Below are 144,179 nucleotides of genomic sequence, written 5' to 3' on the forward strand. Positions count from 1 at the left end.
TCGTGTCTTTTACATTCGGACCAGAAAAAAACCATCTCAGATATACCTGATCTGTATGATTGACTGCTGCTACAACCCACGTCCACTTCTACAATCTGCATGAAATAATGCGTGGACAGGTGGGATGTTGGCACTGACCTGACTGATTGCACCAAGGGAGGACTCAGTGAGGCCTGCAAGACACTGACGTGGGTAAAACTACTAAACCGCCACCTTAGCAACAGCAAGTTGATTTCTCTATCTCCTCCAAAAGTTGACATTCTCCAGACTGTCTCTCTGAGCTCATTATCCACGGAGGTAATCATTTTGAGCCGTTTTAGACAGATTTTCTCCGTAGTTCAGTTCTGTCAGGAGACGTTTCCTCCACAAAGACGGAAACACATTGCAGGAACATGGCGCTAATCAAACACTTGTAAAGATTCACTATAAACAGACGTGAGAACGCTCTTTAGCTTAGCAACATAATACAACACACTTTGGGAAAAATCGTAATCACACTTGAAAATCTCTTTATTCAGAAACAATAACTGAACAAATTATTGCCAAGTCCTCAAATTTATTTGAACCTTCACTTCCTGGAATTCTAAATATACCGAGAATTGAAATGCCATTAATATAGCAACTCTGTAGTATTTAACTGTACCAGTGCTGGAACAAATTTTCATTCCTTTCCCTATTTTTGTATTGTACACAGAACATAATTTTTCCTTCGTCTCAGCAGATTTTGCCAGCCTATTTTACTCGCCTGCTGATGATATAGTTATTACTATGTTAATTCACACCTTGCAGATGTTGTTGAAACAGTGGAGCTGTGTCCCAGAGGGAGGATCACATCTTTATCTTTGGATAACTCCCGTTTTCATTGAAGAAAGTGAAAGAAATATCTGCTCGCCCTCGTGCTCAGACTGTTTGAAGTGTGTATCCAAGGCAGAGGAGAGAGTAGCTATAACAACACGACTGCCCCGTACGTGACTGACAGCCTGTTTACAGGCTGATCCTCCACATAAGGCAGATGTGATGCTTTCTGGGCCTCATCAGGGGGGTTATTTTTACTTTTTCCAGGCTTTTTTGAAACCCTGGTCTCTTTTGTTTTTTTTACCCTCCACAGTGGAGGATGCTGTCCAGGACTTCACACACATCCAAAACACATGACAGACACACACACACACAACACAACACGTTTGAGTCAGAATCTAAACGGGGCATATCTTAAAAAAGAGTGAGTAGTTTTCACAAGCATTACTGTGATACAAATTTAGATAACAAAGCTACTTGGGAATTAATTTTGTCCTTGCTGCTTCAACAATATCGGTATTCCAATTCATTGGTGTGGTCATGGTCCATGTGTATATTTAGAAGTGCCATCAGCTGTTCACAGGTACCATGTAGTGCCAAGTGCCCATAAGGCTGCCAGGATGATGGAGACAATAGAGTGGTCCAGTTGTGATATTTGACTGGGGGCCAGTTTGCAAGGGATACTTTCAGCTGACACATAGAGAACTTGTTAAACAAGGGATGAAAAATCCAAACATGGTGACCCATTCATTACAATGAGGCCCGCCCAGCACAGCATGGAAGGATGTTCAGAGAAGAGGATGAGAACAAAACAGTATTTCTTCAGAGCCGAATTTAATGCTCAAGACTTTTTACTTCCTCTTAATTTTAAATAAGGAGCACAAGTCCGGAAGACCTAACCAGGCCAGCCAAAATCCTGAAGCCCCGCTCCGTTAAAGTTTCTGTCAGGGTTGAAATATGTTGGTTTCATTATTATCCATGAACATTCTTCAGTAATTGTTGTTTAAAGAGCTCTGATTAAACTGTGCCTTGTATCATACCAACACATACGTATGTGAGTCTCAAGTTACCTCAAGTATGTTGGAAATCTGTAGCTTATCCAGAAAGCGACCACACTGTGACAGGTACTTGAAGAAAGTAGCAAGCAGGCTTACAAACTTTGCTGTGACACTGATCACTGTGTTTTGAGCACATTCGAGCAAAACTTTCACAGTCATATTCAGCCAACGTTGGTATCAAAAATCCCATTCACAGTGCCTCGAATGTCTTTTAAGAACACTAAGACCTGGCACGATCATTTCAAGTAATGCAGAGGTACCCAAGAGTAGCTCCAGATTAGCTCTGCACCCATCTGAACTCCAAACAGTTTGTTATTTTTCCATATAGAGGGAGAGCTTTCTCCTGAGAACAGGAGGCTTGCTGAGACCACGGTGACTCATGGACGCGCACAAATCATGTTGCTGAGAAAGCAAAGACAACTGCGGAAAAAAAGCTAAACAGAACCATAAATCCCTTTGGCAAACATGCAGCCTTTTCATGAATTTTTTTTTTTTTTTAACCTGAGGCTTAGTTGATAATTGCTTTTTTGTTAGTGAATATGTGATGTGCATGTGAAGAGCTTGTGGGATGGTAAATGCAAACTATTTTTGCTTGTATGAGTAACTCTGTTTCTGAGCAGTTGGAAAAACAACAGACTGAAACTTTCAGATGCCCAGAACATAGTATTGTTAGCCCCCTACCTGCCTTTTCACTCAGTGAAACCCATAAACTTGTACTAAAATGCATTCTTTTTAAACAGTTTTACTCGCCGCTTGAGGTTCAGACTTGTGCCTTTTTAGTGTTGGAACAGCCTCAAATTGTGGCTTCAGTTTCCCTACAAATTCAGTGTCGTTCTGGGATTTGTTTATAAAACAGTTGTCTAACAAGTTTAGGGAACAATTCCAAACATGTTCACAGCTGTGTTGCTGACCGGGAAAAACAAGATTGACAAGTCTTTAGAGAAGCAGAATAGGGTCAATTTACTCTTGCAACCAAAAACTCGTTTTCTCTGAAACCAAAAGAAAGTGCTCTGAAAAGAAGTGGAAGATCACTCGTTCCTTGTGGCATAAAAATATCCACTTTTAAAATGGTTGCAGTGCATGCTTTAGCTCTCATGGGCGCGCACTGTCTGGAGAATTTGAACATACGAGGGAATCTGGGAACTATGATGTGATATAGATGTGATGTCCATAGTTAACAGATCAGATAGATGTGGCCAGCCACATGGTTTCCATATCTATGTGCTCAAATTGATCCCGTGGTTCCTTTCAAACTAAACTGGACACACATGGCATATAATTGGTCTACAGCACATTGTAGAGGTACGGATGACGGTGATTGTTCTTCACGGTCTCGCCTCAAAACAAGCATCCATGTTTTCCCTCTGCTCCTTATCTTCTTCATCGGACAGGATTTTATGTCTTTGAGAATTTTTTTTTTTTTTTTTAACTGCTGAAAATGAACCACGGAGAAACCTGGTGGAACCTGGCAGAATGGTGCAAATCCACGTCACACGGGCCTCTGGCATGTGAACAGACGAGAAAACAGTGAAGTGCCTTTTAAGGTCTTAAAACGTGATATGATTCAGTAAACTGGCTTTTAGACCCGTTGTTGCTCACGTAAACTACTATAACAATCACAGTTACATGTTCAAGTTGAAAGACCCAAACCAGTATTCTAAACCTGCTGTAAACTGAGCTGCGCTGGCTGTGTGCTGCATGTAAAACACAGCAGACCTGATACGAACTTGGTTTACCCACTCTCCTAAAATCTTTGCTGGGATGTCCTGCCTCTCTCTCTCCCTCCTCTCTCCCTCTCACAGTGCGTTTACAGAGAGCGCAGCATATCTGGCATTTCTCTCTCAAACTCCAACCAGTTCTGTACTCATCTGAAAGGTAAGAATCGCCATCTCCTACAAACTAAACTGCTCTTTGATTCTGTCTTCATGTTATGATAGCTGACAGAGATGATGATGCTTGCTGAAGGCATAAACAAGGTAGAGATGTTTAAATCCTATAATTAGACCAGCGTATTGATATTAGACGAGTTTGAAAATGGGCACTTTGCAGAAGGTAAACAGTGACAGTGAGACATAATCTATCCTAGAAGGTAAAAGGAGACTTTGTTTAATGTTAAGAGGCAGGCAAGCAGCGTATGAATCACTGCATATAAAAAAGTCATTGTTCACATACAGTAAGCACAGCTCTGAACAGAGGAGCAGGAGGGGGAATGGAAACTGGACTAAACCTCCCAGAGGGATAAACACTCACTTCTTGCATTCCCACCCAAAGCACATGATTTTATTTTGGGGAGATGAGGAGCCAAATCAGCTGAACCTAATCACTGATTTCATAATGCGATTTCATAGCGAGGGGTTATAGTAGCAAATTATATTGGCCTTCATTATATTTGCCCAGCATCAACCTAATCTGATATAACAGACGTGACATTTCTGCAGAACTGGTTGTACCGGGAGCCGTGCTTGGATGACTGCTGGTAACAAAACGGATAGTTTTGCTTTAAGTTCATGAGCTTTAGCGTTCCTGTGGGGAGATTTTCCATTCTGGCAAAAGGTTTCTTATGTCTCTTTCACATTTCATTCCTCAGCAGTGACAATGAATCTACTTAAAAAAAATAATCGGAGGTCAACGCTGCCCAGCATTTGTTAAATATAAAAACACGATTCAAATTTGACATGATTTCAAACTTGGCTAAATCTTTTAACACTGATTATCTTAATGATGTACACTCCAAAAAAAAAAAGTGTTACAGCATTAAGCTTAAGACTAAATAATCTATTTATGTCACACTCGAGCGTTATTCAATGAAAAGCATCATCTTGAAGTTTTTAGATTATGACTCGTGAACTCAAATATAGCAGAATTAGTTCAATCCAGGCCATGAAAAGAAAAACATTCATTCTTTTTTCTGTGGTCTGAATATATACCGAGAAATTAAGACATGCAATTTTGGTGTGAAAAGCTAACCTGTAACAGCTGTTATCCCACATATGGGTGGCTCTGACCATGCCCCAGATTGAATAATAGGTCAGAATCAACACACACATGAATTTATCTGACCCACATTTCAGTTCCTCTCAACTTTCAATCATGAGGAAGTGCTTAAGGCACTTATTCTGACAACAGAGGCATCGGATCGAAGTGTTTCTGTGTCTTAAGTGGTTAAAGATAAGTTTGTATATTCACATGGATATATGGAATGTGTTTATGTGTGTGTGTTTGTGTGTGTGCTCAGCCTGATTTGGTGCTCAAGACAACAGCTACTGGTGGTGACAAACACTGATAAAAACCACACCCGTGGAATGACTGGCATCTGAATGTCCTCAGAGCATTCAAATTAGTTTGTGATGGAAATATTTCTTTCATTCAGAAAATTAAAGTTTGTTGCAAGGAACACTCGTGTCTAATCACACGCACTAACCTTCAGAGATATTCAGCTCTCAGCAACAATCTGTGCTTTCATAGTTAGAACCATCAGAAATCAAACAGGACGTTGGCCAAAGCTTCACACAGTAAACAGGACACATGACATGGGATTATATCAATCAATCTAGAAAATAAAGGTATGACGATTCATTTATAAAGTGACCAAAAGATATGATGTTTTTATAGCAAGTGTGTTTTGCTGAATCACTTAAAATAAAGCAAAACCCATTTCATGTATCTGTGTTGTAAATACCACAGAAAAGAGATTCTATGTTGTGGTAGATTAACCGTTTTAGAGCCTTAAATGCATAAAACTAGCGAAGAATAATGGGAAGAAAACATAGATTTAAGAAAACCCTTAAAAAATACATAGATGCAGCAAAAATTGAAGGAAAGATAACTATAATCCCTCTTTTTTTTTTTTTTTTTACTGGACTAAAGGCTAAGTAGCCTTTTAGTGTAATCTCAACAGTCAATTTGTTTTTACTACATTTCAGTACAACAATAAAGTATCATGTTGAACATGAACTTAAAGAGGTGATCGGACCAAAATTCAATTTGACTGATCAGTTGTTAATCAACCATAAGTCTGAATACAACTTAAAAGTTCCCAACCTAAAAATTCTGCTGATCAGCACATTTGCTATTAGTTACTCTTGAGGATAAAGCCGGAAAATAAACTCAATGCTTTCGGAAACTTAGCTGATCCGTAATCAGCTTAAACTTTGTCATCTAAGCGCAGTCAGGGGCCGAGTCTCTGCCTCTGATTGGTCAGTTTTGGTTGCTTGACAGGGCTATGGTTAGAGAGTTGGATCGAAGACAGAAAACTTCAAGGTCAGGGCCAATGAGCAGCAGAGAATATAATGCTGGGGTTTAGTTTGACTAATGAAGAGATAAACAATTAGTTACCACTTGTCAAAAAGAGAGTCTAAATTGGGACAAGAGCTTAAGCTGTTTTATCCCCTCGACAATAAGAACATAAAGATGATGCTCCATAATTTCTTGCTTCTGAACATGTTAATTAGATTCAACGTGTCCACTCAAGTAGCTCATGTTGCATGTGACGGTGAGCTCTGAGCCGCCTGACTCTAGCAGTTGTTGCAATTTGACCGCTCGTGAATAACAGATTTGCCAACCTCTGTTTGTCTCCAACAGAGCAGCTGTGTCTGTTTTGTCCTGTGAGATGTACAACCATAAAATCCGAGCGGCGAGTGATGACAAGGAAATTGTTTGTTTAAAATAATAGGAACAGCCTCTCTGTCGCAGGGGTTGAACTTGTAAGGGGACGTGTCTAATGTGTGCCATGTGGACTCGGAAATATCCAAATGCCATCAGGCAGAGAAAAGCCTTCGCATATTTACCGTCAACATTTGATTTTTTTTTTCACTCTCTGCTTCTCCTGTAGAAATGGATTAATGGCACACTTGTCACTGAAAGACTGACAGCCTGTCTTCTAGCATTACATGGATGACAGTCAGCACTCAGCACATAATAATGTGTTCAAATGAGGATGATGCGGAGCAGCAGTCCCTCAGCCCACAAAAGCTGCAGTAATTTAATCTGAAGGGCTAAACTGATAGATGGACTGAAGAGCTGATACAAAAAAAAAAAAATGAAAACAATGAAGCAAAGAGGGAAAGATAAGATTAAGTCGAGAGCTCATGAAGTGGGTGAACTGCTATGATTCAAAGCTGGTCAGTGGTCCAACAAAAAGCCAGCAGTAATTTGTATCTATTGCATTAGAATAGTTTATCTGGTATGAGGGATGGAGCCTTGAATTTAAAGCCTACTCTAATATAACACAGGGGATTTTTGTTATTTGTGTAAGTCAACACAGCTGAGCGGGGAAGCCACTGCTTGCTGCTTGCCTTACGCTGCAGTTCTTCTGAAAGGCCACTAGATGGTGACAGAACAAAAGTGCAACCTGTTTTTTAACTTAATGTTTAAAGACCTTTTTGGCTCATTTCTCGCAGCAAACATAGCAAAACAGATTCTGTTTAAGTCAGTCGTGTCTCATTAATATAATAAAAAAGAACAATAACGACTACATTCGTGATTATTACACTGAAAGTCATTTGAATAGTAGTTCTTATTGTGTGAAAAAGTGAGTAAGACTGAGTTTACAGATCATTTTAAGACAATTTAAGGCTTTCATTCTCAAGAATTTGGACTTTGTGTACACTCCTAAACTAGGGTGGATGAGACCAGAGAAAATAATTCACTATTATGTTGTGAGGTGGAAAATGAATTAAGAAGGGGGCATCTTCTGCCACTGTCAGCGCTACTAATAGCAATAATTCCTCCATCTTGGCTCTGGTATGAGTCTGAGGCCCTCTTGGACCCACCTGTGTATTGAAATGAACAAGAATGAAGTAAAAGCAAGCATATTATTCAAACTGTCCCAGAAAAGTGTGTAATGTCCCAAAGGATAATGAAATGTGCTGCAGTTTGTTGGAAAAGCTGTACTCCTCGACTGGAGACAAACACATTCTGCTTGATTAACTTTACAGCCTCTAAATACAGGTGATTCTAAGTAAAACTTTTTCAAACAACATGTTTTTTTGGAGATGAAAAGAGACTTTGTGAGTTTTCAGGGCAAATAACTCAAAATCAAAGACTCTTCGCCTCATCGGCCCTGAAGTTTAACGTCTCTTAAAGCAGAGTAAATGAACTGCTTCATGGGTATCAGAATTTGTGTTAAAGGTGTTAACAGGTCAAGTGATAATGGCTGACTCAGAGGCAGATTGAGGGTGGAAGGAAAAAAATATAATGATAAAAATAAACGTGTTGAAAAGTGAGCAGAAGGCAGCGGATGGCTGATATGGCAGCTTTTATCTTTACTGACTTCAGGCAGCAGCAAGGAAACAAGATTTGAATGATGGCAGATCCAAGTCAGACACTGCTGTGAATAACTGTCCTATAGCGCCATCCTCAGAACAAACTCCTCATCCAAAGCTGTATTCCTCAACCTTTTTGTATTGTGGGATGTCGTGAAAAATGCGTCCCGCAGAAGCTGCTGGCATGACTGTTAATCTCGTTAAAAATAAAATAGTAATTGGCAGCACTGATGTTGGCAGGGGCTGCTAATGCAGAAGCGTGGTAACCTTGTCACTCTGATCCCAGGAAAGCCCCGAATCAGATGACAAAAGGGATTTAAGTGTGGCGAGCCAGCAGCAATACAGTGATGCTCTTTTATAATGTCCTGCTTACACCCCTGAAAACTATTTATCATCTACTTCCTGAACTCACGAAGCAACTGGCCCTTTTTTCCGCCTCTAAATAACTACTATACAACAATGGTTCGACACACGGTGGTCTTGACATTTGTGTTGCTACCACTCCAACTGGAGTCTAGCTTAACACATCATCAGACTTCAGCTGGCGCCTCTAAGCAGCTCTGTTATCATCACACCATGTGCGGCGATACAAAAAGGTCACATATCTCGACCTGGAGAAGCCACCCAAAGGATGGTGTGTGTGTTGTATGCTGTTTACTTCTCATTTGAAAGTATGATGGCATGAAAAATGAAGTTAACAGTGAAATATGGTCTGTTTTTCCCTCCTGAATTTAGAAAAGCGAAGAGAAGAGAAGAGTTGGCTATAATATCTGCGATCATCCCAAGACAACCGACAACAGTTTGATTCCCCAGCCTGACTGAACCTTTTCAGCTCCCAATCCGACCGAACAAAGTCTAACCAGCCCGCTGCCACCATGGAGCGAGTTCAGCACGTGGCCAAATCGGCCATTCGCCGAGCGTCTATGATCGAAGTGACTCCACAAGCCAAGAGGAACCTGCAGGAGCTGTTTGTCAACTTCACCCTCATCCTCATCTGTCTTCTCCTCATTTACATCATCGTCCTGCTGAGCAGCTGAGAGCAGCGGAGGCGAGAGAGTTTGTCATGGCTGCAGGGTTTCACTGGCGCATTCAGATCAGATCTTTTAAAAAGCAATAATGTCATCTCCCCGTATCAGCCGAGCCCCCGTTTGTCAGCAGCCATGACAGAGGATCATGGAGGTAAAATGACTCCATGTGAAAGCAGGAAATTGGCCAAACTCTCTCAGTTCATTTAGATTTCGAGCTCAAGGGTGATTCTTCTCCTCTGAGCTGATGGGGGATCAGCTCCCCAGCCTCTCTTTCTCAAGGGAATGATCAAATGTGACCCGACTTTAACTGTTTAAACTTCACCGACATGCTATCTATATGTATGTAGTTGTGTATGGCTGCTCATTCCTATTAACACAACCGTGTACAAGCAATACTAAATGCAATGTGATACTGAAATATTAATACATCGCAGTTGTTTGACATCAATTTCCTTTGAGACCCATTGCTTCCTACAGCCACCGCCCCCACTGCAAGCACAAAGATAAACATCCTGCAAATCATCTTTTTTTTTTTTTCCCCCATCAGTACCTTTACTTCTTTCTTACTCTGCAACTGCCAACAAAACCATAGACGGATTAAACTCAGCTGTTTTGGAAACAACCAGCCTGAAAGTAGCGGAACTACTGAAACTGATACCGCCCCCAACAAGCAGCAGTGGGAGAAAAACAACTCATATCAGTATATTCACACTGGAGCAGACGACATTCTCAAATCTGTCATCTAACAAGGCACGAAGTCCTCCAGGAGGATGGAGAGAGGAGCGCGGTTATACACGGTACTTTCAACCCGAGGTGTGAAATAAGATCGAAACCAGCACCCATTTCATCAACACCTTACCGAAAGACAAGTCCTGGTTAGACTTACAAAATGAAATAACTTGGTTTAGGCTATAAAATCAAGATACCTCCTTCTTACAGAGCGACCGTCACCGTCATTGACACCATTTCACAGCTTGCCTTGTCACATAAACATAACACGTTACAGCAGAAAAGTGGTTGTGATAACACAAACTATCCAATTATCATTAACTATCATTAGCTAAAAAAAAAGAAGTATGCAAAGTATGCAAAGTGTTTAGTCTCCATGCAGCACGCCTGCAGGTGTTTCAATCAAGCCTCTTTGTTGCCCGTGTGAGGTTTCAGATTATTTTCCTGCTTTACTTTGCCAGTCATAGATCTGCCTGTCTGAGAGTGTTGAGTGCAAACAATGAGCTTTAAATCTGCCTGGAGAACTGTGGCTGTCTGTGGAGTCAGCTGTGAATTATAGCTCACTTTTGCATGGTGTGAAGTCACATGACAATCTAGTTCAAGTCAGTGTCTATTCAGTTATTATATAGATGATTAATATATTATTTTGTGTCACATTTCTATGTCACGTATCACACTTTTAGGCAGCAATGGTCAAGAAAAAGAAACACACCAGCTGAATTCTTTGTTTAGTTCACAGGAAATGGATGTGTAATTAAAAACAATCTTAATAACTTACCGTTCAGCTTCGATTGCTGTGTCTGTTATTATGTCTGATTAAGTAAAAAGAGAAATGACATCCACATACAAGATGCTGAATTACTGATGCAAATGTTTTAGTATTCTTCTCTACATTTGTGTTTGAAAGATTGTACAACACCAAATAAACTGCACGGAAATTACATTTAAAGCAGCTTCTCCTATTTCTTTGCATTCGCATTTCACTTTGTCTTGATGCATTTCAATTGAGCACATTTGGGAAACTATGGATTTAGATGTGCAAGTCGAGGTCAAGTCTCTTAAATAATGACGTGAGAGCAGATAGTGCAAACAGACGGTTTTCTATTTGATTAGTTTGCTCAACAAAAGAAGTTCTTGAACTGAAATGACAGAGTTGTGGGACTACATTCACAGTGGCTGTTCCCGAAACCCACCAAGTCAACAAACAGCCTCCTATACCTGCCTGGATTATGACAACGATGACAACCAAGAATGCCGCAAGAACAAGAAATAACGAAAATGGCTATTTCATATTTGAAAACATACCGTACTTTAAAAACATTCTGTAGCCGGAAAAAAAAACATCATTGGTGGCCTAACCTGCCACCTGGACTTCATATGTGAATAAACCTAACAGAACATCACACAATGATTTGGGGTTATTAAACCAGGTTAAGCTGTGTTGAATCTAAGGTTTGCTATTATCACTTGTATATTTAGCCTAAAAATGGAAAGAAAAATATTATAATTTGGACAAATTAGATCACATGGAAGTTAGTCTGAGGGCAGAAAATGTGTGTAAAAGTGTTGACTTTTACACATTCCGCTGACATTTCTTTTTTTTTTTAATCCCGAATGCTTTTTAATACCAAAGGCTAATCATAAAACTTTTCTTTAAACCAGGTGGCCGGTGCTAAGATAGTTAGGAAGAGACAAAGTGAAGGTAACTGACGACATCCAGCGATGATGACAGGGAAGGGAGAAAGCCAAAGTAAAACGTGAGGACTGGAACCACAAACTAGAATCTAAACACCAAAGACTCGCAGTGAAGGCCTTACAAAACCAAAGAAGCACATTTTTGTACCTAAGTTTGTCACCTCTGAAATCTCTGAATTTAAGTTTCATACCATAGTTCCACAGTTTGAGATGAGGGAGAAAGGTTGGATCTAAAAGGACCTCACATTATGTAGGCAGACACAGACTGCAGACGGAGGAAACAGTGGAGCAGCAGAGAAAAAGGCAAACCTGGACATGACACTGAGAATCTGTTTATCTGTTGGTGTCACCTGCTGTAACTGTGTGTGACATCATCAGCTTGGTTGTTGCCAAGCTACAAAAACAACACCCCCTATCCATTCATGATCTCTGAATATTTCTACCACACATCTCTCTGCTACACTCCCAGCTTTCTAAATGTTTGTCAGCTGACTCTTATTTTGTTATCCATCTACAACAACCATTTATTTAATAATCATTTATGATGAAAGAATATCATTTCCTGTTGCGGAATAATACATTATCATTATCATCTAAGGCAGTGAGGCAGAGGCAGAAAGCCATGAACCATCTATCAGCATCATCTCTGGGTTTAGCTCATAGTTTCCTCCTTACTGTAGTTGTGCTGTGTTATCATGCTGCTATCAAAGATCCTCGGTCACAAACTGCACCGCACACTGATACAGCAGACTGCTACAGTCTTGACGTGTGGTTTCGTGCTGCGCTGGACACCACGTGCCGTCAGATATGAACTACTGAGGGAAGGCCACTGCCGAGCGCCAGCGTTGTGCACACTGCACGAGGCCAAACAGATGCAGATATTTTCGCTGCATTGAATGAAACAACATTGTAGATTAATTCAAATAACTGTTCCAATTAGAAAATGACTGTCATGATTATGCAAATGGTAATGACTGCTCAACAGGGATGTATATTATGTGTACTTCTTGATTCCTGCCGACTGATGCTATAGGACTTGCAGGCCACTGTGGACTGTTTTGAGAACCTGTTCACACGGTCCCACGCATCAGTCTACAGACAAGCCAGCTCCACACCAACACGCTGCTGTCCATCTGCTCAACCAGCTCAAATACATCTTGCACAAGTAAGATCCTGACTGTCAGATTTCACAAAGCCCTTCTGTTGATGATACCTTAGCGGTATTGTTTTACATTAGTCCACCCCAGTCAGAGCCGTGTGGCTATAAGTCAAATAGCTCTGATCACTTTTTTCATCTCATTGTTGAACAACTTCACCACTCGGGGCTTGATCAGGCTCATGGATTATACATCTTTCTCAATGCATCTTGCTTTCAGTCCACGCCTAAAATTCGCCACTGCTTCTTTCAGTTATACAACAGAACCATTTCACCATCATTGTATGGTAGTCTCCATTCATTTGGAGAAGGTGCGCTATGGAGCCCAACAGTGCCCTGTACTGAAAGTCAGCAGAGAACACCTTCAAAGGCAGCAAACCTCCAATACTCTTGCCAGACATTTTTGCTGGAGTTTAGTTGTGATAGAAATCAACTACAGCTTCAATCTCCCAATTTCCAGCCGACACAGAGCAGAAGGAAAAACGATCATGATGGCAATAACGCCCCAAACAAGCAGCTACTAACTGCGTGACGTCCGCTTTCAAAAGTGCAGTGTGAAAGTGAACCAAACCAAAATGAAAGTGTGGAATCTTTCGGCACTCAATCGAACCTAGTATCTCGGACTATCCGAGTGTGAACACGCTCTAAAATGTGCATTATGAGTGTGTGTGAACCGGTGAATTTATGCTGTAGGGATGCTTTGAGCTGTAAGCTCATCTGGTCCATTTAGCTGGTGCTTATTCCATCTTGCTCATACACACCTTCCCTTTTCTTCCTCAAGTCAAGTTTACTCGTAGGCCTAATGGCAGCAATCTCCTTTTTTCCACTTTATTTATGACGGTAAGTGTTTTAATCTCGCTGCTGGTGCGTGAAGTGGTCACGCAAAGGAGCAACAGGGAGTGTTGTAACCCAGCCAGTATCTGCTCACACATATCATTGGATGCAGTGATGTTCCCAATTGTAGTTGTCAGTTTTTAATTCACTAGTTATTATGTCTTGAGAGCAGAACAACCTACATAGCTGCCATATATTAGTTGTTCTCCGAGTACAAAAAATTAAAACTTACTGTGTTTTTCTTACATTTGATTCCTCATGAGTGAAGTGAGGGGATAATGCAGGCAGACCACCATTTTATGTCAGCAGGGGGCATAGTTGTGCCATCTTGTGGAATTTAACATGGATTGTGCCTATAAAACACATCATTACTTTTACTTTACTAAACTTGTTTGCATTGCACTATAATACACTGCTCCAAAAAATAAGGGAAACATCGAAACATCACAATGTAACACCAAGTCAATGGCTGTGTTCGAAAACACATACTACATACTTGCAAACTGCATACTTCCATACTGCATACTCATCGATCAGATAGTTTGCAGAGCGTTTACCCACAATGCATTTCGCTCCTGCCCGAGCCGAAACAGCCGGCCTGAACCTGATTTCGCTTAAGCTCTAAACTCTGTAAACTTTAGCAACATTTGAAACATTTTTAGGCGAGAAAGTAGTCGTTTAGATCCCCAACGTGTTGAAAACCTGACAAAATACCAGCTATTTACCATTTGTTTTTACGAATTCGGCGCTACTAAAGCTAGCTGTGGTAAGCAACGCACTTCCGGTTATTTTCACAAAATAAAATACCCGTTGCCTTTCATCATAGGGAAAGCTATTACGATACAATTGGTGCTTTTGTTTTGAAAACAGGAAGTGAACCTACCCTCGTTGTAGCTAGCTTGAAACTGCCGTTTTGACAGGAAATGACGATCGGCGACGTCACGTTACGTTGCATCTTGGGTAGTTTGAGTATGATGCATTTCAGAGAATCTTGTATGCATCCGGGAACTTCTCGCTTACTCAAACTCGCATTCTAACTCAAAAAGTTAGTATGAGTAGTGGGAGTAGTAGGAGAAGTATGCGGTTTTGAACACAGCCAATCACACTTCTGTGAAATCAACCTGTCCAGTTAGGAAGCAACACTGATTGTGGATACATTTCACCTGCTGTTGTGCAAACGGAACAGACAACAAGTGGAAATGAGAGGCAATTAGCAAGACCACCCCTATAAAGGAGTGGTTCTGCAGCTGGTGACCACAGACCATTTCTCTGTTCTCATCCTTTCTGGCTGATGTTTAGGTTACTTTTGCATTTTGTCAGTGCTCTCACCCCTAGAGGTAGCATGAGGTGGTGTATACAACCCACAGAAGGTGCTCAGGTAGTGCAACTCATCCAGGATGGCACATCAATGTGAGCAGTGGCAAGAATTTCTTCCTGCATCTCTCAGCACAGTGTACAGAGCATGGAGGAGATAACAGGAGACAACCCAGCAGCAGGACCACTACCTCCTCCTTTGTGCAAGGAGGAACAGGAGGAGCACTGTTCCTGCAAAATGACCTCCAGCAGGCCGCTAATATGCATGTTTCTGCTCAAACTGTCAGAAACGGACTCCATGAGGGTGGTATGAGGGCCCGACGTCCACAAGTGGAATTTTTCATTCATTGAGATTTTAGAAGTGTTATGTTAGTGTTCGCTTTATTTTTTTTTAACATGGAGCCACACTGTGACATTACATATCCGTGCATTCGAGATAAATGCATCATTCCAGTGAAGTAGGGTGACCAGATGAGGTTGGCTGAAATTCGGGACAGGGCGCGCGCCGGGTGGGCTGACTTACATGTATAGTTTGCTTTGTCGTCGGTGTTCTGTAGATTGGGTATAATTGCAAAAAAAGACACACACTCCGGTAATATCATGGCAAGTTCCAGTGTATTGGTATAACGTACACAGTCCAAAATTCCGGGGTTCATAAAATTAACATTAAAGTTAAAATTAACTTTAACTTTTAACATGACGAACTGAACGTACAAAACATCAAAACAGCGTGTTTCTTCCTACTGTTATGGCATTCGTGCAGTGTAGTTTACTACTAGCATGCAGTTTAACATCAGATTCTCCTCCGTGGGAAACGCCAAACTCCTTCCCGCACACTTTACAGAACGCCTTAAATTCATCCGTCAATTGTAAACCATGAATATTTGCCCTCCCATTCCTTCCTTTACCTGCATTGTCGCTTTTGTTTTTTTGCTTGGTGGTGTGGCTCTTCGTCTGCCATTTCGCTAGCTATTGTGTGTCAGTGAAAGTGAATTTTCGCGCCGGTCATTGTTCACGCTTACTGTTGCAATGGAATGGAATTAGAATGTCCTAAAGATAACAAAATAGATACATTGTAGCCGGGGCAGCACGCAGCCACTTAACATTTGGGGCTGCGCAAGCAAGCAGCCTCTAGGTGGCACAGACGGCAGTAGCATTAGTTTGAGATGTGTAGGCCTACTTTACCTGGGGTTAAAAAGTAATTATTTGGCACAAGTTTAATTTTCGGGACAAGTACAGCCAGATTCGGGATTCGGGACCAAAGCTTAGAATTCGCGACTGTCCCGAATTTTTCGGGACTTCTGGTCACCCTACAGTGAAGAGGTGCATTTCATTCCTCTGGCAAGAATCAAAAGCCAGAAGCCCTCATGAGACGCTCTGATAGCAGGACATCCTCTCCTTGTTCCCTTCCCAGAACAGACAATTTAGAGCCAGAGGCTGGGTTTCCTGAGCAGGCTGCTGTTTAAATCGCAATCACAGGCAACTTTCATCGGTAAGTTCCTTTGTTTTTACACCACAGATTCGGGACGATGAAACAAAATGGTGCTTCTTTCCCACCAGGTCGATCAGTGCTGCCTGTGTTCATCAGACTGGTGACATTGGGAGCTGCAGCACAAACAGCCTGGCTGGATGAAGAGGATGGGTTTGTCTGTAATGCCCAACATCGAGGCTGTACTGTGGCCTGTTTGGATACGGTCACACCCCTGTCTCCTATGCGTTTGTGGACACTACAGGTTGTAATATTTTACTACTTTTTCCGTGCTTCTGACACAAATGCAAACATCTGTCTCACTTGCCTGACAATTGGCTCAGTTTCCATTGTTTTTTTTTTTTTAAATCTTCACATTGAGAACATGTGAACAGGAAAAGCTTAAAGGAAATCCAAAACCTTTTTGGAAACCTTCAAAATCAAGTCAGACCTGGCAAAGATTAAAATGATGGGACTCACCAGCTGCTTCCCAGATGTGATATCTTAAATATTCCCGGAGATGACAGTAATTCCTGAAGGTCTTTCTTGGTTTCCCTCTTCTGGATGTCAAACACAGTAGTTGTCTCTCACTCTAAGTTTGTTCTCAATGAGGAAAACTACTTTTTCTACTGTACTACAACCATGAGCAACTTAACATATACTGCCCCCTTCTGGCAACACGACACAGCCTAGTTTATTTACTTAAAAACATTGTCAGTGTTTTTCTATCATTCAATACAAGCTGCTTGGATTGGTTTTATGTTGTGTGGGTATTTTCTGTCTCCTTCACACTTTTTTTTTTCTCCCTCTCCTCCCGCACTCTGTTCACACTGATATAAAATCACATGACCAAATGCTGCCTTTACTTTACCCCAGCTGCTTCTGGTTTTGGCTCCTGGTCTCTTCATCCTACTCTACCTGATCCACCAGAGGACAGTGAGGGCATGTTATTTCAGGTAAAGTTGAAGTATGAACAGGAAGTGGATGAAAACTGCCACTATTGCTGGTCACAGTATTTCTTCACAGTAATGTGATAAACTTTAGTGAGTAAAATTGTCTGTCTTTCACAGGCTGGATCCATGGTAGTTCAGTTTTTACTTTCTGATGACGACTCAATATGTATGTGAAAGGATTCCATGTTTTCACGCAACCGACTGCACCGTGCACGGGAGAAATCTGTGTACCTGGTTGTTATGGTTGCAGCCTCCTGAGTCTGCTGGAGACTGTTTGTGTGCTGAGATCCGAGCTGAGGCAGGCAGACGGTGCAGTGGCTCTGCAGGCGGGGCCAGAGGGGGAGGAGAGTCGGAGCTTCCCGAGCCAGCTGCTGGACCTGTGCTGGGCTCTTGGGTACCGACAGGAAACAACAAGTGAGGCAGAAAGGAAGCAAACATCAGCTAAAATAGTTGCAGTGAAGTTCTGGACACTGCAGGTGCACAGAAACGCACCACATGCAGCAATTTTAAGACGAACAATGAGACGGTTTGCATTTGGAAATATTTGCTTTGGTCCACCTCTTCATCATGGCAAAGAAGGTACATAAGAGATTTGTTTTAAGGAACCATCATCAGCTAAATCAGTGGGCAACCACATTGACATAAAGCACTGTGCAAGTCTTTAGCATCTCCTTGTTCATGTTTTTCTCCCAAGTAGAAAGAATTTCTTATCTTTCCAGCTTGAGCACTTTTTTTTTTTTTTGGGACCTAAATCAAGGGATGAACCATGGTGGTATCTGCACATAACAGACAACTTTTCAACAAATTATTTCCCTTTGCTGCAAGCTGCCTGTCATAAAACACATCTGTTCCCATTTCTTTGTTTGCATCTATATATAATAAAAAAAATAACAGTTTAAATGAAAGATTAAAGTATTTATGCATGCAACAAGGTGATTCCAAAAGAGCTATTAGCTTAAAAACTTCAGTATGTCCATAGAGGATCTGAAGAAAGTGGACAAATGGAGGACAAAAACATAAGTCAGGCCTAGAAAAGTATCTACAGCAGCTCAACAGTATCTGAAAGGAATAATCCAGCAAAGGCCTGACGCAGGATCTGAGAGACGCATCAGTTGATCCATCTACTGTTCACTTAAAGGTTGGGTAGGGGATCTTTTTCTGGAACATTTTTTTACATATTGCTTGAAATACTCTTCACACCCCCATTGCAACCAATTAATTAAAAGTTTTGACATTAATATGAAAACTTTTAGTGGCCTCTAGAACGTACAATCTAGGAAAAACAGTATCCAATCATTGTGAAAGGACCGTTCACAATGATTGGATTCTGATGCCGTCTCTCAAACTGCAATCTGCTCCTCCCTCCCCCTCCTCCCCCACCTGTGCGCGTACCCTGCTCCCTGAACGAATTACGCGTCCAGAAGCTTGGCAGGAAGCTAAACTAGAGCCAGCTTGGCTAGCACCTAGCATTATTAAACATATAGTTATCATATACTAAATACTAAATACGGCAGCGATCGATGCTTGCTGTCAGAACAGCGCTCGTGCACCTTCGTGCTTGTGCTCGTTCATGTACTCTAGATGCGTGCCTTCGGGGGGAAAGTGAAGAAAAGGGTTGGGACTTTTTACCTGTGTATTTTCAAAATGCAGCTTCGCTGGACTCAAAATCCAGGATCTCCTACCCTACCTTTAAGCCTCATTAGAAATGGTCTCCATGGAAGGGTGGCTGTCAAGAAGCCATTCTTAAGGAAGGGAAAGCGGGAGAAAAGGCTGAACAAATGGCGCAAGAAGTGGACTGAAAATCAGCGGCAACAGGTCTGATGGAGGGATGAATCCTCTCCAGAGCCCGGACCTCAACATTACTGAAGCAGTGTGGGATCATGGTGCTTTACAGTGCTCTTTTAAAAAAAAAAAAAAAAAAAAAAAAAAAACTATATAAAATTCTGTTTTTGTTTTACAAGTGGTCTTATTTATTTTCTTTAGGATAACTACACATTAAACCTAACAAAGATTTAAAATACTGTTGAATACAACTGGAGAAATACTGAAGTGGAATGAATGAATAAATGTTCCCAAAACTTTCCATCCTTCCACTTTCTTTACCTACTTAATTGAATTCATGGTTTCAGGGGGAATGGAGCCTATCTGTCACCGAAACAATTCAAGATTCAGGTCTAATAACAAGCAGAGGTGTATATGTTACGGGCCCCGTGCACAGGGACCGCGTAGACAAATAAGTTACCTGTGAAAGCAGGTGAAGAACGGAGTAATGAAACACGAGGCTTCTTTGTTTTCCTCCAGAGTGTGTCTGAGTCTGATTTATTTTACATAAAATAAAAGCTATGTAAACACTAGACAATCTTCTTATTCACTGGTTCTTTGTTCACATTTAACTCAACTGACACATGTTCACTTTAACCCTCTTTTTCAGTTTCTCTACTCATCACATTTCTTCTTTTACACACAGAAATTATATCAAACAATATCAGTAAACACGTTACCTGTTTGTATTGTTCAGTAATTAACTGTTAAAACCACTATTTAAAGTGTATCATAGAAATCCAGTATGTTGGTAAGTAATCTGTTAACCACACAGAATTGCTAAGTGCTCGTGTTCCCTTAGCTTATCAGCTCACCAGCTCAGTCACTTATATAATTAATATAACAGTAAATATTCATAAAACACCATAACGAAATACATTTTACCCAAAACAGTTTCACAGTATATCCAGCGCACCGGCTCTCCTTAACGAGCGCTAAACCATAACGAGCTCAGCTCTAATGGCGGCCAGACGGGAAACTTCCCTCGTTACAAACTCACTTTTCCTGTAATTAACTCGGCCGAAACATCTTAACTCTCTGGTTTATATTAACACAGGTAACAAGCAACAATACAAACAATATTTTTATCGGTGTTCACCACACTACCGACCTGTGAAAGCAGGTGAAGAACGGAGTAATGAAACACGAGGCTTCTTTTTTTCCCTCCAGAGTGTGTCAGGGAGCAGCGAAAGGTGGCGCTCTATTACCGTACCCCCGAACACCTGGAGCAACCACAAACGTTCCGCCCCCCTGCTTTCAAAATAAAATAACCCGTTTAAAATGTTTTTTTTCGGCTTTTGTTTTAAATAAAAATAAATACATTAATGAAAAGTGTCCCATTAACACAGCATTTACATAAAATAATATTAATGTGGCCATTCCCTCTCAGGGGTGCCACACGCTCCCCGACAACAAAAGTGGCTCCTGACACTTTAAACAAAATTGACCATTTCAATCACTATATTTCAAAACTCAAAAAATAGAAATATTCAAAATCCTTCCCATAATCAAAACTTCAAAGCACTTAGGAATATTTCGTTTTCAACTTCATGTCATTGTTTGTTTGTGGGTAGTAGTGCTTTATGACTGCTGTTTCTCTCTAATAGCTACACACTGGGTAGGGAAAGGATAGATATGGGAACTGGACAAAAGGTAAGTATGGTTGTGGGTACCACAAGTCAGCAGGAGGCACAAGGTAAGTATCTACTGCATTTACTGAGGGACGTGACTGGTATGTTGGATGACCCAGAGATGAGTAGGTGAGCATTTGGCCTGGACGCCTCTGCCTCGTGGACCGCCTCAGGGGAGTAGGTGAGTTAGACTGAGAGTCTGTTACTGGCTCCTCACAACACCTGCCCTGAGGGAACTCAGGCTCTACATCTGACTAAGGCAAGTTGTCACTGCTCCCTAGTTCAACTTCATCTCCCTCTGGCCACTCATCTTGGTTCGCTTCTAAAACGACATCATCCACTAGAAGCGTGGAACCAGTCTCAGGTGCCACCTGACTCTCCATTTCAGGCTGACTTCCCTCATGGACCACAGCCATTTCTGGCAGGTTCTCAACCATGCCTTGGACCTCCATTACCAGCCTTCTCTGGCCTGACTCATCACGATCCTTTAGACGCTGAACAGACTTTTCTTCAGACGGAACCCGAGTCCGACACATTGGTTTCCTCCTGTCCTGGTTGACATCGAATTTCTCAGGAGCAACTGCTGCTCTGGGCTCAGCCCAAGTTGATGGTATCCTCAGCCAATATCCACTTCCTGAGTCCTCCTCTGAATCCGACGTCTCATCATTTTCCATCCAGTTTGAATTGTTCTTTGCTCTCGCCTGAGCATTTGCCTGTCTTTGTCTTGGTTTCGAGACTGGTTTAGTGACTGGTTGTGGAATTTCCACTGGCAACTCGTTAACTAATAGGAGTAGGTTTCTGTGCAGGGTCCTAGTTCTGCCCTGGTGATCACCTTCTGGGTGGATCACATAGACTGGATTGTCTGAAACCTGTTCCCTGACCACATACACCCTTTTCTCCCAATAGGAACGTAGTTTGCCCGGTCCACCCCGCTCCCCTAGATTCCTAACCAACACTCTGTCCCCTGGTTTCAGTACTACTCCCCGCACCTTCTGATCGTAGCAAGATTTCCCCTTAGCACTAGATGACAGGCTATTCTTGTTAGCAACACGATAGGCTTCTGTCATTCTTGTGCGCCATTTTTCAGCATAACCCTTGGGTGACACGGGGTCAGCCTGCTCAGCCAAACCAAACAAAAGATCTACCGGAAGGCGGGGGTGACAACCGAAAAGCAAGAAATGTGGCGAATAGCCCGTGGACTCGTGGCGTGTACAGTTATACGCGTGTATAACCTGCGGGAGATGATCTTTCCACGCTTCTTTTTCTTTGTCCGTCAGGTACGCAACATCTGCAACAGAGTTCTGTTAAAGCGTTCAGCGGGATTACCCTGGGGATGGTAGGGAGACGTGCGAGAATGACCAACTCCAGAGAGCTGCCCGAGAGTTCGGAAGAGCTCGTTCTCGAATTCTCGCCCCTGATCGTGATGCAGCTTGTTTGGGAATCCGAAGCGAGGTACGAAATCATTATAGATCCGCTCGGCTGCTGTCCGACCGGACTTATTTTTGGTTGGGTAGGCCTGAGCGAACCGCGTAAAGTGGTCAACTACCACCGAAATGTACTCGTACCCCCCTTTACTTTTCTCAAGATGCAAGTAGTCAATACAGACTAGTTCAAGTGGCGAGTTTGACTTCAAGCTACTCATGGGTGCGCGCACATGAACTGTCGGTTTCTTTTGTTTAATGCAAGAACATTTTTTGGTTACATAGTCCTCTATGCACCTTTTCATGTGAGGCCAATAGAACCTCTCTCTCGCAAGATGAAGCACTCTTTCAGTACCAACATGGCCCATTTGGTCATGTAGATGTTTCAAGACGACAGGTTGGTATGTCAGAGGTAAGACAAGCTGTCTCCTTTCAGGTGTTCGTCGGTACAGGATTCCATTTTCGATGTGTAAACGACTCCACTCGCGAAGTAGTTTACAAGCAGATCCCTTGAAAGACTTCCTGATGCCTTCAGTGAGTCTGGTATTAGACTCCTTGAGTCTGATGACCTCTTTCATTGTCGGATCATTCTTTTGAGCCTGAATCAAATCATCAGGTTTGATTTCCTGGAGGGGTGCGCAAGGCTGCAAGATGACATCCTGAGCTGAAGTCAACAGGACTGCTGCCCAAGCAACATCCCTCTGCTGGGCTACTCGTGTTCCTTCCCAAGCCGCGCTGACCACCTCCTGTGACAACTCTTCTGTGCACTCGGATGTTAGATGGTTAAGGTCAAGAGGGACACGGGACAGCGTATCTGCATCTATGTTAGTCTTCCCCGGCCTGTACTTAATGCTAAATCGGAAATCTGATAGCTCCCCAACCCAACGATGGCCGACCGCATTAAGTTTGGCTGTGCTCATGATGTATGTAAGTGGGTTGTTATCGGTGTAAATCATGAAGTGTGGTGCGTAGAAAAGATAATCTCGAAACTTTTCGCACACCGCCCACTTAAGAGCCAGAAACTCTAACTTGCCACTGTGCAGGTGGTAGTTTTGTTCGGCAGGTGACAGAGTTCGTGATCCATAGCCTATGACGCGCAACTTCCCGTTTTGTTGTTGGTAGAGCACAGCGCCAAGTCCCTTCTCAGACGCATCCGTGTGCAAAACGAAAGGCTGGTCAAAGTCCGGATATGCTAGGACTGGAGGATGAGTTAGCATATCAATCAGTTGCTCAAGTACCTTCTGATGTTCAGGAGTCCAGTTTATGGGCGCCCTAGATGACAGTTGGGGCCCTTTGGTTCTACTCTGACGGCTGCAAGCAGACTGTTCTGAAGACTTGACTTGAAGTAGTCCGTACAACGGCTGAGCTATTCTTGAGAAGTCCTGTATGTACGAACGATAGTAGCTAAGGAAGCCAAGGACACGCCTAAGGTCACCTACGGTCTGTGGTGATTTGGCCTTCAGAGCCAAGACGGCCTCGAGATCTTTTGGGTCAACCCTGACTCCTTCCGCGCTAACAAGACGCCCAACATAACGAACTTCAGCCCTAAATAGCTCACACTTTTCAGGACGGAGCTTTACGCCGTGGACTTGTAGCGCCTGAAGCACTTTGCGAACCACCTCAACATGAGTTTCAAAGGACTTTGAGTAGCAAAGAATGTCATCAAGGTATGGTATGCAACAGTCATCCCTCAGAGAACTCAGGATCTCTTCCATACTTCTCTGGAAGGTAGCAGGTGCGTTGGTGAGCCCGAAAGGGATTCTCACCCATTCGTATAGGCCCCAGGGTGTGGTGAAGGCGGTTAGATGACGTGAGGCTTCAGCCACCAAACCCTGGTGATAGACCTTGCCTTGGTCGAGAATACCGAACCAGAAGTATCCACCTAAGGTGTCGAGCAAGTCACGTATGCGAGGCAATGGATGCCTGTCGGGCACAGTTTTCTGGTTTAATAGACGATAGTCTATACACAGACGGAGTGAACCGTCCTTCTTTCGCACGCACACAATGGGAGCAGCATAAGAGGACTTGGATTTTACTATCCATCCCCTCACAAGGAGGTCTTGAACATACTCTTTAACTTCCCGTATTAGTAGCTTTGGTATGGAAGTATATGCTCGCTGCACTGGTATATCATCTTTTAGGTTAATTACCATTTGTAGATTGGGGTTGCAGCCAATATCATTCCCATCCTTTGCGAAAGCTCCGCACTCCTCAAGCAACATCCTCTTGACAATCTCTTGTTGTTCCTCTTCTAGATGATCAAGATTGACTGGTGGGAGCCAAGAAGTCGCAGCAGGTGCAGCTGATTCAACCGTTACTTTGTGAACTGTTACCGTAGGTTGTGGTTCATTTTGGGTTTCAGTCCCCACAATTCGTTCAATCGGCTGTAAGGTGCTTAAGACTGTCTTTCCGGTCAAGGTAATGTCATGTTTGGTGTCGTTATTTACAGCGATTGTGACATGCAGCGATTAGCTGCATTTTGTATTTCGACTAACCCTGTCAAGACATCTAGCTGCTCTAGGGCCGGACTGCTCTCATCATCAGCCTCAAACAACACCAGAGAATCGGACGAGTTCATGGTGGGTGGAACCCGGCACCTTACCCAGGTGACCTGTCCCGCTGGGATAACCACGTCCCTTTCACCTGTTCTTAAGCGGCCTTGTGTCACGTTTGGCTCTACCGTCTGAATGAAGTTCACCATCACTTCCGCTTTCTCAGGGGGAAGACAGATGGCATTACAAAGCAACGTGACAAGAGTAGGTATCAACCGTTCTGGTTGTCCCTCAATGATCTGCTCCAGAACATTGAAACCAATCAATGGTTTGTCCAAAGTAGGCAACGTGCTGACGAGGACTGGAGTACTGATGGAGAGACTGGGGTCCTCACCCCCAGGTAAGTTGATCATGATGGGTACCCAGCCATCGAATGGTATGGATTCCCCATTGACTGCACACACTTTTAACTCATCCATTTCCTCAATGATTTCTGACAGTGGTCGCATGATTAAGTCGGGTAAGTATCTGTCTTTCCACTCTCGACTTATGATACTAACTTGAGCACCTGTATCAAGTAATGCTTTCACTGCTAAACCGTTTAAGTTACATTGTATAAGGGATTTCTTCCCAATTAGCTTAGCGACTGCTCCACGTTTAGTGTGAAGTGACATAACACTAGACGGAGCAAGTGTCTCACCTTGTTGAGAGTTAGCTACTTCTGGTGTAACTGACAAGGGAGAACCTGATTTGCTGTGGTGACAGCTAGTTTGGGCCTTTACCTCGCTTAGGTGCTCAGTCTGGGGTTCTTTACTGGACTCGGTCACTGGCTGCCCCGCTGCAGAGACCGGTTCGCGTTTCCCTGGTTCTTTGGTTTCTTTAAACAACCAAGCGCCCTGTGACCCTCTTCCCCGCAGAAGAAACAATGGCGACAGTCTGAGCAGTTCAGTTCAACACATTTCGGACACCCAAAAGGTTTGTCTCTTCTGTTTCTTGACCTGTTTTGTGTATATGGGTTCACTGGGTCTGATGGTCGCAACAGGGTCTGTTGTCTCATCGCTTCCACCAGTCCGGTGAGCTCATTAACTTTAGCTGTAAGCTCTTTGATTGGGTCTGTCTTTGTTGTGTGGACTGGTTTATCTTGCTTACTGCACTCTTGAGCGGTGCTGAGTTCAGACTGAACACTGTGTGCACTGGTTGTGTTCTGCCTACGAGAAGAACCGATTCTTTTTTGTCTCTCACTTTCCTCGCTAGTGATTCTCATTATGTGGCGCAGGATTGTTTCATCACTAACCTCACCACTTGACAATAGAGGCTTTAACTCTCGTCGAATGTCACTGTGTTTATAGCCTAGCCCCTGGTAGACTGAATGTAAAAAGACATCCTGAACAGTAGCTGGACTATACTGTATGCCTGAGTCTGACAGTTTGGATGTGAAGAGGACACGCTGCTTCAACCCTATCACACGGTAGAGGAACTGCTGTGGCGTCTCACTCTCTTCTTGTCGGGCACACATTAACTCTTGAAATAGTTCTGTACTGTTTTTCTCTCTCAGGTGGGCCTGGAGAAAACCCTTCAGTTCTATTACGGTGAGATCGTCTTTATTGATTAGCATGTCTTTGAAAGTTCCGGGCTTTTTTATTCTGAGCACACCGCGAACTATCTCTGTGTCAGGGAAGCCTTCTCTGATCCCCTCATCCATCTGTTTGCAAATGTTGTTATAGCTTATGTCTGATGAATGATCGCCAACCTGACCCCCTTGCACTTTAAACTCTCTTCTCTGGATGTAGGAAAGATCTCTCAAAGAGATTAACCCTTCCCGGGCAGGCTGGGCCATGGGCTGCCCATGTGAACTGGTTCTGGGTGAGTCACTATGGGTGTTGTTAACTTGAGCTGGTGACCCTGAAGAGTGTTGTGGTGACTGTTCAGCAGGTAACATTACACTCTGCCTAAGCCTTTTACCAAGCTCCTCATAGCTGTTTAACATTTCCTGTAGTTCAGTATTTGTGATACTGGAGACTGCTTTAGCTGATGTTCTCACAGGGCTAACTGTGGAACTGTCACTGGACTTGTTATCAGAAACAGAACTGACTGGGCCAGTCTGACTAGCTGCGCCTACAACTTGAGACTGATCAACCATGTTAGCTGTAGTGATCAAAGGTACAGTTTGTGGGGGACTAACACCCATGTCACCTGTGGAGTGAGCTGTAGGTGCTACTGTCTGTGTAGTGTAGGGATCTTCATCCTCATCTTCATTGGTTCTATACAGTAGCTCTCGATTCTTTACCAAATCATCAATGAAGTCCATTAACACTAACAACTCCCCCATCCCACCGTCCTCTAACTCAAGTAAGGGCTTACTGTTCATGAAAGAACTGATGTGGTCGAAGCAGTCCTCCGGATCTTCCTTGTCGATGTCTGGCTGATCCCGACCTGCCACTGGACCAACTTTTTCGGCGACCTGGTAGAGCTCTGTCGTTGTCAGGTTGTGGAGGCTTTTCCTAATGTCCCACACTAGGCGCTTCCTCCCACTCCCGGCCATGGCTGTAGCTCCCCGCTGTCCCTCTCGCTCGGTCACTCGGCACGACGGTTCAGTCTCGGCTCCAAGTCACTGCTCGCTCAGCCCACATCAGCTCTGGTCCTGGTCCCAGATGTCATCAATGGATCAGCTCCGAACCGGAAGGCGGCGCCGATCCCGGACGAGCCCCCAAGATTTGTTACGGGCCCCGTGCACAGGGACCGCGTAGACAAATAAGTTACCTGTGAAAGCAGGTGAAGAACGGAGTAATGAAACACGAGGCTTCTTTGTTTTCCTCCAGAGTGTGTCTGAGTCTGATTTATTTTACATAAAATAAAAGCTATGTAAACACTAGACAATCTTCTTATTCACTGGTTCTTTGTTCACATTTAACTCAACTGACACATGTTCACTTTAACCCTCTTTTTCAGTTTCTCTACTCATCACATTTCTTCTTTTACACACAGAAATTATATCAAACAATATCAGTAAACACGTTACCTGTTTGTATTGTTCAGTAATTAACTGTTAAAACCACTATTTAAAGTGTATCATAGAAATCCAGTATGTTGGTAAGTAATCTGTTAACCACACAGAATTGCTTAGTGCTCGTGTTCCCTTAGCTTATCAGCTCACCAGCTCAGTCACTTATATAATTAATATAACAGTAAATATTCATAAAACACCATAACGAAATACATTTTACCCAAAACAGTTTCACAGTATATCCAGCGCACCGGCTCTCCTTAACGAGCGCTAAACCATAATGAGCTCAGCTCTAATGGCGGCCAGACGGGAAACTTCCCTCGTTACAAACTCGCTTTTCCTGTAATTAACTCGGCCGAAACATCTTAACTCTCTGGTTTATATTAACACAGGTAACAAGCAACAATACAAACAATATTTTTATCGGTGTTCACCACACTACCGACCTGTGAAAGCAGGTGAAGAACAGAGTAATGAAACACGAGGCTTCTTTGTTTTCCTCCAGAGTGTGTCTGAGGGAGCAGCGAAAGGTGGCGCTCTATTACCGTACCCCCGAACACCTGGAGCAACCACAAACGTTCCGCCCCCCCTGCTTTCAAAATAAAATAACCCGTTTTATATGGTTTTTTTCGGCTTTTGTTTTAAATAAAAATAAATACATTAATGAAAAGTGTCCCATTAACACAGCATTTACATAAAATAATATTAATGTGGCCATTCCCTCTCAGGGGTGCCACATATAGTAACGAAGTAGATGTACTTTGTTACACTACTTAAGTACTTTCCTTGAGTTTTTAATTTTTTTTTTAAATCAGTACTTCAACTTTTACTCTACTACATTTAGAAGCTAAAAAAAAAAAAAACTTTCACTCCATTACTTTGACATTTGCCACTGTGGGAGAAGGATGTCATGACATGTTCATGACTTCTGGCCTAGTTACATCCTGGGCCTTGTTGACTGATTCATATGAATATGGGTAAAAGGTAGTATGGGCTGTTTACATTTAGGGCAGACGCTCGGCGTCGCAGGAAGAGATTGAGTCCGGATGACGCATGCATGTTATGATTAAACCAGTATAAAGTTGGTTCACAGAATGAAGACGGTGGACATTTTGCACATTCTGAATGCACGTTTTGCTGTGACGGTTTGTTCAATAAACTCCCCAATGGACGGCTGACCAACGCGGGATTCGACTCTAATTTCTCCACAACATAATGGTGACCCCGAATTCGTGAGAGTTTGCATCTGGATCCCGGCGGAGCGTGTCCTCTGTGCCCCGACAACCGACATCAGCTGTAACAAGCCGGCAGGTGGGATTTTGTTCCTACCATTACACAGTTGATCTCGGTTAGTGGAGCACAGCTGACGGCTTCTTCCGGCTTCCCCAAATTTAAAAGAACACAGGAGAGAGACGGATCTTGCACACGGTAAGCTCTTCCATTGTTACCTCTGCGCAGGGGGGCTGTTGAAATTGTTGAAATTGTGGGCCAAGGGGAGCCAAGTGTTTTAATTGAGATAAAAATTGGGTAAACAGCAGCTTATGTGAGACGTGTTTTGTGAAGCAGACAGCTGTGAGCAGCTGGTCGGGCTATTGTGTTGTTGTATTTTTTTGTTGGTAATTAAGAAGGACTATAGTCGCTGCGCTCCAGCCAATTGTGAATCGGATGAATTCAAACTGGATTAATTAATAGCTGTAAAGAAGCGGGTAGGCCGTTGAGCGACCACCAATAGTACCTCTTGCGTTCTATCAGCCATCCTTCAATGCATGGGGAGGAGGAACACTGACGGGAGTACGGGGTACACTAGACGCATTAAACATACGTGAAAATTATTTTCACTAGTCAAGGAGTAAAACGAATACTGATAATTGATTGACTGGCGAACATTAAAGTTCAACGATTGAATCAATCAGGCTTTCAAAAAAAACTCTGAAATGAAAAAATCCAGTTCTATGAGGAGCACATTTTAAGTATATATGTTTATATCATTTTATATATCTGCCTAGAACTCTTTGGAGTTATCCGAGACCTCAGTATAAAGACATTTAAGAGAAAGTTCAAATTCGTTTATGAAATTGGCCACAGGAGATTATTATTGAGAGGTCACAGCGAAGCTGGTAAAGTACACGTCAGCATCTGTTGCTTTGGTCAGAGACCATATCACAAGGCTTGTAGGGAAAACACATTTTGTATTCCATATATTGCCGACACCAACATCTCCTGAAAAATTAAAAGTCTAAATGAAAGAAATTGATAATTTAAAAATGTGAAGATTTGAACGGTGACTGACACAAAACTTTGATCGACCGACTTGGTGATCGACTGACTTGGTGATCGACCGACTTGGTGTGAGTGTGTGGGACCGGTCTCTGTTGTCTGTCAATGTGTGTGTGAAACCTGATGTTTGTGTGAATCAAGAAAGAGAAGAAAAGAAAAAAGGTTCTGACTCATATCATCCCTTGACTTTTGAGTATTCGTAGCATTTTAAGTTAAACTCAGATTTGCTTCATTGTTATAATTTGCTTCATTGTTATAGTTGCCACATTATTAACTTGGGGAGATAAGGAGTTGTTGCAGTAATGCGCTATGACTTTTTCGTTGAGTGCATCTTGTTATTATTGAATTATTGAGTACTGCTGTGATTGGTGTTAAGTTTCTAAAGTTCTATTCTCAACAGGCGAGTGAATGTGTTTTGGCTTTCAGGGGGACAGAGGGTGCTGCGCGTTCACGAGGCTGGTGCTCTGTCCTTGACAGTTCTCTGCTGCTGCAAATGTTCGTGTGTGATCACATTTTCTTTCCTTGTGTCTTCCAGGGGCACTTTATGGTTGAACTGTAATAATTATTAGTTTTCTTTAGGTAATGTGCTAATTGCGGAGTTGTTATCAGTCGAGTAATGAGGGTTTCGCAATTCTAGAGGAGAGGTTGCTGTCTCTAGTCAAGTTGAATGTGACATTCCTGATAAAGAAAGTTTTTCGCTTATGCATTGTTTCTGTATCTTTTGATTTGTAGTTTCCCTGTCCACAGCGTGTTAAATTGTATTTCGTTCTCTTTCTTAACAAATGCCATTTCGAGGTGAAGAATAGTGCAACTGTTATTTCTGTGTTAAATTGTATTTCTTCTCTGTCCAGCTGGAAAGTTTGTATTTCCTCCTTTTTCTCAACTTGTAACAAAAAGTGTGACTTTAAACGCCATTTTGAGTTGGGGTGTGGTTCAATTGTTATGTCTGGTTCAATTGTTATGCTTGGGAGGAGTTAATAACAGTCTAGGAAGCAGATGTAATGATGTGTTCAGATTTGGTTGGTTAGAAATTCACGTGGTTCAGTGGAGGCAGGCTTAGAGGTGTGTTCATATTTTATTGGTTAGAAGTTACGTGTCTCAGACGTGTCTCACTGGAGTTAGATTTAGAGGTGTGTTCAGATTTCATTGGTCAAAAAATATTTTTATTTCATTGGTCAGAATTGACGTAGCTGTGACGTACATTGGATCATCTGGATTGGTGGAGGACATTGTGTGTGGATTGGATCGGCAACATCCGGATGTGAGCAAAAGTTGGGGCAACGCCTTTAGCCTGAGTCACTTCATACAGAGTAAGCATTAACTGAGCTTTCGATTAGCAATAAATTAACATTGGGTAGCATTAGCAATACAGCAAGTATTGATTAGCAATAATTAGTATTGATTAGCAATAACTAGCATTGTTTAGCATTGATTAGCATTGATTAGCAATCAATAGTATTGATTAGCAATGACTAGCGTTGAATGGCATAATTAGCATTCAATTAGCATTGGTCAACAAGGAAGCTAGTATTGATTAGCAATAAGTAGCATTGATTAGCAATAGTTAGCATTGGTTAGCAGTAGTAGCATTTGTTAGCATTTCGTTAGCCATAATTAGCATTGATCAGAAAGACAATTAGCATTGATTAGCAATAGCAATAAGGCAAATATTGGTTTAAATCTTAATTAGCAATAGGTTAGCATTTATTAGCAACAGCTAGGAAGCTAACATCAATTGGCATTGGTTAGAAGTCAAAAAGCTAAATTAGCCTAACATTGAATTAACATTGGTTTAATTTAAAAAAAACCAACCTAGAGCATAAGCTTTCAAAGCTAACGTAGGCTAACCTTAACATTAGCATTGACAACATCCAATCCAATAATTAGCTGCATCTAAGCTAAATTTAGCCGAGCATTAAATTAGCATTGATTAGAGTTAAATAATTAGTTTTATTTAAATTGACTTTAAAAAAAAAAAAAAAAAAAAAAAAAAAAAAAGGGGGGAATACGAATAATAAATAAGGAAAATTTAGAAAATAGATAAGTAAATAAAAAGAAAAAGTCAAAAGACAATAGAAGGGAACTAACTAGGTGAAACAATGGATGTAACACCAACAATAATCATCAGCGCCAAACATCCTGAACATTCCAAAGATATTAAAAAGATATCTCTAAAATGGGAAAAACGAACAAAAATTAACGTCTCACCCTGGCCAAAAGGTGGCACTTTCAATGTAACTACCTGTAAGATTATGGAACAAAGGATTAAAGCTTACAAACCAAAGGACAAAAGCAAAAAGAGACAGGAAAAAAGAGAGCTTGAATTAAAAGTTTTACATTTCTTTGAAAATGCAGAGCTATATCCAACACTGCCAGGAGCAGCAAACATACAAGGAGATTCTGAAATAAAAGATCATAAAATATCTCATGAACGTCCAGAACTACAAATAGCTACATCAAGCAGTCATGGAGCTCCTGAGCCAGACGCCATCTGTAATTCAGATCAGGCAAGGGGGCAGCTCCCACAAGATCAAAAATCACCCGAACTGGCACCACCAGGTCAAAAGGCATCTTCTGAAGAACATAAGAGTCCAACAGCGTCAGCACCGAGTTTGATAGAAATGACGCAGGGACAGTATGTGCCGTGGCAGACGCTCGTCCTAGGGGGTCTGGTTGCTCGATTGCCGGACATTCACACAGGTGCAAGTAGATGGATAAGAGCTTTTGAACAAGAGACTGTGCATAAACTGTTGTCTGTGGGACACATTAAGGCAGTGTGGGCACTGTGTTTGGGAACTTCTACCATGGAGGGCATTTTGAGACACAGTGAGAATGACTGGATGTTAAGCCACCGAGCTGATGGAACTGACTTTAATGCATATCGAGCTGCACTCTGGAGAGCGTTACGCGCTGAGTTTCCGGTGGGAGTGGACCTCGAAGCATTAAAGGGGGAGCCACTGTCAGGAACAGAGAGTCCGGCTGTGTACATTGCACAACAATTGAAGAAATGGAGACAAGAGTCTGAGGGAGAAATCGAGAAGAGCCCAGCTTGGGTGACATTGTTCAGAGTTTCCATCAAAGAGGCTCTGCCTGCCCCAGTTCAGGGGAGGCTGGAGGATGTGGTGGGGCTGAATTCAATGTCACATGGACAATTCCGAGACCACGTGGTGCATGCAGTAAACAAATACAGAAAAGAACTGAAACTGAATGAGCAGGAGAAGGATATGCAAAGGGAACTTGCACGGTTGCAGTTAGAAGAACTGCAAGCGAAGCAAGAGGTACGAAATGAGGCCATGACAGCGGGGGCCGCTGAACTGCCATCACAGGGGCAAGTCCATCGTCGACCCTGTCAAAGGTCAAGAAGAGGTGCACCTGGAGGACGAAGGTCCTCGGGGGCGTGTTGGGCCTGTGGCGAGAGGGGACACTTTGTTTACAGCTGTCCGAGAGCACCGAGAAACCCGAGTGTTCGGCAGGATCGTGGCCAGTCCCTGGGGGGCGGAGCAAGTGGCCCGGCAGGTCCAAGGCGTTCCTCTGGCAGAGGAATCCCAGTATTGGTTTACATTGACATATAGAGGTAAGAAGTACACTTACACCAGACGTACTCAAAAGGGTTTAAAAACCGCCCTCAGGTGTGTCATCAATACAAAACAAAACAAAGTTTTTAAGTTAAATGTATCACGACTACTAAGTTTCTAAAACTTGAATTTAAATAGGTCACTGTTACTAGGACACAACAAAACAAAGTCTGAATTTAAAATTTAAATGTGCCACTATTACGAAGTTCTAAAATTTGAACGGAACAAAGTTTCTAATTTAAATTTTAGCATTGATAGTCTGAATTAGAGTATCTATTTAGCCCATAGGGAATTACTGATATCTCTCCATCCCACTTGGAGGGAGTAAGAAAAGCGCCATGTACAAAATAAATAAATAAATAACTAATGAACAAATAAGTAAAATTAAAATACAACAAGTATGATCTTCTTTTGGGAGGATTATGCAATAAAATGCGCTTCCTCTGGAAGGAATCATGAAAGATCCAAAGATCAAAGGTTGAAAGCACAACTGGAGAGGACAGCCGAGGCTAAGTTAGCCTTTGAAAATTTGAAACGAAATTAGCAGAAGTCATCCAAAACAGCCAACATTAGTCTATGAGAAGCCATTTTTCTTACATGTCTCCAATAAAAACCATAAGATTTCAGAACTAATAAATCAGAGTAGGTATGTTGGGACTCGGACAGGATGTTTGCAGGTTGTGCATCTTTTGACACATCCAGATGTGATTACAGAAGTGTACTACATCGGATCCTGCGGATGTCATTCCACGTGAGTTGGAAGGAGAACCACATGAGCGTGTGTCAGAAGCTGTGAGATACATTAAACTGACACCTGACTTAGGAGCAACTCCACTTGTTCAGGCTGATGTCACTTATGTTGTGCATGGTTCATGTTGTGAGATCATTTGGGTGATCATGAGGTTTTGCAGTTGTGAAACAGGAAGGGGGAGAACTTTGTGACGGTGAAAGCTGAGAAGTGTGAACGGCCATGTTCGGCACAGTTGGCTGAACTGAAGGCACTAACGGAGGTAGGGTTACGAATGTGTACACAGATTCTGCATATGCTCATGATATTTGCTATTTGTTGGAAGCAGTTTGGAAGCAGAGAGGGTTCAGGAGGTCAGACGGAAGTCCAGCGCGACAGGAGGTCCAAATGAAGGAGCGGATTGCAGTCATGAAAATTGTAAATTGGCAGTAATACAGTGTCAAATAATCGTAAAGGTAACAAAATGGTTGGTAAAGGTAATATCGCGGCTGATGAAGCAGCGAAAGTAGCATCAAAGTGCCAGCTTTCTGTTTTGGCACCAATGGTGTTACTGGAGCCAGATGTCGCGCCATCACAAGGATATTGGTCATACATATTGGATAAATAGTCGTAATTTTTTTTTTGGTAAGAGAATTGATTCATCTGTTTGTTTTTCCATCAGAGATTAGCTCAAATAATGGTTAAGTGTTTGTTTATAAAGGTGCAAGAGGCATTCTGCAGCAGCTGCGAATCAAGCAGCGCTGTGGGGCCGTTTATCGTCCACAGAGTCAGGGGATGGTTGAGAGAATCAATGGAACCTGGAAAGTGAAATTGAATTGAATCTGTGCTTCAACTAAACTAACTAGATGCTCTGCCGCTTGCACTAATGAGCTTTCGTATGCAGACTCATAGAGTCATGCACTAACACCGCATAAAATGCTAACGGGTCGACCCATGCCGGCACCTCAGTGCCCACTTGAGCAGGTGCGAACAGAGAGGAGAGCTTACATGAAGCAACTAACTGAAATCCACAGAACAATCTATCTACAGGAGGAGTTCAGAGACTCAGGTCTCAAACAGCTGGTTGAGAGACCAGTGATGCCAGGCGACCAGGTGCACATCGAAGTGTTCCGGAGGAAGTGGCACGAGCCAAGACGGAAAGGACCGTACACAATGGTGCGAGCAACATCAACAGCAGTTCAAGTGGAAGGTAGCAACACATGGTACCATTTGAATCACTGCACTAAGGTTCGGACTAAAGACACAGACGGAGTTAAGTCCGAGGGAAAGGATGAACAAAAGGAAGATGTTAAGATTTCTGACACTGTGAGCATCCAGGTGTGGGTGTTGGCCGACAGCATGGGCTCAGGAGAACAAAGCCTGGAGATGTTGGACGGGATCCCGCAAACAGGAGAGGCTGGAAGGGTCCCATGATGAAGCCACCCCGCAAGGGAAGTAGCCAGCCTGGGTCAGATGAGTATGATGCAACAATACACACCCACTCAGACCATGCCACGCCACGAACTTTGCCAGCAATACACACTAGAGCTAGTAGTGAAGAGGTATCTGCTAAGCTTGAAGTTAAGTTCATGGAATAAACGATTTGAGGAGGGGTGGATCATGGGTCCGGTGGAGGAGACGACCAAATCACCGTCTCTGGACGCCACGACAAAGGGGCAATCTGGTAAGATCATGTCAGATTGGGTCAGAAGGAGTTGTTCACAATGGTAGAATAGAAAGATTTTTCGGGGAAGACTAGGGGGACTTGATACCGTTAGCACTACAGGACAGAATAATCATGTTAATCCAAGAACAGATGGAGTGTACATGCACAGGTAAAGTCAGGAAAACAGTGTAACTGTGGAAAATGGGTTAAGGCAGCACAGGATGCGTGGTATAGTTGGGCATGGTACACTACGGGAGAACTGACAGCGACGGAGTGTCTCATATGTGCAGACGCTCCAGGAGCATTGCCTGTTGTTGTTCCAGAGCCACTTACCTTCAGGGACTGTGCAGTGGTCCAGCAACGGGAATGCAGGAAAGGTAGGTTCACATCGGAAGAGGATAAACGGTTATTGTTTCCTATGTGTGGTATTAAGTGCAGATTGATGTTCGGGCCAAATAAATTACATAGTTATTTTCAAAATAAGGGAGGGCCACAAATTGGAGTCTTTTTGTGCTGAATTTAATCTGAGTACGTCACAGGATGGGCCTCCCACTGAGTATAGAGTAGATTACGATGGTGAGTTTGTATGCTTTTGGAACTCGCGTAGGTAGTACTAATGTTAAATGAAAACAAGATTTATTGGGATTTATTTATTTGGATCAAAATGTGAAAATATAGAAATGATCATTTTAACTCTATATCTTTTTGGGGATCAGACACACCCAGTGGCTGAGGGTTACTGGATGTGTGGAGATCATGTTTTGTTAAATGTGCTACCCAACAGGGAGATAGGTTTTTGGGCACTGGTGAGGAGGAACACATCAGTTGTGTTAGTGTATGACAAGGTAAACGAGATGCGAGGTTTGGTTGTGGAAAAAGGGAGAGTTAAAAGATCTAGTGATGGCTACATCAGGGATAAGCACGTTTACTTGGATGCAATAGGGCAGCCGAGAGGGATTCCTTTTGAGCTCAAAGCACACAGGGAGGTTGCAGCTGGATTTGAGGCTGGGTTGCAGGGAATCATATTTAACAAAATGGGGAATGGACTAATTACATATAATACAACCAACAGAGAATTCTTAGCTACACGAGTGAAGGGTTTGCAGGCTTTGGAGAACAACTACATGAGACGAGTATGATGGCTTGGTAGAATAGACAAGTTTTAGAATGGATATTAGAAGGGAAAATTGGTGTTTGCCAGATGGTTGGGGAAAATGTTGTACATTTATACCCGGGAACACTGCAGCTGATAGAACGTTTACAACGGCCGTGAAGGAGTTCAGAGAACGGAGAGAGGAGCTGACGTGTGATGCTGGTGGAGGTGAACGGTGGTGGACTGGTCTGTTTGGGATTTTGGGAGAAGGGGGAGCGATAGCAGTTAAGGCGGGAATAGCAATATTGTTGATAGTGAGGATGGTTTCCCTATTGGTGTGTTGCATTATACCCATTCTGAGAAGGTGTTTGCTGCAAGTGATGTTCAAACAAACAGCGGAAGGAATCTGGAGGCGGATGACCATGCGAGACCAGGTCTGAGGACCAACGCATGGAAGAGCTGGTCAACGAATGAAGGTTATCAACGGACGGTTCACAAGTTTCTTTCTTCGAGGGTGGAACCAAGTATAGTCTGACAGGGAGAAGAGATGCTGAAGATCTCTTTGATTGGGAGTGACGTACTGGCGACCTCTCCTCCCAGAGTTAGCTTAGCAGTTCCAGACCCAGCCGGACGGATGTTCGGCCAGAAGCAGACGACACCAGAGTACGGGAGATGGGACGGGACTGAAAGAGCTGCATTACATTGCTTTTTAGTACTTTTGTTGTGTGATAATCCATAATTTTATGTATTGGACTCGAGACGAAACTGTGATTAATCGGTTTGATGGTCGTGTATTCATTCTATGTTTATTATCAATCAAAGCCGATCACTGATATGTCCATTGCCAATTGTGTCAGTCAACTGTTCGGAGTGCGACCTTGGTAAAGTGGTCGGTCGCCAGTGGGGGGGGCCGTAGGTGAATTTTCCCAAGATAAGAACATGAGTTACGAAAGTAGCAGCCGGTGGGTTTTTCGCACCTATGCACTGCGAACAGTGGACAAGTGTGATGGCAATGTAAAACTTGTAGTGTTGTTGAAATCAATATTGTGTAATTTAAGTTAATCATTTAACATGATTCGAGTAGACACATATATATATTCCTTTTCATGTATTCAAAATTGTCCCGTTGATTGATATTGTAGAATTATTAGAATAATTTAGTGTTCATTATGTTAATTAATTCTTAATTAACTATGTGGGATGATTTTCTTTCATTTTAGATTATTTCTTTATTAAATCACTGATAAGTGATTTCAGGGGGGACTATGTGGGAGAAGGATGTCATGACATGTTCATGACTTCTGGCCTAGTTACATCCTGGGCCTTGTTGACTGATTCATATGAATATGGGTAAAAGGTAGTATGGGCTGTTTACATTTAGGGCAGACGCTCGGCGTCGCAGGAAGAGATTGAGTCCGGATGACGCATGCATGTCATGATTAAACCAGTATAAAGTTGGTTCACAGTATGAAGACGGTGGACATTTTGTACATTCTGAATGCACGTTTTGCTGTGACGGTTTGTTCAATAAACTCCCCAATGGACGGCTGACCAACGCGGGATTCGACTCTAATTTCTCCACAACACCACCTCGTTACAAATTACGGTAAAAATAATCAAAGAATGATCTGGAACCGGATTATACCAATGTGCGGGGCGGCGGAGATCAGCAGCACTATGGCAGCCGCAGAGCATGTTCACGACGAGGGAGACACAGAAGACGTTACAGTTTCTGTAGAAGACGACGGTCACCCGTGGTCATACCTGGCAACTTGTGATGGCAAAACGAGGCTTTTTGAAGCATTGAATCATTTTGAACCATTGTGTCATAAAGTGGTTCACTACTCGAAGCTTCATTCAATTCCCTTGGGTGACCTCCACTGGCGTAGCGATTGTTGCACCATGAGAAGCCCTGCGAATGTGATGCATATAATAACACGATAATAACACTTATGTATGTGTGTTGTACATATGGGTTTGTAGTACCTCATTAAAGATTGATTAATTTACCCATGAAATAATAATTTGCCCTCTCCGGGTCAGGAATGAGATCCTTCCCCAAGTGGAGGAGTTCAAGTATCTCGGGGTCTTGTTCACGAGTGAGGGACAAATGCAGCGGGAGGTTGACAGGCGGATCGGTGCGCCATCAGCTGAGCCAGAAGGCGAAGCTCTCGATTTACCGGTCAATCTGTTCCTATCCTCACCTATGGTCACCAGCTGTGGGTAGTGACCGAAAGAATGAGATCGCCAATACAAGCGGCCGAAATGAGTTTCCTCCGCAGGGTGTCTGGGCTCTCCCTTAAGTATTTGTTTGGATTACGTTTGCTGCCGACCAACTCCAGTTCTCTTCAAATAAAAAAACTTTTTGGAATACCATCAACTTCACCCGTTTCTGTGTCTCCGCTCCGGGGTCCACGGGTTGGGTACAATCTTTAAAGGGACGCAATACATTACAGTTTAATATTTAAAAAAAACTCAAAATCTTTTATTTATTGTTTTCTTTGTATTATATATTCTTATTAGTTTAACTTGCCTGAGTGGTTCAACTTAAGATGTTTAATTTAAACTCTAGCCTGTTTTGCTCATAAAGTGTAATAGATCTTAGTGTTCCATCTAAATGGTTAGGAATCTCTTCATTGTAGTTTGACAAACTAGGGGCCCCCAAACGGCAACTTGCTTAGGGCCCCCACAAAGCTAGAAACGGCCCTGGAAAGGAGAGAAAAATCTTCCTTTCAGGTTCCCACATTTCCATTAGGTTAGTCGCCTCTAAAGCTGCTCGTCTCTGACTGAATCACACTGACAGCTTCTCATTTCCACTGATGGATTTTTAATGAGAATCAAACAAAGTGAGATGTAACCAGGTCAAGTTGGAAGCAAAGAGAATAAAACAGGTGACAAATTTTACACGTTGGCTTTTCTTTAGATAGATAGATAGATAGATAGATAGATAAGTACTTTATTCATCCCAATTTGGGAAATTGTTGTGTTGCAGCAGCATACAGTAAAAGATATGTAAACAATTAAAGTAAAAACAAGCAAATAGTAGTGTGATGGCAGCTGGATTTAAGGATCATTTCATTACTGATTATTTCTAACAACTTTAACTTCATTATTCCAAAGGAAGAAAAACGCAGAATATAAACAGATATCAACATGATAGACATCATAATCATCATCTTCGGTCAGAGTCTTTCTGCACACAAGCTGCTGCTGCTTCATCTTCTGTGGATCATGTCAAGGCATCTTTATTTATACAGCGCATTTCATACTACAGGCAACTCAATGTGCTTTACATAAAGACAAGGCATTTAAAAGATAAAAATTAAAACACAGTTAAGAGCAATCAAAGAAGAGGAGGAAAAATAAAAATATAAAAAATAATCATTAATTAATTAATTTAAAAGTGAAGAGTTCAGATAAAATACTTTCAGCTGTCATATGCACAGCTAAATAGAACCGTTTCAGCCTGGATTTAAACATTGTCAGAGTTGAGGCCTGTCTCACATCTTCTGGAAGACTGTTCCAGACTTTAGGGGCATAAAATTGAAACGCAGCCTCACCTTGTTTAGTCCTGACTCTGGGCCCCAGCAGGAGACCCCTCCCTGAGGTTCTCAGAGCCCGAGTTGGTTCATATGGCTCTAACATGTCAGAGATGTACTTTGCTGCTTGACCATGAAGAGACTTGTACACAAGCAGAGCTGTTTTAAAGTCTATTCTCTGAGCGACAGGAAGCCAGTGCAGAGACCTGAGCACTGGACTAATATGGTCGTATTTCCTGGTTCTAGTCAGGACTCGAGCAGCAGCATTCTGGATGTACTGCAGCTGTCTTACAGCCCGTTTAGAGCCCAGTGAGCAGGCCATTACAGCAGTCTAACCTGCTGGAGACAAACGCATGGATCAGTCTCTCTAAGTCTGGTTTAGACACTATTCCTTTGATTCTGGCAATGTTTTTTAGATGGTAAAAAGCTGCTGATGTTACAGATTTAATGTGGCTGTTAAAGTTCAGGTCTGAGTCCAATACTACCCCGAGATTTCTAACTTGATAGTTAGGTTTTAGAGAGAGAGTCTCAAGGTGACTGATAACACTTTCTCTTTGTTTCTGTGGGCCACAGACAATGATTTCAGTTTTGTCTGAGTTTAGCTGGAGGAAATTGTTTCGCATCCACACACTGATCTGTTTGATGCAGTGACGCCCTCATTTATCAAGCCGTAGTAGAAAGCATCGTTGATATGAGCGGAGAACTCGTCGTACGCAGAGGCTCAAGTGAGATTTACAGAACATGCGTACCACACCAATCCCATCGTAAGACCGAGCGGCTGTTGATAAATCCGGCGGCTGAAATCCATCGCAATTATCCTAACCACGCCTTCTACAAAAAGGGGCTGAGAGGCCGCACCTCTAGAATTTGCGACATGGATAGACGAAAGGCGGCAAAGAAACGCTGTCAACAGCGTTGGTGATGTAAATCGCAGACCGGACGAGTTATATATTTTCCCCTACTGTGATGGTCAATAAAATGTGATAAACTCCAGATTAAATGAAATCTAAAATTGAACGATGTTTTACTTTTTCTCCAATAAGATCAGGAAGAAGTGGTCCAATATGAAATTGGCCACAAAAAAGGTCGCAGCTCTCCGACGCAGCATGTCACAAACGGGGGGGGGGGGGGGGGGGTGCCTTGGAGGAGAGGGTGGCTGGCCTGATCGGAGCTACGTCTTTTTTCCTTGAATAACAGAATGCTTACCAAAAGTCAGAATCGCTGAATAAGTTCCTCTCTCCTCCTGAGCGCTCTTGGCTGTGCAGGCTGGTGGTAGGGATCTCTGGGCACGGGGTCCTCTGGATGTACATCTGGAAATGGCACTCCATTTTTTTGGGCAATGTTATGGAGAACCCCGCATGCAATAATAATATTGCATACCTTTTCGGGCGTATATAGAAGGGTTCCCCCGCAGCCGAGAGACAGATCCACCTGCCCTTTAGGTGCCCTAACCTCTCCACAGTGCGCAGTGTTAAAGCGCCTCTCCTGTTCGGTGTGAGGGTGCGCGGTTGAATAATGAGCCATCACTCTTCCAATTACGGAGTTGTACTTGTTTAATTTATTTAATTTGCGTTTATGTTTATATTTATGTTGAAACCAAATAAAACATGGGCCTTCTTTGAAGTGATAAGTCTGTAATTTTAACCTAGAGATTTGTTGCGACTGTTTATGTATGCTATTGCAGTCACCGCAAGTCAAAATGGAAAAGTGCGTACACGCCCTCAGACCTTCGTGGCGATTTCATCTTTCCTGCGCTCACGATGGATTTGATAAATGCCAACCTTTGTGCAGAAAAGAACGTACACACGACCTACGCACGTTTTTCGTCTTACGCAAGTTTGATAAATGAGGGCCAATGTATCTACAGGCCCGTGTTCTCCTGCCGTCAGTGACACGTAGATCTGAGTGTCATCTGCATAGTTGTGGTAGGACACTTTATAGCTGCGTATTAGCTGACTAATGGAAGCATGTACAGATTGAACAGCACGGGTCCCAGGATCATCAGTACAACAGATCATCCTCTCAGCTCACATCGTCCTGTTCACCACCACTTCCATCTGTAGAGAGAAGAAGAAAGAAGAGGAGATAAAGGAGTGTTTCCAGAGCGTCTCTTCCTCAGCTGTCAGTCAGTGATGCAGCATCCAGTATAAAGAGCAGCAGGGACATCAGTCCCGTTCAGAGCAGCTGTGGAACGTAGCCAGCTTCCTGTCAGCTCTCATGTTAACATGTTGGAGGGAACACGCGGAGCTGGAAGCTCACACAACTCAACTCAAACACATGATCACAAAGAGCTTCTGGCTGATCTGATTGGCTGACTGTTGAATCCTGAAGCCTGACATCATTCTCCTCTCACAGCTTCACACTAAGAAAGCTGCAGGTTTACAGGAAACACTGGATGTATTGTACTAAACCAACTGGGTTTAGTACAATACTGCTGAGAGCTGCATGTGTGACGCTCATGAAATGTGAGGTCACATTTTATGTAATTTTGTTTGTTTTAGTTTGAAAATATTATTTCTGTGAAAGAAATATGTTAATATGTGCCAAAATGGTAAATTATTACATCTTGGTAAGAGCGCATTTAAAGAGCTTTTCAGTGTCACCAGTAGGGGGCAGTGTGGGCAGTTGCTTCTCCGCGACTCTTGTTTACTTCCTCATTCTACCGAGCGAAGCTGCACTGAACAGAAGCAAACGGTCGCCTGTCTCATTCTTTCTCCTGTTTTACAGGTTGGTGGTGTTTTAAAACTTCTATAACTACCCACATTTGTGTTAAACACCTAAATGTGATGTTAGATGATTTCCTAAGGGTACTGACAATGTTTTGATAGTTTTCTGAACAAGTGGTAAAACACTGTTCTCTGTGTGACTCAAAATGGCGCCGCGGTAAACTTCTTTTTCTGTTGTGACCAAACCAGGTCGTAGTTTCTGGCTCCAGCACTTTATTTTGGGTTAAAAATTATTCTTTTGAGTACATTATTTTATTACAGGTGTAAATTAATTGAATGTTACGGTTACAGAGAAATATATATGTTTTGTTAATATTGTAAGCAGTTAAAATTGTTAAAACTTGCAAGTCTTCAGCTCAGGCTTTTATCTTGAACCAACAGTCATTAAGAGCAATATGCTAGTTTAATTTTATTTGCACTACAAGTGAGGTTAAGATAGGAGAACATGTGAGGACCTATATGTTTTATATTTCATGGTATTATTTTCAGGAGTTGTGAACAAAATGGTAACTCAGTTAATTGACTGAATAAGAATGTATTAATGCAGTAGTCCACTGAACTCAGGATTATTCTTTATGAAGAATTGGAAAATGTGTGTTTTATTTGGAAACGAGGTTAATGCTGTAACTAGCCTACATGTATTTTGGTTTTGTTTCTGATATTATGGATGGTTGTACTGTTAAAGGACACTTGAATATGGAAAAACAAAATACATAAAAGAGAAAAGGAAAGAGATATTTTGCAAATTGATAAATAAATTCTACCGAGCGAAGCTGCACTGAACAGAAGCAAACGGTCGCCTGTCTCATTCTTTCTCCTGTTTTACAGAAACCTTATCTGTGTACAGGTATCCTGTCTGGGACCTGTTACACATGGACCTCCAACACTCTACTGACCTCAGAGTCTCCAGTTTGTTGTGTGGACTCTTCACAAGATCAGACAGTTCCTTCACAGCTGATTCCTTCAGGTTGTTGAATTTCAGGTCCAGTTCTGTCAGATGGGAGGGGTTGGACTTCAGAGCAGAGACCAGAGAAGCACAGCTGATCTCTGACCAACTGCAGCCCCACAATCTGAATAAAGAATAAAACATGTGCGCTGAAGCCAACAGGATGCAGGTTAAAACAGTCAAACAGAACAAGTGAGACTCATAATTGTTACCTATGTTATGTTATGTTGTTATTTGATGTCTTTATATCATAAGGCTACATTATATCTTTAACCTTCATATCTTAAGAAGTCCTCAGTCTAGACAATCCTCTAGACAAATGTGTTTTAAGACAGAGGAATGGAGAAATCTGGGTATCTTTGTTTTACCAAACCATACCATACCAACTTTATTTATAAAGCACTTTATACACCCAACGGACCAAAGTGCTATACAGAATCATAAAATACAATCATAAAATAGAAGGGTCAAGTATAAAAGCAGTACTAAAGTAATTAAAATATAAACACAATAAAACAAAGTCAAACATCTCAGATTGTGCCAAAGAAAAAAGATGGGTCTTAAGAAGGGATTTAAAAACAACAAGTGAAGAGGCCTGTCTTATGTCCAAAGGAAGGTCATTCCATAGCTTGGGAGCTGCCACAGAAAAAGCACGGTCCCCTGTGAGTAGGGGTGGGCGATATGAGCAAAAAAAAATATCTCGATAATTTTTAGGATTTTCACGATAAAGATATTTTGACAATATTTTAAAAAAAAAATTAAAACTTGCTTTAAGATCACAATAAAATGAACACAAGCATGCAAGTCTAAGCACACACGGCCGGTACAGTGAAACTGCGAATGGCTCATTAAATCAGTTATGGTTCCTTTGATCGCTCTACCGTTACTTGGATAACTGTGGCAATTCTAGAGCTAATACATGCAAACTGACCTTCGGGGATGTGTGCATTTATCATACCCAATACCCATGCGGGTGCCTCTCGGGGTGCCGCGGCCGCTTTGGTGACTCTAGATAACCTCGAGCCGTTTCTCAAGACTACTTCTCCCTCCGGAGAGGGAGCCTGAGAAACGGCTACCACATCCAAGGAAGGCAGCAGGCGCGCAAATTACCCACTCCCGACTCGGGGAGGTAGTGACGAAAAATAACAATACAGGACTCTTTAAATCCTTTAACGGGGATCAATTGAAGGGCAAGTCTGGTGCCAGCAGCCGCGGTAATTCCAGCTCCAATAGCGTATCTTAAAGTTGCTGCAGTTAAAAAGCTCGTAGTTGGATCTCGGGATCGAGCTGACGGTCCGCCGCGAGGCGAGCTACCGTCTGTCCCAGCCCCTGCCTCTCGGCGCCCCCTCGATGCTCTTAGCCGAGTGTCCCGCGGGGTCCGAAGCGTTTACTTTGAAAAAATTAGAGTGTTCAAAGCAGGGCGTGGCGCCGTGGTAAGGGCAGAGGACCACTGGCGCCGCACTTTATTGATTTTTGGCGATTGAAAAAAAAAAAAAAAAAAAAATATATATATATCCTATATCTCGATATTGCAAAATTACTCATCGTCAAAACAACATTCACGATAATTTCGCAAACAATACATATCGCCCACCCCTATCTCTGAGCTTGCGCTTTGCCTTCGGGACCCTCAGAAACAACTGGTCAGCTGACCTGAGGGAACGGGAGGGTGTGTAAGAATGTAACAGCTCAGACAGCTCAGTCCGGTCTCTTGCTTTATCAGCCTCTCTCTTTCTCTTCCTTGCTTCATCAGTCAATGTCTTCTTCTGTTTCTTCGGTGCCTCTGCCATGATGATCGTACTGACAATGTTGCGCTAGCTTAGCCTTATACCTGGGAGCGTGAGAGGGGTCTATTTGTTTTTGCGGTAGGTGTGCCAGAAAGCAAGTCGAAGTACTTCCGCTCAGCTCCCGGGCCGGTCCAGCAAAGTTACATAGCGCAGTTATTCCAACTCAAACCCCCGAAGGGCATAGGAGACAGGCCAATCGTAATATTAAAACTCATTTTAGCTGCACAATTTTTTTCAAGCTGTCATTTTAAGGTAGAAATGTTACATAGTATTGCTTTAAGGTGAAGTCCTCTGTGCCAGCCAGTTCCGTCACCTGGGCAACAAGAAGACCCCCTCCGGTGTAGAAGAGTGACCTGTCCAGGCAACTTGAAAGTCCACGAAAGTCACCCACAACTAAGGAAGGCCTTGAGACGCGGAACCGAGAGAAACCCACTTGGACCCCGCTGGCTATTACCTGGTGTGATCCGAGCTGACTAACAGGCCTGAAGTGTCAACCACGTTGTGGTGTTCCAACACACAGGAATATGGTTTTATTATTGGTGATACTTTTATTTTGGTACTGGTAAATAATGAGTTCCTATTGGCTGTTCCCTGTGGTACAAAAGGTACTGCGCCACCAGGCGCCTCTCTCTCTTGCACCTGCCATGTTAGGTAGAGCACAAATGTACAGTGGCTATGGTTATCAGTAAACCAGATATAGTGTTATCTTGCATATCTGCCTTTGTGTCATTCCAGTTGTCTGCTTAAGCAATTACTACTAGTGTGCAATACACTACACACGAACATACAAATGATGAATGACTCCAAGATGTTAGCCTTTAACTGCAAATAGTAAACAAACCTAGACTATTTGAGTAATTCCGGTATCTCTCCATTCCCCATAGTTATAATTCACTAAGTGTTTCCTATATAATCACCCATATTCAATGCATATCTCCTGTTTGTTTTAAGGTTCATATCTTTGGTCATATCGTTTCAATAAATAGTTCATATATATACTGTATATATATATATATATATATATAATTAACAGATTGTGTTGTATGTTTTTTTTACGTAGTGTCGGTCAAACCAAACGAGAAATCACGAGGTAGCATTATGAGACTGATATATTAATTTCAACATACCAGAATCATAAGATTCTGTCTTTTTCCTTCTTTGAAGGTGGTGCCCATACATACGAGGTTAAGTAAGGCTTATTTAGACAGTGAGAACTTCTTGTAAGTCCTTATATTTTATCAAGTTACGCTACATCATATTAATCTGAACAAACAACTAAAACATGGTGTCTGACCTCAGAGTCTTCAGTCCACAGCGTGGACTCTGCAGAAAGCTACACAGCTCCTTCACCGTAGAGTTGGAGAAGTAGTTGTAACTCAGGTCCAGTTCTGTCAGATGGGAGGGGTTGGACTTCAGAGCAGAGCACAGAGAAGCACAGCTGATCTCTGACAAACTGCAGCTCCTCAATCTGAATAAAGAATAAAACATGTGAGCTGAAGCCAACAGGATGCAGGTTAAAACAGTCAAACAGAACAAGTGAAAAAGAGCTCTCAACTCAAAATTTTCAGATTTTATTGTCCACCCTCGAATCTTTTTCCACTTCCTGACTTTTGTTGCTTCTCTGGGTTGAAAGCCAAGACGTCAGCTGACTGGGGTGCTAAATCCTGACTGACAGAATAACAGAGAAGGCTTGAGGAACCCTCCCCATCATGCTGCCTTCAGGAAATGTTGGAACTGCAAACATGTATTAGACACCTCCTACACACTATATTTCCATAAGTGGTGGTGACTTTATGGCCTTTTGTGCGGGCAGCGTAACACTCTGGTTCACAGTGTTCATCCTTGTGTTAGACCTTGCAATTAAAAACACTTCAATTTCTCCACTCTCTTACCTTAGTTACATTAGTTAATCTAATTTGGTTTGGTATTCAGACAGTCCTTCTTTCTCTTCAGGTGAAATGTTTTCAGGGGATACAGAAGACAGTGCAGATATCATAGAAAACACCTTTTTTTCCTCAGATTGTTTTTTCTTAGCCAGATTACTGCAAGAGTTCCCACATTCTGCCATATTTCTCTTCAGCCTGAACCTCATTCCAAAAGATTTGTAACAGTTCTTTGACCCCAAGTCTGACAGTTTTATGGGATAAAATAGAGCTATTATGTTTCCAGTATGAGATATGTTAGCATTTAGAGGAGGGGGTCGAAGAAATGTGGATTTGAATGACTTTGTGTATCTAAGGACTAGAAATTATTTCAACACTCAAACTGTCTTTAAGAGTATTTGAGATTAGCCAAAAGTCTATGATCTGACACCTAACACATGGGTACTTTTCTCTCCAGATGTCTACTAAGTCAAATTTCTGCATATGTATTTTTAAGTTTGCATTAACACTAGGTTGCACTCCTGCTGGCCATCTGTTTGGTCCTTTGTTTGAGGTTTACTCTGCTGTTTTAGTTTTCAGTCCTCTGTTAGGGCGTTTTCACACCAGAACTGTTTGCTTCACTTTAAACAGAGCAGAGTTGGTTTCCGCTTTGTTTGGGCAGGTGTGAAAGCTCATCCGAACTTTGGTGTCGACCAAACGAGCAAACTCTGGTCCACCTGAAAACGTGGGTTTTGATTTGCTTGTAGTGTTGCACCGATACCGATACCAGTATCGGGCAGGGCCCTGATCGGCACTAAAATGGTGGTATCGGTATCGGCGAGTACCAACAAATAGGGCAGCGATACCATTTCCGATACTTGTATGACACTTGAACGTCTCCCGACACTCGCTACACTGTGTTGTGATCACTGTGCAGCTATCGCTATTGGCCTGCTCCAGACCAATGAGAGCAGGCCAATAGCCGCTCTTAACCAACGCCGGGGCAGCTTTTTCTATGTGTGAGGAGCAAGACGTCTGGCGACACGGCACTCTGTCAGCTGGGGAGGGTGTCGTTCGCAGTCATCTAGAGCTGCCGGCGACGAAGACAGCTAGCCAGGGGGAGTTTGCAGCGCTAGTGTGAGGAGGGGAGGCTGGGTGCCTCCTGTAGTCAAAACTGGGTCCACGATAGAGAGTGCTGGGCCGCCATCGTTCCTGAGTGCCTAGTGAAGCTAGCCTGACTTGTAGTGGGTTTTCATTCCGTGCTGTGTTTAACGCGTGCCTTAAAGCTAGTGAAGCTAGCCTGACTTGTAGTGGGTTTTCATTCCGTGTGCTGTGTTAAGGGTTAGCCTGTTGTGTGTGTCGCGACCAAGGAAGCCTGCGTTCCCAATCCTTCTCTCTCTCCATCCAAGTAGTATGCAGCTCTTCATATATATATATATATATACCGATACCACTCTGTTTGAAAAAAAAAAAATATATATAATTTTAATTATATTTAATTAATTATAATTTTTTTTTTTTAAAACAGAGTGGTATCGGTATGGTATCGGCCGATACTGCACAGCCAGGTATCGGTATCGGGGCCAAAAAATGGTATCGGTGCAACACTATTTGAGTGAAACCTGGTGCGGTTTGTTCAAAGTGGGAAAATGCAAACAGACTATCCACTGAACCAAAGAGAGGAAGTGACGTACCGCTCTTGGCATCCTCAGCACAATGTATTTTTGCTGCTTCAAACTGTTGTTATTGTTTCAGCAAGAAATATTCACCAACTCCGGACCTCTAGAAGCATCAGCCAGTGATTCTAGATTTGTTTCTCTCTGACAGATTCACTGTGTTTTCTCATTATTTAATGAATCATCATTTCATCAACTAAACCACTGAAGAAGAAAACAGACTTTACCATGAAGACCAGCACAACTTTCACATCATATTAATCTGAACAAACAACTAAAACATGGTGTCTGACCTCAGAGTCTTCAGTCCACAGTGAGGACTCTGCAGAAAGCTGCGCAGCTCCTTCTCTGCAGAGTCTCTGATGGTGTTCCCGCTCAGGTCCAGTTCTGTCAGATGGGAGGGGTTGGACTTCAGAGCAGAGACCACAGAAGCACAGCTGATCTCTGACAAACTGCAGTTCCTCAATCTGAATAAAGAATAAAACATGTGAGCTGAAGCCAACAGGACGCAGGTTAAAACAGAACAAGTGAAAAAGAGCTCTCATTAATATAATGACAACATGCTGCTGCTTCAATAAAGACGGAGTGACTTCAGCTCTTAAACTCTGCCAGCTCCACCAGTGGCTCCATCCATGTGGACACACTCAGTAAAGACTGAGGACACATTCAGAGGTGGTCCAGGACACTTTTGTCCACCTTTGCAACATTTGTTAAGCAGTCTGAATAGAATGAGTCCCGGATCACATTGAAGGACGAACTATTGACATGGCACAAGGATGAGATCTTTCCATGAGTCGAATGAAAGAAACATTTCAGATGGCCCATTTTTAATTCTGATCTAAAGGGTTTTGTGTTCTTTTACGAATTAAGATAAAAGGTTTTTACCGGGATTATGTTACAACATTTTTTTTCCATCTGTGAAACAGAAATTGCAGGTGAAAATTGTACGTGACGTGTGGAAAGACATCATTTTAACATCAGGAAATCATTTGAACTAAAACAGAAGAACTAAAAGAGCTGCAGTGAACTGACCTCAGAGTCTCCAGTCTGCAGTTTGGACTTTTCAGTCCAGCAGACCGATGTTTCACTTTTGAATCCGTCAAGTTGTTCCCACTCATGTCCAGTTCTGTCAGATGGGAGGAGTTGGACTTTAAAGCAGAGGCCATAACTTCACAGTCAGTCTCTGAGAGTTCACAACCAGCAAGTCTGTGATGAGAGAGAATGGGAAGTCAGTTCTAATAAAAATCAGACAATCTGCACTATAAACACTAACTGAACTCTATATTCTGACTAAATACAGTGATGTGAATGTAATGTCCGCTCATGAACATCTGTGATTAATTTAATCTTCCTGTATTTGACATAACACAATTAATCTCTTCAGTCAGTTAGACATGAGCATGTTTAAACAGGTTAAATCCTAATTAAATTCACTGATAAGAGAAAAACGTGATGTTACATTTCAATTTTAAAAATGTTGAAGGCATTCAGTTTGACCTGACTAGAATTTTTTTTTTACATTTTTCATTTGAGAGTCTTTTGAAAAGTTCAGCTGAGTGAACATTTACAGTGAACAGTCTGAAGGATGATCTCTTTGCTAATCACTACTTTCAGGTATGACTGTTCACACCCAAACACAGGATCTATTCATGATATCTCATTGATCCAAAGCATTTATGATACAATAACAAACCATCCAAAATAGTTTTCCCACAGAATTCTGTTGCATAATTCTCAGTGAGCTGGGAGTTATAGCCAATATTTTAACTATTCTCTTCTGTAAGTTATGTCTACATGTTAACATTCTTCACATAATGATTTCAAAATCTGGTCAGATAGCTTCTGATTGTGCCTCCAAATCTCAGCAGACATTGGATATTTCACCTGGGTGTAAAATCTGCACCACAACTAACAGCATAATTACAACAATTAAAATTATTAATCTGCGTGAATCAGATTATACTTCTGATTACTTCTGTTTGTTTTCCATGTTCATCTTTCAGATAACAGCACTCAGGGAGAGGATCAGGTGAGCAGGTGGAAAGAAAGAAGGCGATGATGCTGAGGCAGTGTTACACCAAATTCTGCGACCACAGGGGGCGACAGCGTACATTCCTCTGTATGTACGCCTTGAGGACCAGCGAGAAGAAGAGTATTTACGTAAACTGCGTAGCACTAATAGAAATTATAAACTTCACCATCGCATTGAATTGCTGTTGTTTAAATATGTAAACCCAAAATAGCCGTTTAATAAATCGGTAAATGATTAAAGCTGCAGTCTGCAGGATTTGTTGTTGTCATACGTAAAGTCCTACTTTTTGGCATTTTAAGAGTTTACATGATCTATCAGAACGCTTGAAGTTGAAAACGGTGACCTCCGTAGTCGCAAAATGCAAGAAATGCTTATTTTTTAACCGAAAAATAAAAAGTTATTCAACTTCCTGTCCCGCCCCATCAAAACACATGAGAACTCGTGCACGTCTACGTGCACGCCAGATGCGCTTACACGACTCCTCATTCATCAACTCACCTGTGATTTGCGATCATGGAAGACACAGTAAGTAGACTAGCCCGTAATGAAGTTCAATAGTCCAGATAAATAAGCGTGGGGACGAGCCTACCTTGTATCGCACGTGCACAATCGGTGATTGACAGGCAGCAGAGCCCAGCTCGTAACCTGATTGGTTACCTTTTACCGGTCCGGTCTGCAATTTTGTAAACAAACCTGCTGGCTTTGGAGGGACCTAGCGGGACAAATAGGGGACCTAGAGAACTCTTTTTTTTTTTGTATTGGGGTATTTAATGTACTACTTTCAGAATCCCCGGACAGTTCCAGGCATTATGCTTGAAAAAGAGTTGCAGACTGCAGCTTTAATAAATGTTTCCAAGTGCTTTGTTGGGAGGGAGATGGGGTTCAAAACAGCTTCTGCCACCACTTCATTACAGTCAGCTCTTATTTAAAATAATATGTGACCCCCAAATAGCCAGTATCACAGAGGTCACAGAATATGATACCCATCATAATCTGTGACCTTACTGTAATTTCCCCTAAATAATATCACAGCTCAATACAACTATTTTTCAGAGTTCTGCCAGCTCCTCACTACAATCTGGAGGCATTTCACATAACATGGGACCCTCTATTAGCCCCTATCACAGAGGTCACACAATATGATACCCATCATAATCATAAAAATAAGAAATTAAGGTTACAAATTCTGACAGGTTTATGATGGGTATCATATTGTGTGACCTCTGTGATACTGGCTATTTGGGGGTCACATATTATTTTAAATAAGAGCTGACTGTAATGAAGTGGTGGCAGAAGCTGTTTTGAACCCCATCTCCCTCCCAACAAAGCACTTGGAAACATTTATTAATCATTTACCGATTTATTAAACGGCTATTTTGGGTTTACATATTTAAACAACAGCAATTCAATGCGATGGTGAAGTTTACAATTTCTATTAGTGCTACGCAGTTTACGTAAATACTCTTCTTCTCGCTGGTCCTCAAGGCGTACATACAGAGGAATGTACGCTGTCGCCCCCTGTGGTCGCAGAATATGATGGGTCGCAGAATTTGGTGTAACACCAGCTTCTCTTTCACCCACATTAGTAGATTCCAGAAGAGTTCACTGAACTAGCCCTGCGATGGACTGGCGGCCTGTCCAGGGTGTACCCTGCCTCTCGCCAGATCACCGCTGGAATAGGCTCCAGCCCCCCCGTGACCCGACCGACGGATTCAGCGGGTATAGAAAATGGATGGATGGATGGAGTTCACTGAACTATTCAGCTAATTGAAATGTTGCAAATTATATGAACTGATGGCGACCATAGTTCATTTTATATAAACTTAAAAAGCCAACATTTTTACCTTAGCAGAGAGAATCTCCTACCCTATCTAATACTGAGCTTAACAAGAGAACTTCAAGTAACATGCTGTATTTTACATTTAATACACCTAATAAACATTTGTGCGAAAAAAAAGAAGTGATTTGGGTAATGGGGGTCCAGTAGAATTTCATGTTGACCAACTTCCCTATATTGAATCATATGGTGGACTTTTTAACTCACTGCTTCTGCGCTTTGTCTCAATTTTTGTTCAATAAATGATGACAGAGCGTAATATGCCATGTGTTCTTCAACCAAGTTGTATTTACCTCATTATTAGACCGAGTAGCAACTGTTGTAGTAGCAACAGTTAGCAGACAGTCACTCTTCCTCCTGAGCTGCAGTTAGCAATACAGAGTTGCTGCTTCATTCTCCTTTCTGCTGACCTGTATGTTGCTTTCTGTTCGCTCATCACTTTTGTAAAACTCTTCACATACATGTGTCATGGTCTCTCCCCTGGCTCCTGGTAACAAGCACTTAGTGCTTTCAATTAACTCTCACTCTGCTCTGCTTAATTGCTACACCTGTATTCACTCTGCCTCCTCATTGGCCAGCCAGCTGCACTGCATTCACTCTGCCGTTAACCTCTGTATATTAAGCTCTGGTTTTCAGTTCCACTCTTTCAGACCGTCTGCGAACACACTCCTGACTCCTGTTGACAAACCCGGACCTGCTCTGAAACCCTGCCTGATCTCCAGTCCTTGAATACCCGACCTGCCTTCTGCCTGAAATCCTCTCTGATCTCCTGCCCCGGTAATGTTGACCTGCCTTCCGCCTACCTACCACGATTCCTGCATTGCCCTCGACTGTACTGCCGCTTTGGTCATCTTTCCTGTTGTGTGTGTGTGTGTGTGTTCCCCCCCAGGACTCCCAGCCCCGTGGTGAGTGAGCTCCGACCTACCACCACCACCTACACGAGACGCCGCTCAACCACTGGGACACACACACACAGGCACCTGGACCATAGCACAGTGGTTAGCACACCAGCCTGCCAAGCCAGCGACCCGGGTTCGATACCCCAACTCCCTTTCCCCTGAAACCTAAATAAACTGTGTAACGTGACGCATTTGTGGTCCTCCTCTGTCTGGTCCTGACAACATGCAGTAATGATATTAACACAACAAGGAGCCTCTTCTGCTTCTCAGTGTGCTGGAAAGTAAACACAGCCTTTGCACAGCCAAATATTTGCAGCGTGTCCTGTGCGCTCTACACAGTTATCTCCCACAACCCCTCCCTCACATTTCCACAGAGCACATCTCCAACAATAACTCTGCTGCTGTGAAGCACATAGGACCAGATGAAACTGTCTGCAGATTCTCCAGAACATCTCTGGTGTTCATGTGTAGAAACAGTTTTTAGGGAACTAAACCACTAATCTACACAGACTCATGAAGTCAATGAACACATCAACTCACCGAGCCTTTCTGCAGTTCCTCACAGCTGGAATCAGTCTCCTTCGTCCCTCAGCTGTTGTGTTGTACTTCTCCAGGTCCAACTCATCCAGAACCTCCTCTGATATCTGCAGCATGTAGGCCAGAGCTGAGCAGTGGGTCTGAGAGAGATTCTTCTCTGATCTGTTCTCTGACTTCAGGAACTTTTGGATCTCCTGATAAACTGAGAGATGGTTCATCTCCATCAGACAGTGGAAGATGTTGATGCTTCTGTCAGGAGAAATGTTGGACATGTTCATCTCCTTCAGGTTGTTGATGACTCTCTGGATGGATTCTGGACTGTTCTGTGTCTGACCCAGCAGGCCTGCTAAGAGTCTCTGGTTGGACTCCACAGAGAGGCCATGAAGGAAGCGAACAAACAGGTCCAGGTGGCCATTTTTACTGTTGAGGGATTTCTCCATCACTCTCTTCAGGAAGTCATCCAGAGATGAGTCACTGTAGTCTTCTCCCAGGAAGCTCTTCAGCACCTCAGTGTTCCTGTTGGTGTAACAGTACATCATGTAGACTGCAGCCAGAAACTCCTGAACACTCAGATGAACAAAGCAGTAAACTGGTTTCTGGAAGATCACACACTCTCTTTTGAAGATCTCTGTACAAACTCCTGAATACAGCGATGCCTCTGGGACATCCAGGCCACACTGCTCCAGGTCTTCTTGGTAGAACATGATGTTTCCTTCCTCCAGATGTTCAAACGCCAGCCTCCCCAGCTTCAGAAGAACTTCCCTGTCAGCCTCCGTCAGCTCCTGTGGACTCGTCTCGTGTCCCTGGTGGTACTTGTTCTTCTTCCTCTGTGTCTGAACCAGCAGGAAGAGGGAGTACATGTCAGTGGTGGTCTTGGGCAGCTCTGCTCTGTGGTCAACATGTGCTCCAGAACTGTAGCAGTGATCCAGCAGAAGACTGGGATTCCACACATGATGTGGAGGCTTCGGGATGCCTTGATGTGGGAGCTGATTCTGCTGGACCGCTCTTCATCTCTGAATCTTCTCCTGAAGTACTCCTCCTTCTGGGAATCGTTGAAGCCTCGTACTTCTGTTACCCTGCCAACACATGTAGGAGGGATCCGATTGGCTGCTGCAGGTCGGGAAGTTATCCAGACGCGAGCCGAGGGAAGCAGGTTCCCCCTGATGAGGTTTGTCAGCAGCACGCTGACTGATGACTTCTGTGTGACTTCAGACACAGCCTCCCTGTTGCTGAAATCCAGAGACAGTCGGCTTTCATCCAGGCCGTCCAGGATGAACAGAAGTGTGCAGCCAGCCAGCTGCTCTGCTGGGAGCTTCTGTAATGTTGGATGGAAAACATGGAGCAGCGTGAGAAGACTGTGCCGCTTCTTTCTGATCAGGTTCAGCTCCCTGAAGGAAAGCAGAATCACCACACTGACATCTTGGTTCTCCCGGCCCTCTGCCCAGTCCAGAGTGAACTTCAGCACTGAGAAGGTTTTTCCAACACCAGCGACGCCGTTGGTCAGAACCACTCTGATGGCTCCGTGTCGCTCAGGTAAGGCTTTAAAGATGTCGTGGCACCTGATTGGAGTGTCATGGAGGGTCCTGGAAGCCGTCTCCAGCTGCCTCACCTCATGCTGGGTATTAACCTCTTCACTCTGTCCCTCTGTGATGTAGAGCTCAGTGTAGATCCTGTTGAGGAGGGTTCCACCTCCTGTTCCATCACTTCCTTCAGTCACATGTTCACATCTCCTCCTCAGACTCATCTTATGTTCATCTAAAACCTCCTGCAGACCAACATCTGCTGATCAAAGAACAAATTAGTTTTGTTTAAAGTCCTTCTGAAACCTGAGGGGGTCTGAAAACTAACAACTGTCCACTAAAACTTTTATTCTCAGCGTCTGAAGAAACTGAAACATGAAATGAAATACAAACAGACACATTTGAGCAGTTAAACCTCCTCTTTTTAAACCACTGACTTTGTCGTCATGGTGATTCATATTTTTGTAAAACATTGTTTGTGCATCTCGAACATGTTGATGTGATGTGTGCATCTAAATGGGTTAACAGGAATATCTGACCTGGTGCCGTTCTGCTCTGACTGGCTGTCTGTGGTCCAGCTCTGGTTCTGGATCTTTCTTCACACTGGGGACAGAAGGAGCCTCCTGAGGAAGCAGACTGGTCCCAGTATGAGGTGATGCACTGTCTGCAGAACCAGTGTCCACAGCTGGTAGAGACCAGATCCTTCAGGACGTCCTACACAGAGTACAGCAGGACTGCTGCTGCTCCTCACAAACACCGCTCCTCTTCCTCCCTCTGTCAACACATGTCTTCATCACTAAAATCACTTTAAAATAACTCCATGTGGCCTTAACTCTGCTGTTCGATGTGAATACAAACTCAACCCTTCCTGCAGCAACATTTTACATTTGGTTCAATCTTCAGTTTATGTGGTGACTTCACTGTGTGAATATCACTGCTGCTGCTCTACAGAAAACATTTCATATCAATCCTAATACTATTCTACATGTGCTCTTTTAGATTTAAGAAATAAAAAACTCTGTAGTAATTACAAATAACCAATAAGTGTACTGATAAAGCACTGGGCTGATAGTGTGTGCTGATCAAATAGATTCTAACAACACTGGCTGCAGCTACACTCTGAGATGATCACACTTCATCCCACATCCATCCACTGTGACCCCCTGAGCTGTCAGAGGCAGAAAATACACCATCACTGACAGACATGTGGTCCTGTTCAGAGTCCATGTGGCTCCTGAACTGGAAGTAGAGTTTAGATTTCCAACTGAAACCAAAATGATCAGAAACTCAGCTCTGTAGCCAGAGTTTTGGGTTTGCCACATCAGATTGTGCACCACCATCTCCTTGGTTTAAGCAAGTCAGTACCTGTGCTAACCTAGTTAACAGGACATTTAGCTGGTTTGGATATAGATGCTGAGTTTAACAAAAGTAAAATATATCATGAAAGATCCTGAAATCTGTGTTTCAGTTGTCTTACTTTGTGTCTGAGGGTCCAGCTTCATCACTGAATAACGGAGGTCTTCCTTTGGACCAGTCACTCTTCATAGACAGACAGTCAGATCCTGGAGACTCTGCTCGCTGTCTGTGGTGCTGACCTCTGCAAACACAAACATGCTGTTATTCATATACATTCATTCATATACTGATATTTCTGCTTTCCTTTCCAACTGTATTCATATAACTTTGTGTTAAGGCCCCTGTTTAATTACGCTGACATTTAATTTTTTATTTGTTTTATATCATTTAATCCTTCATTCATAGATTTATTCTGAAATCACTGAATTAAATTGTCCTTTATCCATCTATCGCTTAATTTATTCATTATTCTTTTCTCTTTTTGTAATAAAGACATCATGAAAGATCCTGAAATCTGTGTTTCAGTTGTCTTACTTTGTGTCTGAGGGTCCAGCTTCATCACTGAATAACGGAGGTCTTCCTTTGGACCAGTCACTCTTCATAGACAGACAGTCGGATCCTGGAGACTCTGCTCTCTGTCTGTGGTGCTGACCTCTGCAAATACAAACATGCTGTTATTCATAAGCACATACACAGAAAAAAATTCCCTTCACTCACAGAATGATCCAATAAAATGGTCTCTGAAAGTCTCTGTCCAACTCTGACTGGAGACAAAGAGATTCCTCTGTTTGACTCAGAAGCATCTTTATCAGAGACGTGTCAGCCAAAGTGAATGTTTCTGAGCTTAAAACAGGGATTGATTCCTCTAAAGTGTGTTCCTGTTTACCTTTAAAGATTAAAAACCAGCATTTAATCAGAATCATCTCTGAAATATAAAAGATTTCCCTGCCTTTTTCCTACACCTGTACCTTATATGAGTGTGCAGGGTATTAAATTCCTGAAGCTAAATCAGTTGATGTCTGTATGTTCATATCCACATACATCTTATAAAGGGTTTTAAAAACAAACTTCAGTCATTTAACGACTCAAAAGCATTTTAGAGGCTGGAAGACAGAAAATGAACTCATTTACAGTAAATGTAAATTACATTTACAGAAAGGCTGTTTCAATCTCTTTTCTGTTCGTTCTTTATTTGGTGCAAAGATCATTTAAAACAGGCAGAATTCAGTCTGACAGAATAAGTGTGAAACCTTCTCTTTATAAAATACGCCATCACAAACAGATCACATCTCCTCCTGCTTTGATGACTGCTGGCATTCTTTTTCCTTTTTGTCTTCTTTCCTTCCAGCTTTCACTGCAGCAGCTGCTGCTTTTCACTCTGACAGAATTAGAGGTTCTGATTGGTCAGCTGATGCCACCTGCTCATGAACCTAAACACGCTCATATTCAGAGTCAGAAAACCTGGGCTGATAACCAGCATCCTACTACAGCTTAACAAGATCTCCATTGTTAGGGTTAGTTAAGCCAGACCACCTAAAAATAAGCTTAAAGTCACCTTGTCACCCTGAATATGTTCAACCTGCTTCACACCCTGTTTGGGTTACCAGCATACGTTGCCATGGTGATGTCCCAGGTAAGAAGCTGACCCCCTTCAGGAGCAGTTCTCTTACTTTGTGTCTGATGGTCCAAGTCCATCACTGAGTTCTGGAGGTCTGGGTGGGTTCCTGTTTGTAGAGCGACTGCTGGATGCTGCAGACTCTGCTCTGTCCATCTTCTGGACTTCAGTCAGTCTGAGAGAAGAAAAGAATAAAGACAAACACGTCTGTTCAAGTCTCACAGCCAAACTGAAACAAGCTTTTTACCTCCTTCTTTTCTTTCTGTTCCACGTCAGAAGGAACTTTTAGAGAAATGAGACGTCATTTCTTTCCTCCGAGCCGTCAGACTCAGCTTGTGCTGACACAGCTGGATCAGCTGATCAGCTGCCAGTCTGCAGCTTTGAGTGGAGTTTGTATTTACAGATGAGTTACTGCTGCCAAAGCTGCTCTGAAGTCCTCCAACATCACAGAAGACTGATTAAAAACCTGCTGAACACACATCAGTATTTATCTGTGTGTTATTTACATGTTCATTCACTCATTCTGTCAGTAAACTCCTTCAGTAATGATCCAGCTTCTGATGAGACGTCTCATAATCTGTAGAAATGATTCAGGAACAGAAATGTTCCTAAAGTGGTGATCATAGCAACGCGTCCCCCAGCAGTGACGCAGCTTCAGAAGAGAAAATGGCCGCCAAAGGAAAGAAAATCTTTGCTGGAGGATGAAAGTTGTTGCCTTCTTCATCAGCAGTGAATCAGAAAGCTGAAACAATCTGAACTTGACGATTTTTCACCTGAGTTGGATCAGTTCCTTGTCTCAGAGCAGTCTGATCAGCTTCGTTTTAACACCGGACACAAACTGCTGAGTTCTGCTTCTTCTTCCTCTGCAGTCCACAGAGAGAAAACCCACTCAGAGGCTCTGACAGTGAAATAAGAAAAATGTTATTAACACTCACCCTGACTCTGACTTCAGGTTTCATCCAGCGGCTGTTGACTCAAAATGGAGCCTGACCCGTCTGAATGTGTCTGTGTTCCTTCATAATCTGATACAACTGGTTCACCTGGTCTGAGGCTCCGCCCCTTTTCCTTTACAGGAAATCAGGTGAGCTCATATCATTGTGTTTGTGATGCTCACAAATACCTTTTTAGGGCCCAACCCAACGCTGACACTCCCATTCATATCTCATACATTAAACTAAGTGTCCTCACACACACAGCAACATCACACTCAGAGTTTGAGCTACAGCAACAAAAAAGTCCAGCAGAGACTTTTCTTTCTCACCAACTCAGAGAGAAACAACAGCTGCTGCTGCAGCTTCCTCCAGTCGTCATTCAAAGTGTCTCCACTTCCTCTCTGACAGCCTGCTCTGACAGCTCAGACGGCTCTGACTTTCTGACAAGTAGAAACCTGCAGATCTTTGAAAAGCCAAACAGTCTGTGGCAGGAACTTTATTGAGTTTCCTTATTGCTGCAATCACTGACCAATCGGGTCGTCTTGCAGTTTATAAACTGCTCGATAGCAGTTTGTGTACCTGTCACGCTTTAAGCTCTCCTCCGGTGTTGAGTGCACGACCTGTTACCTGAGCTCCGCTGCTCCTGCTCAGATTTTTAACAGCTGACAACAGCTGACCTCTGTTTTTTTTTTTTTTGCTGTAAAGCACTTTGAATTACCTTGTGTATGAATTGTGCTCTATAAATAAAATTGCCTTGCCTTGCATCTTTGTTTAGCTGCAGGAAATTCTGGATCAACCGGTTGGTTATTTGTTCGAGGCTGTTTGCTGTGCCAATTATTCCTCTGTGCCAGCAGCTGAGCACCAGTTCTGCCAAAACTAACAGGAAACATCCTCCTGCACTGCTGGATTATCTACAAGTAATACTGACCAAGTCAGGAGATTAAAAAGGAAGCAGAGGATAGTCAACCATCTCCTAAACACGGGACTTGTGTTCAGTGTGTTCATGGTCATGACGTACCTGAGTTTGTGGACTCCTGAGTTACTTTAGGAAGCTTGGATCCTCCCTGCATCATTTACAATTTATAGTGTAGAAGCTAAGCCAATGCTTTAAGCCACTGAGGTGTTTCACTTGTTTAAACCTAATTGACGCGCTTGGACCAAACCATCACGGATGAATGAGTACCCTGTTGCCGTTGAGTTTACAAACAACTCCGTTTATTTGCCTCTCATGATTACATCCGTACGGAGCACATATGTTGCTGCACAGCGGTCAAAAACTGTTTTGTCGTCCGGAAACACCTGACGAGCCCCCAAACATACATACAATATATATAGGCCACCCGCCAATCACAATCCGACAACAATTAGACAGCAATTAACAAATCTGCTCTTACACTCCGGCCCCTAATTGTCATGGCCGGCAGACATGGCAATTCAATACAGAAAATATTAATAAGAGCACGATATGAAGTATATGGAAATGCAAAATTTACACTTCCTGTACCAGGCAAAGTTTGGTCACAGGTCTCTCAATGACACTATTTTTAGTCTGTAGCTTGACAGAACGCACCATGCCCTTTGAATCAGGAAAAATCTCCAACACTTTCCCAGGAAGCCAGAAACCACGAGGGGCTGAGGAATCCATAATGACAACAACATCTCCAACTGTCAGACTCTGTTTCCTCTGATTCCACCTCTGTCTTTCTTGCAGTAGGGGCAGATATTCCCGGGTTCCAACGCTTCCAAAACAAATCCGAGATGTATTGAGCTTGCCTCCAGCGTCGCTTCACATACATATCAGAAGATCTGAAAAGTCCCGGTGGCAAGGCTGGTTTTCCCTTCAGAAGAAGAAGGTTGGGAGTGAGCGCTTCCAAATCATTTGGGTCGTCAGACAGTTGTGTAATAGGACGATCATTCATGGCTCCAACCTCGCACATGACCGTGTGAAACCCGTCATCATCAAGTGTCTGCTGGTGTAAAACTGAGTAAAGAACACGCCTGACTATGCGTATTATGCGTTCCCAAACTCCGCCATGATGAGACCCGGCCGGAGGATTGAAGCTCCATTTAACTCCGGCTGAAATTAAAGCTCCTTGAATGCGCTCATGGTTTAGCTCCCTAACAGCCTCACGTAGTTCTCTCTCAGCTCCAATAAAATTTGTTCCATTGTCCGATCTGATATGAAGCACCTGAGCTCTCCTGCTCTTGCAAATCGCTCTCCCTCTTTTTATCCCCACAGGTCCAAAATAGTCAACTCCAACATTTGTGAAATGAGGCAGATCTGGAACAATTCTCTCCTTAGGAAGATCCGCCATCTTCTGCTCCATGGCCCTGCCATTAAAATAACTGCACTGGGATATGATCTTCCTCACAGCTGCATTGGCATTCGTTATCCAGTACTTCCTCCTAAGTGTAGATAGGGTATGGTTTCGCCCACTGTGTCCTAGCAGTTGGTGCATGTTCCTGAGAAGAAGCTTGGAGATATGCTGCTCCTTAGAAAGGATGAGGGGATGTTTTTCCTCTGATGGCATCGCTCCTTTGCTTAATCTCCCTCCCACTCTTAAGAGTCCATCTTCCAACATGGGATCTAGCTTGTAAATGGAACTTTGTCTGCTTACTGTGTGCTTCTCAGACAACAGTGAGGAAATTTCAGATGCAAACCTTTGTTGCTGACAGTAGCAGATGACAGCTAGTTCAGCCTTCTCCAAATCCTTTGGGGCAAGCACACTGCTCTGCTGTTTGACAGTAGGCCTTCTTTCTCCCAATTGACCAGTCTGTGGTCCAGAGGCCTTTCGCTGACGACTAAGCTCCAACAGATGACCTCTCAACTTCAGGAACCAAGCCACTGCCACTTTAAGTCTTCTCCAACATGAAAAGTAAGTTATAAGATGATCAGTGGGATTCAATGCATCATGAACAGTGACATTCACATAAGCCTCCTTCCTGACCTCTGGATCACCAGAATCCATCTTGACATCATTTAGACAACTTGAATATTCCCTGTGAAATTCTGGGTTGCTCATAAACCTTTTCCTGACTCCAAGTATCCTTTGCTTTACAACTTTAAAGCTGTTTGGCAGGTGAGCATCCTGTCTCCTGAAGGGCAACTTAAGGCAGTATCTCTCTTCCTGTAGTGTTGCAGAGGATTCCATAATCTCCATAAACTTTATGTCTTCTCTAGACATCTCTTTGTTCTCTGAAGGCCGTTCATTAAAATCATGCTTATACTGATTGTTCAGCATGAGCTCCAAATTAGTCACTGAAATTTGATTCACCACAACAAAGGAAAGCTTCATGTCATCATTACTGCAGTTTCCGTTTAAAGGCCCATTGATAACCCAGCCCAATACTGTTCTCATTGCATATGGACCGTTTTCACAACTGTTCACCACTTCCCATGGTTCCAATAACCTGGGAGCATTGGTTCCTATCAGTAGGTCCACTTTGGCCTTTATTGAGGAGATGTGAACCTTGGACAAATAAGGCCACTTTTCCAAATCAGCAGCAGTGACCATGTTGTCTGGAGTGACTGGCATCTCTCTCTGTGTGAGAACTTCAGGCAAAGGATAAAAAGCTTTTCCTGCAAGATCAGCGACCTCCATTCCAGACACAGCAAAAGTGGGAACAACCCTTTCCTGTCCCATAGTTTTCAAAAGGAAATTTGTTCTTTTTCCTGGAATGCTCAATCGCTTCATTAGCTGTTCAGAGCAAAATGTAGCTGTGCTCCCAGGATCCAAAAATGCATACGTCTGAATCACTTTATTTCCTTTTGTAGATTTGACCTGCACTGGGACAATGGAGAGAATGCAACGGTCATTACCGGCCCCTGTGCGTCCACATACCTGGGACGAAGTTGATGGATTTTCTTCAGGTGGCTCCCATGTGCGTTGCAACTCAACATTAGCCTTTGGAATATGAAGGGCAGTGGGATGCTGTTGATCACAAATTTCACAGACCAGACGTTTACCACAGTCACGGCTTATGTGTCCGACCTTTAAGCAACCAAAGCATATTCCCTTTTCTTTTAGGAACTGGATTTTTTCTCTGCGTTTTTTACATTGGAACTGTTGGCATTTCTCCAAGAGATGAGTACATGTACACCAAGAACAATACAAAATGTCCTGTCTCTTTGAATTGCTTGTGTGAGCATTTTCTTCAAATGAGTTGACAGGCATTACTGTAGTGGCAAAACTACTTCCTTTCCCTCTGAATGACTTTGTTTGCCCTTTGAAGCAGTTACAGGGTTTTGCAGCGGTTACATTCTGTGGTACAGGTAGTTCAATATTTCCAAAAATTGGATCAGAAAGGATCCTCACTTGTTTCTCCAAGAATGCAACAACATCAACAAAATGTGCCCTTCGATTGTATTTTTCCATTATATCATGGGCAACAGCTCTCCACCTTTCACGATAGTTATATGGCAATTTACACATCACTGCTTTCATATTGCTTGGCATGTCCATTTCCTGCATATGGGGAAGCTCCTCCATCACATTACAGCACCCACGTAGAAACAAACCATAGGCTTGCAAAGATTTAACATCCTCTGACTTTATTGCTGGCCAGGTTAAAGCCTTTTCAATATATGCATTAGCAATCTTGTAGTCATTACCGAAATGTTCCTGGAGCAAAGCTTTGGCTACAATGAAGCCACGTTCAGGATCCATGTGTTGACAACTTTGCACTAGTTCCCTTGGTTGCCCTCTGGTGAACTGTTCCAAGTAATACAAGCAGTCAGCCTTACTTGCTTTGTCCTCCACACCTTGTTCAAATGATTTTGTGAAGGCTCTGTATTGGAACGGATCTCCCTCAAAGACAGGTATGTCACGTGGTGGCAGAGAAAGCAGGCGTTGTTGGTTCACCAAAGAGGCTGTGATTTCATTTTGTTTGCGCATAATACTAACAATATCACCAAGTTGAGTCTGATCGTTTTGTCCATGATTCAATGGTTGTCTCCTGGTTTGTGTCACCCAAGCAGTCGTTTGATCATGCCGCAACCTTTGTGATGTTTCCACAGATGACAATTTTTTATTGTTGTTTGTTTGCATATCCATTGAGTGCCTTTGATTTTGTGGCATTGACCAATCCACTTGCTTTTGTGTTTTACAGGCTGCAGGCTCATACTCCTTGGCCATTGCATTGAGTACTTGTGGTGCCAGTTTCCTTTTTTCCCTTTCAAGATAAGAGTTCATACCATCTGTTGGTGCCTGAGAGAGCCTTTGTCCATCCATAGCTTGAAAAACTGCCAACATAGCATCAGATGCAGCAAGTTCCGTCTCCAATTCGAGCTGTTCCTTTCTCCTTTTTATTTTTTGTTCTTGTTCCTCCAGTACATGTCGTTCCTTTAAGGCTGCCATACGAGCCATGACTGCAGCCTTTTCTGCTGCTGCCTTTATTTTTACAGAGGAAGCAGTGCTTGACCTGTGGCTTGTGACACTTTTGGTTGAATCTTTACCCACATTAGAGACACTGTCATTTGGATTTATATCATCATTTTCAACACCTTTATCACCATTATTCTCAGTTTCAGACACCTGGTTTTCATTTGATTTCACCCACATTTCAACTTCATCAATAAATTCATCATTAAACATCATTTTAGCCTTGAACCATGTTTCATGCCTTTCTTTTTCCTCATGGGGCAACAAAATCATCAAAGAATCATGCACACATCTTATTTCATCACACAGTTCAATAAAGCCATGTAGGGAATTTTTTACCTCAGACATTTTAATACTTTGCATAAACTCTTGTATCGATTTCTTTAAAGCACTTGCTTTGTTTAGCTTAATCTTTCTAACATTTTGTAGTCGTTCGAGCTTGTCTGCGAGCCCTTTAACGGAAAGTTTGACCACTCGTTGGCTTGTCCGTGTGTCGCTACTGCCGGCGGCCACAGAGTCCGGTTTGCCTGCAGCAACTGGTACACAAACACCCGACGATGTGTCCACATTAATCCCCAAGTCCTCCATTCAAAGTCCGACAGTCACAATATGTTAATCAAACAGTCAAATGTTTTTCCACTTCAGCAACCAACGCCCCTACGTGTGCACACTTTTTAGATTTAGATGGCCATCTTTATGAGTGGTAGCGCTACCTTACCTATTCTGAAAGTAGTGGCCTGTGGTGAAGTTCTGAGGTGCTCTCACCGACGTCTCTCCTCGTGGCTCTCCCGTACCTGCATGCCTCCTCACCGGCCTCTGCTCACTCGCTCGCTCCTCCTCACGATCCTGTGTCCTCACCGGCGTGTCCAGTCGGCAGGTGAGCAGCTGACGCTCAGCTGATCCCAATCACAACACCAAGCCTGCTCCTTGGCTATCTCCTCCTTCCGTCCACCACCAAACGCAACAAAGTCCAACTTCAAATCTCCAGCAGTTGTCGACTATTCAGACAGTTTTTGACTTGAATTGTAGAAGCTAAGCCAATGCTTTAAGCCACTGAGGTGTTTCACTTGTTTAAACCTAATTGACGCGCTTGGACCAAACCATCACGGATGAATGAGTACCCTGTTGCCGTTGAGTTTACAAACAACTCCGTTTATTTGCCTCTCATGATTACATCCGTACGGAGCACATATGTTGCTGCACAGCGGTCAAAAACTGTTTTGTCGTCCGGAAACACCTGACGAGCCCCCAAACATACATACAATATATATAGGCCACCCGCCAATCACAATCCGACAACAATTAGACAGCAATTAACAAATCTGCTCTTACATATAGAATAAGATGTACTTCTTGCAGTTGTGACACATCATATCTTGACTGAAAGATGGACAGTCAGCATTGTATTTTCATCCCAGTAACTGGATCTAAACAGGAGGAACTGATGCTTGTGCTGCGTGTTTCAGGTGCAGAGGAGAGTGGGGTCGACACAGCTGAGTCTGAGTATTTGGTTATAAAAAAGAACTATAACAAATCAACTATTAGATTTTAGCTGTTTTGGGTAAATTGTCTCATCTTGGTCATATATTAACTTTACAAAAAATGTAAAGAAGCAGCAAACTGTGTGTGGAAGGACAGTGAAGCTATGAAGCATAGGAAGCACACGTGGTTGTGTTTAAACCCGTTTCATTTCCTCTGCAGAGGGCCGACAGAAGCGTGACGTCCCAAACTGGGTAATGACCTCCTCTGACTCCTTCGCCGGGTGGAGGAGCTCAGAAAACATGCCGGTGTTATGCCGAAAAGTGTATGCCTGCTGAGAAATGCATCCCCTGCTGGTCCCCTGCTTTAAAGAGAGTCTGGAATGGAATGATATAACTACATTAGAATTTGTTTACCCGATTAAATTAACAGATGCGTATTTCAACAAGTCCAAAATTGTCTCTAAAATTAAATTTAAAATAGTCAAATTTCATAGTTCTAGGTTCATTTTTGGATTATTTTATCTGGGCTACACTGAGTAAAGATTGATATTCATAGAAAATGTCTCCAACCGGCTTTCTGGCTTACTGCAAAAGTGTTAGTCACGGCCCTTACTTTGTAATATTTGTACAATAATATAATAATAGGTGAAAGAGATGCTCTAAACTGTACAATTGTGGGATTATCATAAGTGTACTGTACATGTATTATTCATCTACATGAAGAAAAAAGATGAACGAATGAAAAAACATTGTCAGCTCAATATCATCACTGTAACTTTATTGGAAAAATGTAATAATCCACACGCCTGAAACGGTTTACGCGCGCTCCCGCGAATGGGGGATGCATTTCTCGGCAGGCATGCACTTCTCGGCACAACACCGGCTACGACCGGATCGAGGATCTGGGCAGAACCTTTTGGGCTTACTTTCCCTCCGCAGACCGACTCGGATACAGAGTCCTTTACCCGGGAGAGTAGAAACACAAACGGGAGCTTCAGTTTGTGAAGGTTAACTTGAGTGGCTGCCCGTAAAAGCCTGGAAACAATAAAGCTGTTGAAGTGAATGAGCCTGAGTTCCATTCTTGGTCAAAGTTTAATAACACCCGTTTATAAAGCAGTCCAAATTCCATTTTTATATTCTAGAATGAGTTTTAATATTATGATTGATTGGCCTGTCTCCTATGCCCTTCGGGGGTCTGAGTTGGAAAAACTGCGCTATGTAACTTTGCTGGAGCTGGACCGGCCCGGGAGCTGAGCGGAAGTACTTCGACTTGCTTTCTGGCACACCTACCGCAAAAACAAATAGACCCCTCTTACGCTCCCAGGTACATTTGATTACTCTTATCTTCTCAGTCGACATAGCTTGCACCTTCTGACTCCTCGCCGGTTCGTCAACAAACGTGAAACGTGAAAGCGAAAGGGTGTTGTATTTACGATGTAACCGTACATTACCTCCAAGCCTGTAGGGGGAGCTCCATAGTGGGCTTTTTGAGAAGTTACATTGTATTCCTTTAATAACTCAGTCTTATTGTAAATTACAGCTGTCTGTTGTTAGCACGTTAAGCTTTGATTGGTCTGGGCTGGTCTGTGGCATTATTTATAACCCTTCACCCTTGCTGTTTCCTCTCATAGCTTGTTTTCACCATGACAGCTGCTGGGTTCTTCCTGAGGTATAAGCACAAGCTGTCTTTTACAGTTTTTGAGTGATTGATTGGAAACATTAGTTAATATTGCAGTCTTACTCTTTGTTGTACATAATTTCAGGGTTTCCCTCTTTGCCTTGTTGACTGCTGCTACATGGGGTTTTCCCACTAAAGGTGTGCTGTCATCTGTTGTGGTAAAACATTACATGCTTGTGTTAGAATATGTTCTCATCTTAACCGCTTTTTGAGTTATTGTGTTTATGTGCATGTTGTACTGCTGCTATCCACTGGGGGCAATGAGAGCAAGTTCTTGTCTGTATTCTGCACTGTTCTAACCAAGAGAATGAAGTTCAATTTACCTGACCGTTAGCAATAAAAAAGAACACAGCTATCTAACGAAAAGAAGTGTGGTTCATTGTGAATATGAGTACCGAACAAGAAAACGCAACATCTTTTGACAGGGAGTTGGTACCTTATTTGGATAAAGGACAGTCTTTGAGTTAGGATTCAATTCAATTCAAACAAGAACGAATGCCTTTCTAATCCCAAATTGAAAAATATAACATTACAGTGATTGCTTTTCCACAATTTACATATGACCTTTACATGTGACTATGTGTCCCAGCAGGAAGCTGAGGACTTCTGTCCTGTGAATAGTTTTATCAGCTATATAAATGAATATATATGATTTAATGTTCAACTCTTCATACCAATTTCTATGTGTAACTATAAAAAAGATTGATTTATTTAAAAAATGACCCTGTTCTACACTTAGTCCAATTTGAGAAGAGCTAATGTTTGGATGCTGTTTTTTCTTTTTAAGTGAGTTTAAAGCTGACTTCAGCATACTTTGCCTTGAAACTGAAGGTGGGAAGTGTTTATTTCAGAGGTTTTTGGTCATTTGAATATGAGTGACTATGAACTTTTTAAAAAATCTTCTCAGTAGAAACTTTAGAAAAGAGTGCAGACTTTGACATTTCTCAAACCTGATATTTTTCCTGTTGGAAGTATGTTGTTCCACTTTTCTGGGTTTCTGAGAGTGTTTCCTTCATGTTGGGATGCAGCAAGTCCTCAGCAGGAGTTAGAATCTTCTACAACCGGTGGAGTGAAATGTGAAGAAAAAAAGTTGCGTAAACTGATGGTGTTTATGTTTGTTTTTAAATGATGCTGCAATGATGCTTCTGAGGAGGGAACCATGGCGATCATGGAATTCCTAAGGGCTGTGGCCAGAAAGCTAAGAATCCTCTCAAGATTCAAGATTCAAGATTCAAGAGGGTTTATTGTCATTCCAGCCATATACACAGTATACAGTGCAATGAAATAACGTTTCTCGAGAATTTTTTCAGTGCAACAAACAGCAACAATAAAGAACAGCTGGGACAACAGAGGTGATCAGATCAGTCTCTGAGCGTTGAGGAGTCGTATGGCCTGGGGGAAGAAGCTGTTTTGTAGTCTGGTGGTGACAGACCGTATGCTGCGGTACTTTCTGCCAGATGGGAGGGGTGAGAAAAGTCTGTGTGAGGGGTGGGAGGGGTCTTTAAGAATCCTGGTTGACTTGCGGATGCAGCGTGTGGTGTAGATGTCTGAGACGGAGGGGAGAGTGGCTCCAATGATCTTTTCAGCCGTCCTCACCACACGCTGAAGGTTTTTGCGGTCCAGTTGGGTGCAGTTACCGAACCACGCGGTGATGCAGCTACCCAGGAGGCTCTCTATGGTCCCTCTGTAGAAGGTGGTGAGAATGGTGGGAGGGAGGTGGGCTCTCTTCAGCCTTCTCAGGAAGTGGAGACGCTGCTGAGCCTTCTTTACGGTGGAGCCGGTGTTGAGGGACCAGGTGAAGTTCTCCGCCAGATGGACACCAAGGAATTTGGTGTTCTCTACAATCTCCACCGGGGAGCCTTTGATGTGCAGAGGCTCGTGGTCCCTCTGTGCTCTGCGGAAGTCAACAACCATCTCTTTAGTTTTGTCCACATTCAGAGACAGGTTGTTGGCTTTGCACCAGGTGATCAGCTTTTCCACCTCCTCCCTGTATGATGACTCGGCATTCTTTTCGATGAGACCCACCACGGTCGTATCGTCAGCGAACTTGATTATGTGGTTCGAGTCGTGTAGTGCTGTGCAGTCGTGGGTTAGGAGTGTGAACAGCAGTGGACTGAGCACGAAGCCTTGAGGTGCCCCTGTGCTCATTGTGGTGGTGCTGGAGGTGTTGTTTCCGATCCGGACTGACTGGGGTCTCTCCGTAAGAAAGTCCAGGATCCAGTTGCAGAGGGTAGTGTTCAGGCCAAGCAAGCTCAGCTTCCTAATCAGGTGCTGTGGGATGATAGTGTTGAATGCTGAACTGAAGTCTATGAACAGCATTCTGACGTAAGTGTCTTTTTTGTCCAGGTGGGTGAGTGCTAGGTGGAGGGTGGTGTTGATGGCGTCGTCGGTGGAGCGGTTGGCTCGGTACGCGAACTGCAGGGGGTCTAGGGTGGGAGGCAGATGGTTCGTGATGTGCTTCAGGATCAGCCTCTCAAAGCACTTCATGATGGTAGGGGTGAGTGCAATGGGGCGGTGATCATTGAGGCATGACACAGGCGACTTCTTGGGCACAGGGATGATGGTGGTGGTTTTGAAGCACGAAGGGGACGATGGCACTGCTCAGGGAGATGTTGAAGATGTCCGTGAAGACATCTGCCAGTTGGTCTGCACATCCCCTGAGCACACTCCCGGGAATGTTGTCTGGGCCAGCAGCCTTACATGGGTTGACTCTTTGCAGAGTCTTTCTCACTTCAGCTGTGGTCAGGCATAGCACTTGTTCACCAGGAGGGGGGGTGTTCTTCCTTGCCACCACATCATTCTCTGCATCAAAACGACTGTAGAACACGTTCAGCGTATCGGGCAGGGAGGCATCATTGTCACAGGCCGGTGTTGTTGTCCTGAAGTTAGTGATGGCTTGGATTCCCTGCCACAGCTGCCGTGTGTCTCCACTGTCTCTGAAGTGGCCGTGGATTTTCTGGGCATGCGCTCGCTTTGCATCCCTGATAGCCTGGGCCAGTGTTGCCCGCGCTCTGCTCAGGGCCTCCTTTTCTCCTGTTCTGAATGCTGTGTCTCTGGCTCTCAGCAGTGCACGCACCTCAGCAGTCATCCATGGCTTCTGGTTAGAGCGCGTGGTGATGGATTTGATGACCGTGACGTCATCAGTGCACTTACTGATGAAACCAGTGACTGAAGCCGTTTACTCCTCTAGGTCAGTGGAGCCGTTGGTGGTTGCTGCTTCCCTAAACATTTGCCAGTCAGTGCACTCAAAACAGTCCTGGAGGGTAGAGATGGCTCCTTCCGGCCAGGTCTTTACCTGTTTGTTGACTGGTCTGGAGCGTCTGACCAGCGGTCTGTATGCTGGGATCAGCTTGACGGAGATGTGGTCAGAATATCCCAGGTGGGGGAGGGGCTCGGAACGATATGCACCGGGTATGGTGGTGTAAACAAGATCCAGCGTGTTCGCTCCTCTCGTTGCAAAATCCACATGTTGGTAGAATTTTGGAAGCACTGTTTTTAGATTAGCATGATTGAAGTCTCCGGCGACAATAAGCAGTCCTTCTGGATGTTTGTTTTGGAGATCACTGATGGCCCCGTACAGTGCGGTTAGCGCTTCCTTAGCGTTAGCGCTGGGAGGAATGTACACAGCTACAACGTGCAGGGAGGAGATCTCTCTCGGTAAGTAGAATGGTCTACATCTCACGACCGCGTATTCCACCAGCGATGAACAGGACTTGGAGACTAGGACAGAGTTGTTGCACCAGTCCGTGTTGATGTAAACACACAGTCCCCCGCCTCGTGTCTTACCGCACAGCGGGTCTCTGTCGGCTCGATGCGAGACTAGTCCGTCTAGCTGAATAGCCGCCTCCGGGACGCGGTCGCTGAGCCATGTTTCTGTGAAAACATACACACAGCAGTCCCTAGTGTCCCGTTGAGTAGTCCGTTGTAGTTTGATGTAGTCCAGTTTATTTTCAAGTGAGCGGACAATAGAGAGCAGGATGGACGGGAGAGCCGGTCGGCTAGCATTAGCCATCAGCCTAGCACGGACACCGGCTCTCTTGCCCCTCTTCCGTCTTCTCTCACACCGCTTTCGGCCAGTGGCGATTCTAGAGATTTATTCATGGGGTGGTAGAGGGGTGGCAGGCATATGTTGTAGGGTGGCAATTTTTTTAGGAAGCCCATCGTACTTTGTACTTTATATGAGCCCATATACAACAGTTTTTTCAACATCCAAGTGTGATAAATTCAATATTTGGTCTACATACATGAGCATTCCACTTTTTAGTATATTAAAACAGTGTTTCCCTTGGGATTATTGTAGCAGCAGAAATGTTTTCCCCCCATTAACAATAACAAAATATGTATATCAACTGATTGCTATTCAGTATCAAATTTACAGAAGCTGTATGTGACGATTGCTGTGTTGTGCAGCAAATCTCTTAACAAACTCATCCAAATCAAATTTTTTTGCACGTTTAGACTCAATCTCAAACTGAGAATTGCTAAACCTGTGAGTCTGTTCTCTGACGTAGTTGAACGCAGTTGATTTTTGATGAGTTTAAGAGCTGAAAAACTCCTGTATGGTTCCAAAAAACACGGAAATTCTGCTAGCCTTAGCCACCACTAGCATATTAGCCAACGCCAACTAGCAGACTTTTTAAGAACGGTTCATAGAACAAAAATGATATGAAATGCCACAACTTCAATTGGTTTCAACTCAATATGTCAAAGGCTAGCCAGTAGCTAGCTAGTTATCAACGTTTTTCAGTTAGGTAGCGCCAGCTATCTAGTTACCGAACTGGCTTGAAAAGCTATCTTGTGGCTAACCGTGACATGAGGTAAAACGTAGCTAGTGGTTATCTGGAGATTTTCTTGTGCAAATCCGTTTCATGAATGAGACCCGAACTGGCTTGAAAATAATAATAATAACAATACTGTAGTGACTTCACGGAGGCTCTGAGACCGGCGGTTGCCGAACTGCTCTTTATTAAGTTTTACACTAGCAGTACAATCACAGAACACGGGTGACTCTCAGTCCTGCTCCGCAACCAACCCCAGGAGAGCACCAGACCTGCACACAGACCTGCCCACGCCCACTCCTCTCCCCCAATCACCAGCCCACCCCTCTCCCCCAATCACCAGCCCACACCTGAGTGACATGACCTGCGGTCCAGTGATTGACAGGGAGAGGAGGAAACAAGCCAGTCCGTGTGCTTTTACCTTAATTCTGGGTCGTTACAATACTTTTATTTTGTACAGCGCCTTCCATCTATGAGGAATTATAAACGTTTCGAAACCATATTACACTTTGATGAATGTATCATGATTTTGTGTGAATGACAATTTATTTTCGCTGCGTTTGAACAACAGGATTACGATATACATTTGTGGTCAAATATGTACCGCATGTTTATGGGTGGGCAGGGGCGTATCTAGCCATTTTGGGGCCCTAGGCAAAATATAGACATGGGGCCCTCATTTTTTAAATACACACATAAAACAAATTACCATCCCAATACCCTTACTTTAAATTGAGATTAAAGAATCGCAATAAACCAATACTGCACTGCCACTAACAATGGTATCAACTCTCCACAGTAAAATCAGTTTCAGATTTCTCCAGCATTTGCCAAAATTATATGTTTATTATTCAGATCAAACGAGAGAGAGAGCACGAGAGAGATAGAGATTAGAATTTCCATGACACAAGTAAATTACATGTGAAAATCAAATAATGTTTTCACTGCCAGAGATACAAAATGATCTTATGCTTAACAGAACTAAAATACAAAATGGACATGAGTAAAACCACCATTTACATTTACCAATGAAAGGACCAACGAAAAGATTTTGTGTGTGGACAGGAATAACAGTGGTTCAGTGTTTGCTTTGAAAGCAAAATCAAGCCATAGGAATGATTTAGAAATTTGAGGACTTCCCAGCACTTCACAAAATTCCAGCATTATCCTAGAAGTAAAGCCCTCCCTCAAAGGCCTGCCTGCCAAAGTATTTTGTGAGTGTATGTGTACAGAATAACAACAATATATCAACATAGTAAATTGGGGATTTTTTAAAAGGCTTAGACAGGCTGGATATAGATAGTTAGATACTGTAGCTGGCTAGTTAGATACAGGCCTACACAATTTAGTAAGTAAATGTGTATTGATACTTCAAATAAGTCTTTGATACGTTTTGCTTTATTTTATAACAGCATTTAACCTACAGAAATAAAATGCAGATGATGGCGCGTTCACCTACCTCCACATATTTTACAGTCATTAAGTCCGCCGTGGGCAAAACTGAAGTCACTATTACATACAGTGCACCTCGCCACGGTGTCATCATTCTTCACCTTCTCTAGACATGGATATACTTTAGTATATTCTGCTGTAAAATGAGTCTTATATTTTCGTTTTTTACTCGAGGATTCACCCTCTGCCATTTGGCAGGATGCACAGTTTTGAGTGGTAACTTAAGTGACTGTCAGAGTGTAAATCGAAGCCCTCCCACACCGAACGTTTTTGGCTTATTTTGCTGACTAAACCAATCAGCGCGCCCTCTGACAAGCAGTCGCCCTGAACGCTGGTTGAACAGAGCATCACTTTGGACAGATACGCACAAGTTTCACAAGCAACCTCTCACACCCCTCTCTCTCTCGTGCCGGCGCAGTCGAAACGCGCATGGTGCACGAGTTGTTGTATTGCCGGCACGCTCTCACTCGCATTGAAAAAAAAAACAAACAAAAAAAAAACACTCCCTTTTCACAAAGAGAGGTTAAGTTACCTCTCTTTGTGAAACAGGCTAGAGTTACCCCTCTTTCTCGGGGTTGAGTTACCTCCCTCTGTGAAACGGAAAACTCAGAGTTTCCCTGATTTCAGGGTTAACCAACTCAGAGTTTTCACTAAACCTGCTTCGTGAAACGGACCTCTGGTCAATCATGAAGCATTATAAATAAATATAGCATTATAAATAAATATCCAAGTCAAGTATCAATGTTTTTTGAATGATTACCTTCTCTCTTTCTCCCTATCTTCTTTTTCTCTGTCTGTATCCCTGTTACTCTTCATCTGTGTCCCTGGTTTGCCTTCAAGCTCCTCTGCTTCACACCTGTCTCACTCATCTCTTCTTCATGTGCTTTTCCTGCCCTTTATCAGGTCTCATTCTCTCATTTTTTCAGCAGTGCATCTGCAATTCTTTTGTTCTCTGTCCGTTTCTTTCTTTTAGCATTACCACTATCATAACTCCGCTTCATTTTTCACCGAGTCGCATACAGTTCCCTCGCTTTGATTTGAAATCACGTTATGTCGCACATTGCTACGTCATCATATTCTGGACTAGTCCAATGCACAATGGATGGGGGCATGTGTGCTTGGACAATTATTATTTAGGCATTAGTTCGGTGTTATGCTGATATTTCTGTTTTTTTTTATAGAAATATGTTTTTTTAATTTACATAAGTAACAAATTAACATTAGTTTTTTTGTGTATTTACTTTGGCTGGGACGGTCAGATTTGGGGGCCCCTATGAAAGACAGATTTGGTTGGGGCCCTATAGGCAAATGCCTAGGTTTGCCTAATGGGAGTTACGCCACTGACAATAGACAGTCTGTGTTAGGCTACTTCAGTATAAGGGTACAAAACTATCCTTCAGAAGGTACTGCCCCAGTGACAAGCCATCGTACCCCTAAAGGTACAATTCTGTACTTTATTTTCTGAGAGTGTATTTTTAAACTGTTTTTTTAAATTCTTAGATTGTTTATAATTGTATAAACATTTGTATTGCTTTATTATGTCTTGCTACTGGATGCTTTAATTTCCTTCGGGATCAATAAAGTATCTATCTATCTATCTATCTATGAATTAAGGGTTCAATTGTTTTCAGTGCAGAGCTTCTGCAGTCTCCAGCCTGACTCATCTGTGGTGCGTTTCTGGAGACCCAGGTGTCCAGCAGCAGCAGAAGTCTCTGCCGGTGATATCTCCCGGTGCTTTTCACAGCCACGAACAGGGAGCGCTCCTCCGCGCCGGGCCAGCCGCCTGAAATAAGTTGAGAAAACATCCGCGCCCCCTGCAGCAGGCAGCTCCTTCTGGTGTCCGCCAGTGAGGACAGCCTCCCGGCCACCAGCAGACAGGTGACCGCGGCTGCAGCAGCGCGAGGTCCCGCTGTGCTGAAGGCGAGCCTCGGTCCCCCGGCAGGCTTCCACATGTTTTCTCAACAGCGGGACCTCGCGCTGCTGTCGCCGCATTCACCTGTCTGCTGGTGGCCGGGAGACGTCCTCACTGGCGGACACCAGAAGGAGCTGCCGGCTGCAGGGGGCACGGATGTTTTCTCAACTTATTTCAGGCGGCTGGCCCGGGAGAGGAGAGCGGTGAGCGGCCCCGCGGAGGAGCGCTCCCCCTCGGCCGGTGGAGCAGCTCACACAGGCTGACCTGTTCGTGGCTGTGAAAACCACCGGGAGGTATCACCGGCAGAGACTGGAGCTGCTGCTGGACACCTGGGTCTCCAGAAACGCACCACAGGTGCAGCCAACAACACAACACTTCATGTGTAATTTTCCTTTCGTAGCCATTGCGCTCCTATGCTCGATGCTCGATACAAGATCTTCAACTAATGTAGAGGGTGGGGAGTGGGTGGGGACTCGACAGGTAAATGCAAATTCCCTTATTGCAACGTCACAATAAGGGAGCCATCCAAATGGCTCACAGCAGCATTTTTTTCTTGACACCAAAGTCTTTCTACTGACCTACAGAAAATGGATGGATGGGTTTTTCCGCGCTTGGAGTGTTTAAAGGAACAGTAGGCTAGAGACCCAAATATGAACACAAAGACCCGCAAAAAGTGAGTTTTGCATAATATGTCCCCTGTCAGCTAAGGACCGCAGGCACTGCTGGGATTTGAACCCAGGATCTCCTGTTTACTAGACAGGCACTTAGACCAACTAAGCCACAGCGCCACATGGCTCATAAAACTGATGAAAGAATAAAGAGCAGGAACTGGATCCACCTCAGGAAATGTTTTTTGTGATTCTTTTTCTCAAGAATAGTTAAAGCCATGAGTAGAAGTGCCTCCAATTGGTTCAAAACTTCATCATATTTTGCAGATATTGTTGGGTTTTCAACTCAGACCCTGCTGTTCATGAGGAAGTCACTTTCACCAGTTACAGCCAGATCTCATGAAGCAGTGTACTTATTACACGCCAAGTCATTTACTGTGTTTTTACAAGGCTTTTTTAATGCTTTTGCGTTTTATTTTCCGCTACATATTTCAAGGAAATGACGTCCTGCCCTCAGCTTTTACTCTAACTCTGACTATTTCATGGTTTGTACATTTATTTTGATGTTATGTAGTGTGACAGGAGGAGAACCTCCACCGTACTGTGTTGACTTGTTATGTGAACAGAGGAAAATTACACTCTGAAAGTATAAAATAGGCATAAATGAGACTTTAAAAGCTGTGTGCTATTTATACGCACTTTCATTAAGTGGACCAGTGAAAAGAATTTAGTAGAAAGCTGATAATAAGATGTTTTATATTCTAAGTCATAGAAGTGGTTTTTGTGATTTATTTCCAATATTCATGTGATCTCTGCATAAATCAGGGCTTGATGTTATTCTAATTATCTCCATATGTGAAAACATTGGATTCTTACAGAATCAGAAGCAGCAAGGAGAACTGAGCATGAAGTGGAGGGAGGTGAGAGATTTGTTTTCTGTTGTGTCGACGCCCACCCCTACCTATAGGCCACTCTAATTTCTTACACCAAATAAACAGTGTCTGGTTCCATAGCACATGAAAAACGCGAGACAATATCCTATTCTGCCTATTATAGCCTATTTACTAAACTACCTTAGGCATTAATAATGGGTAAAATGTGGGTAGGCTAGTTTAAAAGGCTTCTCAATCAGGGGAATAACTTATCAGACCATATAAGGAACTCTTAATTTAAGATTTTGACTTTTTATTTAGCAATATTCCCTCTTGTAGAAGTATTTATTGACTGTGCCACAGTGAGATTAAAACATGTTCAGTTCCTGGACTGAAATATTGTTCGTTACTTTGTATCTGTTGATCTGTTGAAAGTTGTAACTGTGCATACTGTGTTTTTTAGTAATATTGCCTCTTGTAAAAGGCTTAATTATGTTTGATGAGCTACAGAAGGAGGAATTGAAAAGCTAAATGGCTGAACTCAGCTGTTTTTATTTGCTTAGATAGCCTGTAGCTCTGTTAAACCTTGTTGGAATTATACAAATATATTGTCTTCTCTGCTGTATTTCCATTCATGCTTGCATGTGTTACAATAAATTGCTCCATCTTTTTTCCCATTTTCCTGGCAAAACATAAAGGAATGAGGTGTGTTTTAAGACTTTAGACCACTTTTAGAGGACTTTATAAAAGCACATACTTTATGCTTTACTGAAGAAAGGGATGATATGTATTAGTTCAAGGTGCTCTGTATTTAGTCTGACCCACAACTGGTCACCACAGGACCATCATCTTCAACATCAGTGCTCAGTGACAGCTGCAGAAGTATGTGTAGAAACCTGATCTGTATTTAGACTGTTTCTGTCCAGTCCCGCTCTCTGAGCCGACAACAAAAATAAACTCTTCTGAACCATCAACTTGTATTTTAGACCCATTCTCACCAGACTGTTCAAGCAGGTTTTCCTCTGAATCCACAGCTCCACATTGGATTTGATCAGTCCACCACAGAGTTTTCAGATTGCTGGAATTAAACCTTTACTTGAAACTTTACTTTTGCTCTGGAAGCAGAAATTCCCCTTAAAGTTCTCTGACCCATAACTGGTGTTGGCAGCAGAGGCCTCAGAGGGAGTCCCCTCCCTCTGAGCGCTGCCCACAGAGGGAGTGGGACAGCTTCCTGAATCTGTAAACTCCCTCTGAGCGCTGCCCACAGAGGGAGTGGGACAGCTTCCTGAATCTGTAAACTCCCTCTGAGTGCTGCCCACAGAGGGAGCGGGACGGCTTCCTGAATCTGTAAACTCCCTCTGAGTGCTGCCCACAGAGGGAGCGGGACGGCTTCCTGAATCTGTAAACTCCCTCTGAGTGCTGCCCACAGAGGGAGCGGGACGGCTTCCTGAATCTGTAAACTCCCTCTGAGTGCTGCCCACAGAGGGAGCGGGACGGCTTCCTGAATCTGTAAACTCCCTCTGAGTGCTGCCCACAGAGGGAGCGGGACGGCTTCCTGAATCTGTAAACTCCCTCTGAGTGCTGCCCACAGAGGGAGCGGGACGGCTTCCTGAATCTGTAACCTTCCTCTGAGTGCTGCCCACAGAGGGAGCGGGACGGCTTCCTGAATCTGTAAACTCCCTCTGAGCGCTGCCCACAGAGGGAGCGGGACGGCTTCCTGAATCTGTAAACTCCCTCTGAGTGCTGCCCACAGAGGGAGCGGGACGGCTTCCTGAATCTGTAAACTCCCTCTGAGCGCTGCCCACAGAGGGAGTGGGACGGCTTCCTGAATCTGTAAACTCCCTCTGAGTGCTGCCCACAGAGGGAGGGGACGGCTTCCTGAATCTGTAAACTCCCTCTGAGTGCTGCCCACAGAGGGAGTGGGACAGCTTCCTGAATCTGTAAACTCCCTCTGAGTGCTGCCCACAGAGGGAGTGGGACGGCTTCCTGAATCTGTAAACTCCCTCTGAGTGCTGCCCACAGAGGGAGTGGGACGGCTTCCTGAATCTGTAAACTCCCTCTGAGTGCTGCCCACAGAGGGAGTGGGACAGCTTCCTGAATCTGTAAACTCCCTCTGAGTGCTGCCCGCAGAGGGAGAGGGACGGCTTCCTGAATCTGTAAACTCCCTCTGAGTGCTGCCCACAGAGGGAGAGGGACGGCTTCCTGAATCTGTAAACTCCCTCTGAGTGCTGCCCACAGAGGGAGTGGGACGGCTTCCTGAATCTGTAAACTCCCTCTGAGTGCTGCCCCCAGAGGGAGCGGGACGGCTTCCTGAATCTGTAAACTCCCTCTGAGTGCTGCCCGCAGAGGGAGAGGGACGGCTTCCTGAATCTGTAAACTCCCTCTGAGTGCTGCCCACAGAGGGAGTGGGACAGCTTCCTGAATCTGTAACCTCCCTCTGAGTGCTGCCCGCAGAGGGAGTGGGACAGCTTCCTGAATCTGTAAACTTCCTCTGAGTGCTGCCCGCAGAGGGAGTGGGACAGCTTCCTGAATCTGTAAACTTCCTCTGAGCGCTGCCCACAGAGGGAGCGGGACGGCTTCCTGAATCTGTAAACTCCCTCTGAGCGCTGCCCACAGAGGGAGTGGGACAGCTTCCTGAATCTGTAAACTCCCTCTGAGCGCTGCCCACAGAGGGAGTGGGACAGCTTCCTGAATCTGTAAACTCCCTCTGAGTGCTGCCCACAGAGGGAGTGGGACAGCTTCCTGAATCTGTAAACTCCCTCTGAGTGCTGCCCGCAGAGGGAGAGGGACGGCTTCCTGAATCTGTAAACTCCCTCTGAGTGATGCCCGCAGAGGGAGTGGGACAGCTTCCTGAATCTGTAACCTCCCTCTGAGTGCTGCCCGCAGAGGGAGTGGGACAGCTTCCTGAATCTGTAAACTTCCTCTGAGTGCTGCCCGCAGAGGGAGTGGGACAGCTTCCTGAATCTGTAAACTTCCTCTGAGCGCTGCCCACAGAGGGAGCGGGACGGCTTCCTGAATCTGTAAACTCCCTCTGAGCGCTGCCCACAGAGGGAGTGGGACAGCTTCCTGAATCTGTAAACTCCCTCTGAGCGCTGCCCACAGAGGGAGTGGGACAGCTTCCTGAATCTGTAAACTCCCTCTGAGTGCTGCCCACAGAGGGAGTGGGACAGCTTCCTGAATCTGTAACCTTCCTCTGAGTGCTGCCCACAGAGGGAGTGGGACAGCTTCCTGAATCTGTAAACTCCCTTTTGCCGTGTTGAGCTGCAGAGGCCTGGGGATGATTCTGCAGGAGCTGGACATCCTCTGAGTGAGGAGTCCCAGCAGCAGCAGAGACCTCTGACTGCTCCTCTAACAACAGCAGATTTTCTGTGTTGGCTGTGTTGGAAGCAGCAGAGACCTGGGATTGATGGTGTTCTGAGCTCGCTGTTACAGCTTCTGGCCTGTTGGCGGGTTCCTCACAACTTTCCTTTTTGCCACTTTCAAAGGGAAATATGTAGAAACCCTCAGACTCCTTTTCCAGAATCTCTTCATCTACTATGTCACCCCACAGAAGTGCAGGAGAGGATATTCTGCTTTGGCTCGTTTTGCTTGTTGTTTTTTAGCGTTTGTCTAAATGACTTTTTAAGTACGTGTTGTTTTTCAGGCGCTTTGTCTTTCAGGCTTTTAGAAACTACAGTGATGTCATGTCCTCTGATGTCATGTTTCCACTGTGATGTCATGCAAAACTGTGAAGTCATAATCAGTGATGACATCACTTCTTGTGATGTCAGAAGCAGTGGTGCTCTGTTCTCAGTCAGCAGGCATCACGTGTGCTGTTTTGCTCTCTTTTTCAGCTTTCTGATCTGAACTGTAAATAATATGCAACACATGTTCATAGAGCCCAGGCAATGGTGGCAAACATGGGTTGTATGAATGCTGTATGAGATGTAAATGAAAACAGAAGCAGGGATCCTTTATATATATGTGATTAAAAATGGGACAGCAGAAACTGAACCTGAATGCATCACTGTCCAGGTCAGTAATAATGTATTTATTGTATGTTACGGTGCTCACAGCTGCTTTCTTCACGCCTCACCTGGAAGTATCTTTGAAGCTGTTTTGTATGTTGTCTACACTGACTGTGAAGCAAAAGCAACACAACAGCCACATCTGCAGCTTGTTCTCAGTGTTTACAGCACAATCATTCAGCTGCTTTCATGCATCAACATAATACAGTAATAACAGTGCAGTCATGCTGGTTTCTGTTAAGAGCTGCTTACAAGCAGAATGGGATTATTTCTACGTGTCAGCATACAGTGTATAACATGGATTCCAGTAAGAATCTGACTTTGAAAGGCAGAATCAACATGTAAATGATAAAGTGTCTTCCTGTGGATGTTCTCAGATATGTAAAGTATGAATACTGTGATCCTTTCCCACATGTCCCAGTATGTCTGATTGTGTTCCAAGTGAGGGTCAGACTGGAGAAAGTGTCATGAAGCTGCCACCCTTAAAGAATCCATAAAAGCTCTGAATACCAAAGCATCTCAGTGTCATTCCAGTGTCATCTCTCTAAGTAATGATGGAAGAAGCAGAAGCTTCAGCTGCTCCTCCTGAGCTCTACTCTGATATTCAGTTTCTGCTGCTGCTGCTTTCAGAGTTTCACACAATCCTGCAGTGACTCGGTTGCACTGCTTGAGCTCCTGCTCACACTTTTGACGGAGATGACGCTCACACGTCAAACAGTTTTCCACCTTCTTTAGTTTTTCCTCAGTCATGGAGCAGCCGCTCTCTGCTGCCACTCTTCTGTCTTTTTCTCCTGTCAGAAAGAAATGTTTCTTCAGCAGCTTTGTCCTCAGAATATCCATCCCATGGTATAAATAGCTGATCTTGTCATTCTTCTGTCGGTAAGAGTTCTGTCATTTCTCTGATCCATAATCTCGGTCGGCAGCAGAGGCGTTAGAGGGAATCCCCTCGGTTTGTGAAACTGGAAACTTCCACTTGACTGGAGGAACTACGGAGGCCTGGAGATGATCCTGCAGGAGCTGGACATCCTCTGAGTGAGGAGTCCCAGCTGCAGCAGAGACCTGGGATTGTTCTTTTTCCAACAGTTGCTGGGTTCCTCATAACTTTCCTTACTGCCAAAAGTAATGGGACACGTGTAGGAACCCTCGGGCAAATCGTCGTCTGCCATGTCACACCACTGAAGTGGAGGAGATGATTTCTTGGTTTGACTCATTTTGCTTGTTGTTTATGAGTACTTAAAATCACATTTTTTTAAGATAGTAAGTAAGTGTTGTTTCTAAGTGATTGTTAAAATGATTATTTAAGATAGTAATTAAGTTTTTTTTAGGTGATGTGAAAACCGTTTGCTGTGACTTTCAAATCTGCTTCAAAAACTGGACGTGTTTCTTCAGATAAACTCCTGACCAGCTGTGAAAAAGCAGTGAAAATGTCTGGCCTGTATAAACTTTGTGATGTCAAACAAGATCAGAGATGACATCGATTGTGATGTCACCACAGTGATGACATCACAACTTTGTGAAGGCTTCTGTTCTGTCTCTTCTGGTCTGTGGTTCCAACCACAGATTCTGGATGGAAGTGAAGTCCGGATTCCAGAATGTTGATTTGTGTTCTCTGTTAATCTCTGGACGACTTCAGCTGATTACTTCCTGTCACTGTCACGTTGGAAGGTCCACTTCTGCCAGTTTTTCAGCAGCCAGTATCATGTTTTCCACCAGCAGTGTTTTCCAAAATGTTGCCAAAATAAACTATTACAATTACAACAAATGTCATCTCAGGGCACTTCAGTAATAAAGTCCAATTCAGGTCAATTGGAATTAATTAAATTCAGAATGAATCCAATTCATTCATACAGAGCAATTCAAAAACTACACTGTAAACCCCAATAAGTTCAGTTAACTCAAAAAAATTGTTGAAACTGATTACATAAAATTTTTTAATTAATGTTAACTTAATATTTTGAGTTAAAAAAGCAGTCTTGATTAAGTATGCTTTACTTCTAATCTTAAGTGGCACAAACTTACTTTGGTAAGTGTAGCAAAACATATCTGATAAGTATGTTCTACTAGTTATTTTGTTTTCACAGTAAAAATAAATACAAGTGTAGATAACTTAAATGTTCTTATTATTGTAAAACTGAGTTTTTCACTTATGTTTACTTAAAATTTTCAATTCAAAAGAAGCTCTTTACTAAGTCCAGTACAAGCAAAAATCTTGCTCAGTTTAACTCAAAATAAGATGTTAGGGAAGTTCAATTCTTTTTTGAAACCGATTACATCAATTGTTTTAAGTAGCTTTAACTCAAAATCTCTATGTAGTACACATACAGTCAAAAACACATTAACAAGGTTATATGCAACTCAATTTTTATTGAGTAAACATACTACAACAACAAACAAATTGTTTTCTAAAATTCTACACCTCCATGTGCTAAATACCTGAAATTTTTTCTGAACAATCACATCTTGAAATGGACAATAATCAGGATTCCCACAAGGAAATCATTTCCATTTCACTTAAGGCCAGTGGAACAGTAAGACAACATATTTCTGCAGGCCCTCCCTTTGGCAGAATTCTTTGCAAAAAATTATAATTTTAAGCATAAAGTTACATTAGATATTTCTGTTGCAAAACTAAATCTTTTCATGTGTAAAAAAAAACCAAACACATTTTCTTATCAAAATGAGAGATCTTAAAAATAAAAGACCGTAAGGAAAACAAAACAAACAAACAAAAAAAGAAAAAAAAAAGTGTTATTATTTTGAAGGAGCTTCTAACTATTACCAGGACCTTGTTGTCAAATTTTCTGGGACATCTCTCTTTTAAAAATCTATTTAAAACTATTTGCAAACCAGCCAGTAGACCACATGGCACCTACAAATGCATGACATGCTTTCAATAACATACTCATGCTGTCCAACTGTCAAACATACAACACGAAGGTGAACAATAACATAAAAACACTAAGATGTTTCAATTGCCTGTATGAATTGTTGTCCATCAGCATTGTTTGCAAGAGCCAGATTACTCTACTGCCAAAAGGTCGTTTTTAAGGCTCAACACTCTGGGCCTCAACTTTCCATCTTCCAGGCCCAACAACACTTTCTGGATGAAGTCGAAAGTATTGGCCAAGTCTTTTGGGTAACGTAAATGCAGCGCATAAATAAGTCCAAGAAGAATCACATAGGCATCAGCCAATGTATCCACGTCAATCACAACATTACCCTCAATGAGAACTGCAACCCTATCTGGGCAGAGGAATGTGGCATCAGTTGAACTGGCACGGATCAAAGCAAGGCCAACTGGTACATCATCAACTTCCAGTTCAGGGGAATCCACAGGCTGAAGATGAGAGAGAGGAGAAACACCTCTTAGCGTACCACAATACAAACTGATTGCACCACAAGCTACAGCGTCAAATGACCACAGACGATGCAACATTTCTATAAAATAAAACAGATTTTTAAGCATTTCTTGCTGGACTTTATTAGATCTCCTTTTGCTACACAAAAAATATCTTTCCAGTGAATTTCATAACATCAGGGGCATTCTTTTTTGAACTATGAACCTACAGCATTTGCATCCCTTCTGTACACTACAATAACAATTTATGGTAATACTAAATACTAATTCTAAACTTACAACCAGAACCTTCAACCATGGTCTGATGACACCAAAATTCACAGAACAAGCAAATTCCAAACATTTCATATAGCAATATGCTGACTTACATCCCACATCCTCAGGAACTTGGAGTCATCCTCACACAAATAAGGAGGGAGAGCACGGAGAACAACAGTACGTCTTCCATGGACGTCAACTTGTTCCTTGAGTGAGAAAACATAAGCAATATATAAAACACACTATTGACAGTAGGTTGGAAAATGCCAAAGGTAGTGCTTGTTTTGTTTTTTGAAAACAAACAGTCCCCCTATTTTTCATTTAATATTTGAACTTTTATTAACAAAAACAGACCAAATACCACACAGTGGGCCTCATGCAAGAACATTTTCGTATTTTAATTCTAAATTTCTCTCACACTCCATGAGCAACAGGCCAACAGCATCTCTGTCGCTGTGGATTCTCTAGTATGGAAAAATGTGTTCTTATTTGATGTGTCTTATGTCTCCATGCACATGTTAACAATTGTTTCTGTTTTGAAAAAAATCTTTTTAGACATGTTTAAGTAAAATATACTCATGACTGAAGATATTAGAGTTTGAACATAATCCACTATTGCTATCAAGCACCAGGAAGTGTAACCAACTCACCTGGAGGTCGTAAGCACTGAAGAGCTGATCAAGAGCTTCAGCTGCCTGTCCTGTGCGTGCAGCTTTTTTTCTGAACAAACTTTGTAGACGGGGAACATGTCGATCCAGCTCGGCATAGAAATGGTTTTTCAGGTTGATGTTTGTGATCCTGTGAAACTCAGAACAAATCTGTACAAACATAAAATCACTGTTAAATGTTGTAGTCTGTACAAAAAATGAATACAGAAATAAACAAGAATTTTCACATCTCATGCATAATGGAAAATCACTGTAACCATTTCTCAGATATGGGGTCATGTAAAGCTTTACCTTAACAAAGTATGAACCAAGTTTGATCACCTAAAAAGTGATACTGCTCAAGAAAATAATTAAATCTGTGTGTACAAATACTATTTTCACCTGGGACTCCATTTCAAGGGCAGGCCAGCGTTCCAGGATCTCTCCAACAGGTAGCTCATCACTGATGATTTCTTTTCGCCGTAAGGCAAAGGTCATCTGCATCAGTGATGCAATCCGGGGGACGTTTTTGTCAGTCATCTTTATTTCGTCTACAATTTTGAGCCGAATTTTCTCCAAGGTTCCAAGATCCTCACCTCTTGGGAAATTTGGGAGGAAATTCACCTCCGCCCGTTTTGGCCTTTTAATGTTAGCGTGGGTAGGCTGTTTGTCGGGGTTGTTCTTACTCCTTTTTCCAGAATTTACAGCTACCTCACTAAATCCTGCCCGACTCAACTTTGTGCGGAAGTTCCCCATTTTAAACTTCAGACTGTTTTTCCAGCCGTACCATCCTGTCTGTGACCCCAGCTCTTTGAGACAAGGATGTCTAGTGATGAGTGCTTCTGCGACCACTGTAAATTCCTTGTCACTGGGGTATGCTTTATAACTATGCATTTTCTCTGCAAGGGTCTCAAGGACGTTGTGTTTTTGGCCCTTTGACAACTTGAGGGTTTTCCCTGTTCTTCCAAATGTGATATTTCCCTCTTCAAGTATGAGTTCCACCTCATATGAAAATGTTGGCACTGGAAAATCAGTGGGCCATCTATCAACCCTCTCTGGGGTGATTGCATGGGGTAAGATTATTGTGTCATCTGACGCAATGGAGCTGTCATCACTCTCAGGCCGCACCACTTTTAATACAGCGTTCTGTGGAAGCTCTTCAATGTCTACAAGAGAACATAACTGGCCATCAAAGTCTGGGTCTTCGAAAGACAAGCTAAAGTCAAAATCTAACTTAAATCTTTCTTTGATTATTGTTTTGAGATTATCTACAGTATCTGGTCGGGAGGATAGAGACATCTTCCTAACAATGTCAGTCGAAGTGTGAACGTGGAGAAGGAGATTTTGAGCTGCCATTTCCTATCATTATTGAGAAAGAGAAAATAATGGATTAATGACTAACATTAGCTTTGGCGTTATAATTTAAAGCACATTATCAATTTTAAATGAAAAACATACATTGATTGTTTTGCAACGGTGCCCGTTGATCAAAGGCAGCAGCACAAAGCTTGCACTTCCAAACCATTGGAAAACTGAGTACTTGACGTATACACTGCTGTGTGTCCACTGTGTAAGCTGGCAATGAGTGTCTAAAACATCTACATACCAGCTTGCAGACTTCATGTGACACTCAGCTTCTTCTGCTTCAGGCTAAAAGAGAGAAGATTTACATGAGTTTTACAGACATCACTCGACTCTTTAAATACTAAACAAAATTACAAAAACATCATTACTATTTCATTATTAGGCTGTGAAGGGAAAAAGACTCGAAAAAGCTGTTGACTAACGGTGTTTCCAGTAAGCCCTGCAAGACTTTGTGTAGGTCAGGTCAGTTAGGCTACCACGTTTAGCAACTAGACCAAAGATAATTCTCTTTATTAGTTTAGCGGCGGCTACATGATAATATGATAAGCTGTAATGTTTTTGGCATAAACTTAACATGAACTTCTCACTTAATGTTTGGCCTCTAAGTTAACAGCATGCCCAGACATAAACAAAGAGCAAAAGTTCTGCAGCGGGCCAGTTTTCCTTGTGAAATTACCACAAAAAAAATGGTACTAGCATTATACTAGCAATACACTAGCTCAACACATTAGATTCAAATGGGTAAAATAATTGTTTTTATGCAAAAAATACAACAAATAATTCGCTAAACACGGAGGTAAAACGACAAAGAACGGCAACTTACCAGAGAGGAGCGAAAGAGAAAGTAAAATTTTTATCAGACGGTTGAAAAACAGCTGCTATCCACAACGGAATTAATTCCAGAAGTCGTTCTTGGTAGCAGTCCGGAAGTGAAGTTCCCACAAGATAGATGACTTTTCGTAAAAATATTTATTATTCTCTCGCTGCAAAGCTGCTGCTACATTTCCGAATCGGCGCAACCGGGAACTTTTCCGCTCGCTGTATGTGACGTCACATAATTTGAGTCAAACAATTTGAGTTAATTGACAAAACTGAATTAAAGTTTTTGAGTATTGTGCACTTAAAATTGAAAATCCGTTAAGATAACTCAAAAAATTTGCAGTGAATTAACTTTTTTAAATTTCTGAGTTAACACAACTTAATTATTTTAACACACTTTTACTGTTCGGTCTTACAGTGTATTTCCTCGCTAAGGAAACCAACAGATGGCACCGAACTTGCACTATTTCTAATTAGATATAACTTTTTAATAGTTCTAAGATCATATCTTTCTGGTTTTATTTTTTATTTTACAAAGAGTCCCGAGTAATTATGAAAGTGGGGTTTTAATTAGAAGAAAAAGCCTCAAAATAAAGTGATTTTAGGAGTATGCAGGGATTCATTTCCATCTAATGAACAGCTCAGTTATATTAAACAGTGGGCCGTGTGAGCAGCAATCAGGGGAGTAAGGAGTTCACAGATCATAGACAGAGGCAACCGTCCAACTATTCAAAGCTTTTAAAATGAGTAATAAAATCTGACAGGTAACCAGGGAAGGAAGGACAAGAGGCAGGGAGGTGGGCAGCCACTGTGTGTCCTGGTGTGGGAATAATCACCTCAGCTGCTGATTTTAGGAGGAGCACCAATAAGCCAAACAGCGTCTCCATCCCAGGAGAAGAGGTGGCTGAGGAACACCTGGGAGGTTACCTGTTGCATATCTCTTATAAGTCTGTGGTGCAGAGTGCATCTTTCTTCAGCACCATCTGCTGTGGCAGCAGCATCAGAGCCAGCGACTCAAAGAAACTGAGCAAACTGCTAAAGAAGGCTGGCTCTGACCTGGGGACTGCTTTGGAGCTGTGCTTGATGAGCACTCACTTCTTTTTTTTTTTTTAAACCCCTTGTCCTGTCCAGCATTATGGCAGCAGAATTGTAATTTGAATACCGTTTATGCCAAACACATTTGCTATACCAAGGGAAGCTTTATGAATGTAAAGCTCCCCTTGATGCCCATCAACTCCTTATTTTTATTTATTTATTTTTGTTACAATACTTAACATGATGTGATAGTGTGATAGTGCTGAACCGGACCGGGACACAGAGAGAGAGGGAGAGCGAAGAAGGGAAAAAAAGGAACTGAAATATGAAGAGTTATTAATTTCTTTGCTCCACCAAGCCTGTCTATTTGGACACCAGATGGAAATTAGCATTTGTGCTAAAATCTGGCACATTTACATGTATGTACACTATGTATATGTTCATTAATGTGCAATGTCCTGAAAAAAAAAAAGTAAAAAAAAAAAAAAAAAAGAGACAAACATAGAAAACGATGTAAAATCAGACAACCAGCTGCTACACCTGTAAAAACAAAACTGAAGACAATCCAAGGCTTTTGTGGGGAATCCAGCCTTAGAGGCACCAGGAGCACCTGTAAGCAGATAAGCAGAGAACGAACACACAAACAATTGAAGAAGATACAGAATGTGTTGCTTGACTGTCGTGCCAATTCTGAGAATACAAGCTGTAAGAGTATCACTGAAAAATTGACAAAACAACACGTTGCTAAAACCCTTTCATTGTCAAGCATTTGCATGACTGAGAGCGTAAATTGACTGTGGAAGGGGTTCCATGGTGTAAAGGTCAGCACTCTGGACTCTGAATCCAGTGATCCGAGTTCAAATCTCAGTGGAACCTTCAGGTGTTTGCTGTCATGGTTGCATTCTGGAATGAAGATGAGTTGAGTAGGCTAGTCACTTGTGAAAGGACACCAGAGTGCTCAATTCCAGCTGAGAGGATCTGTGGTATGTGACGTCACACATCTGTGTTGCAAGTTGAATCTTTTTTGGTTTCTTCTTGCATATTCATTTACGATGCTTCTATTTCTCCATACTCTCCCAGAGAAGTGTGTTACAATCCCACTTCTGACTCAATTTGTTGCAACTCCAAAATCTCTTTCCGCAAGCAACATAATTTGGCAAAACTTACCTCATTCTTTGGCTTCCGGAACACTAGTGAATAGGCATGGCTTCAGTTTCCGTAGTGTAGTGGTTATCACGTTCGCCTCACACTTGAAAGGTCCTCAGTTCGAAACTGGGCGGAAACATTACTTGCTCCTCCTTTATTTATTTCATCCTTGTGTGAAGATGTATGACTGCACGTTAATGATAGCAACATCAACATATTCATAATTATGGATAGGAGGGGAGCCTCATCTGCTATTGTTGACATGTAAAGTCAATTTTTGCAAGTTTTCAAAAGATTTTCCGATGCTGTGGTTTGAAACGGACTTTGGAAAAACCCCAAGCTGCTGAGCGAAAATGGCAGCCTTCCGTTAAGGAATCTGTTGCATCTCCAAATATAAGAATGAATGTCCAGTCAAAGAAATCCGTTTTGTGTTCTTTACTTGTGAGAACTCAGGCAGCACATACAGAGACAACAGGCATAGCAGACGACTGCACGGCATGTGAGAGCTCGCTAGAATACTCGGCGTCTCCCTTATATGGTATTGCCAGGTGTTAACTAATCAACACAGTATCACAGTCTCTAATTACGAATGCGCCACCTAGTGGACAATAATCAATATGCATTGAACATGTCTATGAGAACCCCAATATACCAAGATATCACAGAATCGAACCCTGTTCCTCCGCTTGACAGGCGGATTCTAACCTTTGACCATTGAAGAAGATACAGAATGTGTTGCTTGACTGTCGTGCCAATTCTGAGAATACAAGCTGTAAGAGTATCACTGAAAAATTGACACAAAAAAAATCACGTTGCTAAAACCCTTTCATTGTCAAGCATTTGCATGACTGAGAGCGTAAATTGACTGTGGAAGGGGTTCCATGGTGTAAAGGTCAGCACTCTGGACTCTGAATCCAGTGATACAAGTTCAAATCTCGGTGGAACCTTCAGGTGTGTGCTGTCATGGTTGCGTTCTGGAAAGAAGATGAGTTGAGTAGGCTAGTCAGTTGTGAAATGACACCAGAGTGCACGATTCCAGTTGAGAGGATCTGTGGTATGTGACGTCACACCTCTGTGTTGCTCGTTGAATCTTTTTTGGTTTCCTCTTGCATATTCATTTACGATGCTTCTATTTATCCATGCTCTCCCACAGGAGTGTGTTACAATCCCACTTCTGACTCAATTTGTTGCGACTCCAAAATCTCTTTCCGCAAGCAACAAAATTTGTGAAAACTTACCTCATTCTTTGGCTTCCGGAACACTAGTGAATAGGCATGGCTTCAGTTTCCGTAGTGTAGTGGTTATCACGTTCGCCTCACACGTGAAAGGTCCTCAGTTTGAAACTGGGCGGAAACATTACTTGCTCCTCCTTTATTTATTTCATCCTTGTGTGAAGATGTATGACTGCACATTAATGATAGCAACATCAACATATTCATAATTATGGATAGGAGGGGAGCCTCATCTGCTATTCTTGACATGTAAAGTCAATTTTTGCAGGTTTTCAAAAGATTTTCTCATGCTGTGGTGTGAAACGGACTTTGGCGAATCCCTAGCTGCTGAGCGAAAATGGCAACCTTCGGTCAAGGAATCAAACCCTGTTCCTCCGCTTGACAGGCGGATTCTAACCTTTGACCAGCAAAGATACAGAATGTGTTGCTTGATTGTCGTGCCAATTCCAGGGGTGGAAAGTAACGAATTACATTTACTCATGTTACTGTAATTGAGTACTTTTTATGAGTAATTTGTAATTTTCTGAGTAGTTTTTGAAATGTGTAATTTTTACTTTTACTCGAGTTCATTTTGACCCAAGTACTTTTACTTTGCTACATTTGAAACCCCCCACGTTACTGAGTAAAACAAATATTTATGGTGAAAAATTAAATGCGGGCGGAAATTTAAACAGCTGTCCCGGAACTGAAAGTCAATAGCTGGGTTTCACTTCTGTATTTTCTAAGCGCGCGAACCTAAGTGGTGAGCAACTGGAGCTGGGTCCCATTGAAAACACTGGGCCTCATGCAAGAACATCTTCGTATTTTTATTCTAAATTTCTCTCACTTTTTTCGTAAGAAGGTCTCGTACGAACACGCCACGTCAGATTCAACAAACGCTCTTAACTTCGGAAAAAGTGTGTAAACGACCTGGGTAAATGATGAATCCCAACTGTGCGTATCTAAGTTCACGTGCACGAGGATAGTAGATTTGCATACTCCACGCCCAAAATGATACCATATAAGGCTGTGCTTCCTCTCTCCTGTGCCAGGAAGTGTTGAGTGTTGAGTCATGAAAACGGCATCAAGGCACAAAAAGAACAACTTTACGGGCTCTGAGATTGAAGTTCTGCTTTCAGAAATCCAAAAAGGAAAATCTGTCATTTTTAGCGGTGTCAGCAGTGGAATTACGGGACCTGCTAAAGCGAAGAAATGGGAAGCATTTACGAGTGCTGTTAATACCATGTCACTGAAATAAAAAAATAAATGGTTTGATATGAAAATGGCTTAAAAAAAAACGTCTCGCCATGGCCAGGCGCTCGATGACTGCAACTAAAGCCGTGCAATCAGTTGTTGCCTCATCATGATGGCACTTTGATGGGGCGGTCCATGAGGGGGGTCTTCTGGCACCACAGCTTCTGGTCTGCCTGGGCTGGTTCAGGTTTTAGGAGACCCTCGTTCATCATGGCAATATTGCGCAAATCTGGTACCCACCTGGCCTTCAGCTCAGTGCGCTCCACGACAGCACAGGTGCTTTGATGCGTATATGTGTCTCGTGCTCCAATTATGATTGGCAGTCCAGCCACGGCATGAAAGTCCCTCTTAATTTGTACTTGTTGGACAGCGGTGTATGGGAATCTGATGTACCACGGGTGATAAACAGATGAGAGCTTTGATGACCAAGGGGAGCGCACGACTCACAGAGGACTGGGACACCCCCGATTGTCTCCAATCTCCCTCTGAAAGCTTCCTGTGGGCAAAAATCCAAAGATGGTAAGGATGGTGGGCGTGTGTGGAATTGGGTTTGATCGGCGTGTTTCTCTCTGGAGTCGTGGCTCTAGGAAGCTGCAAATTTGTAGCAGCACAGTCCTTGGGAATCTTAATCGCGATGTCAGCCATTAGTCTGTCTCCACACGGTCTCTTCCAAGAGCCTGACACACTAAGGCATCCAAAAGTCGCAAGACATCCGCTGCGCTTCGCGTTACAGATTCAAATGAACCTTCAATTAGTGCACAATTTAAGTCAAACAAAATAATGTCAGCATAATTATGGGGTATAATGTATATTTATGTATGTTTGCTTCAAAGTAATTAAATATACAATCCATTAGTCAAGCAAACTTGATTTGAATAACAGCGGACTATTTTACGAAACTCCTACGACAGCTCTGGATCACTCGTGAATTCTGTTCGTACCTGAAAGAAAACGTAAAATACGAAAAGATTGGTGAATGCGCAAATTCTCTTAAATCACTCGTACGGACGATTTAAGAACAAATCTGTGCGTACGAACGCTTCTTGCATGAGGCCCAATGTGTTTTGTCTGCCACTTTTTGCCCAAAATGACTCAGTTTTGTGCCGTTTTTGGATGTAGCAATCGGTCTAACCGAGAGAAGGGAAAGGGTTACTATCGAGTACCTAAGGTAATCGCCCATAGAGGTGAGAAATGGAAAAAACTCACAGAACAACGCCGTAAAAAGTGGATAGCTAACCTACGTTTACAGACTGGAGGAGCTGAATCTGCAAATGCTCGTGTCTGCGGTTACCACTTCGTCAAAGGTATGTGCGAAATCTAACTGTTTAGTAGTAGTGCAGTAAAGTGTTATGTTGTTAAATGCCAATCAACAGTAATGTAATACGGGCTACGTTTGGGCTTCGTTTTGAAGGCTGCCCCAGCGCGTTGTTAGCTACTGAGTCATTGGACTGGGCTCCGACGTCAGTATTTAGATATTTGGATCTCGGCATTTTATCAAAACATAAACATTTTTTATTGTTATTCCACAATGAAGTCCCGCAGGTCAGAGGGTTCTGGGGAATTGGAGGGGTACCTTGCCTGTGTGTCGGAGAGCATGGACCTGCTGAATTCCTTCCCAAACATTAAGAAGCTGTCTCTGAAACTCAACACAGGCCTTCCAGCCTCAGCTGCCTGTGAGAGGCTTTTTAGTTCAGCCGGGTTGCTCTTCACAGCAAAGAGAGCAAGACTTACAACAAAAAACTTCGAAAATCAGCTGCTGCTGAAATTGAACAAGAGCTTTTCCGGTCTAAAGTTGTAGATTATTGGCAGATTTGTGGGATCCTGTGGGCACTGTATTTTGTATAGTGGGATCCTGTGAGCATTTTGTTTTATTTTGAGATGTGGGATCCTGTGGCATTTTATTATGAATAGTGGGATCCTATGGGCACTTAATTTTGTGTGCATTTTGTTTTTTTAATACTTTGATTGTAGTTTAAATTTCTTTATTCTTATCATAGTGTTGTCCATTGGACAATAGGACTGAAAATTGTTTGCACTTTATTCAATTCAATTCAATTAAAAAATAGTTTATTTATCCCAGAGGGAAATTAAATGTTGATGTAACTCAATTAAATCAAGGAGTTATTATAGATGCTGATGGCTGTGGGCAGGAATGATTTCCTGTAGCGGTCCGTTTTACATCCAAACTGAAGAAGCCTTTGACTGAAGAGACTCTGTTTTCCAATAACAGTCTCATGGAGAGGATGTGCAGGGTTGTCCATAATTATGGTACAAGTTGTGACTGTCCTTGTGAGGAAGTATGTTCCTGAGCCCAGTTGATCTTTTGCAAGTGTGGATGTGCACTTTAATACACCTCGAAATAGATTAAAACAACTTGTACTGAATTTGATTCATGACTCATCCTTTTTTGCATTAAGAAACTGAAAGTAATTAAGTAACTTTTACTCAAATGACATTTTAAATGAAGTAATTTTGTACTTTTACTCAAGTAAATTTTGAGATGGGTAATTTTACTTTTACTCTGAGTAGAATTTAGGCAAAGTAAAGATACTTTTACTTAATTACAATTTTTCAGTACTCTTTCCACCTCTGGCCAATTCTGAGAATACAAGCTGGAAGAGTATCACTGAAAAATTGACAAAAAAAATCACGTCGCCAAAACCCTTTCATTGTCAAGAATTTGCATGACTGAGAGCGTAAATTGATTGTGGAAGGGGTTCCATGGTGTAAAGGTCAGCACTCTGGACTCTGAATCCAGTGATCAAAGTTAAAATCTCAGTGGAACCTTCAGGTGTGTGCTGTCATGGTTGCGTTCTGGAAAGAAGATGAGTTGAGTAGGCTAGTCAGTTGTGAAATGACACCAGATTGCACAATTGATCAATTCCAGCTGAGAGGATCTGTGGTATGTGACGTTACACCTCTGTGTTGCTAGTTGAATCTTTTTTGGTTTCCTCTTGCATATTCATTTACGATGCTTCTATTTATCCATGCTCTACCAGAGGAGTGTGTTACAATCCCACTTCTGACTCAATTTGTTGCGACTCCACAATCTCTTTCCGCCAGCAACAAAATCTGGGAAAACTTACCTCATTCTTTGGCTTCCGGAACACTAGTGAATAGGCATGGCTTCAGTTTCCGTAGTGTAGTGGTTATCACGTTCGCCTAACACGGGAAAGGTCCTCAGTTTGAAACTGGGTGGAAACATTACTTGCTCCTCCTTTATTTATTTCATCCTTGTGTGAAGATGTATGACTGCACGTTAATGATAGCAACATCAACATATTCATAATTATGGATAGGAGGGGAGCCTCATCTGCTATTCTTGACATGTAAAGTACATTTTTGCAGGTTTTCAAAAGATTTTCTGATGCTGTTGTTTGAAACGGACTTTGGCGAATCCCTAGCTGCTGAGCGAAAATGGCAACCTTCCGTCAAGGAATCGAACCCTGTTCCTCCGCTTGACAGGCGGATTCTAACCTTTGACCAGCAAAGATACAGAATGTGTTGCTTGACTGTCGTGCCAATTCTGAGAATACAAGCAGTAAGAGTATCACTGAAAAATTGACAAAAAAAATCACGTTGCTAAAACCCTTTCATTATCAAGCATTTGCATGACTCTCTTTACTAACTCTTTATTACACCAAGCACAATGTCCAAAAAACTCAGTACCCCAAGCACACTCCCAAAGGCAATATGAATGACAAACCAAAAATGTTCACATTGTTTTTAAATTATTGTTTCATGGGTAAATCTTTAATGAGGTACTAAAAACACATGTATACAAGACACATAAGTGTTATTATATACACAAGAGATGCATCACATTTGCTGGGCTTCATATGGTGCAACAATTGCTACTGCCAGTAGATGTCACCCAAGGGAATTGAATGAAGCTTCGAGTAGTGAACGACTTGGTGACACAATGGTTCAAAATGATTCAAAGCTTCACAAAGCCTCATTTTGCCATCACTACAATCAATCAAAAATTGTAAAAGGCAGCTTGTGCTTATACCTCAGGAAGAACCCAGCAGCTGTCATTGTGAAAACAAGCTATGAGAGGAACCAGCAAGGGTGAAGGTTTATAAATAATGCCACAGACCAGCCCAGACCAATCAAAGCTTAACGTGCTAACAACAGACAGCTGCTTGTGAGGGACTATCAGGACAGGTGGACGCTGGAGGCTCATCTGGTTGGTCTGGTATCAGCCTCATTGTCTCCTCTGGCCTCCACCCTCCTGTCTGTGCTAAAGGCACTTAGTCACTGCCAAATAATTTACTGTCGTAAAATAGCTCTACCCAAATTGTCGTAATTCTCAGATTTTCTATTTCAGTTAAACGTAGAAGCTGGAAATAACATCCTACATGTTGAGTTTTCACACCGACCCACTCACACATTTAACAGGTTAACTGAGGCCTGTAGAGTCTGAGATGTAGCTCTTATTGGTCCTTTAAAGGAGACATGTTTTGCCCTTTTTGGTACAATTTCCCGAGGTCTTACTGAAATGTATGAGACAGGTCAGGAGCTCCTGGTCTTGTTGGCCAAGTTTTTCCCCCAAAAGTGTATTTTATTTCCTAAACATGATGCTTTTCTAACTTTAACCCAGTACTTTTAATGTTTTACACCTTTCGACCAAGTAGTTTTGGAAAAAAGGTGAAAAACGAATGAAGGAAACAACGGTCTCACAGCAGTTCAAAGACTGGTGTCAAACACAAGTCCCGTGTTTAGGAGATGGTTGACTATCCTCTGCATCCTTTTTAATCTCCTGACTTGGTCAGTGTTACTTGTTGATAATCCAGCGGTGCAGGATGATGTTTCCTGTTAGTTTTGGCAGAACTGGTGCTCAGCTGCTGGCACAGAGGAATAACTGGCCCAGCAAAGAGCCTCCAACAAATAACCAACCGGATGATCCAGAACTTCCTGCAGCTAAACAAAGATAAAACAGAGGTCATTGTCAGCTGTTAAAAATCTGAGCTCAGCTTCAGGCTGTGATGTTAAAAAGCACAAAGCAAGCAGGAATCTGGCTGTTATTATGGACTCAGAGCTGAACTTCAGCAGCCAGATCAGGTCAGTTAGGAAGTCAGCCGACTATCACCTGGAGAATATTTCCAGGATTAAAGAACTTCCTTCCCTGGTTACCTGTCATATTTTATTACTCATTTTAAAAGCTTTGAATAGTTGGACGGTTGCCTCTGTCTATGATCTGTGAACTCCTTACTCCCCTGATTGCTGCTCACACGGCCCACTGTTTAATATAACTGAGCTGTTCATTAGATGGAAATGAATCCCTGCATACTCCTAAAAATCACTTTATTTTGAGGCTTTTTCTTCTAATTAAAACCCCACTTTCATAATTACTCGGGACTCTTTGTAAAATGCAAATAAAGCCAGAAAGATATGATCTTAGAACTATTAAAAAGTTATATCTAATTCAATTCAAATTCAATTCAATTCAATTCAATTCAAATTCAAAAATACTTTATTTATCCCAGAGGGAAATTAAATGTTGATGTAGCTCAATTAAATCAAAGAGTTATTATAGATGCTGATGGCTGTGGGCAGGAAAGATTTCCTGTAGCGGTCCGTTTTGCATCCAAACTGAAGAAGCCTTTGACTGAAGAGACTCTGTTTTCTGATAACAGTCTCATGGAGAGGATGTTCAGGGTTGTCCATAATTCTCTTGATTTTATGCAAAATCCTTCTTTGCATTATTGTCTCCAGAGGTTCCACAGTCGTCCCCAGAACAGAACCAGCCTTCCTTATCAGGTTGTTGAGTCTTTTTAGGTCCCTGGTTCTGATGCTGCTGCCCCAACAGATGACGCAAGAGGAAATGACGCTCTCAACAACAGACTTGTAGAAGATCTGCAACATCTTGTTGCAAACCTTGAAGGACCTTAGCTTCCTCAAGAAGTACAGTCTGCTCTGTCCTTTCTTGTAGATGGCTTCACTGTTGTGTCTCCAGTCCAGTCTGTTGTCCACATGAACACCAAGGTATTTATATTTCTCAACCACCTCCACTTCTTCTCCCATGATGGAAACAGGCTTTGATCTGACCCTGTTTCTCCTGAAATCTACAATCATCTCCTTTGTTTTGTTAACATTCAAGATGAGATGATTGTTCCCACACCATGCCACAAAGCGGTCCACCAGCTCTCTGTACTCAGCTTCTTGTCCATCTCTGATACACCCGACAACTGCAGAGTCATCTGAATATTTCTGTAGATGACAGGAGTCTGACTTGTACTGGAAGTCTGAAGTGTACAGAGTGAAAAGGAATGGTGAGAGTACAGTCCCCTGTGGTGCTCCTGTGCTGCTGATCACCTGGTTAGACACACAATTCTTCAGTCTGACAAACTGTGGTCTGTTTGTCAGGTAGTCATTAATCCAGGTGATTGTTGAGGCCTCCACCTGAGTCTTCTGGAGTTTCAGACAAAGCAGATCAGGCTGGATTGTGTTAAATGCACTGGAGAAATCAAAGAACATGATCCTCACAGTGCTGCCTGCTTTGTCCAGATGACAGTGGGTTTGTTGAAGCAGGTGTATGATAGCGTCTTCAACTCCAACTCCATGGCGATAAGCAAACTGCAGGGGGTCCTGATATGTGCTGGTTTGCTTACACAGGTGAGTCAGCAGGAGTCTCTCCAGGACCTTCATGATGTGGGATGTCAGGGCAACAGGTCTGTAATCATTGATGTCTGAGGGGTGAGTTTTCTTTGGTACCGGAACCAGACAGGATGTCTTCCACAACAGTGGTACCTTCTCTTGGGTCAAGCTAAGGTTGAAAAGGTGTTGCAGAATCCCACAGAGCTGCTCTGCACAGGCCTTCAGGACTCGGGGGCTGACACCATCTGGACCTGCAGCCTTGTTCCGGTTCAGTCTCTCCAACTGCCTCTTCACCTGACTTCTAGAAACAGAAAAGTGGGAGAGGGAGGCAAAGGGGACAGCAGCATCTCCTGATTGGGTTGAAGACAAACTAGTGGAAGCAGAAGAATCCATGACTGAGGTGGAGGTGGAGATGTTACAGGAAAGCTGTGGGTCAGAGGAGGGTGAGATGTCTCTTTGGCTGGGAACAGGAGGGGAGGATGGTGAGCTTGTTACTGAACTGAACCTGTTGAAGAATGTGTTCAGCTCATTTGCTCTGTCCAGACTTCCATCCATCCGATCCTCCCTCTGCTTGAGGCCTGTGATCTTCTTCATTCCTGACCACACATCTCTGATATTGTTCCTCTGCAGTTTACTCTCAAGTTTCTTTCTATACACCTCCTTGCTCTCTCTGATCTTGACTTTGAGCTGCTTCTGTATACTCCTCAGTAACTCCCTGTCTCGCTCCCTAAAGGCTCTTTTTTTCCTGTTCAATAGTTCCTTTAGCTCACTGGTGATCCAGGGTTTGTTATTAGGGAAGCATCTCACTGTTCTGGTGGGGATGGTGTTGTCCACACAGAAGTTTATATAGTCAGTCACACACTCAGTCATGGCATTAATGTCCTCTCCATGTGGCTTACAAAGAGAAATCCAATCGGTTGCATCAAAACAACCCTGTAAGGCTTCTTCAGCTTCCTCTGACCACTTTCTAACAGTCCTTTTTGTGACAGGTAGTCTCTGGACAAGGGGTTTATATGCTGAACAGAGAAAAACAAGGTTGTGATCTGATTTTCCCAGGGGAGGTCTTGATTTGGAAATGTATGAATCCTTGACATTTGTGTAAAACAAATCCAATGTCTTGTTTTCTCTGGTAGAGCAGCTGACAAACTGTTGAAAAGTTGGCAGTGTAGCAGAGAGTGAGGCATGATTAAAATCACCAGATATTGCCACAAAAGAATTGGGGTGTTGAGTCTGTATCTTAGCAACAACGGAACTGATGACATCACATGCAGTGTCGGCAACAGCTAAGGGTGGAATGTAAACAGCCACCAAAACAACACTGGTGAACTCTCTTGGCAAATAATATGGACGAAAACTTACTGCCAATAGTTCAATGTCAGGACTGCAGAGACGACTCTTCACAGTAACATGTCCTGGGTGACACCATCTGTTGTTGACAAGCACTGCCAATCCACCCCCTTTCCTTTTCCTGCTACTCTTTAAATCTCGATCTGCTCGTACAGTCAGGAAGCCCGGCAGAGAGACGCTGGAGTCGGGTATATGATCCTGTAGCCATGTCTCATTAAAACACATAATGCTACATTCCCGATATTCTTGCTGAGTCCTTATCAAGGCTAAAAGTTCATCCAACTTGTTAGCTAACGATCTTACATTTCCCATGATGCAGGATGGCAGAGATGGTTTGAACTTCTTCTTTCTTTCTCTCCTCTTTGCTCCTGCTCTGCATCCACGACGCCTCCTTTTCAATTCCAGTGGGATTTCTGGCTTCAGTTGTCGAATTATTTCTGCTTTTCCAATGTTATTCAGCTGCTCCCTGTTGTAAACCACCTTGTTGCTATGGTGATGCATCATGACAAAAGAGTAAAATATACAAAAGTATTGGGAAAAATTAATCCAGCTGCACAGCATCCAAGGCAGGAAGGAACAGTTGTCCAAAAAATGCAATTTCTTCCAAGAAATAACAGGAATGAAATTTAGAGAAAAAGAAAAATCTCAATGTGAGGTACAGAGCTACTCCAACATGCTGCCACCCTCAGCAGCGCATTCTAGAACTCAATTAGAAATAGTGCAAGTTCGGTGCCATCTGTTGGTTTCCTTAGCGAGGAAATAGTTTTTGAATTGCTCTGTATGAATGAATTGGATTCATTCTGAATTTAATTAATTGGATTATAATTACAATGAATTGAACTCCAATTGGCCTGAATTGGACTTTATTACTGAAGTGCCCTGAGATGACATTTGTTGTAATTGTAATAGTTTATTTTGGCAACATTTTAAACAAACTGACATTATTCTGTCTTGGGAAACACTGCTGGTGGAAAACATGATACTGGCTGCTGAAAAACTGGCAGAAGTGGAGCTTCCAACGTGACAGTGACAGGAAGTAATCAGCTGAAGTCGTCCAGAGATTAACAGAGAACACAAATCAACATTCTGGAATCCGGACTTCAGTTCCATCCAGAATCTGTGGTTGGAACCACAGACCAGAAGAGACAGAACAGAAGCCTTCACAAAGTTGTGATGTCATCACTGTAGTGACATCACAATCGATGTCATCTCTGATCTTGTTTGACATCACAAAGTTTATACAGGCCAGACATTTTCACTGCTTTTTCACAGTTGGTCAGGAGTTTATCTGAAGAAACACGTCCAGTTTTTGAAGCAGATTTGAAAGTCACAGCAAACGGTTTTCACATCGCCTAAAAAACACTTAATTACTATCTTAAATAGTCATTTTAACAAGCACTTAGAAACAACGCTTACTTGCTATCTTAAAAAAAAAAAAAGTGATTTGAAGTATTCATAAACAACAAGCAAAATGAGTCAAACCAAGAAATCATCTCCTCCACTTCAGTGGTGTGACATGGCAGACGAACATTTGCCCGAGGGTTTCTACACGTGTCCCATTACTTTTGGCAGTAAGGAAAGTTATGAGGAACTCACCCACTGTTGGAAAAAGAACAATCCCAGGTCTCTGCTGCAGCTGGGACTCCTCACTCAGAGGATGTCCAGCTCCTGCAGGATCATCTCCAGGCCTCCGTAGTTCCTCCAGTCAAGTGGAAGTTTCCAGTTTCACAAACCGAGGGGATTCCCTCTAACGCCTCTGCTGCCGACCGAGATTATGGATCAGAGAAATGACAGAACTCTTACCGACAGAAGAATGAAAAGAACAGCTATTTATAGCATGGGATGGATATTCTGAGGACAAAGCTGCTGAAGAAACATTTCTTTCTGACAGGAGAAAAAGACAGAAGAGTGGCAGCAGAGAGCGGCTGCTCCATGACTGAGGAAAAACTAAAGAAGGTGGAAAACTGTTTGACGTGTGAGCGGCATCTCCGTCAAAAGTGTGAGCAGGAGCTCAAGCAGTGCAACCGAGTCACTGCAGGATTGTGTGAAACTCAAGATCCTTGGTTCAAATCCCAGCAGTGACTGTGGGCCTTCAGAGCAAGCTATGACTTAGCATATAAAACAGCTTATTATCAGCTTTCTACTAAATCCTTTTCACTGGTCCTCTTAATGAAAGTGCGTATAAATAGCACACAGCTTTTAAAGTCTCATTTATGCCTATTTTATACTTTCAGAGTGTAATTTTCCTCTGTTCACATAACACGTCAAATGGTTAGGGTGCAGTACGGTGGAGGTTCTCCTCCTGTCACACTACATAACATCAAAATGAACGTACAAACCGTGAAATAGTCAGAGTTAGAGTAAAAGCTGAGGGCAGGACGTCATTTCCTTGAAATATGTAGCGGAAAATAATACGCAAAAGCATAAAAAAGCCTTGTAAAAACACAGTAAATGACTTGGCGTGTAATACACCGCTTCATGAGATCTGGCTGTAACTGGTGAAAGTGACTTCCTCATGAACACCAGGGTCTGAGTTGAAAACCCAACAATATCTGCAAAATATGATGAAGTTTTGAACCAACTGGAGGCACTTCTACTCATGGCTTTAACTATCCTGCTTCCTGCTTCTGAAGAGTGCAGACGTGTCTCTGCTTCCTCCTGCTGCTTATCGCTTTATTTGCTTTTAAATCATTTTACTTCTTTCCACAAGTCTGGGATATAATTTTATTATTTTTCTTTTAAGTGAACCCAGACTTTTTCAATCAATTTTATTCTTTTTAGAATTTATCTGATGATTCAGCGACTACAATCCTTTCAACATGCCCTCTGAAAGCTGTCGGAACAAGAAATTTGTGCGCTACAAGAAAGGATTTTTGCCTTAGAAACTGAAATTGGACTTCATGAAACGCTCCCAATGGAATCCAGTGGTAAGAAGTAGTGATGGGAAGTTTGGCTCTTTTGACTCGGCTCCCAAAGAAGAGCCGGCTCTTTCGACTCCCCGACGGCTCTTTATTTAGGATCTTTTGTAGCCTATATTTTACCTAAACTTTGCAAAAAGTCATGGTTTATGTGCTGAAAACCCTTTTGCTTTCAGTGTTTTTATGAGAGATAAGAGAGATAAGATCATAATTGCCTTATTCTGTGCATTCATTCTGTGACAAAACCACTCTTACATTTGTTTAATTCTATTAAACTTTTTCATAGCACAAATTAACAATTAACATCAAACAAATCCAAAGAACAGAACCAAACTCAAGATAACATTAATAATGTCCTCAATTAAACTTTTTTATTGGACAAATTAACAAAAAAAATTCTGCCCCGCCCCCCTCTCTGTTTACACATCCTTAATTCTCATGTGAATGCCGCATGCTGGTCGCCGCTGGCCAATCATAACAAAGCTCTGTAACCAGAGCTGGGACTGAGCACTGAAAGTGAAACCGGAGCAGCGAATGGAAAAAAACTGGGAGCTCTTCTGATTCACTACAAAGAGCCGGCTCTCTGAGCCGATGCTTGCACGCATGACCCATCACTAGTAAGAAGTCCACATTTACTTCCAAAGGAAAGGGTGAAAAAACTGCTACTTACAACCTAAAGCTAAATGATACTACTCTGTAAAGGCACTTAAAATGGACTTGGTGCTAAGCCGAAGAAACGTCAAACTGTTGGAATCAACGGAGGATATTTAACATCACCCGGAATAAAGTTAACAAACAGATTTTCACCACTGTCAGAGCCAAATGTGACTGAGTGTAACAGACAGAGAGACGGTACAAAGCAGCAGATGGACAGAGAAACTGTGCCGAGTGTCAAGGTCAAAGATACTCTTGTGCTTGGAGACGGAGCCATATCTAATATAAACATAAACAGAATGGTTACATGCAGCTATCCAAGTGCCACTGTCTCTGACATCACAAGATTACTACCTGAGGTGCTGGCAAAACACCAAGGGGTGAAACAGCTGACTGTGCACGTGGGTGCAGTGGACATCAGAGAGAATCAGTCTGAAATCTTAAAAAAAGACTTTGAGAAACTATTTGAGAGTCTTGATAAAGTGGCGGTACCAACATTCACCTAGTCCCTCTTCAAATTTGACTTTAATTCAACAAAAACTGAGTATTTTGTACAGGTTTTTCTAAGGATAGGACCAGGCGTGCCAAAGCTGTGCCAAAGCTGTGCCATTTGGAGAGCCTCGGGGAAAAAAGGCTGCCATTCCTGAACGCTTCAACATACAGTCATGATCTTGGGCTTTAATGAAAGGTTACACTTGGGACTGTCTCATCTCACATCCAGATCCTCTGTGAGAATTACTGACAAAGAGAAACGGAAGCACAAACACATTTTGTCTACAACCAGAGCTTTGTGCATGCAATAAAAGTCCAAACAAATAGTTTGTTCTAAATGCAATTAGTTTATATACATAAATAATGACATAGCAAACCACACTGAACAGTATTTACAATTTGTATTAACATTTTTTGCTGTTGGCAACATGCTAATCATTGTAGCGGTCTCTGCCTGGCACAAAGAACAGGGCCACATCACATGTGGCACACTTCACAGGAGTCTTGGTCTGGCAGTGTCTGCACCTCAAGCATCCAGCTGTGCTGCGTCCTGATGTGTGCACAGGTTTGTGATGACTGGCAAGAAATGGTCCGGATTCAGCTGTGGTGCTACCCTGCCTCTGCCAACTCCAAGGCTAAGGTCTCCCTGAATGCCTTCTGGTGCAAATGAACCTCACCTCTGCTTCTGCCATGTTCTTTGTGCAAAATGCATTCACAAAAGCAATGTCCATGAAGTGGAACAAGAAAGTCTACTTCTGTGTTTTGTGCAAGACCTTCAAGTATCTTATCAGGCCATCTGATAGGTCAACTCTCCCCATTATTTGAATCAATAATGCTTGTTAGATGGTCAAAGTGAAGGACACACTCACCATCACTTGCACCTATGCACAAAAAAAATTGCAACATTAAATTGCATATATAAGAATAATTGTTTCTTGCCAGACCTTGGCACCAATCATTGATATATACGCAGACAGTGGAAAAAAAAAGAAGAAAATTCCAATTCCAAGTCAAATTCATTGTAATCATAATCCAATTTATTAAATTCAAAATGAGTTCAATTCAAACATACAGAGCCAATTCAAAAACTATTTCCTAGCTAAGGAAATCAAAAGATTGCACCGAAACGTCTTGTTGATCCAATCCCCCGTCCTGAGCATGCATGAGGCAACTGTGGAGAGAAACAACTCCCTTTGAACAGGGAGAAACCTCCATCAGAACCAGAACCAGGAAGGGCGGCCATCTGCCTCGACCAGTTGAAGGTTGAGAGGACAGGAAAGAGGGGACAACAAGCACCATAACATCAGGCCAGGGATACCTGCTGAGAAAGAGAAACACAACTTAATGACAACTGTTGTGGAAGTTTTTCTTTCCTTCGTATTACCTCTGATGAGAAATTAAATATAGACCTCTCTTTTTTCTGCCAGCCGGCCAAGTTTTTATTTTTCTTCTGTAGGAGAGGTCAATCCAACACCACTCAGCGGTTATGGTGAAGAAAGACCCACGACAAAGGGAAGCTAAAACATTTATACCTGAGGAAGGGGCTTTGTTCTTTGGGTGTCTTACCACACCCCCGGGGGAACATGATGCAGGATGTGTTCTTGATGTGATTGAGAGACAAACAGTTAAAACAATTATTGTGTCTGGGTGTTAATTAAGAGGCAAATAGTTAAACACAATTATTGTGTCTCTGTGAGGCAAATGGTTAATGCAGATGGGAAAGCCTGTTGTGGGGGTTTCTAAAGCAGTTTTTAGAGACATAGAATTCACCATTACACAACAATAATGTCATATGAGGAAATAAAAGGGGGGAAAAAAGAGAGCAAAGTGAGAAAATGTGTGACATAGGAGGACCCCCAGCAGTCTAGGAAAAAAATGCTATGATGCCAAGACAATTTAGCATTTTTACTCATGTCATCAAACTGAATCAATAATATTCAACTAACAATATTTTAATCCCAGTGAATTAATGTAAAAATAGAATTTCTAATTGTGTATGCTGCTGATATCCCTCTAGTGGTCGGTCACATTGTGTAACTCTACCACTCTACATGAAACAAGTGCTCAAAAAAGATGCAGAAACATCTTAATGTTTTGTGATTTCTTTTATTTTCATACAAGTTAGCAATAAAAAACATTTTTATTGTTCAGTTAGAGAGAAAATACACTAATTATAGTTATCTGAACATCACAATAGTACAGATAGATGAAGCTGCATTTTTTTATACTGACCAACAGCAGCACGAATCAGCACTTATAGTTTACAACTTAGTATTAGATATGTTTGTCAGATCCTTAAATGAGGATGAAAACTGATTTGCAGATCATTCTACAGCTTGTTGCCTGACTTGGATAGTTGACTCTAAACACAAAACAAATCCCTATAGATCACATATAGACAAAGAGGAACCCATTCTTAACCCAAATCCAAGATGCAGAGGTTCTTCAGTGAATGATGTGTTGAAGGTGTGGAGGTGGATCAGTGTGTCAGAGGAGACTCTGTAGAAGGACAGAGTGCCAGCAGGACGGTCCACATACACTGCTGCTCTGTTAGAGACAGAGGAGGAGGTTTGGACGAGTGTTTGCTGGTTGTTATGCCAGACAGAGAAACGATCAGCATAGCAGTACAGACACCAGGACTGACTATTTTCTCCGAACCTGCTGTCAACACCCCCTCCTCGCCTGCTGATTCCTCTGTATGTCACAGCTAACAGGAGATCTCCCTTTCTCTCGACCTCCCAGTAACACCGACCAGTCAGAACATTTCTACACAGCAACTGAGGGCAGTCATCAAATCTGTCTGGATGATCAGGATATGACTGATCCTCCTTCACACATGTCACCTTCCTGCTGTTGTCAGACAGTTTCAGGTTTCTGTTCACTGTGTTTGTGTCGATTGTGAGTTGACAGGAATCTGATGGAGACAACAAACACAATCCAGCTGCAGTTATTGATCCATCATCTGTTCACTTTGATCAATGAGTGATGCGACAGTGTGAAGATGGTTGGATGTCATGAATCAGATGAAGAACACACTTACACTTCCTCAGACCTGGTGTCAACCATCGTTCTCCAGCAGGCTCCACCCTGAAAGAAGGAGGGGGGTCAGAATGAATTCCAGTCCTGGTTAATGTGACAATACCCCATATTAACAGTCTGAAAGGCCATCAGCTATTCTCAGCACAACAAAAGAACAAGAAGTTGCATTTCTGTTGTCAACCAAAAAAATCAAACATCACTGCATTTTGTTTGATAAAAACTAGAAATGAGAGTCCACATTGTTGCTCAGCACAGCTTCCTTCATTAGTCACCGGCTTCACACAGCTACAGTAGCATTTTAAAAATATTTACAGACCGAAAATAATTTCCCATTTTGAAGAACTGAACAGGTATTTAAATCTGTCTCTCCAACTTGCACACTGGAGGTGAAATTAGCAGAGATGTGTACATTTAAATGACATCTCTGCAACAAAGCCAGTGGTTTTACTGCTGTCATGATCCATAAGTTTAGTGTTTGGAATTTGTCTCCGTTTTGGTTCACTTCCTGCCCTGAGTGACCTGGATTCCATTCCTGATTAACAATCACCTGTCTTTGTTTCCCCGTCACTCTGTCAGTATATTTAACCCCAGGTTTTAGTTATTTCTCGTTGGATCATCGTTTCATGTCATCAGCATTTTCTCCATGGACTCTCAGTGTGTTTCTATGTGTCCTCAGTCTGTTTTGTTAAATTAAATGCCTCAAAGACTGTCTCCAGTCTTCAGTTCCTTCTTCTTCGTTCTGGATTTGTGTTTGCTTCCTTATAACCATGACAAGTGCCTTTAAAATGAATATTTGGTGGTCCAGAAAACAAATAAAATCAGTATAATTAGACCTGAAACAAACTGATCAAGGTTAAAGGGGAACTCCGGGGCATTTGAAGCGCATTTCCATTGCTAGAGGTTGTCAAATACTGATAGTAGGACACAGACAGGTGCAAATCTGTGCTCCCTGTGTGGAGATCGCGCTGTTCGCTTAGCCTGTCATGCGAGGCTAATACGTGGTGGCTAGGGGCAAGCGCTAACCCTTCCACGTAAAACAACAACTTGCACACTGCAGAAACGTCACACCACTTTATAAACCATCCGACAATAAAGTCACAAGCCTTACCATCAAAACCATATGCATGGTTCTCACATTACTGGCATGGGGACGTTACAAAACAACTTTATAAACAGCATGTAACTCACTGGTTAGTTGTACGCTCGCGCATGTGAAAGCCCAAAAGAGTCAGTGGACGATACTCCCATATACAAAACAATTATCTTCTCTAGAAAAACTGCGTTCAAGTATTTAAAACATTACAACAATACATGCCCAGTAATATTGTTGTAATGTTTTAAATACTTGAACGCAGTTTTTCTAGAGAAGATAATTGTTTTGTATATGGGAGTATCGTCCACTGACTCTTTTGGGCTTTCACATGCGCGAGCGTACAACTAACCGGTGTGCAAGATACAGAATAGATTTTAAAGTTCTGCTGCTCGTCTACAAATCACGGAATGGTTTAGGTCCAGAATACATGAATGACATGCTAGCAGAGTATAAACCCAGCAGAGCTCTGAGATCTGCTGACTCAGGTCAGATAGTGGAGCCCAGAGTTCAAACTAGACACGGTGAAGCAGCTTTTAGCTGTTATGCTGCACACAACTGGAACAAACTACCAGCAGAACTGAAATCAGCCACAACTGTAAGCACTTTTAAATCCAGGTTAAAAACATTTCTCTTTCGGTGTGCTTATGGTTGAGTTTATATCTTTCTTTTTCCCCTCTTCTTTGATTGCTTTTAACTGTGTTTTTAATTTTTATTCTATTTTTTTCTCTTTAAATTGCTGCTTTATGCTGTTCTTTTAAATGCCTTGTCTTTATGTAAAGCATATTGAGGTGCCTGTGGTATGAAATGCGCTATGTAAATAAAGATGCCTTGTGTAGCAGTCACAGTGCCGTGTGGATTAAGAGTTTTTCAAACTTTGACAAAACCAACATTCCTGTGGGGGATGTTTACGTATGTGGATATAAACCAGATCTTCATTTTCTTTCCACAAAGGAAAAAGAGACAGAAACTGCCTAATTTACAACACCCTTAAGAGCTTTTGGGGAGTCGAACTCACTCTTAGAAAAGTGGGAGACTTACTATCTTATCTAGACCATAACTCGAAAGTTGACACTTTAACACCCCTTTTCACCAGCAAACCGACCAGATGGCTACACATGAACTGAGAAGACTCACTTTTAGTCAAATCTTAAAACTATATTAAATGTGTTTGATAACCGTGTACAATTTCTTTCAGGTTTCCAGCTTGATCACAAGACGCATATAGAGACAATTTGTACGATTCTGGCTTAAATATTGACAAAGAACTGATTTTGGTGGAAAATGCCCAACCTGCCTGATGGAACCACATTGCCCCCTAGTGGTCTGCAGTGTTGATTAGTTGAACATTTAAATCCCAGAGGACTCAGTAAAATGGACAATGTATATGCAACAATTTAACTTTTAACGATGTCCCTTCGGTATCTATTTGGTATTTGTTTGGTGTCCCCATTGTTAGAATTAGCATTGTGTGACTCACTATTCATACGTCACGATTTCATAGATATTCATCTGAATTTTGAAAGTCATAATTGTCTTTATCATGTGTGTTATTTTGATGTCTTTATATTACAAGTCTATGTTATATCTTTAATCTGCATATCTTAACAAGATGTGGTGTTTTCAGAATCACCGAGACAAATGTTCTATGAGATGGGAGTAATGGAGAAACACAGAGTTCTTTGTCTCATCCAGAAATCCCCCTATAGCACAGATCACCTTACAGAGACATGCACACAGTTCAAGCATGTCATTGGCTGAAAAAGTAGTGTAAGCCCCGCCTCCGAGAGTCAAAACCCGGAACCGCGGAAAACACACGCTCTCTCTTGCCTTCTTGCCTCTCTCGTTTCTTGCCTCTTGTTGTTTTCCAGAAGCACGCTCTTGTTTTCAGAGGGAGAACAGGTCAGAGAAGAACAATGGAGAATTGATCAGATGAGTTGCTCAGAGAGATTTGAAGAGCACGGAAAGATGAGAGTATGAGCCGTGGAGAAGACGACGGAGGGGAGGAAGGAGAAGGACGGAGCAGGACCCAAAGAAAGACGAAGAAGACCCGAACAAAGAAACAGATTGAAATACTCTGAAGATGCACGTTTTACGTGTTTTTGTTCGTCCCTCGCCATCCACGTCCTTCTACGTCGCACGTCCTAACCTCCGCTGTTTCACGCCATCATCACCTTTTCCTACCAAGAAAGCCAACTCCAAGCAACCTTTTATTAATCTTCTGTGAACTTAAGTTCACTTCATCAGAGAAGCAACGGACCCACTGACACTCAAAAGATTCGATCAGCTAACCACAGTCCTCGGCACCATCGTTTCGGTTTCCCGGTGAAAGAAGCAACTGAGAAGTCCGCTAAAGTCAGCAACCACAGCCAGGAAGGCCCAGAGAGCGGAAGAGAAATCCACTCGGACCCCGCGTGGCCGCTGCCGCGAACCGACTGAACAGAACTTCAGCACAGTAAGACCGACCCGTTTTCACCTTAAAGTGGGTTTGATGGATGTCTCGAGGCTTTCACAGAATGATAAATTAATCCGAAATGTCAGTGTTTAGATTCAAATAGTCAGCCAACCCAAACTATTTGAATAAATCCAGTAACTCTCCATTCCCCATATTTTATTTTATATTCACTAAGCGTTGTATATAATCACCCATATTCCATGCATCTCCTGTTTGTTTAAAGGTTCATGTCTAAGATCATATCATTGTAATAAACAGCTCATATATCTATATATATGTTATAATCACAGATTGTGTCGTATGCTTTCTTTACGTAATGTCTGTCCAACCAAACGAGAACTTCACGAAAGTAGCGAGATATGAGACTGAATATTAATTGAATATTAATCGAAAGATTAATTCAACACCAGGATCGTAAGATTTCGAACAGTTTTCCTACCTGACTGTGACTTAAATTAAGTTAAAACCTAGGTGGGTGGTGCCCTGAATTCGAGGTAAGGTTTATTTGAGACTGTAAGAACATCTCATAAATCCTTATATTTAATACGTATATAAATACCCGGTAACGCTACATATTTTTGGTGCGCCGTGCGAGGCGTTTTACGGTAGACTGACTTACGTGAAGGAAAGCATAAACATGATATTGGCTGGTTCATTATCTGTGTGTGAGCAATGCAAGCAGTCGCTGTGTCTGTCTTTATAAACTTAGAATGACTAAAAGCACTTTATCAGAGTAATCGTGGACGCATGATAACTCTCCAAATCCGTGGGTGCGCAATATTAATTGCACACCGCAGAAGAGCAGCCAGCAGCCCAGCTGTCGCTGTTTCCTCCCAGAATAAAGATTGCATGCACAGCGCAAGAACGCTGAATTTAAAGGCCTGGCCGTAGTTGCGAGTTTCCAACACGGTTGATTTGATTTTTATGAGTATCACAAATTCAGCCGCGAGTCCCGGCGAATTTAGTCAACTCAGAGCCTCCTCAAACACAGGAGTTTTGATCCGCTGTAATCTTGCAGCCGGACATAAAAAAAAGCATCAAGGTGCTATATTGAAACCCCATGAAGTGGGGGAGCGAGTTTAAACGTTGTTTAACGGAGCGTTGTGACGCCTAAAATAAAGTAATACAGATTACTTATTGAAAGTTAAAGCTGCTGAGCTTAACTGAATGAGTCAGAGCCGTCGCTCCTGATAAAATAAATGAATAAAATAAATAAATAAAATACACACGGTCACAAAACGTGATCGCATGAATGACTTAAACAGTCAATTGTTTTTGTATTATTGAATAAACGACCGCAACGCCGTGTCTGTTGAACCCAGTTGAAAAAAAAAAACTGAGGGTGTGTTTAATTTTAAAATGCTTACAAGCCCTAACTAAAATAATATACGGCAGTAGTGGACAGACCAATTTTGCTGCAGAAAAATTGAGTTGGTGACTCTATTTGTTGTTATTATCAAAGTTGGTGACTTTTAGAAGCATTCTGAACTGAGGCCGCCGTGTCTCAAGCATTGTGAGTTTGGCAAAGCTGTGTTTAAAAGTTTGTGAGCAAACTGCAACATCGCTTGTGCACTGTCTGTGAGAGAAGTTAACCCTCTCATTCCCCAGGGGAAATGAGGCGAATTCACTGAATCCTTGAAGGACTATTGGTGGGCGGTGCTAGAAATCGTCACCAGTGACGTCACTCCTTCCTCCCTTCTCTCAAACCCGCCCACTTGAAGCTTTTTGACATGTGAGCTGCTCAGGATCACATTAAATAGGATCACAAAGAAAGCTGATCATTTTGCTTGGTACTAACGAATACCAGCTATATTTGAATATTCTTTAATGCATTTGAATTAATTGTTTGACATAAACAATACCAACTTTGTTATTTGGAAACATTAATTGAAGCTAATTTATCTCAAATGTGTGTCTTTCACCAAATCAGATTACCTTAACAGGAACTGATTATAAGACACTAAGGCTTAAAGAAAACAACAGCCAAGAGCTTGTATGTTCCCTTTTGTGTTAGCATTAATGTTTTCCCTCTTTTTACCATAACGGTTAATGATAAGCTTCTAAATTAAATGCATTTCTTCCAGTTTTGAGTAAAATAACACAGTCGTGTTTATTTTAACATCATTCCTTATTTGTTTCTCAAGTAAACAAATTCAAAAGGAAGAAATTAATTTCAGGAGAACAATCCTTATTCCCAACTACCTTCACATTAACCCAACTATTTTCCCTTGTTCCAAACTCAAACTTATTTTCAGAAAGAACCCTTTCTGAGTCAAGTGAAAAACAAGATGATGGACTTAACAAAACAGTTGATACTGGGTTATGCCTTAAAGAAAAGATGCATTAAAACACCTGAAACAGAGCAAATCAGTTTAAAGCCATCGGCTGAGACAAAAGCTAAAAAGCCCAAAGAAGAATCTCTGACCAAAATGTTAAGTAGTCTAGCTGTGGTGTTCGTTAAACATGCACACCAAGTGATGGAACAAGCCGCTGACAAACTTAAAACTCGGTCACAGAAAAAGCCACAGTTACAGGAGGAAACCAAATTCCTCCAACACCAACTTAAAGCCACTGAGAGGGCATCCAGCCAAGCTAATGCCCAAGTAACAGAGTTAACAACACAGGTTGAGAACTCAAACCAACAAATTATTCAACTCAATGAAAACAACAAAAAGCTTGAACAGCTACTTCAAAACTGCCAACAAGAGTTGATTTCAACCCAAGTCCAACTGAAGAAGGTGGACCAAGCACAAAAACAGTCCCAGCAATCTCTACACGTGGTCCTGCAGAAAATGCAGGATTTAACAGTCAAAGTGCCAACTGATGACAAGCATCTTAATGTTGAGCAGGAACAAATGCAGCTGTTGACAGAACAGCTAAGCAAAGCTAAGGATGAGCAAAACGCCGCTCATCCACAGCAGGAACACCTATCAGATAAACCAGAAGGTGTTGAGATAGACCTACGTCAGTCTTTGGAGACGGGACATGAACAGGAAACACATGGCTTCCCCCAGGAAGACACAGGGAACCCTTTTCCTGAAGTGAAAACAGCCTACAAGAGCTCAATTGTTTCACCCCCGTCTTCAACGACAACAAATTCTTTCAGATCTGAAAAGATCGTTTATGATCCAGGTAAACCGGATCAATCATTTCCCACTCTAAAACCCCAAGTTCCACAAGCTCCTTCTGACGAAGAGCTTGACAAAATTGCTCGCCATGTGCCCAGATTCGAACCGACTCTTGGGACGCCACATGACACCCGAGCATATTTGGACGACATTGATTTCTACCTGCGAAGGTTTCCAAACGCATCAGTTAACAACAAATTCTACTTGATTAAGGTTACATCTAGCCGCGAAGTCAGTAGATTCATTGAACGTCAACCCGATTACATCCGGAACGACTATACACTCCTCTGCCAAACACTCGAACGCGAGTTTTCAGACGAGCTGACCCCATCTGGCTTAACCGCTGCCATGATGGTTAAACAAGGACGGAATGAGCTGCCTCAGCAGTATTATTACCGCCTCCTCAAAGCTTATTTTGGTTTCAGCAACAAGGTAGGAATGGAGGAAGACATGAGTTTCAAAACTCTTTTCCTTCAAAACCTCCATCCAACTACCAGCTATCACTTAGGAGTTATAGCTAACCCTCACACTGCTACCATTCAGCAGCTACGTGAATGGGCCAGTCTAGGTTTCCAAAAACATAGAAAAGCTAAACAGCCAGAACCCATCACCACACAGACCCAGAACCCTGGTTCTTGGTCCCCAGAGTTAGAAGTGGGACAAAGTGGCAGACCTCCAGCAGAGGTCCCCCACTGGCCACATTCTCAACGGCCTAAGAAAGGCTCCAAACACAACTATTCTAAATCCTCATGGCCCAGCCATGAACCAACTCACTGCCACAGTGAAAACCACAGTGTTCATTCAAACCCGCAAAAAGACATGTCTTTTCAAAATCGACATGACCAGCAGTCTGCTCAAAACCGCAACTGCAATTATAGACTTCGGTCTCGCTATAAACCATCACACACTGCATGGTCACAACCATCACCAGATCAGAAAACAACTGAGATGAGCAGAGTCATCGACAAGGACCACATCAAATCTCAGCAATGGTCTAGTGAAATAAGTGCCATTAGTCAAGATGATATTGATAGCCTGAAAAGTCTGCTACTAAAAGAAAAGAAAAAGTTCAGAACCCAACCGTGCTAACAGAGACTTAGAAATGCTAGCGTGTTCCTGGAGGTAGGACCATACACTCCAACAAACATTCTAGTAACCCCGAATACCAAACCTTTAACCATAGCTAACTCTTAAAGGAAGCAAAGAAGCTTACCCTCAAAATATCACTTACCCAATCACGATAAAACTACTCCGTAGTATCATGATGCCTCAAGATTGAATCCAGGACACCTCAGTGTTCAAAACTTCAATTTTCAAGTCTATCATCATCTGGTGACACACTCAACTTACCTTATTTCACCCATGTGACATCTACAAATGGGGGAAACTGGTCTATAACTGAATTAAAAGCCAAATTAGCAGTGAAACACTGACAACAGCTTTCACCATGGATCCTTTTAGTTAGAATATCACTCGTTGCTACTGTACAGTGAAGCCCTGTCCAGGACCGCCGCCGCGACAAATATGTTACACATTACTGTTCGTATAAAGTCCTGCGAATATGCTCACACTCAGGTAGTAAACGTGCTCATTTCCTAACTATTAAGAAATACCACATCCTAGATCATGACTCCAACATGAGCAAAAATTCTCCCCTAACATTGATCTTTTTCCAAAAGAAATCTGCATGCTTTTACTAGGATTTTCCATTTGAAATTATATAGGCTTAGAAACCTTTACTTATGAACATTATCTTTAGCTATTAGACATTCACTACGTAGGTTAAGTAAGCTTAACAAAATTACGTTTATAGCCATTGTACGTTTATAGCCATTGTTGTGTCAGAATTGTATTAGGCTGTCTCGAGACACCCACCATAACCTTCTTGAGAGTCCTAGCAACCACCAGACTCGGACACACTGGACTTCTTCACCTGCGATTCGGATCAGCCACGAGTTCAGATCCGATTCGAATGGGGGAATGTAGCAGTCACAGTGCCGTGTGGATTAAGAGTTTTTCAAACTTTGACAAAACCAACATTCCTGTGGGGGATGTTTACGTATGTGGATATAAACCAGATCTTCATTTTCTTTCCACAAAGGAAAAAAAGACAGAAACTGCCTAATTTACAACACCCTTAAGAGCTTTTGGGGAGTCGAACTCACTCTTGGAAAAGTGGGACACTTACAATCTTATCTAGACCATAACTCGAAAGTTGACACTTTAACACCCCTTTTCACCAGCAAACAGACCAGATGGCTACATACGAACTGAGAAGACTTCACTAAGGCTCACTTTTAGTCGAATCTTAAAACTATATTAAATGTGTTTGATAACCGTGTACAATTTCTTTCAGGTTTCCAGCTTGATCACAAGACGCATATAGAGACAATTTGTACGATTCTGGCTTAAATATTGACAAAGAACTGATCTTGGTAGAAAATGCCCAACCTGCCTGATGGAACCACATTGCCCCCTAGTGGTCTGCAGTGTTGATTAGTTGAACATTTAAATCCCAGAGGACTCAGTAAAATGGACAATATATGCAACTATTAACTTCTAACATGTCCCTTCAGTATCTATTTGGTATTTGTTTGGTGTCCCCATTGTTAACACAGAAAATGAACATTGTATGGCTCACTATTCATATGTCACGATTTCATAGATATTCATCTGAATTTTGAAAGTCATAATTGTCTTTATCATGTGTGTTATTTTGATGTCTTTATATTACAAGTCTATGTTATATCTTTAATCTGCATATCTTAACAAGATGTGGTGTTTTCAGAATCACTGAGACAAATGTTCTATGAGATGGGAGTAATGGAGAAATAAGAGTTTTCTTTGTCTAAATCCAGAAATCCCCATATAGCACAGATCACCTTACACAGACATGCACACAGTTCAAGCATGTCATTGGCTGAAAAAGTAGTGTAAGCCCCGCCTCCGAGAGTCAAAACCCGGAACCCGCGGAAAACACGCTCTCTCTCTCTCTCTGTCTCTCTGTCTCTCTCTAGTTCTCTCGTTTGCTGGCTCGCTTCAGGCGTCTGCTCTCTTGCTTCTTGCCTCTTGTTCCAGAAGGGTTCCAACCCAGAGTTTCAGAAGGAGATTTGAGCAGAGAACAGCTGCTCAGAGACTTTTAGAGATGGTTTAAGCAGAAGAGAAGAGCTCGCCGGAGTTTGGGAGTTTTCCCATAATCTCAGGAGAGAACGGAAGGACGTGTGGATAACGATGCAGCGGACGACCGGAGGAGACCCTCCAGAACCCAGTGAGACCCCGGAGACGAGAAAGAAAGACCCGAACAAAGAAACAGATTGAAATACTCTGAAGATGCACGTTTTACGTGTTTTTGTTCGTCCCTCGCCATCCACGTCCTTCTACGTCGCACGTCCTAACCTCCGCTGTTTCACGCCATCATCACCTTTTCCTACCAAGAAAGCCAACTCCAAGCAACCTTTTATTAATCTTCTGTGAACTTAAGTTCACTTCATCAGAGAAGCAACGGACCCACTGACACTAAGAAGATTCGACCATCTAACCCCAGTCCTCGGCACCATCGTTTCGGTTTCCCGGTGAAAGAAGCAACTGAGAAGTCCGCTAAAGTCAGCCACCACAGCCAGGAAGGCCCAGAGAGCGGAAGAGAAATCCCCTCGGACCCCGCGTGGACGCTGCCGTGTTCCGAACCGGCTAAGCACAGTAAGACCGACCCGTTTTCACCTTAAAGTGGGTTTGATGGATGTCTCGAGGCTTTCACAGAATGATAAATTAATCCAAAATGTCAGTATTTAGCTTCAAATAGTCAGCCAACCCAAACTATTTGAATAAATCCAGTATCTCTCCATTCCCATACTTTATTTTATATTCACTAAGTGTTTTATATAATCACCCATATTCCATGCATCTCCTGTTTGTTTAAAGGTTCATGTCTAAGATCATATCATTGTAATAAACAGCTCATATATCTATATATATGTTATAATCACAGATTGTGTCGTATGCTTTCTTTACGTAATGTCTGTCCAACCAAACGAGAACTTCACGAAAGTAGCGAGATATGAGACTGAATATTAATTGATTATTAATTGAAAGATTAATTTAACACCAGGATCGTAAGATTTCGAACAGTTTTCCTACCTGACTGTGACTTAAATTAAGTTAAAACCTAGGTAGGTGGTGCCCTGAATTCGAGGTAAGGTTTATTTGAGACTGTAAGAACATCTCATAAATCCTTATATTTAATAGGTATATAAATACCCGGTAACGCTACAGATGACAACACTGATAATCGAATGACTTGGATCCAAAGGGAAAGTTCCCATGAGCCTTTGCAGTCAGCATGAAGCAGCCCATGGTCAGAGCCTCCTCTGCTGCTGCTGAAGTTCATTTCAGCCCAAAGTGAGACATGACGGTGATGTTTCAGGAGCTGCTGACACACACTGAGCAGCTTTAGCTCAGAACACCTGGAACACACACACATCATGCTGTCATCACGTGGTTTCCTGGCTCCGCCCCTCTGATGGTGCCCCTCAGCCTGCCTGATGACATTCAGGGGCAGCGGGTCGGTGAGACTCCATCTGGTGGCAGAAAATACAATTACACAAACAAACCTTTCCCACCGTCTTCACTGCCTGATGGATTAGATGGATGAGTGGATGTTTTCACTCACTGTCTCGTCGGGTTTAGGAATAAAAGTCCAAATGGAAAGGTGGTTATTTCAGGCTCTTCCTTGTGACTCTCTGCATAGGGACAGCCACCCCTCACCTCCATAACACATCTGATGTCAATACTCTTTAAGAAAGACACACGTGATTATGTTAACGACCATGTTTTTGCTAGCATAATTGTTCTGCTAGTTCTCATGTCGTTTATTGTTATGCTAATGAGTGCTACGTCAAGGTGTGAATGAGACTGGTATTGTATGTCAGTGTAATATTGTGTGAGAGTTGTAGGCTTATACTTTCTATTTGCATCAATATGCAAAGTCCATTTAATATTAAGGAAATTAAGGTTTCTTATTTGTACATTGCTCTAATTTAAATGTGCATATGGGTGAAGTTGTAATTATTGGGCATATTCAGAAGTTATTATCTGATATTCAGCAATGTTTATTATTTTCATTTCAGAACCACACACATTAATGCACTTTGGATATTCTGTTGGTGACACTGTGCGGATTTTACTTCTACATAAACTTTCTCAAAGTCAACTTCAACTGTGTCTGTCTTTTGCTGGACATCCCGGAGTGTGTTTGAATCCTTTATTAACCACTAACAACGGGTGAGGGCTACATTAGCCAACCGTGCAGACGGCTGAGAGCTTCCAAGAGCTAACCGTATTGTTCAGTTACCGTCCCTCTCACATGGGGAAGTAGTACTCAGAATTCAGTAGCTTTTCATTGTATTTTTACTTATTGCCTATTTGATTCTCCCTCCATGTCTCATTGGATTTTTAATGACACTTTGCATTCCACTCGCCCTGTCCCTGACATGTTTTGGCTGTGTGACCGTCACAGTAAGCTACATTCCAGTTTGCCTGCCAATTGGACTGGTAGGTGTGCCCATGTGATGTTGGTGTATAATGTCCGTATTGCTGTTGACCCTTTTGCTCCTCAAACCACCCGCTCAGTACGCCAACGCTCTATTCCTGGCAGTTTTGATGATCGTGTCTATGTTGATGCAATTGGAGTCCCCAGAGGTGTCCCTGACGAATACAAAGCCAGTAATCAGATAGCTGCTGCTTTGAGTCCATTTTCTTATGGCCTACTATTAACAAAAATGTGGACTGGATCAATTATCTTTTTTTTAACCAACAGCGTTTTATTAATTACACTCATGATGCCATTGAAGGACTAGCTGAACAGCTAGGCCCCACACTTTGAGAAGCACTGATTAAAGCCATGAGATGAAGTGATTCCAAGTACAGACTGTTTTGGAAGTCCAGCAACCTCCTGAAGCTCTGCTGTAAGCAGTTATGGCACCATGTTGACGTACATAATAACACCTTATGGCACTGCTGGGATTTGAACCCAGGATCTCCTGTTTACTAGACAGGCACTTTGACCAATTAAGCCACAACACCACATGGTTCATAAAACTGATGAAAGAATAAAGAGCAGGAACTGGATCCACCTCAGAAAATGTTTTTTGTGATTCTGTACCTCAAGAATAGTTAAAGCCATGAGTAGAAGTGCCTCCAATTGGCTCAAAACTTCATCATATTTTGCAGATATTGTTGGGTTTTCAACTCAGACCCTGGTGTTCATGAGGAAGTCACTTTCACCAGTTACAGCCAGATCTCATGAAGCGGTGTACTTATTACACGCCAAGTCATTTACTGTGTTTTTACAAGGCTTTTTTATGCTTTTGCATATTATTTTCCGCTATATATTTCAAGGAAATGACGTCCTGCCCTCAACTTTTACTCTAACTCTGACTATTTCATGGTTTGTACATTCATTTTGATGTTATGTAGTGTGACAGGAGGAGAAGCTCCACCGTACTGTACCCTAACCATTTGACTTGTTATGTGAACAGAGGAAAATTACACTCTGAAAGCATAAAAAAGGCATAAATGAGACTTTAAAAGCTGTGTGCTATTTATACGCACTTTCATTAAAGGGATAGTTCGGGATATTTGACATGAATCTGTATGGCATCACCATAACCAGTGTCGTGCATTCAAACTGACTTACCCCCGACAGTGTCCTGTGAGCCGAGTTCTTGTCCAGTGTTGGTCAAGGCGAAAGTAGTCCGGCTTGTTTGCTGGGGTCAAGAAATTAGCGCGTTTCTCTTCCCAAAACAGTATGTGTGCTAAAGAGTGATTTATTTCATCACAAAAACCGAAGCCGGCAAAAGTCACTCCTCGTTATCACTTGGGCCCTATACTGTCTCTCATTGTGTATCAGTGCGCACGTCATTCTGACCGCGAGCTGTGCGCACGAGTCGATTCACCTTGTTTACTGCTCGGGAAGATGTCTGACTAAGAGAGCGACGAGGAACATATTGACTTCCGTTCAGAGCCAAGGGGGTATCTTTATGAACCCGTTTATACTGAGGAGGAAGTTCGCCAAATGGACTTAAATCGGGCAGAAAGAGAGAGGGTGGACAGAGAAGTGATGGAAACAGAAGCTGGAGTCACTGCTGGAGCTGCGATACCCAGGGTGGCCGACAAATCCTGGTGCACTTGTTTGAAGTGCGAAGTAATGCAGACAGAGGTGGAATGTTACTGCTGACACGAGTGGGATTTAGTTATGCCCCAGATACAAAACTTTTCCATAGATGAGGATGTTGGCGGCCGCGGGACAGCTGCTGCCTGCAGGCTGCATCACAAATAACGGTGACTTCCCTGCACTCCTGAATGCAGGCGTCTTGAGAACTTTTTTCCATGTTCCCAAGATCAACTGGAAGAGGCGTCCCAGACCAGCTGGACCCGATGGCCAGTTGTCTGCAGAGTAAGTGTTGAGCACTGCCAAAGAACAGAAAGACTCGTGCGCACAGCTCGCGGTCAGAATGACGTGCGCACTGATACACAATGAGAGACAGTATAGGGCCCAAGTGATAACGAGGAGTAACTTTTGCCGGCTTCGGTTTTTGTGATGAAATAAATCACTCTTTAGCACACGTACTGTTTTGGGAAGAAAAACACCCTAATTTCTTGACCCCAGCAAACAAGCCGGACTACTTTCGCCTTGACCAACACTGGACAAGAACTCGGCTCACAGGACACTGTCGGGGGTAAGTCAGTTTGAATGTACGACACTGGTTATGGTGATGCCATACAGATTCATGTCAAATATCCCGAACTATCCCTTTAAGTGGACCAGTGACAAGGATTTAGTAGAAAGCTGATAATAAGCTGTTTTATATGCTAAGTCATAGCTAGCTCTGATGGACCACAGGCACTGCTGGGATTTGAACCCAGGATCTCCTGTTTACAAGACAAGCACTTTGACCAACTAAGCCACAGCACCACATGGTTCATAAAACTGATGAAAGAATAAAGAGCAGGAACTGGATCCACCTCAGAAAATGAGCGCCAGAGACTCTCCCAAAACTAACTGTGACTTCTAAAAAACATTTTTATCAAGTCTGACCAAAGAACAGACTCATAATAACCATGATGCTCATTGAAAGGTCCATCATTTGATGAAGACCAACAATGCAAAGCATTCAGTAGAACTCTGCTAACAACCAGTTTCTCATGCCAAGTCATAGCTAGAGACCGCAACTATTAAATGCATCATAACATTAAAGACGATGAACCGCACAACATAACAGATAACAGAACACAAAGAAGAAAGTGAATTATGCCGTCAGTGTTGAGAGCACTACACATGCCCCCCCAGAATTCACTCTAACAGAAAACCTGAGAAAAAATATCAACGGCGTGGGGGGCGAATCAAACGTCCAGTGCGGCTCCGCCGAATTTGAGAGTGCGGAACCGCCCCCTCAGTGGCTGTCTGTGGGGCTCCCCTGCGGCATGGTCGAGGGGCAGGAGGAACGGAAAGGGGGGGCCTAGTCAGAGGCCGTCCCCGTTTTGGGGGCTGCGCCAACTCAACTGGCCTGGCCAGATCAAGGTGAGCTGGTTTAAGGCGGTCCACAGAAATACACTCCGGTTTGCCCCCAATGTCCACCACAAAGTGCTTGTCCCCAGTTTCCACAACACGGAAAGGGCCCTCGTAAGGCGGACGGAGAGGTCCGCGGTGCCCATCCACACGAATGAAAACATACCCAGCAGACTGTAGGCCACTGGGGACGTGAGAGTTTGGTAGACCATGGCAGGAGGTAGCAAGTGGAGCAAACAGCTTGGCATTGTCTAACAGGCTGGAGCACTGGAGTGTGGCTGACCAAGGGGTCGTGGTGCTGGGGACGAAATCCCCTGGGACCCGCAGTGGCTGACCGTAGACCAGCTCTGCGGAGGAGGCCTGGAGGTCTTCCTTCGGCGCTGTCCTGATGCCCAGCATGACCCATGGGAGCTTGTCAGCCCAGGAACTGTCCTTCAGGCTGGCACGCAGGGAGGCTTTCATGGACCTGTGAAATCGTTCACAGAGGCCATTGCTCTGGGGGTGGTAGGCCGTGGTGCGGTGGAGTTTAATTCCCAAGCTCCCTGCGACAGCGTTCCAAAGCTCGGAGGTAAACTGAGCGCCACGGTCTGAGGAGATATCTGAAGGGGCGCCAAAACGGGACACCCAGGTGCCAATAAATGCCCGTGCCACGTCCGCTGATGTTATGGATGACAGTGGAACAGCCTCTGCCCACCGTGTGGTCCTGTCGACCATAGTGAGTACATGAGTGTAACCCTGCGAGGGTGGAAGTGGGCCAACTAGGTCGATGTTGACGTGGTCGAAACGTCGTTCAGGCACTTGAAATTGTTCCAGTGGCGCTTTGGTGTGGCGGTGTACTTTGGCACGTTGGCACTCCACACAGGTGTTCGCCCAGTCCCTCACGTCCTTTTTAAGTCCGTGCCACACAAACTTTGCTGCCACCAGCCGTTGTGAGGCCTTGGTTCCGGGGTGTGAGAGGCTATGGATGGCGTCGAAAACAGGCCGCCTCCACTTCGCAGGCACAACAGGCCTAGAAGAGCCCACAGAGATGTCGCAAAGCAGAGTGGTGCCAGCGTCGTCGAATGCCACATCCTGAAGCTGTAGCCCAGTAGCGGATGAACGGCAAGCCTGCACGTCCGGGTCTGTGGCCTGCTCCGTTGCCATGCTGCCGTAGTCCAAACCAAGGTGGACCGCCCCCGCAACAGCACGGGAGAGGCAGTCTGCAACCTGGTTGTGCTTCCCAGAAAGGTGTGCAATGTCCGTCGTGAACTCTGAGATGTAAGTCAGCTGCCGCTGTTGCCTGCCGGACCATGGCTGAGTGACTTTGGACATGGCGAAGGTCAGAGGTTTGTGGTCCACAAAAACGGTGAACTGGCGTCCTTCCAGCAGTGAACGAAAGTGTCGGATGGCGAGGTACACTCCAAGTAGCTCCCGGTCGAAAGTGCTATACTTCCGTTCACTGGGACGTAACTGCCTGCTGAAAAAGGCGAGAGGCTGCCAAGCATTACCCACCCACTGCTCGTAAACCGCACCGACCGCGTAGTCCGAGGCGTCCGTGGTAAGTGCGATTGGGGCAGAGGAGGCGGGATGGGCCAACATGGCAGCCTTAGCCAGGGCTGTCTTAGCGTCCACAAAAGCCTTGTCGCTTTCCATGTTCCAGTCCACAGTGTGCTTAGGCTTGGCACCTTTCAGAGCCTCGTACAGGGGATGTATGGTTTGGGCAGCCCTGGGGAGAAAACGGTGGTAAAAGTTAACCATGCCAAGGAACTCCTGTAAGGCTCTGACAGTGACTGGGCGTGGAAAAGTGGTGATGGCCTCCACTTTTGACGGAAGGGGAACAACCCCGTCCTTCGTGACTCTGTGCCCCAGAAAGTCTATGGTGAACCGACCGAACTCGCACTTGGCTGGATTGATGATGAGCCCGTGCTCGGTAAGTCGCTCGAACAGAGTGCGAAGGTGCGAAAGGTGCTCTGGAGGTGATGAACTGGCCACGAGGATGTCGTCAAGGTACACAAACAGAAAAGGCAGATCCCGTAACACAGAGTCCATGAGCCGCTGGAACGTTTGAGCAGCATTTTTGAGCCCAAATGGTGTGCGCAGGAACTCAAACAAACCACGTCAATGTCAGCCACCACGTCCACCTGTGAAGCAGGAAGTAGACTCCGCTGTGCCCCTGTGTTGCAGAGGAATCGCCGGCTGGAGATGGAGTCGTGGATGAAGAGCAGCCCGCCGGCATGGCCGACGCTCACGGCCACTAGTGAGCGCCGGCCTTGGTGTTTCCCGCTCCACTGAAACTGCATGGAGAGCGGCATCGTTTGGCCTTGGGGCCAAACCTGGCATGGTAGTAGTACACACCTGAAGACTGCTGCCGACGCGGGGCTGCTGCTGCGATGATCATGTGATCATCGGATATTTCTGATACAGCAACAGCACCAGCAGGAAGAAGGGCAGCTGCGCAGGGCTGTTGACTAGCCAGGAAACACTTGTCAGCCTCAGCAGCCAGTTCTCTACAATCAGTGCTGGCAGTGTTGGCCAAAGCAGCTCTCACATGAGCAGGCAGTTGGCGCAGGAAAAGGTGGAGGAAAAGGAAATCTGGCTTGTTGTCACCGAGCAGATCGAGCATTCGGTCCATTAGCTCTGAGGGCTTGCTGTCACAGAGCCCTTGAAGAGAGAAAAGCCTGCTAGCCCTCTCTGTGTCAGATAGTTCGAATGTTTTCAGTAAGTATTCTTTCAGAGTTTCATACTTTCTCGTCAGAGGAGGACATTTAAGAAGGCTCACTACTCTCGATGCCGTAGAACTTCCGAGGGCAGATACCACATAGTAGTATTTCGTTTCGTCGGCCGTTATCTGACGCAAGGCAAACTGTGCCTCAGTCTGAGTGAACCAGGCAGAAGAAGACGATTCCCAGAATTCGGGGAGCTTGAGAGACACAGCGTTTGCGGTCATGGCGATCTGGATACGTCCAGTAAACAAACGTCGGGGTCACCAGTGTGGAAGTTGCCTTTAGGCGAAAAGATGAGCCGAAAACTTCTCACATTAAGACTCTGTGAGTCGCGTTTATTAACTGACAAAAACTGACAGTTCCAACTGACAAAAACTGACAGTTCCAACTGACAGCTCGCGCATCAACAGAACAGCTGTTATCATGAAACGTCACCGGATCTCTTAAAGAGACCGCAACTATTAAATGCATCATAACATTAAAGACGATGAACTAACAACATAACAGATAACAGAACACATATAAGAAAGTGAATTATGCCGTCAGTGTTGAGAGCACTACACTATGTATTTTTGTTCTGCTTGTTTGATAGTTAAGACCATACTATTTTCTTAACACGGTAGACTATACTTATTTTTTCTTTTTTTTTAGACTTTTAGTCGACTAAAACTAGACTAAAACCCTTTTGAGTTTTCGTCGACTAAAACTGGACTAAAACTATCACATATAGAAGTGACTAAAATGTGACTAAAACTAATAAGCATTTTAGTCCAAAAGACTAAGACTAAATCTAAGATCGTTGTCAAAAACAACACTGATTTGAACCCAGGATCTCCTGTTTACAAGACAGGCACTTTGAACAACTAAGCCACAGCGCCACATGGTTCATAAAACTGATGAAAGAATAAAGAGCAGGAAGTGAAACCCAGTTTGGAAGTCTGGAAGTTTTGGAAGTCCTGAGGGGTGTTCCACGAAGCTGGATTCGCAGAAAACCTGGCTTTTCTCGATAGTTCTGGCTAATCTAAGAGAGAGTTCCGCTCCACCAACGTGGCTCTTTTCTTTCAGTTGCTCTTTCCAGCTCTCTGCCTCCTTCAGAACTGACTGATATTCAGTTTCTGCTGCTGCTGCTTTCAGAGTTTCACACAATCCTGCAGGGACTCGGTTGCACTGCTTGAGCTCCTGCTCACACTTTTGACGGAGATGCCGCTCACACATCAAACAGTTTTCCACCTTCTTTAGTTTTTCCTCAGTCATGGAGCAGCCGCTCTCTGCTGCCACTCTTCTGTCTTTTTCTCCTGTCAGAAAGAAATGTTTCTTCAGCAGCTTTGTCCTGAGAATATCCATCCCATGCTATAAATAGCTGATCCTGTCATTCTTCTGTCGGTAAGAGTTCTGTCATTTCTCTGATCCATAATCTCGGTCGGCAGCAGAGACGTTAGAGGGAATCCCCTCGGTTTGTGAAACTGGAAACTTCCACTTGACTGGAGGAACTACGGAGGCCTGGAGATGATCCTGCAGGAGCTGGACATCCTCTGAGTGAGGAGTCCCAGCTGCAGCAGAGACCTGGGGTTGTTCTTTTTCCAACAGTTGCTGGGTTCCTCATAACTTTCCTTACTGCCAAAAGTAATGGGACACGTGTAGAAACCCTCGGGCAAATCGTCGTCTGCCATGTCACCCCACTGAAGTGGAGGAGATGATTTCTTGGTTTGACTCATTTTGCTTGTTGTTTTTAAGAACTCAAAATCAAAATGACTTTTAAGTTAGTAAGTAAGCGTTGTTTCTAAGTGCTTGTTAAATTGATTATTTGAGATAGTAATTAAGTGTTTTTTAGGTGATGTGAAAACCTTTTTGCTGTGACTTTCAAATATGCTTCAAAAACTGGACGTGTTTCTTCAGATAAACTCCTGACCAACTGTGAAAAAGCAGTGAAAATGTCTGGCCTGTATAAACTTTGTGATGTCAAACAAGATCAGAGATGACATCGATTGTGATGTCACTACAGTGATGACATCACAACTTTGTGAAGGCTTCTGTTCTGTCTCTTCTGGTCTGTGGTTCCAACCACAGATTCTGGATGGAACTGAAGTCCGGATTCCAGAATGTTGATTTGTGTTCTCTGTTAATCTCTGGACGACTTCAGCTGATTACTTCCTGTCACTGTCACGTTGGAAGGTCCACTTCTGCCAGTTTTTCAGCAGCCAGTATCATGTTTTCCACCAGCAGTGTTATCCAAGACAGAATAATGTCAGTTTGTTTAAAATGTTGCCAAAATAAACTATTACAAATACAACAAATGTCATCTCAGGGCACTTCAGTAATAAAGTCCAATTCAAGCCAATTGGAGTTCAATTCATTGTAATTATAATCCAATTAATTCAATTCAGAATGAATCTAATTCATTCATACAGAGCAATTCAAAAACTATTTCCTAGCTAAGGAAACCAACAGATGGCACCGAACTTGCACTATCTCTAATTAGATAGAACTTTTTAATAGTTCTAAGATCATATCTTTCTGGCTTTATTTGCATTTTACAAAGAGTCCCGAGTAATTATGAAAGTGGGGTTTTAATTAGAAGAAAAAGCCTCAAAATAAAGTGATTTTTAGGAGTATGCAGGGATTCATTTCCATCTAATGAACAGGTCAGTTATATTAAACAGTGGGCCGTGTGAGCAGCAATCAGGGGAGTAAGGAGTTCACAGATCATAGACAGAGGCAACCGTCCAACTATTCAAAGCTTTTAAAATGAGTAATAAAATCTGACAGGTAACAAGGGAAGGAAGTCCTTTTATCCTGGAAATATTCTCCAGGTGATAGTCGGCTGACTTCCTAACTGACCTGATCTGGCTGCTGAAGTTCAGCTCTGAGTCCATAATAACACCCAGATTCCTGCTTGGTTTGTGCTTTTTAACATCACAGCCTGAAGCTGAGCTCAGATTTTTAACAGCTGACAATGACCTCTGTTTTATCTTTGTTTAGCTGCAGGAAGCTCTGGATCATCCGGTTGGTTATTTGTTGGAGGCTCTTTGCTGGGCCAGTTATTCCTCTGTGCCAGCAGCTGAGCACCAGTTCTGCCAAAACTAACAGGAAACATCATCCTGCACCGCTGGATTATCAACAAGCAACACTGACCAAGTCAGGAGATTAAAAAGGATGCAGAGGATAGTCAACCATCTCCTAAACACGGGACTTGTGTTTGACACCAGTCTTTGAACTGCTGTGAGACCGTTGTTTCCTTCATTCGTTTTTCACCTTTTTTTCCAAAACTACTTGGTCGAAAGGTGTAAAACATTAAAAGTACTGGGTTAAAGTTAGAAAAGCATCATGTTTAGGAAATAAAATACACTTTTGGGGGAAAAACTTGGCCAATAAGACCAGGAGCTCCTGACCTGTCTCACACATTTCAGTAAGACCTCGGGAAATTGTACCAAAAAGGGCAAAACATGTCTCCTTTAAAGGACCAATAAGAGCTACATCTCAGACTCTACAGGCCTCATTTAACTTGTTAAATGTGTCAGTGGGTCGGTGTGATAACTCAACATCTAGGATGTTATTTCCAGCTTCTACGTTTAACTGAAATAGAAAATCTGAGAATTACGACAATTTGGGTAGAGCTATTTTACGACAGTAAATTATTTGGCAGTGACTAAGTGCCTTTAGCACAGACAGGAGGGTGGAGGCGAGAGGAGACAATGAGGCTGATACCAGACCAACCAGATGAGCCTCCAGCGTCCACCTGTCCTGATAGTCCCTCACAAGCAGCTGTCTGTTGTTAGCACGTTAAGCTTTGATTGGTCTGGGCTGGTCTGTGGCATTATTTATAAACCTTCACCCTTGCTGTTTCCTCTCATAGCTTGTTTTCACCATGAGAGCTGCTGGGTTCTTCCTGAGGTATAAGCACAAGCTGTCTTTTACAGTTTTTGTTTGGTTGATTGGAAACATGAGTTAATATTGCATTCTTACTCTTTGTTGTACATGATTTCAGGGTTTCCCTCTTTGCCTTGTTGACTGCTGCTACGTGGGGTTTTCCCACTAAAGGTGTGCTATCATCTGTTGTGGTAAAACATTACATGCTTGCTTGAATCAGCTTCTGCTAAACTTGTTCTCATGCACCCAGGTTCAAAATCAGCAGGCCAGAGCAGCAGCGGCACAAGAGCTGCAGGTAATTTTGGCTCTTACCAGGGAGCAGCCGCTGGCCGCCCGGTGACCGTGCCCTACACTGCTTCCAGTGACGTTTATGTGGCGACACCTGTGCAAGCCTCTGGTGTAAGTCGACCTGTTCTTCAGGCAGACCCAAGAATCAGTGGCTATGGCTCATTTGTGCCAACGCAACTGGTTGCCCAAGCTCCTGGCTTTGTCCAAGCTCCTGGCCTTGTCCAAGGTGCTCTTCAGGCAGACCCAAGATTCAGCAGCTCTGGCTCCGTTGTGCCCGTGCAAATGGCTGTCCAAGCTTCTGGTGTCCCACAGGCTGTTCAGACGGGTCCAGCATTGAGCAGCTTGAGCTCTGGCCTGCCTGCAACAGGATACTCTGTCACTTATGTGCCTGTTGACGTAGGATCTGACGCTGGCGCTCTGCAACCTGGAGCTGCCCAATCTGGACCACAAGGTAAATCTTCTGCTTGGAGTGTAGATGGCCCAAAATATGTTTGGAAGCCTAAAGGTGTCTGTGCGTTTTCATGTAGTCACTAGCAAATTTAGCCGAACTCTATTCTGAAGCCGAAACCTGCTGTGTTTGAATTGTAAAAAATTCCGAACATGTGTATTAAAACAAAATGATGCTCAGGTGTGTAATGGCTCCCTTCTGCTTGGAGGAAAGGCCCTTCACTTTAAGCAGCCTTACTGGGGCACCAAAGCGAACCTGAGCATTGCACCTGTAGTTTTCATTTGGCCTGCTCAAAATCTCTGGAGAGGGGGTTGAGCTTTTAACTTTACATCCTAGGAAACTGATGTCAACACTCTGTGGTTTCAGAACTTCTGCTGTGAAAAGGACTAATTGTGAAATGTCTCCACACAGAAACCCAGTGGGCTATTGCTCCCTCAGTCTTTGAGGATGCGTCAGCCCAAGCCCTCAGCCTCACTGACGTTCTCCCTGCAGCCCCTCTGTCACCACCTGGCCCTGTCCTCCAGTCAGGGGAGACCTCCAGTGTCACCAAGGAAGCTGAACTCGGGAATTACCAGCAGCAGACGGAGGAATTCGGCTACCCAGATGACCGCCAAGGGTCTGGACCGGGATCCGCAACCGTACTGGTGCCACGCTTTGGTGTGGGTGGATCTCCTGACTTTGACTACAGGCTTTTGTACGGCTTGTACCCTTCTGGAACCTACAGCACCTTCAGCCAGCAGCATGAGAAGGGCAAAGACTACTTTCAGGACGTCCACTACTTGAAGGAGCATATTACTGACAGCCATGGTTCTGGGCAGCAGAAAAAGTTCTTCCCTAGTGCCCGCTAGAGCTGAACATGATGTGCAGAGGGTATGTTGAGTGGTACCTGCAAATGTCTATCTCAATGCTGGAACTAATCTGGTTCTGTTTCAGATTGGAAAGCTGAATCCAACAGCAAAAGATTCTTTTTAGTCTTTGAATAAAATCTTGTCAAATGATCTCGCTTCAGAAACTATGGCCTGTGTACACCATCTGGGTTCAAGGCAAATGGCAGGCATCGCCTGTCATATTTGACTCGGACATTCTGCTTTTGGTTTCAAACATGGCGTCTCAAAGCTCTGCATCTTGAGAGGAATTGCTATGGAAGTGTTAAATAGTTGCTCAATTGACTATAGTGATCAGCTACAGCATCCTTTACAGCCATTTCTCTACACCTGTACATGGCAGCCAGACACAACCCCTTCTATAGGTTGCTGAGAGCACGGTAGCCAACCTGAAGGCTTGCCAACCCAACGTTGTGCTTGAAATACTTGGCTGGTTACTCCTTAAATATTCTTCTACAGTTGAGCCACAGCCAGTGCTGTCTTCAGCAGTCTTGTCAAATGATGACCTTGCCAAGGGTTTTTTTTTTTTTTTTTTTTTTTTGCTTAAGTTAACAGACTTAACTACTTGTATAGGTGGTTTATTCAAGTTGAAACATTTAACAATTTTTGTTTCATGTTATGCAAAGTCTATTTTCTTGAATATTTTAAAGATGTAACCTCATGTTGCTGGTGGTCGAATGTTACGGTAACTGTAGCTCGTATACAACTGTCAAGGCTTCTAAATTTTTCCAACTGACCAAAATCTGAAGTATTTCCAGGCGGGCCTTTATATATTATTGGGGGTTAAAATCACTTTCTTTGTGTCTGCAGTCAAGTTGGGCCCTAAACTTTCTGCCATTAAGTGAATCAACTTTCAGCAGTGACGCTTTACCAGACGGTGTGACCTGTCCCTGACCCCGTCATGGAGTGTGCCGACTCAAGGCAGATGTTTTTCAACATTCGAATATTAATTTTCACTTTTTTTTTTTTTTTTTTTTTTTTTTTTAAAAACCTATTCAAATTTAGAATATTCTTTGACCACCCTACCCTGTACCACTCTACTATTGTGCTTTAATAGGCAACTTGTTGCCTTTCCACTCTGTAATGGCAGGTTCTGCAGTTGTGCCAGAACATGCCTATTGATGTTGCATCCTCTGAATGCAATAAAGAATTACAGTAGTCAAATCCTGCAGTAACAAATGCATGGAGCAGTTTTACTGCATCACTAAGACAGTTCCTGATTTTAACAATATTACGAAGGTGAAAGAAGGCAGTCCTAGAAACCTGTTTTATGTGCATTGAATGATAAATTCTGGTCAAAAATAACTCCAAGATTCCTCACTGGAACTATCTTACCATGGATACTTTACTCAATGTATCCAGTTTAGGGTAGTGGAAGCCTTTAGCCCAGTGATACTATTTTTTTTCCACAAGAGCCACATTGGCAGAGCAACTTTTATGACAACATACTAAGTCCCCTTTTGCAAATATGCATTTCTACATATAAAACATCCCACAAAAAAAGAAACAACATAGCCAATAAATTTTCAATTAAGACCACATTTACCTGAATACTGGAATCCTTAATACTCAATACTGGAAGCTGGCATGCATGTCCTTGACTTTCTTCATGTTGTATTTGTAGTTTGTTGCAATCATAGTGAGACATTCAAGATGAGCATGGTTTAGTCTTTTTTTAATTAAAAACAGACCCATTGTGCCTGCATCTCGCTAATGGAGCTAGCGTGCACTGCGGTCAAGTGTGACGGTGGTTTAAGCGGGCTGCGTTGCCAGGTTTAACAGAGCCCCCTTTAGGAAACACCATTAAGCCTTAATAAAAATACTTCCTACTGTGCAGTATTCGCTGTGTGTTATGACAAAATTTGTTATTGTTACCATATTGTTATAAGCTACTATGCGAGTGCAAGCCACCAATTAAAGCTTGAGGAGCCGCATAATGAGTATCTCTGCTTTAGCCTATCCTTGCTGCCAATTGAAAGAGTCAGGGTACACCCTGGACAGCTCTCCAGTCCACTCTGCAAAAGGTCTAATAATTTCCACACTTCCATTCACTGAGACTCTGCTAGAACTGTTTGGAGACCTTTTCTAGAGGGCCGTATCAGAGAGCCTACTGTGGGAGAGCACTTTGAAAGTTTGATTGTGCCAACTATTGCTAGTTTAATAGCAAGTGATCTGAATCGAAGGAGTTAAAAAATATTTTGCAAATTGATCATGTAGCTTTGCACTCGAGGGAATTTTAAAATGCATCTTCCACATGTGGTAGAATCAAGAAAACAAAAGCAGAGGAGATATTTAAGTCTTGTGTAGGATGAAAACCAACATGGGAAGATGTGATGCCATGTTAAGGACCGAGTCTGTATGAAGCAGTGTCATAGCCCTCCAGCTGGTGTTCCAGGTGAGATGAACAAAGGCCGCACACACAGAGGGCAAGTCGAGACAGTTGGTTAAGAGGGATGTATGGCTCTGATGAGGCACACAGAAGACACCAAGTGGTGCCAAGCAGAGGGGCAAGGCTACGTAGCATAGGCTAATGAGTCACATGTAATTAAAGCTTGGAAAAGGCCAGCGAGTGCAGATTTAACTGAAACACCTTCATGGTGCAAGGGCAAGCAAGGCAACTGTACTGAGCTTCAAGTTATTTTAGTCTGGGTTTGTGTAATGCAAGTCAACCATAAGGAGAAGGAAACATGTAGGGGTGGAATTGAAAGCAGCAGTATTCAGTTTGCCCTTCAAAACCAGAATCAGCCTCAGTGGGTGTGGTGAAGACTCAAAGCTATGAAGTGAAAACAAACCTTGAGATCAAGTATTCAATACACAGACCTCATTTTATTGATCAAGTTTATTTTGCCAGAGTTCAGCCACATGTTGGAATCTCCATGGAAGTGTCCATGAGAGTCACCTGCAGAAAACAGAAGGGGTCAGTATTGATACAGGAGTCTCAATACTTCAGACACAAGTCCAGCTTTACCTCAGTACAACTTCTGCCCTTTAGACCCAGTCTTGGCATCAGCGTGGTCAAAAGCATCCTGGGAGTATTTGGCGTACGAACTGGAGTCGCGGGCTCGTTGGTAGCCACTGCTGGACTGGACGACGTGGGATGAAGGGTATACAGTGCGCATCTCAGATGTGTCCTTAGGGACCTGGTCAGAGGTCCAGACAGACTGTGGGAAAGAACTGTCGATCTTCAAGTTCATTAGGGCAGCAAGGAAACGAGCAAAGTCTGCGTCCTGCGCAGTAAAGCCAGCATTAGACTCAGAGGAGCCGCTGCCGTAGCCAGACCCAGAGGAGCCGCTGCCGTAGCCAGACCCAGAGGAGGAGCCGCTGCCGTAGCCAGACCCAGAGGAGCCGCTGCCGTAGCCAGATCCAGAGGACCAGCTGCCGTAGCCAGATCCAGAGGACCAGCTGCCGTAGCCAGACCCAGAGGACCCGCTGCCAGAGCCAGAGGACCCGTCGCCGTAGCCAGAGACAGAGGAGCCGCTGCCGTAGCCAGAGACGCTACTACCAGAGCCTGAGGATCCACTGTTTTGACCTGAGCCCAGAAATTAGTTGAAGCAAAGTATGACAGTACGATTAGTCATGCTGTCAGTAGCCTCTGTATCACTGCCAATATGTTTAGTAACAATAAACAAAGCTAAAGGACTATTTGAATATCAAGTGGGTCATTAAACCTGAAGTCTAATATATTGTAAGATTTGGTGCTGCATGATTAATATAGTTGCAGACCCTCTTCCCTCTCATTCCTACCAACATCATGGGTTGAGCATGTCCAGACTAAACAACTTCCCATGTTGGCTGCCTTTATATAAACTGCACCTAAATGTTGATATACTTGCTTTTCTGGGGGGGATAACATGTTCCAATGCTGAAGAGCAGGACACAAAGCCAGGAAATCCTGTTTGGATTTCAAAAGAAAAGAAAGAAACTTTAGTATATAGGAGAACAAAAACCTAAACCATTAAACATGAAGACTCACCTGAAGAAAACCTTAAACAACATGTTGAACAAGACAAAACAGCAGCAACACAATTCAGATAAAACTGGTCAAAAACAGCACTCTAGTGACTGCTGTTGAGAGAAGATTTGTGCTGTAACTCATCTGAGGCTGCAGCTGATTTTATATTGGTGCTCTACCTGCTCTAATTACACTCATAAACCTCACCTGGGACCCAGTCAGATCGTGCTGCATTCAATTCAGCTCTGAAAATGAACACTTCTGACATTTAAAAAGGTTTGTTGCAACATGTGAGGAATGAACATGGGATGACTCTAAAATAATGTTGACTCCTTGGCAGGAATAAGGAGCTCTGCAGCTCTCTCATCCAGAGGATCTAGAAGCATGGATGTGTTTGGAACATAGCAGAGGGTGTATTCTTACTAAAGTCACGCTAACTGCCTTCTGCGCACTCTGAGATGTTTAAAGCTCAGATTAATATCTGAGCTGAGATGTAGAAACGTGAGACAACATGATGCAAAGCTGCTCTTTTATTAAGTGATATGGAGGAGATCTTAGATTTATTTCAGATGAACTTGATTAAACAGGACATAACGGAGGTTAAATGTTTAAAGCACCTTGTGCCATCATTTTGTTCATATCTGGAAGTGTTTCTCAAATTTGTCTTGACGATTTCTGTGGATTTCCATCATTCCTCCTGAAAACTTGTTGCCTTGTGAGAACAACCAAAGACTCCCACAGACTCCCTGTGACAGCAAACTTCCAACATGGGAATTGTGACATTTGAGCACTTTATAGTCTGTAGGCGACTGTTTTCTGTTCTTTGTACTGTGGAGGCTTTACCAGCCATCAGTGAGGTGGAACTGTACTGAAAATGCACTGAAGTTAAAGTTACATTTTTAACTCATTTAAAAGGGAAAATGTGTCTATTTGAATAATGCTCTTTTTTAATATGGGTCTAAGTTTCTGAGAAAGTATTTTTTACTGTAAAATGTTGACTGTCACACCTGAACTTCATATTTATATATGAAAATGAGAATATTTATATCCCCAGGTTGTTTTAATTCTGAAAACTAACATTTGTTACAGTAGTTCACATCATCTGTCCTCATAATTACTTTCATAAAATCCAACAAAGACCAGACTTTATCAAGTTTATATTTAAACTGCAACCTGCAGGTTAACAATGTGAGTGACTTAAAGTGTGGGAACAAGTCCACAGAAGTTTTTCTTTTAATTATATGTCGACTATGTGCAAGTAGTCCCCACAGGCAGTGTCCTTGCTGTAGGGACGACCAGGTAAGACATCTGATTCTCACATATAGATGGAACATTTGATGTTGCATTAGGCCCAGTATTAATCAGACATGTTTGTTCATGTTCCAGACAGGATAGTGAATGCTTTTGTGCACAGTCCACTGTGTGGTTGTACAGCTCACGACTTAACTGAATATATTCCAACACCTGGCTCGCCTTCCTGCATCCAAATGTAGAACAAAATAGATGCTTGATCTGTAAAATCTGATGTAATGAACAGAATCCATGAGACTTGTTTGATTCATTCATTAATTTAATACATTTATTCTAACCCTCCCCGGGCTCTGGGGAGGATTCATCCATCAGACCTGCTGCCACTGATTTTCAGTCCACTTCTTGTGTCATTTAGCACAGCTCAGCCTTTTCTCCCCGTTTCCCCTCCTTAAGAACGGCTTCTTGGCAGCCACCGTTCCATGGATTCATTTCTGATGAGGCTTCATTGAACAGCTGAAGGTCCAGATGCATCCCTGGGAATCACCCATTTTCTGCAAAAATGCCATTTCATGCATGTTAAACTGTTATTTTATAGATGCAACAAAAGAAATGGGAACAGATGACAAATTCTTCCCATCCCTGAATTTTAGCTTGAGCAGCTACTGATGACGCAGTCCTTTTGGCCACCTGGTACCTGGCAATGATGACCTTCTGGCCACACAGCTCTGCAATTGAGGCTGAGAGGCGCCTTTCAGTTTCCATGACCCAACCTCAATGTATACATTTAATTAAAAAAAAAAAAAAAAAAACAAAACCCAAAACTCAGCTTTGTGTTTAAGATGTAATGAACAGGGTCCTCCACTAGATGTTTGCCCACACCACCTGATCCAACTTACTTCCAGGTACTGAGTAAGTGACAACATTGAGCCTATACATTTTGTTCCCAAGTCACTAGATGCAAGTAGCTGCCACATCTATTGATTTGTGTAGCACGAGCTTCAATACAAGTATTGAAAGTAACAGACCTTTGCAGCCACATAAGATAGTTATGAAGCCATCCTCGGTCATGGACTTGCAGAAACTACTGTCCAGGTTTCACATGGCCCCAGCATCTGATGGGTCTGCCCTTACCCAAAGACGCCTTCATTTAAACGCAGGATCCACCGCTGAAAGGTTAGTGGCTTCTTCTTCTTCCATCAGTTTGAACTTGAAATCATGCTGCATTCACTTGACCTAAAACTGGGAAGTTAAGAATCTTTCGCTCTTACTTTCTGCTTCATTATCAAAGATAAATTCCAGTTAACTTCAGGAGATTTTATATTAACTATATTAACTTCCTTTGATGTTTGATGAGTGGAAAATGTCATTTCTGTCTTTTGTTTTCTTTAATTAAATTTAGTCACATTGAACGCTAACTGCTAAGATATTTCAGGATGAGTTTTCTGGTGAATAAAATATTCACAATAAAACTCGGTAGCATTCCAACTTTATAACTTGTATTCTTATTCTTTTTATCAAAGCAAACTGTTCAAACACGGTTTATATGTCTGTTTAGTAGAATTTCCTCAGGGGACGTCCACCTTCAGACAGAAGTACGGTAGCCTGAGAGGGACAAATTTTACCTTGTTGAATCTTAATAAATACAATTAAACAGTTTTAAAAGACAGATCTTTAATCCTGCAGGGTCGAGCTGCCCTCAGATGTAGATTTGATCCGTGCACACAAACTCTGGTTCATGTCGCCATCATGGCTCCCAACAGTCGGAAGTCGGCTAATAAACCACAGCTTCCATATGAAGGCGGCTCACAGCTGCAGGCAATTGGTTTTACTTCCGTTTAGCCACATTTACAAGATTTTAAGCCTGATTTCCACATTCCAGACAAACAGCTGAAATCTGAGACGTTCAGCTTCAAACGGGCGAGTTTTAGCAGAAAACACCAGCAGAGAGTCTGTTGCAGCTCTGAAAGACCTCCGAAGGGGAAGTCTGAACTGGTGTTCAGGTCGTTTTTTACTGTCTGTAAAGAGTTAACCGTTTTGCTTAGCCACCGGGACGCCGTCCGATGTTTCCCTGGAAGAAGAAAAGCAGATGGAAGACTCTGTGGGCGACCTTTCCAGCAGAGGATGTGAAACATGGAAGTCTGCTTCACGTCCCCGACCAGGAAACCGGATCAGTGGTGCAGCTCTCATTGAGTTTTCCCAGTCGTAATCGAATGCAGCGTGACACGACTGGAACCAGGCGCCGCTCCGGCCGTCTCCGGCCTCCAGCAGGACGTTGGCTCAGGGGAAAACACGCCGCTCCTCCCCATGAACGCAACAGGAAAGCTAACATGAAACCACCAGCCAGCACAGGAAAACACGAGGCTCAGCGTCACTCCGAGCGTCTCTTTGCTCCAATAAAGTTTGTACAAACTGGTTTCCTCCTTCAGGACTGAGCCGGCTGCAGTTTGTGCTCCGAGGCCGACGGAGCCTCGATGATTTCTCCGGACACGAACAACTCCTGAAACACAAACGGCTTTCGGTCAGTCTGGATTTCCTTAAACATTTCAACCTTTTTCTCTCACAGCGGAGCTCCAAATGGGATCAATCAGAGTCAGTAAAAAGTCTGAACCCAAGAGAAACCAACCTCACATTAGTGTCTAACGTTTTTATGGCCTTAGAATGAACCACTTACTTCCCACACGTCAGGCCGGCCATCTTACCACCATAAAAAGCCACAAAGAAGAAGAGTCCTGTACAAGAATAAACCCTGATGTGGCTTTTCCCAGAAGCCCATTTTCTCCCAGACGGGTCAGTTAGCCTAAACTTAGGTGGATGGACTTTGGGATGGTTGCCATCTCCAACTTGGCTTGATAACCGAAAACATTAAACTTTTAAGAAAATAAGATGAACTTAATGTTGTTCCTCTGCGGTTTTGACTTTCACATCCAGGTTTAAGCAGGAGCTGATCTGGAACCGCTTTTCCTGCTAAAAGCTGTTTTTTTAACAACTGGAGCAGGGTGAGCAACCTGAGGATTCAGCAGCTACCTGATCATAGATGACTTTAACAATGAGCGAGCAGCTGGGACAGGTGGCCACCTCCTCCCCGTTCTCCAGGTCCTCCTTAAAAACACAAGCACAGCTCTCAGGTTAAGCTTTCTTTCAGCACTCATCAGCATCAACTCACCTGAGAGTTCTGCACGAGCACATCTTCATGATGCAACACTCATTTAAACCCATTTCATTCACAAACTAACAAACCATGCCCTGACTCTTCAACATCTATTTGCTTTCAGTGGAAATTATCAACTTAATTCGGCTTATTACTGTAAACTGACCATCAAAGGTAAAACAAGGACATTCTGAATCATTGTCGCCATGTTTAAAAGCAACTTTCTGGTAAAAACTATTAAAAAAATGTAAATATAATCAAAAAATACTCAATGATTCTGAGCAGAATTCACCAGAAGACGTTGGAAATTTATGGAAATGATAAAAACATTAACTGCTCAATGTTTAACTTCCCCAAAGGATGAGCAGAGTAATAATCAGAGATTTTTAAAGTGGACTTTGGTTTGAATACAGTCGGAGTTCGCCATTAGCTCCCAGCGGACTCACTTTAGTTATAGCGAAGCGGTCCCCGCAGGGACACGGGAAATAAAACGTCTCCGTCTCCTCATCGTACTCAAAGTCTTCGATCTCAACTTCATCGTGAAACACCGACATCTTTACCGGAGTCACGCGCGTCGCAAACGTCAAAGCAGCACCGGCGGCGCACGCTTACTTCTTCTTCTTCTTCTTCTTCTGTTTATTGGCGGGTTACAGAATTTCGTGTGTATACCGCCACCTACTGTACAGGAGTGTGTAAAGGAACTGGACAGACTATATCACTTTTTCATAATGAAGTGTGGATAAATAATAACTAAAATAAGAAAATAAATAACTAAAGCAAATAAACAGAATCAAATAAAATAAACAAACAAACCAAAACGTATATTAAATCATTTTAATTAAATCTGTTATCTTTAGGTAATGTATAAGAGCCTTAATTCTATTTCTCTGCATTCCTTGTTCCTCCAGTATGTTATGGATTCCTAATTCTTCTTCTTTTTCAAACCATTCCTTTGTACTTTGTAGTACAATGAAATAAAACATGATCTACATCTTCTTTAACCTTACAGTCAACACAATGGCCATCACTTTTCCCTATTATTTGTATTGTTGCATTAAGGCCTGTGTGCCCTAGTCTCAGACTAGTATACACTACCTCTTCTCTTCTGTTCACACCCACTGCTGTAACCCTTTTCCCCCCAACATGACTCTGAACTTTAAAATATTGTCTTCCATTGATATCAGCATCCCATTCTTCCTGCCATCTTTCCGTAGTCTTCTCTTTAATTATTGTTTTAGCTTCCCCTTTCCCCAATGGAATATGGAGAGCTATGTGATCTTGTTTAAGAGATTTTTTGGCTATTTTGTCAGCTACTTCGTTACCTTTAATCCCAATATGTGCTGGAACCCAATATAACTGGACTACAATTCCAAGGTTTCTAAGGTGTGCTAACAGATGTCTCATTTCTATAACCAGGTCTTCTCTTATTGAATTTCCTGACACAAGGCTTTGTAAGACTGCCATTGAATCAGTGCATATGACTGACTTAAGGGGTTTAACTTCCTCAATCCACCTCAAAGCAGTTATTATTCCTGTCATTTCAACTGAGTATACTGATAATAAATTACTCAATCTGTATCCATATGTTTGGTTGAATTCTTGTATATATATTCCTATGCCACAGTGTCCATTTTGTATATCTTTTGATCCATCTGTGTAAATGTGTATGTACCCATGATATGAAGAACTCAGATAGTTTTTACATACTATTGCAAAGCTTTGCTGATCTGGATGATCTTTCTTTTCCTCAAGTAGATTTATATTTGTTTCAGGAGCAGGAAGAATCCATGGCGGAACACTGCTCATAGCTAATGCAGGGCTGAACGTTAGATCTTTTAGTCCATACTGACCTGCAGGATCATCAATGTCCCATCCAAATCCCTTTGTTTTCTTGAGATACTCCCAGCAATCATGAAGTACTGTTGTTGCTGGATTGTTAACACTTCCCTGCAGTCTAACCCAATATACTATACAGCCATAGTCAATAGTAGATCTTATCAGGGATTTGTAAATATTCAACATAGATTGTCTATCTGCTCGCCAACTAAGACCAGAGACCATCCTCATTACATTTAACACCTTTTTGCATTTTGTTTCTATATACTCAATGTGATGTTTCCATGTAAGTTTACTATGAAACCATATTCCTAAGTATTTAAATGTCTCTCCTCTTTCAAGTGGTTGCTTGTATAGTATTACTTTATGATTTCCTGAAACTTTCTTTCTTGTAAAATATACAATTTGTGATTTTTGAACAGAGAATTTAAAACCCCAATCCACTCCCCATTGCTCTAGAGTGTTTATATCCTTCTGAATTTTACATGTAATATATGAAATATTACGCCCCCTTCTCCAAATGACAGCATCATCCGCATATAGTAACCCTTCATTCATCTCTCCCAGTTTTTCAAATATAACATTAATCATTATGTTAAATAAAATTGGGCTGATTACACTTCCTTGGGGTATTCCATTTTCCACTATGAATTCCTTTGATATTGCTTCTCCTACTCTAACCCTCAAGGTACGCTGGGACAGAAACTCCAGTATGTAGTTATACATTCTTCCTTTGATACCTATTTTTCTCAATTTGATTTGCAAACCTTCCCTCCACATAGTATCATAAGCTTTCTCGATATCTAGAAATGCAGCTACCATAACCTCTTTCATAACTAAAGTTTTTTCAATTTCATTAGTTAGTTTAACTAGTGCATCTGTTGTTGATTTCTGTTTCCTAAAACCAGTTTGATACTTATGGAGTGGGCATTTATATTCTAAATAATAATTCAAACGCGACACAATCATTTTTTTCCATCAGTTTCCCTAAATGTGAGGTAAGAGCTATAGGTCTATAGCTACTTGGGTTACTTGCATCTTTTCCAGGTTTAGGAAATGGGAGGATTGTTGAGCTCTTCCATGCGTTTGGCAATTTGCCCTTGTCCCAAACTTTGTTAACCAGTTTGAGAATGATTCCTAGAACTTCCTCAGGTAAATGCTTGAACATAGCATAGCATAGATAATCATTTCCTGGGGCACAATATGCAGTGTTATATAAAGCCATTTTTAATTCTGATATACTAAAATCATTGTCCAGTATAGACACATCTGTTTCCCTAGTCTCCAGAATGTCCTCATTAATTTCCAAGATTTCTTCTTTCCTTATCTTATATCGCTCTTCTAAGTGACTACCTTTATGAATGTCTGCAAGTGTTTTACCTAATAAATTGGCTTTATCTATGTCTGATATGGATTGACTTCCTCCTTCAATTAAAACTGGGATTTGTGAAGGCTTGTATCTTCCTGTCATCTTTTTAATCATCATCCATACTTGAGTCAGTGTGGTTTCCCTTCCTATCATTGTGCAAAAATGTCTCCAAGATTCTCTTTTTGCCTCTTTAATAGTTTTCCTAGCTATTGCCCTTTTCCTTTGATAATCTAAAGGGTTTCCATTGTTAATGTTTTGCGCAGTCTCTTGAAAGCTTTATTTTGATCCTTAACCACTTTAGTACACTCATCATCCCACCAAGGAACATTTGTTTGATTCTTTTTACATTCATTTTGTCTTGTATTTAATGCAAAATACATGTGATGGGGACAGATCGAACTTTAGAAAGAATAGTATTTGATGAGCATGTTACTCACTTCACTAATTGGAATGCTTTATCTTGCTGCAGAATATATAATAGAACTTACAGTGTTATTCATGTCATTAATATTTTGGTCTAGTTCTGGTATCTGGTTTATCATGTTTTCACAGGTTTCCTGAAATTCCTCCCATTTAGCTTTTCTGAAAACCCATTTATGATGTATGTAGTAAGGTTGAATCT

The 144,179-nt window shown here is 42.8% G+C and overlaps 2 protein-coding genes, 1 long non-coding RNA gene, 5 other non-coding genes and 1 pseudogene across 8 annotated transcripts; 3 read left to right on the forward strand and 6 right to left on the reverse strand.

The window, feature by feature from the left end:
- Positions 1 to 3,636: 3,636 nt before the first annotated feature.
- Positions 3,637 to 10,822, forward strand: pln2 (phospholamban 2). Its single transcript, XM_075478059.1, has 2 exons — positions 3,637 to 3,728; positions 8,852 to 10,822. The coding sequence occupies exon 2, from the start codon at positions 8,992 to 8,994 to the stop codon at positions 9,151 to 9,153; it is 162 nt and encodes a 53-aa protein (XP_075334174.1). The 5' UTR covers positions 3,637 to 3,728; positions 8,852 to 8,991; the 3' UTR covers positions 9,154 to 10,822.
- Positions 10,823 to 39,756: 28,934 nt separating this feature from the next.
- LOC142391875 (NLR family CARD domain-containing protein 3-like) lies at positions 39,757 to 60,347 on the reverse strand (annotated as a pseudogene).
- Positions 60,348 to 77,660: 17,313 nt separating this feature from the next.
- Positions 77,661 to 77,734, reverse strand: trnat-agu (transfer RNA threonine (anticodon AGU)). The gene has a single exon. It is a non-coding gene; the product is annotated as a tRNA-Thr (tRNA).
- An 8,971-nt stretch (positions 77,735 to 86,705) lies between these two features.
- Positions 86,706 to 89,157, reverse strand: LOC142391881 (uncharacterized). The gene is made up of 3 exons (XR_012770615.1): positions 88,155 to 89,157; positions 87,099 to 88,055; positions 86,706 to 86,867 (listed from the first exon to the last, which is right to left on the reverse strand). It is a non-coding gene; the product is annotated as an uncharacterized LOC142391881 (long non-coding RNA).
- A 1,970-nt stretch (positions 89,158 to 91,127) lies between these two features.
- On the forward strand, positions 91,128 to 91,200 carry trnav-cac (transfer RNA valine (anticodon CAC)). Its single transcript has one exon. It is a non-coding gene; the product is annotated as a tRNA-Val (tRNA).
- A 1,144-nt stretch (positions 91,201 to 92,344) lies between these two features.
- trnav-cac (transfer RNA valine (anticodon CAC)) lies at positions 92,345 to 92,417 on the forward strand. The gene has a single exon. It is a non-coding gene; the product is annotated as a tRNA-Val (tRNA).
- A 28,836-nt stretch (positions 92,418 to 121,253) lies between these two features.
- trnat-agu (transfer RNA threonine (anticodon AGU)) lies at positions 121,254 to 121,327 on the reverse strand. The gene has a single exon. It is a non-coding gene; the product is annotated as a tRNA-Thr (tRNA).
- Positions 121,328 to 123,144: 1,817 nt separating this feature from the next.
- Positions 123,145 to 123,218, reverse strand: trnat-ugu (transfer RNA threonine (anticodon UGU)). The gene has a single exon. It is a non-coding gene; the product is annotated as a tRNA-Thr (tRNA).
- Positions 123,219 to 137,525: 14,307 nt separating this feature from the next.
- On the reverse strand, positions 137,526 to 140,980 carry LOC142391878 (diphthamide biosynthesis protein 3-like). Its single transcript, XM_075478067.1, has 3 exons — positions 140,799 to 140,980; positions 140,229 to 140,303; positions 137,526 to 139,701 (listed from the first exon to the last, which is right to left on the reverse strand). Exons 1-3 carry the CDS (start codon positions 140,904 to 140,906, stop codon positions 139,627 to 139,629), a joined length of 258 nt encoding a protein of 85 aa, XP_075334182.1. The 5' UTR covers positions 140,907 to 140,980; the 3' UTR covers positions 137,526 to 139,626.
- Positions 140,981 to 144,179: the final 3,199 nt, after the last annotated feature.

Source organism: Odontesthes bonariensis, chromosome 11 (genome assembly GCF_027942865.1).
Source record: "Odontesthes bonariensis isolate fOdoBon6 chromosome 11, fOdoBon6.hap1, whole genome shotgun sequence".
In the NCBI taxonomy this organism is placed as follows: domain Eukaryota; kingdom Metazoa; phylum Chordata; class Actinopteri; order Atheriniformes; family Atherinopsidae; genus Odontesthes; species Odontesthes bonariensis.

Excerpts from the sequence above, each read along its gene's own strand:
- pln2 (XM_075478059.1), top strand. The coding sequence starts at position 8,992 with ATGGAGCGAGTTCAGCACGTGGCCAAATCGGCCATTCGCCGAGCGTCT.
- LOC142391878 (XM_075478067.1), bottom strand. The coding sequence starts at position 140,906 with ATGTCGGTGTTTCACGATGAAGTTGAGATCGAAGACTTTGAGTACGAT. Across the intron at positions 140,304-140,798 it reads ACCGCTTCGCTATAACTAAA|GAGGACCTGGAGAACGGGGA; the intron begins GTGAGTCCGCTG and ends TGTGTTTTTAAG. Across the intron at positions 139,702-140,228 it reads TTAAAGTCATCTATGATCAG|GAGTTGTTCGTGTCCGGAGA; the intron begins GTAGCTGCTGAA and ends TTTGTGTTTCAG.